The sequence below is a fragment of the Gymnogyps californianus genome, chromosome 1 (genome assembly GCF_018139145.2).
Source record: "Gymnogyps californianus isolate 813 chromosome 1, ASM1813914v2, whole genome shotgun sequence".
NCBI classification, from domain to species: domain Eukaryota; kingdom Metazoa; phylum Chordata; class Aves; order Accipitriformes; family Cathartidae; genus Gymnogyps; species Gymnogyps californianus.
In genome coordinates this window covers 194,780,151-194,924,329 of record NC_059471.1, presented here as the reverse complement: position 1 = coordinate 194,924,329, position 144,179 = coordinate 194,780,151, and the positions used below count along the sequence as shown (strand labels likewise).

At 38.1% G+C, this 144,179-nt stretch overlaps 1 protein-coding gene across 5 annotated transcripts; it reads left to right on the top strand.

Moving 5' to 3' along the window:
* Positions 1-35,910: 35,910 nt before the first annotated feature.
* POT1 (protection of telomeres 1) lies at positions 35,911-117,639 on the top strand. 5 transcript variants are annotated; one of them, XM_050907120.1, is made up of 21 exons: positions 35,911-35,938; positions 37,288-37,373; positions 44,839-44,972; positions 49,313-49,385; positions 50,861-50,952; positions 57,083-57,193; positions 59,722-59,769; positions 60,984-61,098; positions 73,877-74,007; positions 85,352-85,642; positions 89,674-89,829; positions 96,125-96,285; positions 98,989-99,077; positions 100,189-100,233; positions 100,690-100,846; positions 103,772-103,977; positions 106,770-106,905; positions 109,304-109,398; positions 110,998-111,089; positions 114,580-114,685; positions 115,724-117,639. In XM_050907120.1, the coding sequence occupies exons 3-21, from the start codon at positions 44,850-44,852 to the stop codon at positions 115,834-115,836; spliced, it is 2,340 nt and encodes a 779-aa protein (XP_050763077.1). In that variant the 5' UTR covers positions 35,911-35,938; positions 37,288-37,373; positions 44,839-44,849; the 3' UTR covers positions 115,837-117,639. The 5 variants fall into 5 exon arrangements, with proteins under 5 accessions (XP_050763077.1, XP_050763068.1, XP_050763048.1 ...); XM_050907111.1 differs by lacking the exon at positions 35,911-35,938 and adding an exon at positions 36,163-36,356; XM_050907091.1 differs by lacking the exon at positions 35,911-35,938 and adding an exon at positions 36,163-36,360.
* The last annotated feature ends 26,540 nt before the right edge of the window (positions 117,640-144,179 follow it).

Here is a 144,179-nt window from a genome sequence, read left to right as displayed (position 1 = left end):
CCCAGAGAGAAATTAATCCCATTCTGTATTAGAAATCTATTTCTGGTTATAATGACCCACACTCTGAAAATATCTCCACTGACTAAAGAGCTGTCTAGACAACCACCTTAGGCTAAACATGTAATTTTCATATAACTAAAGTTAGGTGAGACATATCCTATTAAAGTGTCAATGAAGTTAGCTTCATACCATTTTCCAGGCTAATAGAAAATGGTTATCTACAAAATTCATATGCACAAATCTGTGTTAGCAACAAATAACATGTTTTTAATTAAGGTTTTCACTAGTTGTCAAGGAAATATCAAGCCACCTACTTTCACGCTAGCATCCATTTTGGAAGTGCGCAGTCCTCCGTCAACAATAGCCATTGCTTTGTGGTCATAGCAAATTTATAAAAAATTACTGCTTTGGAGTCTTAAAATGCAACCTATACAGTGAGGAGTTCTACTAAACAACATCTGGATTCTTGAAGGAGGGCAGGTGACATATTTTGTTGTTAAAGGTGGACCTTAATTACCTTCTTGTACCTCCTTTTGTACAGTCATTATGGACAATGGCTAAAAAACTTGCTTCCAGAAATGTAAGCCAGACAAAATTAAACTCTTAATTTCCTCTTTAGTTCACTTCAGTATTTGTAGAAGTACAAAGTATAATACAAATCTATTGACTGTCTATTAAAAAAATCTATTTATTCTGCTACTAAATCCTCCAAGTAACATACCGTAATTTCTAGCTGTTAAGAAAATCCAGAGTTATCTTTTCCAAGTGTCATGCATTTCTGTATGCAAGCAGCGTGCAACAGTAGTTCAAGGTACTTTGTTCTTACTGCCAAACACAGAGCAAGCTTCTTACATTTTCTCTAACCTAGTTTTATACAGAATATCCTCTTAAATGGGATTAACACTATCTGAGACATATTTACATGTATACCGGAAGATTAGAGATGCAATTTGTAAGCCAAAAGATTTTTTGAAATTATCTCAGACAGTGTTTTCCAAAACCATCCCAGAGAGATCCTGATGCTATTTTTATGCCAGTCCCTCTGTCAAATCATTTGCACTGCCACTATGAGATCTGCTGCCAAAAAGGAAGGCAGCAGATACAGTACCTTTTTGTACGTTACAGCCACGTCACAAACCTGCTTCTTAGCTAAGAAATGTGAAATGTTTGTCATGTTATTGGCATGAATGCACCAGTCAACACAGTTCTGCAAAGATGATGACACATGGCATGAATAATTTCTTTTTCTGTTATGTTTTCTTGTTACCCACTGGGTAATGTCTGTTAGGTATTGCTTTCTGTGCCTGACCTACATAGTATTTAGAGTTGTTACAGCAGACAGTTAAGATCAAGTTGTATTGATTCATGATCACACGTCTGGAAATCCCCAGTTTGGATTCTAGTGCGTCAGAGCGTCATGGCTATGGCAACGATGAGGAAGGAGAGGACCAAGAACTGAGGTTTTGAAATGCTTGGGATGAGATTTTGCAAAGAAAGGGTATTCTTTAATGTTTTGGAACTGCAAAAAACACTGGTTAGAGTGTTATTGTCCCCTTCTGTGCCTGCTTGCACACTATGTGTGAAAGGCTTACTGCTGTGAGAGACTACACCAAGGGCTGAAAATCTTTTCTTACTCTTTTAACCTGATGTACCTACTAAAATACTTACTATGTTAATTCCAGAAGACTGAAGACTCTCAGAAGAATGCTCATGCATATTTCAAGCCTCGCGCTGTCAAGAGGTGCTTCCTATCTTCTGAAATTTTATCTGCCCTGAGCTACAAAAGCGCAATTTCCATTTAGTTTGTCTGAGGCGTGTCAAAGGGTACAATACTATATAGTGCAGAACCAGCATGCACCGTATTTCATATATTCTTCCCTTTCATAGAAAAATCACACACAGTAAATGTTTTTCTGTTGACTTGGGATAGTGGGAGCAAACTAGATGGCATGAAGACAGACAACAGTGTGCATACACACTATTGAAGCTGAAAGAAGCTTCTTCAATCAGTTCTTTCTTTTTTCTTTTATTTCCTGCTTATTATGCAAGAAGCAGACATACCACACCAATAAGCACAGTGTAAATGCTTATATTAATGGGTTTTCCTGAAAGTATACTTTCAAAAATATTAATTTACTCAAATTATGTGTGCATAGGGTAAATCACTTTAACAAACTAAAATCCTGCAGAGTTTGACTCAAAATCCTATCACAGGTCATATTCACAACAGTTTTAAAAGGCATACAACTGACATGAACAAAGTGATATCACCTTCAGCTTACACCTGCTGAGGAATGAGAGGTCTCAATATGCTTTTGATGGATATGGCATACCTATGTATTAACAAATATGAACAGAAAGACACCCCAGTGACAGTCCTTCTCTACAGCAGTCAGAGGAGGCTGAGCACACTTCCTAAGTCTTTTTAATGGCTAAAGCGTCCTGCAATTAAAACAATGCCACCCTTTTTAACTGCTTTAGCAGAGGAGACTCTACCTATTATAATGTCGTGGCACTAGTATTTTCTACAAAGTTGCACTGTTTATTTGTACCCATGTGATGCAGACACCAGTGAGTTTAATACAGATTCCAATTTAAAGGACAGAAGCATGCTTTTTCTTAGTGTTTACATGCTGCTTAAGTTTTATTTCACAGATATGATGAGCATCTGAACATGAAAAGGTTTTGTCACTGTATCAGATCATGGACATTTATAATGTGATGTGCGCTCCAGTCTTTTGCAGCAAACAGAGAAATGGATCATTGTGACAGACCTAAAGAAAAGGTAAAGCTATGACCTCTGGGGAACACTGAGACATTTTCACTATGTGCCTTAATGATAAAACAGAGAAATGTATTAAAAACTAGCTTTTCTATTTGGTTTCAAGAAATTCCTGTAAGCTTTAGCTACCTTTCAGATATTTTTTATTTACAGAACAACACACCACTGAGAAGATACAAATGCAGATGTGGATATAAAGTATTATTAATATTTTTAATCATTTTATTATTCATATCAATGTGGACATTACTTAAAGATATTGAAGTGCTTAAATGAAATGACTGCAAGTAAGAACAAGAACCTGGGCTTTGTTCCTTGGGGACAAAAAAATTCTTCTGGTCTGTTTCCTGGTAATTTGTTTGGTCACAGCTGACAGTATTGGTGATTTGTTCCAGCTTGAAGCTTAGGAATTTTGCAGGAGGGGACGATGTCTTGAAAGCTGAGAACGTATATGAAACCTCTTGCATTTCACTACAGCTGATGGTCAGCTTGTCAATCCTAAATGACAGTTATACTAATCTATGGAAAAGGTAAAGAAAAATAAGGTAAAAAAAATCACTGATAAGGTATGAGAACCAAAAGGATTTAGTGGTGGAGATCTGTAGATCGAAAGAAATCTGGATAGGAGAAGATCAGGAAGAACACTGACATTTGGCAGAAGCATACCTACATGAGTGAAACTTCATATTTAGAAGTAATTTTTCTGCCTGTCACTGTAATGTTTCTAAAATTACTTGTTGGTTGCTGTCCTGGTTTCGGCTGGGACAGAGTTAACTCTCTTCTTAGTAGCTGGTACAGTGCTGTGTTTTGGATTTAGTGTGAGAATGATGTTGATAACATCTGATGTTTTAGTTGTTGCTAAGTAGCGCTTATCTTAAGCCAAGGACTTTTCAGTTTCCCATGCTCTGCCAGTAAGCAGGTGTGCAAGAAGCTGGGAGGGAGCAGAGCTGGGGCAGCTGACCTAAGCTAGCCAAAGAGGTATTCCATACCATAGAACGCCATGCCCAGTATATAAACGGGGGGGGGGGGAGAGTTGGCCAGGAGGGGCGAGTCGCTGCTTGGGCATTGGTCAGTGGGTGGTGAGCAATTGCATTGTGCAAGCACTGCTTTTTTTTCCTTGAGTTTTATTTCTTTTTTTTTCTTTTTTTTTGTTATATTCCTTTTCATGACTATTATTATTATTATTATTATATTTCATTATTATTATTATTGTTAGTATTATATTTTACTTTAGTTATTAAACCATTCTTTTCTCAACCCACGAGTTTTACCTTTTTTTCCCAATTCTCCTCGCCATCCCACTGGGAGGCAGGAGGAGTGAGCGAGCGGCTGCGTGGTGTTTAGTTGCTGGCTGGGGTAAAACCACGACACTTGCCATGACTGAGGATATGCGCTGTAGATGAAGGGGCTGAAGAGATAGGTTACTACAACAGGTGTCCTGCCTGTCCTTTACACTGCGGTGAATGACTGCCAGTATCCCATGGGAAGGGTGCATGGAGGATTACACAGATCTGTAAAAGAGGCTTACAGAACTGCAGGCCAAGGAGGCTTTTTCTAGAGAAGTAAGGACAGGATAATGCAAATGAAAAGGTGGTTCAATCATGTGAAAAGCTGGGGATGTCTTAGCACTGGGAGAATTTATTTAAGGATTAATTCTCTCAACTGATGAAATCTATGTAAGGAGCTGGGAAAATACACAGATAAGACAAACTTTCAATTGCTAAATTACTGAAGAAAGTTGTAAAAAATCATGTAGTGTCCATGCCTGATTTCAGTACAAAGGAAAAGGAAAATCAGGCAATCAAAGACACAGGAAAGAGAAGGACTGCAAGAGGAAGAAAATGGTAAGATTTATAGGAAAAAGGTGCTAAGAACACAATCATTGATAGAATGAAACCTAATCTACTTGGAAAATTTGGAGAGGGCAGTAAAAAGAAAGCTTGTGCACTGTTGTGGTGGGTTGACCCTGGCTGGATGCCAAGTGCCCACCAAAGCCGCTCTATCACTCCCCCTCCTCAGCTGGACTGGGGCGAGAAAATAAAACGAAAGGCTCGTGGGTCGAGATAAGGACAGGGAGATCACTCACCAATTACCATCATGGGCAAAACAGGCTTTACTTGGGGAAAAAAATTAATTTAATTTATTACCAGTCAAATCAGAGTAGGATAATGAGAAATAAAACCAAATCTTAAAACACCTTCCCCCCACCCCTCCCTTATTCTCGGGCTCAACTTTACTCCTGAATTTCTCTACCTCCTCCCCCACAGCGGTGCAGGGGGACGGGAATGGGGGTTGCGGTCAGTTCATCACACGTTGTTTCTGCCGCTCCTTCCTCCTCAGGGGGAGGACTCCTCACACTCTTCCCCTGCTCCAGCGTGGGGTCCCTCCCACGGGAGACAGTCCTTCACGAGCTTCTGAAATGTGAGTCCTTCCCACAGGCTGCAGTTCTTCATGAACTGCTCCAGCATGGGTCCCATCCACGGGGTGCAGTCCTTCAGGAACAGACTGCTCCAGCATGGGTCCCCCAAGGGTCACAAGTCCTGCCAGCAAACCTGCTCCAGCGTGGGCTCCTCTCTCCATGGGCCACAGGTCCTGCCAGGAGCCTGCTCCAGCGTGGGCTTCCCACGAGATCACAGCGTCCTTTCGGGCATCCACCTACTCCGGCATGAGGTCCTCCATGGGCTGCAGGTGGATATCTGCTCCACTGTGGACCTCCATGGGCTGCAGGGGGACAGCCTGCCTCACCATGGTCTTCACCACAGGCTGCAGGGGAATCTCTGCTCCGGTCCTGGAGCACCTCCTCCCCCTCCTTCTTCACTGACCTTGGTCTCTGCAGAGTTGTTTCTCTCACATATTCTCACTCCTCTCTCCAGCTGCAATTGCTGCCACCCAGTAACTTTTTTCCCTTCTTAAATATGTTATCCCAGAGGCGCTACCAATGTCGCCAATAGGCTCAGCCTCAGCCAGCAGCAGGTCCGTCTTGGAGCTGGCTGGCATTGGCTCTGTCAGACATAGGGGAAGCTTCTGGCATCTTCTCACAGAAGCCACCCCTGTAGTCCCCCCTGCTACCAAAACCTTGCCACGCAAACCCAATACATCTGTTGCAAGGAACAAAACAGAAGAATCTGAATTACTGCCATAGGACATAAAAAACTTATATTTTACAAGCGGCAGACAGGCAAGAATAATAAAACATAGTTTCTGAAAGGTATCTATTATTAAAGATAGCTAGAAATAAAAGTGCTGAGGAAACACTAAGTAAATAATGTTACAGGGAGAAGTGATAGAGCAGATAAAACTGAGTCAAGCACTGGAAAGTAGTTGGAGGAATTTGTTTCAAGGTCCAGAATCAACTTTAAATACTGATGCTGTCTCAAATCCTATGACTATTTGTTCATTTACGTTAAGCAGAAGATTGAGATAGTCCTGAGAACTCAGGCTGGAACCCAGATTTTTATACTGCATTTCGAGCATTCAATTCTTTCTCATTCACTTTTTTGTGCATTTGCTATGCTCTGAGGCTCTCTGTCCACTGGTTTAACCGGGGACTCTGGCCATGAGCTAAGTGCTGGTTTCCCCAGCCTGGACTGCTTCTGTGCATAAGTAGGAGTCCAAGTTCACAGACCTGAGGAACTCTGAAGTTCAAAATCCTGACACCGAATTAAGTGACAAGTTCTGGGGAATAAGCTTTCTTAATAACTGTGTTGCATGGTCCAGCAACACGTCCACATTCCACCAAAAACCTATCCTAGGTGCCAAAGAAAACCCTCTGAATGTTACCTGGCCTTAGCAAGATTTTTAAAAAAGCATTTGTTGAGACCTTCAGTTTCACAAATCTCTTTTGATCACAGCAGAGACATTTCTTATGGGTTTAGGTCATCTTCTCTTACTGGTAAGTATGAAGAAAGCCAGAACTCATTTTACTTTCATATACTGTTCCCCTAAGCCAATTTGCACTGCTTGTGGAGAGGAAGAGTTTGAGGCAGAAGGAAGACAAAACAAATCAAATGAATAGTAGCACATTTTATTAGACAGACTAAGGAAATGGGTCCTGCTCCCCAAATACGCTACTTTTCTACCCCTGGCCAATTGCTAATGGAACACTTTGATTATTTATTTTTCAAACCATAGATAAGGAAGGTATACATTTATGAATGTGGTGCTCCTTTCTATATTCATTTACAAGTGTGTCTATACAAATTTACAGATATGTAAACAACTGCATGTTTACCTGAGGTGAAGCTAACAAATGTTTAATGTATTCTAAAGCAAAATAACCTTTTCAAGCCAGTGCCACAGCTGAGTCTAATGTTTGCTGACAGACTCTATTTTGGCAATTATTTTTAAAGGTCTGTTTCTCTTCATTTTATTAGTGCATGATAAAGTCAAGCCCTAAGGCATCCAATTTCTGAGTTAAATGATGAAATACAGTAGTTACTGAAGAGGACTAAATTAAAAAGATAGAAATAATATTATGTTTGGGAAAAAAACCTCCATGCAAAGTGATTTTCTAGAAACTTGGGCTCTTACAAAGAGTAAGAGTATGTAGTAAGTATAAGGTGACAGTATTTTATTGACAGTCTATGCTTATAGTTCAGTTTCTATGCCTTTCAGTTGTACTAGATGGTAAGGTACATGTTGTTACTGAATGTAAGAGAGAATATTAACCCCTCTGACTTTGTGCTGTTTCGAGTCGGTTGTTAACAGACTTGGTAGGAAAGGTATTGACAAAACTACTGAGAAAGGCAGCAAGCTGGTAAGCCAGCAACAGCTATGCCGAGGGTGAGAGGATGCAAGCTATCAGTTAAAAGCCTCTTCACTTCGGAATTGCAATGATAGAGACAGAAATGTGAACAGAAAAGCTGTCTATCATTTCAAAACACACCTTTTTGTCCAATAAAGAAGCATGAAATAACTACTCTAAGCTCAAAGACATGTTTCACTAATTATCCAGACATTTCTAACACCAGGGGAAAACGATTTAAAGCAGAACACTGTTTCATCTTCTTAGGACTGCTTATTTACATTTTATGGAGAAGTCTTAGGAGTGAATGATGTTGTGCAATATAGGCATGTAAAGAGAAATGGACCTACGTCTTTTTGGATACATGAAATATATTACAGTGTCAACAGGAAACTAGTAATCAGTATACATAAAAATCTTTTGAATTGTAGATGTGAGAAAGAGGCCTTGGACAGCAGCAATAATACTAGCTTGCATAAGCTATTCAAAATGAACAGCATCTAGTAACAGCATTGCAGCATGACTACTAAATGGCCTGTGAGTCAAATAAATACTGCCTTTAGGGAAAAGAAGCTTACTGATTACCTTGACCTTTACGGACAAGTATTATTGTTAGTTACTGGCATACTGGAAATAATCAGAAGCATAGGAGATGGGATGCATCTGACCATGTGTAAATTCCTTCACTGTCTATATGTAAAGTAGTAATTTAGACTCATTTTATAATCAGTGGTGAAAAAATGGGAATTCTAGATTGTGGTATGTCTCATGTTAGAGAAGGTATCTTAAAATAAATCAGATGAATAATTCTTGTGTTTTCCTTTGACGGTAATGGGATACCTGCTGTGGATATCTACATTATAAACGTACCTAAAGAGAATCTGACTCCAAATACCACAAAAATGAGTGGTATGTGCACATATATGTGTGTGAGAAAGCAAGAACGAGAAAACATACTTATTTTAGGAAGCACACACTTTCACCGCATGAACACTGGTTCATGCTCAGTGACTGATTTTCTGCAATTCCATCAGTATGAATGCATTTTTTAAAAGCTTCTGCTACTTCACTGTCAATTTCTAGTGCTTCTTTTTCAAGTAAACAGAAGTATAACTTCCAAAATATGGGAATTAACCCTTCCAGTTTGTTCAGTCATGAAAAGAATTCAGCCATAGTGTGATGTTCTGGTTTGAGCACTGTGCTTCAAAAAAAGATGCAGACCAGACAAAGAGATGAGAGGAGAATAATATCTAGAAACATGCCACATGTGCAAAAAGTCTGAAGGACATAGAATTGCTTAGATTAAAAATAACTAAAAAAAAAGAAACAGAACAGACATACTTGCAGTCTTTAAATACATAAAACACTGTTGAGAAGAGGAAGGAAGTAATTTGTTTTCCATTTCTACAGTGGATAGGAATAATGGGCTTCAGTTGCAGCAAGACACATTTAGGGTAAACAGCAAGGAAACACTTCATAACAATAAAGACGATGAAGTACTGCCAGTATAAGCTCAGGTGTCTTCATCACTAGAGGTTTTTAAGTGGTCGATCAAGCCACTGTCAGAAATGCTTTAGCTCTAATTGATCTTGCATTGAAGATAGTAGCAAATGAATTACACGGCCTCAGTCCTTCCAGGTATATTGTCTATGAGGCATATCTGCTAGACCCGAGATTCCGCTTCCCAGAATTGAGGAGAATTTACCACTCAGAAATGGCACATTGTTTTTCATCTTCTGATCTTTCAGCAATTAAACTGTCATCAACAAGGACAGACTGTGAATGTACTTTAACAAAAATAAATAATCTATTTGAGGAAGAAGAAACAGGATTTGACTGAAACAGTCATGGAATCATAACATAATTCAGGTTGGAAAGGACCTTTGGACATCATCTAGTCCAATTGCCTCCTCCAAGCAGGTACACATGTGCACCAGGAGGCTCTAATTGCCCTGACCACTCTGTAACTGACATTCTCTGTGACCTCTTTGCTCAAGGATCAGCTGCCTGCGTCAAAGTCAGCTATGATACAGCACAGCTGTGAAACCCTGGTTCAGACTTCTGTGAAGACAACTAAGTTGTGAAAAAGAGCGGCGAGCAGCCTCATCTGGCTTTTCTAACCATGCGCTCCATGTGCATTGGCTCACAAGCTGCATTTAACCTCAGGCCCTTGCTTTTCATCCTTCCTTGAGTTATAATGTGTGCATGCTGTGCATGGCCTTGTATCTTGTTGATCCTGGCCTTGTTGGCTTGACTTTCTGGCTTGACCTCAAACATGTTTTGTCACTACAGACTTCTCTGGTGATCACTCGATGAACCTGGTTACCATCACCAGATCTACTCTCCTCTTCTCGTTTGGATTCTGTGGAACAGTGTCCCCTGTCTGCAAGGGAACAATCTGTCTGCAAGAGGCAATTTGTGCACATTGCCTTTTGTCCTGTCAGTGGGCACCACTGAGAAGAGTCTGGCTCTGTCTTTTGTTCTCTCCCATCAGTTATTTACAAACATTGATAAGATTCTCCCTGAGATTTCTCTTCTCCAGGCTGAATAGTCCCAGCTCTCTCAGCCTTCCCTCATATGAGAGATGCTCCAGTTCCTTAATCATCTTCATGGCCCTGTGCTGGACTTGCTCCAGTACGTCCACCTCTGTCTTATACTGGGGAGCCCAGAACTAGACACAGTACTCCAGGTGTGGCCTTACTAGTGCTGAGTGGAGGGGAAGGATCACCTCCCTTGACCTGCTAGCAGCACTCTTCCTAACTGTATTGGGTATAAATGCCAAGGTTTTGGGAGCAGGAAGGGCTGCATGGGTAGTCTCTGTGGGAGGAGGTAAGGGGCTCCTCTGTGCCACTTGCAGCTGGTTCCAGCCGGCTCCACACCAGACCCACCACAGGACACAGCTGACGCCATCAGTGAAGCTGCTGGTGCCTTTGTGCCAACATATTTAAGAAAGGGCAGTAAACACTGAGACAAAGTGTTGTGGTTTAACGCCAGCCGGCAACTAAGCACCACACAGCCACTCGCTCACTCCCCCCTGGTGGGATGGGGGAGAGAATCGGAAGGGTAGAAGTAAGAAAACTCCTGGGTTGAGATAAAGACAGTTTCATAGGTAAAGCAAAAGCCATGCACGCAAGCAAAGCAAAACAAGGAATTCATTCACTGCTTCCCATCGGCAGGCAGGTGTTCAGCCATCTCCAGGAAAGCAGGGCTCCAGCACACGTAATGGTTACTTGGGAAGACAAATGCCATCACTCTGAACGTCCCCCCCTTCCTTCTTCTTCCCCCAGCTTTATATGCTGAGCATGACATCATATGGTATGGAATATCCCTTTGGTCAGTTGGGGTCAGCTGTCCTGGCTGTGTCCCCATCCAACTTCTTGTGCACCCCCAGCCTACTCGCTGGGGGGGGGGGGGGGGTGAGAAACAGAAAAGGCCTTGACTCTGTGTAAGCACTGCTTAGCAATACGGAAAACATCCCTGTGTTTTCAACACTGTTTTCATCACAAATCCAAAACATAGCCCCATACGAGGTACTATGAAGAAAATTAACTTTACCCCAGCCAAAGCCAACACACAGAGGAACAAGGCCAGAGCAGTAGAAGGTGCTCCACAGTGGAAATGGTAGCACCCCAGAGGGATTGCAGCCCATGGATAAGCCCATGATCAAGCAGGTACAACCATGAGGAGCCTGTGGACCATGAAGTACCCACACCATAGCAGGTACATCACTGAACGGACTGCAGCCTGTGGAGGACCATCGTCAGAGCAGAGAAAACCACTAAGAAGGAAGGCACAGTGGAAAAAAAGAGCAAGGAACAAGTAGCTGCAGAAAAAAACAGCTATGTAGTGACCCCAACCTCCTGCAATGCCCATTGCCTCAATGAAGGGACTGAGGGGAGTGGAGAGTAGGAAAAGGGAAGGAGAGGTGTCTGGAGTGAAGCTGAGCATGGGAAGGGGGAGAAAAGGTGTTTTCTTTAAGTGTTTAAATGTTTGTCTTCTTTGCTTCCCAATACTGGATCAGTAATTAAATGTTTTAAATTGAGTTAAATCTCCCAAGTCAAGTCTGTTTTGTCCATGACAGTAATGGGTGAGTGATTTCCCTGTCTTTATTTTGATTTGTGAGTTTTCTTGCCCTGTTTTTTCCTATTTTTCTCCCCTGTCTCACTGTGTGTGTGGGGGGGAGGAGTGCGCAAGCAGCTTGGCTGATAGCTGGGGTCAACCCACCACACTAACGTAGTCCAGGATGCTGTTGGCCACCGTTGTTACAAGAGTGCACTGCTGGCTCATGGTCAGTTTGTTGTTCACCAGGATCCCAATGTCTTTCTCTGCAGAGCTGTTTTCCAGCTGACCACCCCCTGTTTGTACTGGTTGGTACATGGGATTATTCCTCTTCAGATGCAGGTCTTCGCACTTCCCTTTGTTGAACTTTATGAGAAATCTCTCAGCCCAATTCTCCAGCAAGTCCAGGTCCCTCTGAACAGCAACACAACCGTCTGGTGTATCAGCCATTCCTCCCAGTTTTGTGTCATATTCAAACTTGCTAACTCTGTCCCATCATCCAAGTAATTATTGAAGAGGTTAGATAATATTGGCCCTAGTATCAGCCCCTGAGGTACACCACTAGTGGCTATCCTCCAAATGGACTTTGTGCCATTGATCACAACCCTCTGGGCCTGGCTGTTCAGCTAGTTTTTAATCCATCTCACTGTCCATTTGTAACCCATATTTTCTCAGCTAATCTATGAGGATGTCATGGAAGACAGTGTCAAAAGCCTTACTAAAGTCAAGGCAAACAATACCTATGGTTCTCCCCTCATCCACCAACCTAGCCACCTCATTGCATAATGCTATCAGGTTAGTTAAGCATGATTTCCCTTTCATAAATCCATGCTGACTACTTGTGTTGGGTTTGTGTAGCGGGGAAGGGGCTACAGGGGTGGCTCCTGTGAGAAGCTGCTAGAAGCTTCCCCAGCTGCAAGTCGGACCCGCCACTGGCCAAGGCCGAGCCCATCAGCAACAGTGGTAGCGCCTCTGGGATAGCATATTTAAGAAGGGCAAAAAGACTGCTGAAAAGAAAACCTGCAGCAGAGAGAGGAGTGGGATGTGAGAGAAACAGCCACGCAGACACCGAGGTCAGTGAAGAAGGAGAGGGAGGAGGTGTGCTGGAGCAGAGATTCCCCTGCAGCCCGTGCTGAGACGGCAGGCTGTCCCCCTGCAGCCCACGGAGGTTAACGGTGGAGCAGAGATTCCCCTGCAGCCCATGGAGGTTAACGGCGGAGCAGGTGGCTGGGCCCGGAGAAGGCCGTGACTCTGTGGGAAAGCCCATGCTGGAGCAGTTCATGGAGGACTGCAGCTCGTGGAAAGGACTCGCGTTGGAGAAGCTCGTGGAGAGCTGACCCCCATGAGAGGGACCCCACGCTGGAGCAGGGGAAGAGTGTGAGGAGTCCTCCCCGGGAGGAGGAAGGAACGGCAGAAACAACGTGTGATGAACTGACCGCAACCGCCATTCCCCGTCCCCCTGCACCGCTGGTGGGGGAGGAGGTAGAGGAATCGGGAGCAAAGCTGAGCCCAGGAAGAAGGGAGGGGTGGGGGGAAGGTGTGTTTTTAAGATATAGTTTTATTTCTCATCATCCTACTCTGATTGGATTGGTAGCAAATTAAATTGGTTTATTTTTCCCCAAGTCGCGTCTGTATTTGCCTGTGACCATAACTGGTGAGTGATCCCTCCCTGTCCTTGTCTCGAGCCACGAGCCTTTCGTTATATTTTCTCCTCCCCATCCCACTGCGGGGGAGGAGTGAGTGAGCAGCTGCATGGTGCTTTGTTGCTGGCTGGGCCTAAACCATGACACTACTCCCGATCACCTTCTTAAGCTTTACCTCCTTGTGCTTCTAGTGACTCAGCACTTGTGGCTGCAACCCATCAGGCTGCATGGATTTCTCTATGTTCAGTTTGTTTAAGTTCTCCCTAATATGGTCCTCCTTCATCAAGGGTAATTCTTCCTTGCTCCAGACTTTCCTCTGGTCTCAGGGGCTTGTGATTCCTGAAGGCTGGTCTTACCAGTAAAGACTGAAGCAAAGAAGGCACTGAGCACCTTAGTCTTTTCCGTGCCCTTTGCCAGCAGTTCCTCTTCCCTATTCAGCATTGGGGCCAGGTTTTCCCTAGTATTCCTTTTGCTGTTTATGTACTTGCGTAATCCTTTCTTTTTGTCCTTCATATCCCTTGCCAGATTCAATCCCAGGTCAGCCTTGGCTTTCTTAACCCCATCCCTGCATGATCAGACAGCAACTTTTGTAGAGCAGCCCACTCCTGCTGCTCCCTGGCACAGAGCTAACTTCCAAGGTTGGAGCAGGTTGCTCAAGGACTTGCCCAGTTGAGATTCTGCAGCCTCTCTGCGCAACCCGTTCCTGTGCTTAACTGCTCTCACTGTGAAGACTTTTTTGTGCACCTCCAAGAATAGTCCAGCTCCATCGTCTCTAACCCCATTTCAGTAGGGGAATACCTCCTTAGCCTAAGGAAATTCAGCTTCGCAGCCCCTCTTCCTACGTTATATGCTCCAGGCCCATAAACACCTTAGTGGCCCTCCACTGGATTCTCTCCAGTTTGGTGATGTTTCTCTTGTACTGAAGTACCCAAACTGGGCAATTATAACTGGTTAATAACAAAACATTTTAAATGATGGTCATCTTCAAAATTTTCTCCTAAGTAATTCTTTTAATTAAAGAACATAACTTATGACATTACTAAAGGAAAAACTATGCTGACCTAGAACAATAAAAAATTAAACAATCTAATCCTTCTAGCTGGCTGTCCTCATCCCCATAGGGCCGGGATGAGATGGGTTGGGAAGGATATTTAGGGAACAACAGAAACAGGAAACTGAAACAACAGCTTAAGGAAACTGAAACTTGTTAATTGGATTAGGGCAAGGCTGAGACACTCTCCTTGTTCAAATATCCTTTCTGCCTCCTCAGACTGTGAAATTCTTGTGCATCTGTTTTCTTTATTCTTCCCTTTCCAACAATCGAGAAGAAAGGAATGGATTGCAGTGATTTGATTTTTTTAGATGCTTTCAGTCAATGCTATAGGGTTCAGAGTCAGAGTTTCTATTTCTTTCAACAAAACCCCCAAGAATCTAACACAGCCTTCTTTTAACATGATCCCTCTGAAAATCTGGACTGAGAATTTTAGGCTGATTGCTGAAACTAACAGAAAAGAATCAGGAACAAAATAAAGGAAAAAACCCAAACCTATGTCATTTACTCATATAAAAATGGCTGACAGCATTATTGGTAATGTTCTAAAATACAACAATAAAAATCAAATGAAGTCATAAAAACATATGTTTAAATAACATTTAAAGCTTTAGCTAGACCTCATAAGCCAGATGATGGAAGCCTTAACATATTTTCTTCCTACATGTTACTACTACATTTTCAAACAGGAGCTGCAATATTTTATGGTGTAATAGGCAGAGACTATAATAAAATGGTTAAAGAATGGAGTTTAAAATGCTAATTTTGTATTCTCATGCTTTGTGTGAAGTGGGCCCCTATGCGCAATATGCTTAGGATGAGAGAGCTTCCTGACAACAAGATTTGCCTATTTTTTCAGAGGTAATTAAGAAACAAAGCAACAATCGAACAACATTAGTACCATGCAACGTTTCCAGTCCCTAGTCTGAGGAGAGCTACTTCTCTCAAAATATAATTATTAGTGACGATTAATCATTCTCCCATACAGCCTGGCTAGGATCATTGATTCACTTTAGAACTTAGCAGTTTATTGTCTCAAAGGAGGATATTTAAGCCAACAGCAAACAGGAATGATGCTGAGATGGAAGTGATGTTGAAGTATTTAAACCGAAAGGGCTGAAACACAAAAATATAATCAAAGCAAAAAGACAATGTGCAAAATTTACGTATTTGTTCTCGCCTTTCAACAAAGAAATGCAATATAACACCTGTCTTAAAGTCTGCTTGCTCCTTCCATTAGCTTTGCCTGTTTGATTTTACCTTTTAAAAATAAGTCTGTTGAAGAATGATTCATGCTTAGCTTATATGCTGAGCAACTTTTTTTGTTTGTCATGCTACAGAAACTGTTGCACATAGACGGTCTGGTTAAAGGATACACATACACACGCACCCTTGCACTTAATCTCGTCCAAATTAAGGTTCTTCAGATCCAGGGCAGATTATTCAGAAAACTCTGTTTTAGCCCTCTCTGTGCTACCACTACCATCTAGTTGATCATTTAAACTAACAGATTACATGACTGCTAGTACAGATGAAGTCTTCAAAAGCACACAAAGCTTTAGCTTATGTTCCCATTGAAACAACAGGTGTTTATTGTGGATATTAGCGGGTGCTAACTTGATATAGATGTCTTTTTTGAGGCATTTGGTGGTTAAGATAAATAATTTTGCAATGATAAATCACAGGAATAATAGGCCATTGGAACAGAATTCAGCAGGGTGCATTTCATCTTAAAATGAAATGACCGAAGTGGGATTTGGGAGGTGTTCCAGTCCAGATCCCTCAGCCCTCATGATGTGGCTGAACAGTGCACTGGGAACCCAGATGCTCTAGGGGTACGAGCAGATCTTCCAGGGTGCTGTAGGCCACGCAACCTGTTGAATTTAGCTTTGCAAAACCGGAACAGCTACTGAATTGACAAATGTCCCCAAGACTAAGCCCCATTCCTTGCCAAAACTATTGCTGAGGAGCAGCAAGAGGCAGGCTGCTCCACAGGGAGGGCAATCCACAGCTGAGGTTATGCACAGCGCAGGCATCACCGTGTCCTCACCAGCAGGGCACAGACCTACAGTATCTGAGCAGGGTGAGTGCAGCAGGGATGCCCATCACAATGGGTCCCACCCACAGTCCAGACAAAGCTGAGGTAATGAGTCATGTCTAATATCAGTTCAGGAAATCTAATCAACAGCTCAGGAACAGCAGTGGACAGGGCTGGAGAGAGGCAGGTGAGGCAAAAACTAGGGGCCCAGGCTTGAGCTGAAATGGGGCTCCTGGCCATGGACAGAGCGGGGGTCCCAGGTGAGGCTTGTCAGGACACTAAGGCTATTTCACAAAGGGATTCAGGATCCTCAGCAGAAGAGGTTTTCACTGTTAGCAAGAGGAAAATGCTCTCAGCAGGGCCTCTAAGCTGTCCTCCTACTTCTGTAGGAAAACATCCCAGTCTTATTAGAGTTAGAATTACCTTGGGTAACTGACTGTGAAGGAAAAGTAAATGACTGTAGACAGACTCATAAAACCAAAGAAATAATTAAATAGGTCCTTGTGGATAAGTAGCATTCCAGAAAACAGAGCAATGGTTGAGCCTATTTATTATTTGGTAGATGGTGTTCTGACTTTATGGGAAGAATTAAAACTGCTTATTACTTCTCCCATTTTCAGTATTGATCCTGGTATTGTAAAAAATAGTGCTTGGATTATGATGCCAACTAGTTCCTGGGAAGGTAGAAAGTACACAAACCATGTGTTTCACATTTCCCTCCTGATGCAACAGCATCGCCCATCCTGCCTGTTTCACCCGTGATTAGTGTTAGTTAAATTTAAAGTTAATAAAACCCTAAAGTATAGATTAAAAGAGACCTTCTTGCTCTCTGATTCTAGCCCCTTGCTTTCTGTTCTGTAGTACAATTAATAAATGACTAAGCTTGCCGTTTGAAGTAATTGGTGGTTTTGCCGTCACTGTTTTTTTTTGAAGGCTATTCCAAGCTATTTCTTTGCATACCCTGTAGTCAGGATGTGCAATTGTCAACACTAGCAGGTCTTACAATTGTATGTTCCTGACATTTTAAAAAGAAATGGCTAATTTTATGACTGGCAGTATCAAGTTATTTATTTTATCAACAAAAATTGATCAATTCTTATTCTTCACTGAATCCGTGAATGGAAGACAAAAGACCATTACACAATTGGTAAGTAAACAATGTCCCATCCTGCAGGGCAGGGATGGATCATCAGATCATTGCAGTTTTCTCAGAAATATCACTGAGCCTCTCTCAAAGTTGTTTATCAAACAAGTTGAATAAATGGTCTGATCAGAATTAACAGCTTCACTTGACATCCATATAGCACTGAAGTGTTGCAAATAATTGTGGTAGAGGGAATCTCCACCTGACAAAAATTCAAGATAGTTCAAGCTATATAGTGAGATTTTTCTGTTTATCAGTTTTGCTTCATTCTATATCCCTTCCCCCAACTTTTCTCCAGTCTGCGGCAGAGACATGCTAAAACTTGCCCAATAATGGAATAACATTTAAAAGAATCCTCTTTCCTCCAGCTCTGCCAGTTTTTTCAACTATCTGACTATTGCCTCTCTCTATTTATCTTATATTTCATTTATCTTTATACTACTGTGGCTACAACAGTACTACCAATGGTGAAAGAAGGTCACTAGAGCAGCCTTAGTATTGGCAAAACAGTTTGAGTGCTGGAGTAGTGGATTTGCTGTGTAAATTTGGATAAACTCAAGCTACTCTTACTCATAAGAAAATTTGAACTGGCTCTTGGCTTACCAGGATCATAGAAACAGAAATCTGGCTTTGAGCATAGTTCACCAAAACTCAAGGGAAGCTGTTTGGGCTCAAACAGTTACTCACTGGTCTTAGCTTAGAGTCTGAGTATTATTTAATATAGCTATACAGAATTTTTAAAAAGTAAACATCCCACAGAGAAAGGATAGGTTCTTCTATTTCAATTGCCAGTTTAACTTTGGATGTTGTGAGCTGGATCCATATCTCTCTGAACACCTGCCAATTACTTTTCTGTCAGGAAATCTGGTATAGTAAAAAAAAAAAAGAAAAAAACACTAGGCTAGCCAGAAGGGCTTGTAATAACTTACCTCTGCTCCTTAATAAAATCCTGATGTTTTCCCTTGAGGGAAATCACAATTTTACAGCATAAGAATCCGTAAATTACATTTTAAAAACCTGAGGTAAAATTCTGAGGGGATAGTTTTTTCTTGCTTATATGAACTTTCACTGGAAGAGAGAAGCCAAAGTCGCTACTTCCTTTTAAGAGAGCTGACCCTTGGGGTTTTTCTTATTTTGTGGTCATGAAAACTTCTGAATTTTTTACTGAGCCTGCTCCATCTGACTATGGAATTTTTTCCAAAGAATATGTTTTATTTTACCTCTCTGTGATGCTGTTGCAATTATCAATGTTTGTCCTTAATATCAGCCATCATGAGATGTCCTACTGATTTCACAAGGATTAGTTATGTCAGTAATATTAAATGCATGCATCTATGACAACAGAGAGTTTAAAAAATGTAGTACATTAATTACTGTATGCCTTTAAGCACTTCTGCGGTTAATTTTATGCACTTCTTGCATTTTATGATGTTTTGTTGCATATTGCATTTACAGGAAAGTCTATTGGCAATTTTTTTTCCAAAGCTTCAGTGTATGGATTCTAATGATTCATGAGGGGCAAAAATACTAAATTCCTAGACCTAGGTAGTTGCAGAGAAAAGTTTGAACATCTGAGATACAACACTTATGGTAACTTGAAGCAATAAAAGAAACCTTAAGTTATTTTCTTAATCGACCTTTCAGCCAGTTTCCTAAGTATGAAAGACCCAACTTACTTTTTCTGAATGCAGTCTCAGTAACTCTGGGTTGTAAGAGGTTGGAGGGAGTTTTATGGAGATCAAGTAAAAATGAAGGGAAAAGAAAGATGAGACACCTGAGAATTATGCTAATAAATTAAATTTACTGAGAGTATTCCTGGGTCTTGAAACCAGCTGGCACAGAAAAGCCTGTTTCTACACTAGTAATCGCAGTTATCCTGGGAAATGGGGTGGTTGCATGCAAACTATCTACTGGCAGCCCTCACTGGAACTTTCCAACTCCAGTATCATGCCCAAGAATTCTTTGGGTAAGTTACTCATGGCACATGAAAAAATCAAGCCAAAAACACTAGCTAAAAAGCTAAAAGCTTACTAGCATAGGCAGTTGTGTTCCACCACTCAGAAACAGCACTACACATTGCATAAAGAGCCAGTAGTTTGTGTCCAGTATTAGGATTGCATGAAATATATATATGTAAAATTTTAGATATACATAAAATAAACATGTAAAAAATAAATGCTGTAACAGCCATATAATGTGACAACAGCTCCTGTGGCTTCCTATGTATGTTACAGTCTCAAACACTATGTCTATTCATATTGATTCAAGGTTACATCATGTCCTTACATTGGGTTAATCTGGTGCTACGTTTACTTATTCACTATTGATCTCACACATTGCTCCTCTGCCCCAAGTTACAGGTAACGGTCCCCTGGCAAGGCAACATGCTGCATTTTCACTGAAACAACCCACAGAGCACAGCATGGAGGCGAAACACAAGATGTCTGAAGTGCACACTTTCCTTTTGTCACATATTTTCTGACACTGTTTGTAGCTCTGCCATTCTTTAAGAAAATCCTCTAACTCACTGTGTCATGATCACAGAGCACTCTCAAGCTGGTTCAGCTGACCCTTCCACCATTCAATAGAACAGCACCTTACATGGACAAGGCTGGAGTATGTGAGGCTGATGATCAGTAGCTATTAACAGGCTCCTCAGTAAGTATAAACTATGATAACATACAGCAACAGGGAATTTCTCCTGTCTAGGTAAACTCTGTTGGTGTAAAGTTAGCAAAAAAATGTATGCAAGGAGCACAGCTGGACTAGACAAATAAAACGGTTCCCATGCAGCTCCAGCCAAATCCAAACTGCCTTGAACTATGTACCTGCACTGGCGACTTGCAGCTGACCTGTTCTATTATGCCCAGCCTCTGGAAGGTATTTTGAGTGCACAGATTATGACTTCAAGCTGAGGAAACTTATTGAAGGAGACTACCAAACACTCCTTCTTCGTAACAGAAAATAGAAAGGCGAACACTATGGCTCTTGTTGGCCAGACGCAGCCATGATCATTTCCTGTAGATGTTTCCAGATGATTAACAGAGTGAACACTGTCTCAAGGCTCAAGAAATTGCTGAAGGCTTTGTGAACAAGCTGCTTCACAAATTGCAGGCTGGGATAAATGTCTTGGACCCAAACAGTGTCAAAAACCATCCTCAGATTTTGAAGCATTTTTCATCTCGAGGACAGAACATCAGGTTTGGGGAACTTAGAAACCTGCCAGGTAAAACAGTGAAATTGATTTCCAGAAAAGTGTTTTCAGCAAGTGTGGTTCGATTTGTTCAATTTGGTAGTTCTCTCTCCTGACAGAGAAAATATGTCAGGTGTGGCAGCACAAATCAAACTACCTCAAGTAATGTTTGCATGCATGTAGCAAGAACAAAAGGGTTTTGTTATTACCCTGGGCTCTCTGACATATAACTGCCGCAGCAGAGCCAAGCCTGCTGGTCAGTGCTGAGACTGTGAGGCAGAAGCAATTGTATAGAAGATTGAAAGTCACATTTCTAGTCCTGTTTGTGCCATAAATCCTCCAAGGACTTTTGTAATTTTGTGAATATCAATTACACATCTCTGCCCACACATTCAAGTAATCTCAAGCTCATACTTCTGCCAACAACTGAAAGAGTCCTGCTGCTTTGGCCAGTATTGAAAGACCACTTCTTGTCCTCTGAAGCTACACCATATATGTTGCTTTGCTAAGCAACAAACCTGCTTTGTCTTTGTTCAGAGCCTGCTATTGTTGTCCAGAAAAAGCCAATGCAGTTTTCAAAAAGCTGAACTAATCTCTCCACTTCATGCAAGAGATTAAATCAGTACAGAAAAAATTAAAAAAATTGAATCCCTCAAAATTTCTACATCACATCATGCAATGCTACTGGGAATAGGCTATATCATTTGATAAAGTACAATGATATGAATGAAACTTAATTCCAGCTTAGAACTCCATACAGTCAGAATTGCAAAATTTATGTCTGCATTTTTATTTTTCCTTTTCACTCTCTTTTCCCCTAGTAATTTAAATAGTTTTGCTTCTTTTAACTTGTGGCATCTGTTAAAACATGGCAAAAATCAATTTCACTAAAATAACACAAATCACATGTGAAAAGGAAGCAGGAGAGAGAACTATTAAGATCTAACCTACCTTTTCTTGTTTTACTGCCGTATGTATTGTAACAGCCTAATACCCAGCTCTTCTCTGCAACAGAGAAATAAAAATAGCAAAAACTATTAAGTGGAAAACTTCTTTGCAAACACAACCTCAAAAGGACGACAGTATTTGAGGAATGCAGGACTAAAGTTGTTTATCCAGCCAGCAAAATAAGTGGGTTTTTTTGCTCATCCAAGTGCTTAAAGGTTGTATCCTCATCATTTTTATAACACACACTGTAAGAGCTTACAAATATGGACAAAATACTTCCTCAAGGGAAGCACTGAGTTCTCCTAGACCAGTGAGAATTTTCTGAAATAAATCTTTACTGCACGGCAAACTCTCAGATGTTGTCAGGTAATTTTTAATGAAGCCCTCCTGCTACCTTCTGAGCTCCTTTCTTTTGTTGAGATTTAAAAATATCTTACACTATTTCTAAATTAGTCACACTTGAAGCAATCACCAGGGGATTCCTTGCACGTCTCTCAGAATTGTTTGCTTCACAGAAATGTTGACTTTATGAACTGTGAAAAGATTGGAGAAACTGACAAATTTGTCAAGCCTGAACTGGAATGTAAAGACAGCTTGTTTGATGCAGTAAATCATGTGAAAGTTATTTCCAAGGAGTCTTTTGACAAGCTGTCAGGACATTGGTTGGACAAGCACCGGGTAGCGCTACTCAGGAGTGAAACAGTGACAATGGTGAGGAAACTCATGTCATTTCAGCTCTGTATTCCACTTTTTGAGAACCAGTTGTCATATGATAGAAAATATCCTTCCTGTCAGATTGATTTTATGTGCTAGGGCTCTACAAGCTGGCCGCTTAAAAGGTGCACATTCACAAAGTGTAACTTCAGGCACAAGAGCCTGAACTATGCACGTTCCTCCTTTCTTAGCCAGTGGTGAGAGACAGGCTCTTCCACAGACTCCTTCGGAGATCACAGGTGAGGCTCTTTTCATGAATTCACTCTAAAATGGCTTGTCTCCTGGGTTCTTGTCGGCCCCCTTCTCTAGCCTGTCGAGGTCTCTTGGAAGGATAGATAGCACAACCATCGGCCGCTCCTCCCAGTTTTGCATTGTATTCTAACTCGCTGAGAGGGCATTCTGTCCCGTTGTCCAGGCCCTTAACGAAGATGTATTGGCCCCAGTATCAACTCCTGGGGCACACCATTAGCAACTGTCCTCCAGCAGGACTTTGTCCTGATGATTGCAACCCTTTGAGCCCAGGTCTTCAGCCAGTCTTCAGTCTACTTCACTATCCACTTATCTAGACTGTAACTTAATCAGCTTGTCCTCAGAGACAAGCTGTTATAAGAAATAGAGTCAATAGCCTTCCTAAAGTTGAGATAAACTGCTCTCCCCTCATCCTCGAAGCCAGTCATCTGTCACAACCTAAAGGGTTACCCAGTCTGTGGGTGTGTAGAGATCGTGACCGTGGGTTCTGAGGATTCTGTAATAGACAAGGACATAGAGGCTTTATCCTCTAAATTTCTCTGCTTTATAACAGATTACCAGAAGTACCACAAAAATCACCACTAGCCAGTATACCTATGATTAATAACGAAAAAAAATATATATAGATATTGAGCTATTACAAATTATTATCAGCAATCAGTAATACAGTATCAATCAATGGTATGGCACCAATCAATAATACTAACAATCAATAATAGGAGTAATCAATAGTGTAGCAACAATTAATCATATAGTAACAACTAATATAGTAGCAACAACCAATAACAGCAACAACCAAGTAGGTATATACTATTACAGGTTACTAGAAACATCATTAGTAAAGCAAACTTATCAACAATACAACATTCATGTTCATATACTTATGAAAGATTACTTACATGGATATATAATACCTGTATCAAGCAAATTAGACAGATTTCAGAAGGTGGCAAACCACCCCAGAGGGGGAACCAACCATCCTAGAGGTTGGAGGACAAACTGAACTGACCCCAAAAGTGTGGGCTCAAAGGGGGACCAACTGAATAACGGACAGAGTCTCACTGCAAAGACGATCCACGTCACAGAGTCTGGAGTCAGCCAGGCATCCCCAGTGAGAGTCCAAGATCTTGTAGAAAGTTTGTGAGGAAAATTCAACCTGTTTAGGAAAAAAAAAGTATGTGCAGCATGGGAAGTTCTCAGAGAGAAGCTCCATTTGGGGTAAACATTAATTTTTTTATCATAGAGACATAAGAGGGCATAGGACACCACCACTTCGAGCAGTCAATAGGTGCAGTTAATTTTTATTTTTCACCTGGAACAGCCAGCAGATGATTGTTTTCTATTCTCTCAGACCAATTTTTATTTTTCCAGACTGTTTTCCTGTTCTTACAGTTAGAACAGCCAATGGCAGTTACTGATTCTTACTTTCTGAGGATGTTTCCCCTTTTTGTGGAAAATCATGAACAATTTTCAGCAGTATTTAAAAAGAGTATAATTATTACTGCATTGATTTAAAGGAAAAGCATTATGTCAGACTCATAGCCCCACCTGATGAGCTCTGATGTTTCACAAGACCCACCAATAGCTGACATCCTTTGGCTTTTATAAGAGCCTTATAAAATTTTAAAGTCTAATGTAGGGATACTTGTCCTTAGTTATCAATAAACCTAAGACCTAATTGTTAGTCTCCCCTTTCTTGGAGCTCTTAATCATCCTAGTTTATGCCCTAAGGGAGATGGTACAGTTTTACAGTAAGTTATAGATGTTTGGACAAATAGTAAAATGTTAAATATATCTTTTATTGTTTTTATAGCCTTCTTTTTTCTTTTCCTGTTCCTTTTCTACCTTGTTTTCCATTTTAGTTCTTCTTATCACCTTTCTCTGGTTTTCTATGTAGATACACCTATGACAGTGAAATAATTCATATAAGGATTGTTCGTGACTTTCCATAAATATCCATTAATTTCTGGAATGTCACTCTACATAGAGAGTCCACATCAATTCTCAGATGGTTCCATGCAACACCTGTTGATATCAGCGGAAGCTGTGCTCTGTCATACGTTACCATTTGAGGCGGTACTGATAAAATTTCCATTTTACCAGTACCACCTGATAAACATTTCCAGAACAATCTGATTCCTGACATCAATATAAGAAAGGAAGATTTTTAATATTCTGAGCTCTGTGTGATACTTTGTTTTGCAAGCACATAATGTGGGAAGTCACTCTATATTTCAGTGATTATTAAGTTTAGAGTGAGATTATGGTAGTAAATGGACTACCAATTAATCAATGTCTTACTATTATCTTGCCTATGAACTTCATGATTGTCATCTCTGCATCTTCCCACTTGTGAGACGCGCCAAACTGGAGTACCACTGTCCTAAGAAAACTGTAGCAAGGCCCCTCCACACAGGCCAGAGGTGCTGACCCACAGAATACAGAAACCCTCATCTCCTTGTTTTCTTCTTCTGATCCCAAGAGTTTCATGAAACTACTATGAAGAAGGGTAGACGAGAAAAAAGGCAGAGTTAATAGGTAGTGATGGCATTTTCAGAGTTTAAGAGATGTACAAAGTAATTATCTTTAATCACTACTGCAGTCCTTTTTTGCCTTTTTTTTTTTTAAATTATCTCTGTTTGTGATTTCTACTATCATTTAGCCAAATACACTAGCTGCGGGATATTTGAATCCTCTGGAATGGTTATTGGATATTTCTCCAATGAAGATAATGACCTACACTGTTCATTATGATCCTTTTTTTAAATCTTGTCCACCACAGTTCATGCCTTCTGGCTTTTTTTCTCTCTTGACTTTTTCTCACACGTGGAGACTGGCTTCTAACAGACCAACAGGAAAATGGACAGATGACCCACTAAGAAATTGGACTGCTGCCCTTGGCAACGCTTAATTTGCTGCTGTGCTAAAACTACCTCTCATTAGGCTGACCTTATTACCTCACTGGCCTTCTCTTGTCTTCTACTGGTTGAAAGCACTTACTGTCAGCAGCTGGTGTTCTCTTCAGGACAATGTGGTGTTAGTTCTGATAATGCTCCTACTTGCTACAGTAATAAACGTAATAAGTAAGAATAAAATCTGCCCACCCTGAGAAAAATTTAGAGCTGGATGTCAATACAAATGATAAATTATCTTTGTCAATGCACAGCAATATCTGTTGAATATCACTTAAGTCAGACTAATAGCTATAAAATACACATTTTATATATTATTTGTTTAAATTAAAAGCCGTGAGGCAGACTAAGAAGAAAGGAATGATGAAAGCTGATGAGAGCATGCAGAACTTCAAATTTCTGATTCTATTCAGTTCTTAAGAGTGATGATGGGATATGGATTTTCTGTTTGGAAAAGCAATGTGGATAAAAGTTTCTGTGTTGGTGTGGCAAGGTTTTGGTAGTGGCGAGTTGCACGGGTGGCCTCTGTGGAAGGTCAGGGACTGTCCTGTGCTGGACACAGTCAGTTCCAGATGGCTCTGGACCCATCGCAGGCCAAAGCTGAGCCCATCAGTGAAGTCAGTGTTGCCTCTGTGAAAATGTATTTAAGAAACGACAGAAAACTCCAGAGAGAGGAGGGAACATGGAGAGAATGAGGGAACGGAGATAGGAGGAGGGAAGCAGAGGGAAACAACAAGAGAACACTGAGGTCAGAGGGGCAGGAGGTGCTCCATGGCAGAGCAGATATTCCTGAAGAGACAGAGCCCGTGGAAGACCCATGCCAGAGCAGAGGGAAAGAGCAAAGAAGAAGCAACAAAAGGAACCACTATGTCCTGACTTCAAACACCGCCACCCGTCCGCCATTGCCATTCCTTGCCTCACTGAAGGCACTGAGCGTAACCTGTGGCCATAACAAGGTGGGAGGAGAGGTGACTGATGTGAAGTCGAGCCTGGGAAAAGGAGTGGTGTGTTTTCCCTAAATGTTTTAATGCTTTTTTTCTTGTTTTGGTTTTTGTTTCTTAATACCTGAAAGAGTAATAAAATATTTATATTAATTTGCAATAAATTAATTTCCCCAAGTCGAGTCTATTCTGCCTGCCACAGTAATTGGTAAGTGACCTCCTTGTCTTTATCTCGACCCATGAGCTGTCTTGTTCCTGTTCTATTTTCTCCCCTGTCATGCTGAGGGTGGGGAGAGTGAGCGAGCAGCTGGGTGGGTGCTTGGCTGCCAGCTAGGGCCAACCCACCACAGACTTTTTTGGTCATTATCTTTTTGGTAATGTTGCTGACCTCTTCAGTAGTCCCTACTCTTAAAAAGAAATGAATCTTGTTTAGAAGAATCCATCTGTCTAAGCCACAGAGAAGCTAAAACTCCTGCAGTCCTCACTGTTGTAAATACTTCAGCAACAGCTTCACATTTGAGAAGACACATTCAGATATGTAGTGTTTGATCAATTGTAATGTTGCCCTGTGAACAGAATCACACAAAAGATTCACATGAAACTAGCAAAGAAATACTCATATTCACCAAGGTTGAGACAAATATGATCTACATGACTCTTCCTAATGTGTCTTCTTGGAAAAATGTCCTGTTTTCTTAGAAAATGCCATCTTGGACATCCTCTCCAGCTATAGATTATATCAACATTAATAATCATATGCAAATAAATTGACCTTCTCCTCTAAGAAAAGCCTATTTGTATTAGCAAGAGTTGCAAGCTCCAAATTTGGTGTGCTATTATGTTCCTTCATGCTTGACTGCTTTCTTAAAGATGAAGAAATCAGTATCAGGAACCCTTGTCTATATTCAGTGCAAATGCAGCATCCAACTGCAATTTTTCAAAATAATTAGATGCTTGGTTGAGCACCTAGTTTTAGTCAATTCAGTTGAACACACATGTAATTATGATATATCAGAAAACACTGTTTACAATGTTTATTCCTTTTTACTACTAATCAAATTATCAAATAAATTTTAAAATTTATTTTTGAAACCACTTAGCACTTCTTAGATTTTTATGAGTTATCTAAAAGATGACAATTAAACCAATAACATTAAAACACATAAACCACAAAACTGAATGACACTGTCAATATACAAAAAAGAACAAAGAACTAATGCGGCATGAAAATGTGGCAATGAACAATCATGCAAGATTGTGTAAAATAAAACTAAATGACAGCTTTTAAGCACATATTAACCACATGCAATCAAATACAATGAACATATACTAAGCCACAAAAAAGCAACAAATTGTAAATATTTATTTCACAGTCTGCATATGAACAGACTTCCATCCTTGGCTAGTGATTGCTTTGGGTTCACGTAAACAGCTTAGAATAATGCCGTCTAACTGAAAACAATACAGCTTTAAGAAGTGAATAAATTTAAAGTAAGTAAAAGTTTTATACCAGATCTTATAGAACCATAGAAAAATAGAGTTGAAATGACCTTCAGAAGGTATCTTATCCATCCATCTACTCTGAGACAGATCAGCTAGTTAAATTAAATATTTTATTAACCTGGTCCAAAAAAATCCATTCAGTAATGCAGACTTCAGAAAAATTATTCCATGCCTCAACATTTTTTTTTTTGGGGGTCAGAAAGTCTGTCCTATTGTCTAATAAGAATAATTCATTTTGGAATTTAAGCTTATTACTTCTTCTCCTATGTACCATGGACACACAGAAACAATTTTTTCTCCTTTGTTTCTATTTTTTATATACCACATGACTCCACATGAGAAAAACATACTCCTGACTTTAGGCTAAATAACCCTGGGTCTTTCCATCCATCTTTGGAGGTCATGTTTCCTAAGCTTTTCATCATTCTTGCTGATGTCCTTCAGAAACTCTCCAAGTGACCTATGTTTTTGTTGAAGTTTTATGACAGAAACTGAACACATTACTTCAGCTTATCAGAGCTCTTGAACAGAAAGGTTATTTTATGTATCTTACAGGTTATGTCATTTGTTCTTGTTCAGAACAGAATGACATGGCTGACTCACAATCAGCTTGTGATTCATTCCTTTTTTCTCTAACAAACTGCCACTTAGCCTGTTGTTTACCCTCACGTATTTATGCAGTTGACTATTTTTGCTTAAGTGCAGTATCTTTTGCTTGTCCCTGTTGACTGCCTCTTATTTTTTAAAACCATTTTCTTCAATATGACAAAATACTTTTGTAGTACAACAAAGAATCGACATCCTCAGTATCTGATATTATTTAAGAGTCTTTCTTCAGATTACCATGCTTCCGAGGTGTGCTATATTTTAGAGACCACAGCAACAACTCCATTGCCAAGGTTGTAAGAACATACCGGCATATTCTCATAATTCTGGAGATCCTGAATACCTGTTCTGACACTTTTATGGAAATTGAGCTCATGCAGTACCTCTCAAGAGCTCAGTAGTCTGTTAAATAAGGTCTTAACACAGCTGAAGAATCCTTATTTCTGCAAAATTCCATGTGGCTTTAAGTCCCATTGAAGTCCACAAGAATGTAAGAAAGACATCAAGTACCACACAGGTGCACTCAAAAAAATGTGGCCAGTAATGGATGAAATCACAAGCACTCTTGAGTTAAGCAAACTCTAGAAGTAAAGACGAGTGCAAAATCATCACTAAAATGTTATATCAGATACTATCACAGAGGTCAGCAGTTTTTCCTGTGCTTCCCCCTTATTCAGTTGCTGAGGGACACTTTTTCATTTCAGTCAGGGTCAAAAAACGAATGGCATATTTTGCCTCAGTTTGAATATTTTGGCTGTTTCCAAATGTAAAAAAATGCTATTTCTGTTTTTCTGTAATACAGAAGCTTCAAAAAATAATCACCTAGCCTAAGAAAATAAACAGATGAAAATGTTTGGAAGATTAAAGACAACCATCTTCAAAAGTTATAAAAGTTTTAAAATAAGGTGGTCTGTCATTCATGGTAGAACAACTTCTGTTCAGTTTTTCACTGAACACTGAAGCTAAAGAGGTTAAGAGCACTGGATGCCCGATGCTTTAGCTTCAGGGTACCGAAAACCACTTAAGGCCCTTTGAGTTAAAACCTGAATTAAGGATCTCTTAGAAGACATCCAGGATATTGCAGGATAGGAGGTGAACATGACTAGTGATAAAGTCATTCTATTTAAGCCACAGGTCTTTCCCCTCCTTTATTTACTTAGTTTTGATTTTCTTTTGATTTTCCTTTTACTTTTATCTTACTGAAAGCCAAAAAAAAAAAAAAATTAAAAAAAAAATACACTGACGCAAAGCCAAAGTGAGAATTAAATGTAAAAAAGCAGGAAAAAAAATAGACATATATATATTTCGAATAATCCCACTACAGTCCATGAAGACAAAATTATCAGAATTGAGCCCTAAGAGCTAAAGATTTTTCAAGAAGAACAAATGCTTTTTGTGCTTTTGGGGTATTTGATATATAGCAGAAAGTCTGTTTTTCCTTAAATTATAATTCATTTTACGTATTGAAGTTTTCTCCAGGCTGGAGAACGCAGTGATGTCTAGAAAACTGGCACCATTATCACACTAGTGAAAGCTAAGTAACTTAATAGGAATAGGCTTCCCAGTAACATCTCTTCCCAAGTTTCCTCTTGCTTCCTGATGTATTTTTTGGTTTCAAAGTAAGTATCTCACTACACTATACATTAACTTCAGTTCTAATTGTCTCAGTGTATTTTGACTGTAAACCTAGCAGGCTGGAGACTGGCTTTTTTGTTCGCCATCGCATTGTTAAACACAAAAGGATTCCAGTTCATGATGGCATCTATAGATTTCCACAGGGAGGACAATGATGCTTGTGATAATAACCATAGTTAGACTTTCATTCCTGAAATTGAAGAACTTGAATTTTCCAAATAAACTGGTTCATAAAGAACTCTATTTAAAAAATCAGAAAAAAAAATTTCAGGTTTTAGTATATATCATAGAAAAGCAATTGCTTCAGTTAATGAAAATAACAGAGCAAGAAAGACTACTATTTGACAAGTAATACTTAAATAGCTCTTATAGAAATAGTTCTGTTTATCTGTGCTCACACAATTGCACCGTTTAATAAGCTCTTTTAATGACTTCCTTGAAAATATATGCCTAGGTTCCTGTTCGCTGCTGTCTACAACTGAAGCACACTTACCAAAATTCACATGCAACGAATGGACATACAAATTCTCTGACATTAAGTACAAGCACTTACAAGATTAAACACCTCAGTGAGGCCATTTTGTTTTTAACTACCTTGTACCTATGAATGTTGTACTTTTCTTGCAGAAATATCTTAAGATATTCCTGTTTTTATTCCTGTGTTTGCAATGAAAGAAAAGATCCAGTGCTTTTGAAGTGTTGGGGTTTCTTTTCATTATCTTACTCCCAGGATATGTGTCACACTAACACATCAACTCCTTGGGAAACTATATAAATTAGATTCATTTTTGCAGTAGCCTTCTTAGCCAGTATAAGCTTATAAGCATCAATGAATGAAGCACAAACTTCTATAGCTAGTCAGACAGCTGAGGTTTTAGAATAAAGAACAATATTCCAACATTCTTAGAGCTAGGGAGTATTTCATTTAAAATATAGAAAAACTGCTATGCAAAGAGATAACAAATATCCATTATTGTTCATTTCTACAGAAGGCTTTTGGGTAGCTGCCTCATTAGAAAATAAGTTCCTACTGCTAAGCAAATTAGCTAAGAACACAACCACAGAGCAAGCACACTTAATGAGTGTGTTAAATTTAGAAAAGAAAAACATTTCATTTTAAACAAAGAAGCAGACTTAATACTGGCAAATAAAAATCTAATCTGCAGTATCTGTGATGATTCAATGAACAGGAAAAGCTTGAAACCAATGGAAAGACTAACATGGACTTCAAACAGCTTTGGGTCAGGTTTCAAAATTTACACTGACTGTAATAACTCTTTATATTCTATTAACATCTGTCTTATTGATGCTCAGAACCCCAGTAAGTTTTGAAGTAGCCAGTAGGTACAAGAACTCTTCCTTTGTGAGAGACTCCACGTATCATATATCACCTTCTTTTACAGGAAAACTTGGAGATTTTCAGACATATTTCAGAGTTGCTGAACCACAGAATTGCCACAAGCAGAGATGTCTCCAGAATCACAATAGTGGAGACTTTCTTCACTCCCTTGCCTACATTCAGTCTCTTGCTTTTCCCTGGATCTTCTCCCTTTTCTTTTCCTTATCCCCTAAATATAGGAGAAAATTGTCTCCTGCCCACAATGAGTCTTTCTTCACCCACCATTCCGTTAGTAAGTTATTTAAAGCTGGCTTCTGGTCAGGGAGCCAGTCATGAATCTGCTCTGTGAGCGAGCCACTGAAATACCAGCAATAGTCTGTAAAAGTATTCCACTGCTATCATGTAACTTGTACAATCTATAACTTATACAATTTGGTCTAATAAAAGGTTTATCCTCCTCTGCAAATCTTGCTTCTTAAATTATCATAATGTACCCATTAAATACTTACTAAATGTTTGTTCTATTTATTTTCACATCCACGTAAACTATATCCATGTAAGTGAGCTTCAGTTACATAGAACACTAATATAACACAAATAATGAAGAATTACTTATTTCAGTACTCCATATATACTTATTTCAAAAGACTCTAATTCTGGCCTCTGCATTTCAGGTTTGCCAGCCATGATAACAATAACTCATGGATCTGACTGTCCTTTACAGAAGGAAAATCATTTAAGCACAGCACTTTGTAGCGAGAAGCATGCTATAATCATATGATTTCTTACTGATTCATTGCACATGAACTACGCTTATAAAGATGCAATTAGTAAAAATGCATTCTTGGAAATCATCTAGAAATAATTAAACATTTATACTGTAATAATTTCAGTAATTTTAATAAATCTGAATTTTTAACTTCTATTAGCCTATCAACTCTAACAAGCAACACATCATTTCATATGTACTGCAAAGAATCTCTGCCCCATAACTGACCGAATTTGGCCTGTACCCATAAAAGTCTACTAAAACGTCACGTGCTGTCATCAAAGCAAAGTTAAAGGAGGAGAAAAGGGCTCCCTTTAGCTGTGGAGGTATTTGGAAACAGTTCTACAATAGCTCTCAAATTAAATGAAATCTGATCCTTTTTGAGAGCTGCATTATTCAGAACCTGAGTATATACTTTACATTTAACATTGTATCAACAGCCTGTGAAACATTATACCAAGACAGCTGCTAACGGAGATAGCCTGTATTCCTATAGGACAATTCTCTTGCTGTTGTTCGCTAAGATATCAGAGGAAAATAAAGTCAAACAGATAGAATTTTCAAGATTGCTTATGGACTGGACTGCCATTGCAACATGTGTTTTTCAAAACACATTTGAAAATCTTGCCCAGTATTTTCAAATGGCTTCAAAAATTTGAAAAAACACATGAGCTTGAGGCTAGTTTCCCAAACCTCTGTTTAGTTTCCTGCCTCATTAAGAGAACAGTCTTCAGGAGCTCCTGTCACTATTGATTTAATGTATAAGGCTTCTATTTCTGAAAGCTTTGATTCAGTGTCTTATGTTACATATATTTTCGATGCACAGGGGGAAGTTTTGGTCTTGCTGAAGTCAATAGAAAGTTTTCATTATTTTCAGCAGGATCAGAATTTCAGTTGTATTTGGGGACTTCAAGAATTCCTAAACTGGTTAGGAGCACAGGCAACTGTTACCTGTGGACTCTCTTTGCAACACCCTCATTTCAAAACACAAGTTCAAGAAATAAGGCTACCGTGCTGTTATTTATTTATGAACTGTCATTTAGTAGTGAAAGCTTCAAACATGATTTATTGAAAGTCACACACCAAACCAATGTTAAGATCAGAATTCTTTTTTTGGGGGTGTTGGTTTGGTGTTTTTTTTTTTTTTTTCCTTCTGCAGAGGTATTATCTTCTACTATGATATGCATAAATTGCAGCACATTTCAAGATTACTGCAAGTAACATGAAAACATACAGTACATACTTACTGGAACACTTAAAATCACCTTCTGATTTAATGTAATTCAATATATTGTTCATCTAACTTCTTATATTGGCTGTAATATTCTACTGGCAGAAACTGGATAATTTTTTGAAGAAAAATGAATAACTGAAGAGGAAGATGACTATCATTAAAAAAACAGTATTAGAAATTAAAGAAAACCAGATTTCAGGCTAAATTTCTGACAGACCCAACAACTGTTCTGTCAACAGGTAAAACTGGGATCTATCTTCTTTTATCAAAATTATGCTTATATACAGCTTCTTCTTCATCTTCTCTTTTGATTATATACAGGACAGCACACACAAAACTCAAATTCCTCTAGGTTTGAGATGACTTTATCAAAGAATTTAATAGTAAATCTAGAAAAGGTAGCTGGGAACAGAAGCAGCAAAAGATGAGAGAAGTAAGATGAGAAGAGCAAGTAACAATTTAAATTACTCAGGAGTGCAACTTGCTGTTTCCAAATGGTTTTAATTTAATTCATCTATAACATATAAGCTTTCCATGATTTCACTTCACCATAATTGCTAAGCAGATCTTTCACAGACATAAAAAAAGAGAACAGAAAAGAGAAGCGCATCAGTGGGTTAAAGCAGAATTCCCTCAGTCTGCACTCTTTCAAAATTTCCACATTTTTTTTTACTCAATGATACCGGGCTCTAAAAATGTTTCATTCCTGATTGTATCCTTCACCCCTTTATCAACTTTTTTTGCTGATAATTTTTTAGTTGTGATCAAAACTGTTGTTTTCAAAAGGTAGATTTAAAATTAGAGGTCATAAGACATGACAGAACATTCCACAAGAAATGCTCGCTTGAGCATTTAATAGAGAACTTAATAGTCTAAAAATAAGCTTGATTTCTCCAAACCTTTTGATGGAAACAATGGATGTGGGCAAGTGACACTAATCTTCTCAGCCTATCTGCTCTGCTGTAGTTTGCTCTTCAGACAGCCAGATCATTTGTCCTCCAGGTAACCAGGTGTGCTTAAATTCCCAGCTCCATCTTAGCTCTGACTGTGGGCTATTTTTATCATGCCTGTATAAGAAGGTCTTAATATTTTTGCTTATAACCAAGCATGCTACATTAATACCCAATGGAAGGCACAAGATCAGAATTTATTGAGAACAGTGATGATCAAAGAAAAGAAACCTGTTCCAGAAAAGGTTATCAACAATGAAAATGAGTACAAAACACAGACGTCAGTGAATCCCCCTCCAGAGGCTTCCTGAACATGGATGGATTTAAGTTCCAATTTTTGAAGTGAATTTGAATTCAAAGTGTAATTAAAACACTTCAGAGACTTAACTAAAACAGTTCCAAAATAGGGGGAGGGTTGCGAAGGAAAAGATTTAAAGGTAGAGAAAGGAGAAAATGATTTCCAGTGGGACTTTTTTAAAGTCACTAAGTGATGAGAAACAAGAAAAGGAAAGCTGTCCCAGATATCCAGGACTGCAGAGACCCTGGAAGGCAGAGAGCGACTGCAGGCTGGCAGAAGGCTTATCTCTGAGGTACTGGAGAGAGAAAGCTGAAATCTCTAAAGGAAGAAGCCTTGCTGTTGCGATGTTGAGCCATGTATGCTGTAATTTTGAATTGGCAAGCACTGCAAACGGCATCTTGGCATGTGTCAACGTGCAGCATCCAAACATCGGCAAGCCTGAGGGACCCTGTGTCTCTGACGACGACGAACACTGGTTTTCAAAGCCTGGCCTGATGCCTCCTGCCATTTAAACAACAACAAACGAACACCAGCAAGCAGCAGGGTTTTTTCCCCCGTATTTTTTAACCTTCTACAGGTGACAGCTTTTAACTGCGCCTGAACCGGGTCGCGGCATCCACGTTTTACCGGCCACCCCACATCGGACCGGTCCCTGCCGGCACTGGGCACTCCCTTCCAAGACGGCTGGGAGACGCCGCCGCCTCGGGCCTTCCCCAACTCGCCGGCAGCCCGAGAGGAGGTGGGGGAAGGCCGGGCGGAAGCCGCCCTCAGGGCCGGCACAGCTCCTGCAAGCGGGCCCGCACCGACATGGCCGCTGGTGGGCGCCGCCGCCCCACCGCGGGGTACAGGGCCAGGCCGGCGGGCCCCGGCGGAGGGGACACTTTGCTTCCCCCGCCTTTCCCTCTGCTGCCGCCGTCTCCTCCGCCAGCCCTGCCCGCGCCGCCCCCTGCCCGGCCTCTGCCCGTGCAGCCAGGGAGCGCAGCGTCTTCCGCCCTCCGCAGAACGCACGCTCGTTCCGCTCTCTGGCGGGGCCAAGGGCCGTGCGGGCGGAAGGGGTGGCCGGCGCCGCCGGCGCGCATGCGGGGGCCGCCCGGGCATGCTCGGTGGGCGGCAGGCGCGCGGTGCGGGCGGAAGTGGGGTTGGCGGCGGCCACGGCGGGCGCTCCCCGCCCCGTGCTCGGAGACAGGTACCGGCGGGCCCGCGGGCCGCCCTCCGCCACCCCGGCGGTGCGGTGCGGCTGCTGTGCGGCAGCAAGGCGTGGCGGGATTCCCTGCCCCTTCCGTAGGGCTGAGGGGAGCGGGCGGGCGGGCCGGCTGTGGAAGAGGGGTCTCTCGTAGCCCGGAGACCCCGCCGCCTCGACCTGGCCTCTGGGCCGCCGCCGCCCCGGCGGGGGAGAGCAGAGCCCGTGCCGTTGCCTTGTGCCGCCCTGGCGCTTTGCTAGGCTTTGCTTTCCACTGTGAGACCTGCAGTTACCTTGTACCATCCTTCCCTCCCTGAGCTGCCCTGCACACGGTCTCTGCTATGGGGATTGAGTCCCTGCTTTGACAAACACAGTGCTTTACGGATTAGAAGTTCACCCTCCTCCCTTCTCTCTTCTCTCCTTCGTAGGTACTGAGTGTACTGAAAAGAATTTTTTGTTGTTAATACGCCTGTGCTAATACATCTAAGCTCTTGGTTTTAAAGATGTCAGCTTCTTGCAATTGCTGGATTGACTCTGAAGTGATTACAGTTCACATCCTGAAAGGATCTGCTTTGTAGCCCTGTCTTCCTGAGGTCTGTTTGTTTTGCGGTGGGGCTGCTTTCTAGAGCTGAAATACTGTTGAGATAATGGCGGTGTGAGAATCCATTTTCCTCACATAACATTTGATTGTGGCCTTTTTTGCACAATATCAGATTAGTAAATTTTAATCTGAAATTAATAAAGGAGATTTTGTTTTGGGTTGGGTTTTTTTGGTTTTTCTTTTTTTTTTTTTGAGAATTCTAGTTGTATTGTCGTGAAAGTAAGTACCAGCTGTGTTATTAAGAGTAAGAATAGCCTAGGGCTTATTTCCAGAAGATAACTGCCTGAAGATCTACAGCAACAGCAAGCTGAAGCCTTGCAGCTAAGGGAATAAGATGCATCACACTGCTGTCTTGGTTTCTCCTTCTGTTTTAGTTAGCTGACGTGGTGTTTTCTCCTCCTGAGAATTCTCAGGGAAATCACAAGTTACAAGACTAGACTATTACAAAAATTCTAGACTACAGGCTCTGTTCTTCATGAATGGTCCTCTTGATTTCATTAAGACTGCTGTATGACAAAAGATTTCTCTTGTGATTGATTGCATGTTGGGTTTGTAGTAGTTCTCTACTGTCTGCTTTGTTCAATGGTGTAAATGTTCATTTTTATGAGAAAATTTCACATAAACTATATAAAGAGTGTATGGCTGTGTCTACATATGTGTGCGCATTTAAAATGAGGCATTACCTATTTCATAATTGTTTTAACTTCTGCACAATTAGCCCAAATATTGCACTGACTAGTATTTGTTTTTACAGGGGCTTCAGATATCTACCATTTTGACTGACCACATTAATAAGATGCTGATGCTCTTGGCTGTTCCTTCATTCTTCATGAAACTTTGGTGAGGTTTTTTCCACAGGTCCACACAATCATGTGTTTTATTCTCTGATTTGGAGAATGAGTTTACGTGTCTCTCTGCAAGTAGCATCTGCTTTGGTAGATAAGGAATCTCTTTGTGCCTCTGACTGCTACAGCTTCCTTTTCCCAAAATGACATTAATCCCCTTTATGTCATTTTCATGTGTCACTGAAGTATTTCTTGGTTTTAGAGAAGGGAGTATTCTTTCCAATTTACCTCTTACTTCTTGTGTTTTCTTCACTTTTCTGCTCCAAAGCTAATCTCATTAGTTCTTGAAGAAAATTTGTGTTCCAGAGGAGGCTACAGAGGAATAGTCCATTTGTTGTATGAGAGCTAGAGTCAGGACCCAGTAGTGTGTATCTTTGGCTTGAGCAAAGTCTCAAATGTTGGGTGGATCTGAGTAATCCAGGCAAAGAGGTGTTAATTACTTGCTATCCTGTGCACTGGATTGATGTACTGTGATGATAAACCATAACGGAAGAACAGATCCAACTTTGACTTCCTCCTCCATGAAGTTAATTCTGGAGTCAAGATGGAGAATATTAATATGCTTATTTTTCAGTCTTGTTTTTTTCAGGATTAAGGGCTTGTAGTTTTTAGAATGGAGTTCTATTGTCTATGATATTTAATTTATGTTTTGAATTTTTGGCAGTATGAACTAAAAGTGGTAAAGCTTGTCTTGCATCTTATTTATCATTTAGGGTGCTATTAGGGGCTCAGTTTGATTTTTTTTAATTTTTTTTTCTTCTTTTAAATATGTCTTGATGAATTTTTACTGAAGGAAATAGCAGAATTGTAATGTTTTAGAGAACTAGACATAGAAAACAAATATGGTGGACTTATTCATCAAATAAAGACAATGGGGAAAAGTCTTGCTTTGTGATCTCTTTGTCCTCTTCCAGAAAATGGTTGTTTTCCTTGATCTGGGAGGAAAAAAACCAAGATATTAAGTCTGACTGTCAATACCCTGTTTTCCTTATATTACTTGTTCCTCGTACGTCCTCAGATATGAGGTCTATGGGACTTCATTCCATTACTAGTGAAATGAGTTTTCTTCTGATTTGTTATCATCTGTGAAAGTTCAGTTGATCTTCACTGAATCCTAGAGATTCTCCTTGCTCAGAAGAATTCAGCAACTTGTATATTCAGAATGTACATGGAGTGATTCCCGGTTCTAACAGGAGGTTGACTTGATCCATCTGTGATGGCTAATAAGATGTTTTGCACTGCTAGAATGTTCCCTGGGGCTTTAGACTTATTATAAGGCATGTTGGTACCTTTAGTTTAACATTGACAGTGTATGAAAGCATTTTTGTATACTGAGCATGGTACCTACAGCTTTTTGTACTGAAATCTTTTAGAAACTGCTTTGCTATGTTCATTGCCATACAAAATTTGGCTATTTCATGTTGCTTAGAGAAGCATGGAGGAAGGCGAGAAACAGTGATGAATTGTCTTGATGATAAGAACAAATTTGCCTTTCCTGTGTGGCTTATTTTTCTTTTGTTCCTGTCTTTCAGTCGTGTTGTGCTGGTGTTCATGTCAACAGTTCTGTATTGTTTGTGGCTGTGTGGTGTTAACTTCACTTGCAGCTGCAGCTTGTGGTTTCCTAGTGATTTTCAGCATGCACTGAAGGGTGACATAACTAATCTGAGAGTTTAAATTCTGGTGTTTTTCCAAACATCATTTAAGATTTTTTTTTTTTTAATTATAATGAAAGTTTAAAAAGCCTAGAGAAAAAAGATGTAAGGCTTTCACAAAAAGACTTAAATGGTCAGGCCTTCCTACCACTCTATTTTGCAGTGCAAAGCTCAAAAATTACAGTCTTTAAACCTCTCGTAGAGCCACTGATTCTATAAGTGCATAAGCCTTTGGGTGTATACTTTGTCTTAAACACTGAAGTTACCAGGCCCTCAGAGCTTGTATCTGGGGTGTGCTGCACCTAAAAGGAAATGCTAATTATTTTGCTTTCTGTGTGAACTAATGAAAAGACTGTGAGCCTGAAAGCGTTTCTTGTGCATGCACCCCAGACCATACCTAGCTGGTATTCAGATCTGTGGATGTTTAAACTCTCAAGCTGCAAGTGAGAAGGATGAGGTAAAGTCCTTCAGGTATATTATAGGAATTTTTCGCTTGCTTCTGGACCTAGAGATAGAGGCATTCTGTGACTGCAATATTTTGATGGAATAATGTCCTCATTCCAGAATAAAAAAAAATCTAAAATGACTGCTTATTTCTGTTGAAGGTTAACCCTTGCTCAGAGCCATTTCTACTAGGCAATTGTTTTCTGGTGTACTGTGGTTTAAGATGGTTTTTATGCTTTTGGAATACATGTTAATATTCTGTAGGCAATTAAGACAGAACTAGTGTGTTGTAGTAGATTGTTCCACTGTCAGAAATTTAAGGTCTAGAAAATTAGTAGGTAGAAAATCAAGCATAGGGCAGAGCAGCACATAAAAGTTCAGCCTATAACCATCCTCAGTGTTATATTTCACTTGCTTAAGCGAATGATATATATCGCTTTCTCTTCCAAGGTGTTACTTGTGGGTTCTCATACAGTGTACATCCTTTCACATAATTCTTTGCTTGTTAAAATTATTGAGCTTTTGGGTCGCTCTCTCTTCATATTTTTGTCACTTTCAGCTACTGCAAGGCAAAAGGTGTTTGTAGTTCACTGCCTTCTTCCTTCTGCTGTGTGTGTTGTGCATCCCTCCTGTTTCAGTAGTGTCCCGTGATGCTGTCTACCTTTCTTGCAGCCTCTTTTTTTTTAACCACCTATCCTTATGAATAGCTCTGTTTAGGCCACTTACAGACTTCTTGAGCAGCAGACTCAAGTTGGAATGATTCTTGTCAGTGTTACGAAGTCAGCCTTTTGAGAACACCAAAGATACTTGACAGACTTATTTTCACTTAGTTGCTATTCAGAAGAGCTGTGAACACCAAGGACAGCACTAAAGATATCTTCATGTAGATTTGGGAAGCCAGTGCTGTATCAGTTTGTTTTTGAAAATTTATAGCTCCTAGAGCTGGATGCTCACGTCTTTGTTTTTTAATTGCAGAGAACAAGAATCTGGGACCTTCAGTGCTTAGCAGTTAAAATACATGACCTTAGTTTTATATGTACAGAAGTTTAAGATCTGGAAAAAAAATAAATCTTGTTTTCTACTTAAATGTTATTTACATAAATGTCCTAAATTGTAGGAGTGTACAGTAAGTAAATAATATGGGCAGGTCCCACTTCATCAGCCTACATATGTCTCCTTTTTAGAAATTTTCCTTTGTAACCTTAAAGGCACATGTGGAATATTTGTCCCATTGAAATAAATGGCAAAGGCTCTTTTTAAATGAAAGCAAGGGAGCTGCAGAATTTGAGGGTAGTCATCAGAGAGAGATGAGGTTTTAAACCTCAGTTCCTTTCTTTGTTTTAACAATGATGTTTGAATTGTAACAAAATGCATCTTGCTGTTAGACATCTTTGTGGGGAAAAAAACCCCAGAAAAGTCTATTTAATTGCTCAAGCGCCATAACAGAGAGAAATATATAGAAAAAGAAGTGTTAATCCGTTATGTTGTACATCTCCCTAATTCATTATAGTGTTACTGGATGAAGATCAATATTGCTGATTAACTTTGAAGTTGACTGTTTCTAGGTGGAATAGATCAGCTTCTCAGCCTGCTAGAATATAGTGTGAAGTAGATACTTTGAACTGAAAAGCTTTTTAAGACTTCTAGTTGCTCTTTTCACTAGAGGCTTGAAATCCTAGTAAGCTAATGACAATGCTATCCTGGTTCATGTTTGAAAACATACGGATAAAGGCACCGTTTTTAGTATCAGTTAGTGATATTTTATAGAAATTCTGACTCCTAATACTTCACTAGTTAAAGCAGTCAACAGAGACGGAACAGCATCTGCATCTCTGCGCCAGGCTTCTGCCTCTCCTTCAGCTCAAGTAGAAATTGAAACCTGTCTGGTGTTGTACCTCCCAGCTCTCTGCTGTGGTGGGTTGACCTGGCTGGACTCCAGGTGCCCACCAAAGCCGCTCTGTCACTCCCCCTCCTCAACAGGACAGGGCGAGAAAATACAATGAAAAGCTCGTGGGTCCAGATAAGGACAGGGAGATCACTCACCAATTACCATCACTGGCAAAAGAGACTTGAACTTGGGGAAATTAATTTAGTTTATCGCTGATCAAATCAGAGTAGGATAATGAGAAATAAGAACAAATCTAAAACCACCTTTCCCCCGCCCCTCCCATCTTCCTGGGCTTAGCTTCACTTGCGACTTCTCTACCTCCTCACCCTGAGCGGTGCGGGGGGACGGAGAGGGGGGTTGTGGTCAGTTCATAACGCTTCATCTCTGCCACTCCTTCGTCCGCATACTCTTTCCCAGCTCCAGCATGGGGTCCCACCCACGAGAGACAGTCCTTCACGAAGTTCTCCGACATGGGTTCTTCCCACGGGCTGCAGTTCTTCACGAACTGCTCCAGTATGCGTCCATTCCATGGGATGTCACCGTATCCTATTGGATACGTTTTAGAGATATATACTGGGTCTGTCTGGGGTGGAGTTAACTGTCTCCATAGCAGCATGCATGGTGCTGTGTTTTGGATTTGTGACTAAATCAGTGTTGATGACACACCAGTATTTCAGCTGTGGCTGAACAGCGCTTGTGCAGCACCAAGACTTTCTCTCTTTCTCCCTCTACTTCCCCCAGTGAGTAGACTGAAGTTGGACAAGAAGTTCAGAGGTGATGCAGCTGGGACAGCTGACATGAATTGGCCAAAAGGACATTACATACCATATAGAGCCATGCTGAACAATAAAAACTGTTTTGTTTTGTTTTGTTTTTTTAATTGGGTGTTCCAAGGGAGCCGTTGGTCAGAGACTGTCAGGGCAGTGGTCTGCTTGTGGGAGGTGGTGAGTGATTGCCTTTGCACCTCTTGTTTTGTGTTTTCTGGGGGGTATTTTTTTTCCCCTCCTCTTTCCTTCACTTACTAAACTGTCTTTCTCTTGACCCATGAATTTTTTTGCTTTTACTATTCCTGTTCTCTCCTCTGTCCTGCTGTGGAGAGGTGAGTGGCTCTGTGGGTGCCTATGGGCTGGCCAGGGTCAACCCACCACAATATAAATTCTTTCACCTATATAAATTCACCTATATAAATTCTTTCTGCATGTATCCCAGGTAATAAACTTTTTGAGTCGTCTCTTCTTAGTAGTCAAGCTCTTAAATTTATTCATCGGTATTTGGTAAGCTGTGTCTGTTGCTCAAAATCTATGGCATTTTGAGTAACAGTGCCTCCTGGAGCCTCTGTGTCTTCTGAATGTTGTAAGGCCTCCTTATTTCATGCACACTGGGGAGGAAGTTACAGAGAAACAAGTCGCTTGTTGACTTACGCTGTAAAGTAGGGGAATATGTGTGGTAAGCAGGGAAGATGCATGGCAGTGTGGCCTTGTTATTCTCCTGCTCCTGAGTCTCCTGAGTTCTTGCGGCTGCTTAGTATTTTGGAGTAGATGAGGACTGGTTTTCAAAGTCTAAGCTACAATTTAAAATAAGACCCTCAAGTCAGGCACTCGTGGTTTTCCTATTTGAGATATGATATTTATCAGACTTGCTAGAATGTATTTTGCTTTTAAATGCATACTTTATTGCCTAGATACAATAGCTTAAGAAACCAGAGGTTCTTTTGCTATTACTGCTTTTTAACTCTTAAATGTTAAGAAAAAAAGTTGATATTGCTAGTGAAAAGTTAACTAGTCTTCTAAGAATTGCACATTTAAAATTAATGTATATTATGGCCAACTTTTCACTTGCTACTGTATATGACAAAGTAAAAGGTGCAATCTAGGACAAGTGACAAGAGAGAGGTATGAATTGGAAGCTAGGAGAAAAACAAAAGCCAGTCGTCCTATGTATAGTGATTTTGGTGGAGAGATCCTTGAACCAAAGTATTTTATTTTATAGAATTCTCATTAGTGAATGTGAATTCTTGATAATATCTGTTAGATAAGAATAAAATTGGTGGGGAGTTTCCTGGAAAATGGGGAAGGAGAAAGGATGGTCATTCACAACTAGAGAAATAGTCATGAGTAGTAAGTGAAGTCAGATATCTTTGGATACTGCAGTGACAGTAAGGTGGAATTTTCATTTTTTCTGAAGAATAAGGTATTTTTTTTGTTAAAGAATATCTATAATATTGCTGAATGCACCTGTATGCATTGATTTATGTTTATAACTTATGATCCAGTGGTCTTTCCATTTTGCAATGGCTTCCTGTTTCCATTTAATTGTAAGTGAATATTTTGTAAGAATTCAGTCTGCCTAGCACTGAAAAAGCACTTCTGAACTGAAAAGAAAAAGTAGTTTAAGCTTTTATTTAGTAGAAAACCAAGTTTTTGTGTCCATCCGAAAGTACAGGAAATGCTTTTTTGTTGTTCTTCTTCACTGCCATATAAAAATTGCTAAAACTCTGAAATTAGGACTGTGGCTATAATACTGCCAGCTGTTTTTTTTTCGAGAATAGAAAGCATTTTTTGCTTAGTTTATTAAAACTTACTGAAAACAGATTGATAATGCTGTGACTTTTCTGTAGATACCCGCTTTAAATAAAAACTGTACAGCAAAAAAAAGATACCCCAAGAAGAACGAGATGACCATGTCATGAGAAAATATAGCAATTACTACTTATTGCTAGATCACTTTCTTATATTTCTCATATGTGTAACTTCACTATAATAGACTACTCTTCCTCTCCCTCATTCTCAATATTGTAACAGTGATGTCACCAACAATTTATTTCATTGACTTTTAGCACAGTGAGAATAAACAATAGACAAGTCATTTCTTAGCTTTTTTCCAGTGTATTCAGTGTTTAGCATTTGTAGATGCCCATCTTATTTTCTTTATTATTTTTTCTTTACTTGATACATCAATCAAAATTTTTTAATTTGTACCTAAGCATTTTTTGTTCATTTTAAGTTAAAATGACAGATGTTTTACTTTGATGCAGTCAAATTGTCTTATAGGGAAACAGCTGAATATAGAAACTGTTTATCCATGACCTGTGCTGGGGAAGGAGTCATTCAAAGTCTCTGCTTGGTTTTTAACATGCATTTCTATACATAAAATATTCACATTGTTTACGTTACCCTTTGCATTCATATATAAAATAATATTTTGTTGCCGTTTGCAGTGTTTTGGAATGTTTGCAAAATAAAGTAGTTTGGATGGCTGTCTTTTGCCAAGAAAATGTTACTTTCTCTCTTCCTGCTATTCATGGTACTAAGAGATGAGGCCAATCCCTCTGAAGATTTTTAGTCTTATGTAATTAAACTTTCTTATTATGAAATAGATAGATAAATACTCCCCTTCTGAGTAAATTGCAACTTCTAATAACTCTTAATTTGAACAAGATGTGTAGCTTCAGGAGTCTATTTATCATTTTTGTTTAGATAAAGCAGCTATGCCCGTTCAATTGCTGAAGATCATTAAAGGAAAATCTGAGACTCCACTACCAAGCCATTTGCAGAAGGAGGATTTGAAACATTTGCAAGAAGGCTTTGATCATACCAACAAATACTTTCAGGTAACTTACTAAAAAGGAATTTTGGCTTACTTTGAAATAGCTCCTGGTGTATTTATAAGGGACGTCCATATTCCAGCTCAGTTGGTGACTTGCTGCAGCTGTGTGTCATGCATCTGTTGCATATCTTTAAGCAATGCAAAATTATGACCTTGTTGAACTTCAATGCGTGTTGCTGTTGACTTCATTGATTCACAATTGTGCCCCTTCCTCTTACCTTGTCAGACTTATATTTTATAAGAGGTTTTCTTTTCTTAGTTTCTAAACTGTGGACCCATTTAAAAACACATTAATATGCAGAAGGCTGTGCTGAAAATGGAGGGATTGGGGGAGGTTAAGTGGTATTTTGTTCTTAAAAAAATAGTAATAAGCACCACCATCGTGTTAAAAGATCAGATTTCAGAGTAAATGAATGTAATGACTTCTAAAGCAGTTTTCCTTTCTTGTATGAAGCAATGCAATATCCAGTTTTATGAAAAGAGGACTCTGTAGCAACTGCCTGTATCAAGATACAATTAGATTTTTTTATCATTACCAAGTGTGCATTTATATTTTAAGTAGTCCCAAATATATTTCAGATTGGAAGTACAATGCTAGTGTACTAGTGAAACACAGAAATACTTTTTTCTTCCCTAAAACAAGTATACTCTGTAAAATGCAGTGTCAGTTCTTGAGGGTTTTCTTTTTTAACCTGGTTAACTTTTTTTGTGAATGGTTCTGAAAATCCTTTTAATCATCCCTGACGCTTGAGTGGCAGGAAATCAACATCAGCCCAGGCTTGCCTTCAGACTGTTACCAAAAGAAAAAAAAAAAAAGAAAGCTGATTCTGTAGAAAACCTTAGGTGGCTTGAATCCTTAAAAAATGGCACAAATATTTTAAAAATATGAGCTGAACTGGCCTAATGATTTTCTGTATCCAAAAAACATTTTTGCTTCCCCAGTCGTATATTCCCAGCTCCAGCTCTAGTGCTTATATGACCCTGTGATTGAGTCCATTCATGAGGAATAAACTGGCAGAAGACTATCCATATTGATGGAGAGAGGGTAGTTTGCTGCTGCTCTCAGTCTCTGGACTGGTTCATTATGGTGTCAAAGAGATGCCAGGAGTAGTGCAATTAGGTAAAGCAAAGGAGCAAAACTGCTCTTTTTGGAAGCAGGCAGCAGTAGAGTGTGATACGAGGTGATTTGATTGAGAATGATCCAGCCTCCCTTAGGTCTTGTAAAGGAACAAATTGAAACATCAATAACCAATGCTGCTAGTAAACCGGGGGTTTATTCCTCAGGGTGGTTTTCTGTCCCTATTCACCTGCAGGGCATATAGACTTTCCTGCTTTTAAGAGCTATGTCTCCAAGCACCCCTGACGTGGAAGAACAGGGATTCTTGTTCACAAAGGAAATGTTGAAGCAGACAAAAACGGATTATAAATTAGGAAATGTTTCTGCCAAAATAAATGTTGCCGTTAGGAAAGCAGAACAATTATTACCAGACTATGATTTAAAGCATACATGCAGTGTTAAAGCTGATTGCTGAAAGAGAGAGTATATAGAATCTCTTTCTCAGATTTCTGCCTTATGTTAAGAGAACTTCATGCTGCCGCCGACATGGATTAGTAGATGACTAAAACATCTTGGCATAAAAGCGGTGCAACTGGAGAGCTGATAAAGCTGGTGCTAATGCACCATTAAATATGTAGGAAAATCCAGTTCTGCAGGCTGAGCTTGAAGCGAACCTTAGAATGCACTGATGTTAGGTTATTTTAGCAGTGGCACAGCACACTGTCACTCTAGACCTGCGAAAATAGGGATCAGGTCCTGCTTTGAGGAGGGAGGAAGGAGAGAGGAGGATTTTTGTGAAGTGTGTTCTGGGAAAAAGCAACAAAAGACATCTAGGATGCTTCTGTCTGGCTTGTGTGCCTCAGTCCTTTCACTCTTCTGAAACTTCGTTGCTTTCTGGCATCCATCTGAACAATACAAATTTTAATTTAAATTTGTGGGAACACAGCACAAGCAATGTCCATACATCCTCAGTCATGATGTCCATTGACTGAACCTGATGCCTTCTCCCGTTAATTCATCGTCCCCTGGATTTTGCTGTGGCAAAGCTGAACCAAACCTGAAAATCAGCTGCCAAATTAGCTGTTGGACCAGACTGAGGAACAAGGCTCTGGCAAGGAAGGAGAAAGATTCACTAGAGGAATTGCGTATAGTCAGTTTGAGAGTGAGTCTAGTGGCATATGGAGTGGGGAGGGTTTTGGAAGAAGTTTGTCTATGGGCTCAATAAGCAGTGCAGAATTTGTGGTGGAAGAGTGAATTTGAGTGGGTTTTGCTAAGGTAGGTTTTGTTGAAGTTTGGAGCCCAAGAGTTTCGGGCATGTTGAGAAAGCAGTGGGTAGTATTTCTGCTGAGGAAGAGAACTGGAGCGTAGGTGTTTGGGGTACAAAGGAAAGTGGTGAGGCCAGACTATTATAGTGAAGAATGGGGTCCCAGAATTTGAAAACTCATTGGAAGATACCGGGGTGTAAAAGGAAAAATAAAAAGTAAAAATGGTCAGAAAGCAGTCTCTATCTCATCAATGTATTCTGCTTTTAAATAGCATGCTTATGCCGACTGAAATTTCTTTAGTAAGAAAAAAATATATATGTAAATAGAGTGTTCCTGAGGTGACTTTGTTTCATTGCAAAGACTTTATTACAAGAAAAATTCTGTAGTATTTTATTTATCTGAGTACAGTTCAAGACAAACAATCTCAGCAAGAACAATTATATATAATACTTGAAATTGTAAACAAAGTTGTAATCTTGAAAAAAGTGTCAAACCTTTCTGTAAGTATTCATAGACAAATCTCGGAACATTATTTTGCAGATGCAGATTGTTAAAATAAGTATTTGATGCTTAAGTTTCCTTACAAAACTCATTAGTCTTCCCTGTGAAAAGTAGGAAGTTACCTGTTAAAAACATATAGTCATAGATTTTTGAACTTCATTTTGGTCTTAAATGAAGCATTACTATTGTCTCAAAAGCAATAAAGCAATATGGTACATGTTAAATCTAATTCAACGTGGCTATTTTTTTAGTGTAATATAATTAAAGTATACTTTGGGTTGGAAAAGGATGATTTGTGGAGTCTTAGTATTTCTTTATAAAACAGATAGTAAAATAAATTGTTGAATTTGATTTGGATTCCTCCTCAGTTAACATGTTGTAGGACTAATTTTACTGTGAAAAGCCTCTACAGTAACAATTCACTGCTGTGTATTTTATCCTAATTTGATTTAAGAAGTGTTTACTACCGTGTAAGTCAAGCTTCCCACTGAATATGTGTACTGTAAAATCATTATGATTTACCTGACTATCTTCCAGTGTTGCTTTTGTGTATTTATAGACAGATTGCTCTCTCTTTACAAGAAACCTTTTATTTCCTGTGCTGTTTGTGTAGTTCTCTTAAACACTTTATAGAGTCTGTTTTCAAATTTTTGTATTTTTCTTTATTGAACCAATTTCTGTGGTTTTATCCTTGAGAAGGATACGGTGCTTTACCTGCCATACTGTGGAAGAATACATTTGACTGACATTTTTGCTACTGTTGAAGGAGAACCTTTTTTGATGAGCGATCATCTTTCTAACAAAACGCATTTGTTCCAAAGAGATGTTAACATCACTGAAGTTGCTGGTCTGTGATTGTTGCTTCATTGTAACTTCAACTTCACTATAAAGAGAGTATTTTTACATAATTAATAGAACTGTTGCATCTTTTAGAGCATTTGTATTACTGACAAATTAATACGTCGCTACAGTTTCAAAACTTTGTAATACTGTTCTCCCAGCTGTACAGGTTTTTTTTATTTTTCACAGAAGATTATTTATCTTCATATACATCTTTTATCTCTTGACTCTGATTTTGTTTTGATATTTGTTGTAATCCTTTGCCAATATTTTTGGAGAAATTGCTGTATCTTTTAAGATTTTGATCACTATACCTTTTTACCCACCTTTCAGGTTTTGTGCTAAAACTGTAGCCTTTGTGCTATTACTGTAACTGGTAAAAGGTACTTCCATAGCTACTGTTTCATTGTTTAGTCTAAGCTTATCATCTAGACAGGAGCATCTAAGTAGTATTGACATGTAATATTTCCTTTGTTATATCCCAAGAATATTGCTCTCCAGTGCTGTCTTTAGCAGTTTTTATTGACTTTTTTTTAAGAATTCAGATGGTAATATGCACTTATCACTTCGATTCTACCTTTTTTTAGCTTACAGATGTTTCAGCTGCTATCAGTGTTTTAGTAACTTAGAGTTGTATAGTCTTAGTTCAGAATTTTTTTTTTTTTTTTTTTTACTTTTTAGGGAATAGTTATTCTTTCCTACCCATTAACGAAACTCGGAGATGGGACAGACTTTTTCAAGGTTGTTCTTCAAGGTACTACATTTAAGTATACTTTTAAAATTTATTTTGTTGAACTTCTTGATGCTTTTTTTGACATCATGCTATTACAACACTAGTACTTGCTTTTTTAGTGTTCAGTAAAATGTTATATTTAAAATACTCTGTAAAAGTGTTCGTTCTCTACAAAAATAGATTATTTTAAACTTATGCCAGGTAAGTTAATGGAAACCATACAGTCTTTGTATTTCAGTAGACTTCTTGTTGCAGAATCTTTTCAAATACTGTCCTGACAATGCATTAGCTATATGTACAGCTTTAATAGTGTAGTTTTAAACTGCTTATCATAAAGAAGGACTAAGAAAAATGCACACTTAATAGTTACCATATAATATACATAGTATATACTATGTAAGTGCACATTTAATATAGGTCAGTATGTTGATTAGCAGCAAAATATTTGTATTTCATTCTGTTTTAATCTAAGCAGTTAAAAAATGGAATTTCACCTGATTACTCAGATATTCAAGTATCAGTAGACAAATTGACACACTGAAAGGCTTAAGTTGTTCATCATGTAATAAACAATACTAAAAAATAATATGACCCTTTTAAGTCCAAAGCTTATCACCCCCTTCAACCAGGAAGGAGGAGGATGACATTAGTTGTCTATGTTGGATTCAAGGAACTTTCCATTTCCTTCTCAGCTCCTTCTTTACACTGATTAGAGAATCATCACTTGCTCCCTCTGAGCCTTCCTGATTCTACAAATTCTGTGACTGTGACCGAACAGCAGGCTGGGGGGTGCAGATCCCATCTGTTGATACTGCTGGTGACTGGTGTTAGCAGAGGTGAATGAAGCTGATGGGACCTGAGTCAGTTTCCCTGCTGGCTTCAGGGCCTCCAAAGAGGGACGCAAAACTTCCTTGAGTCTTGCTAATTTCATGTGGCTGTTCAGGAGGGCTGAGAGTTTCTGCACATTCTCCACAGCCTCAAAAAATAAGTTTGCGCATCTAAATCATTAGCGTTGTTTCTGAAACAGTAAAAGGTAGAAAACTCTTTTAAAATAACAACGTAATTTCTGCTTTAGTCCTCCTGGAAGGCTATTTATTGAAATGTCTGTGTCCTGGAATATCTCTAGTTTATATAGTTCTACAATATGATCTATGTTAATGTAAAAAATCAATTGTGACTGGTTAATATTTCCACTCTAACGCTATACACTGAACTGTCCAAGTGGAAATCTTTGTCATTTCTGTATAATGTACACTGATGTACAGAGTGTGCACATTTTAAATGGTCCTCTTATGAAGAATACTCTGCTTGATATACCTATAGTTAGCACATAAAAGCAGCTGTATAACTATCTGAAAGGCTTTTCTGTTTGTAGATTAGTTGGAATGAAAAGTGTTAGACTGCAGATTAACGTATTTTGGAAATCTCTTCCCATTGCTGTTTTGTTTTGGAGAAGGTATGGTGATTGGAATCACTTCTGGTTTTTTTTTCTCTAGATTTGGATAACTCATGTTCACGGATCAACAGCATCAATATTTTAATATATGGAAAAATGGCAGAGGATTGTGCAAAAGTTATACGCCATGGGGTAAAATATATTTTTTTTCTTATTTGAAGAATTATTTTCCACAGATATATGTTAATTTCCTATTTTGTCTTTGTATAGCTATCACCAAAATTAGAAATAGTCTATTCAGTCAGTTCAAATCTATAAATATGAACTAGAAAAAACCCAAAGTATTTGCTTATGTAAATTATTGCTAACAATAATATTGAAATAAAGCAATTCTTTTTGTCTATGCTGTTTACCTAGCAAGTAAAGGATCATGAATATGGATAATAGAGAAGTCATCCATTTATGTTCATAATTTGCATGTCTATTGCCATTTGATAAGATAGATTTTAGAATTAAGTTGATTTAAAAGACAGTTACACTAAAAGCTTTTTAAAAAAAATTTAATTCAAAACTACCTACACAGTTTACTTTATTGGCTGGGTGCTGGTGTCTTGCTTGTCAGAGATACAAGCTTGGTTTGATTAGCTCAAGCATAAAGGACATTGGCAAGTCAGCCTACGAGTTTGTGAGACAGTGTTGCAACTGAAGAAGGAGAACAAGCTGAAAACAATTACCTCGATATTTTTTATTAGATTGCCTGTCAGTTTGCTGACATTTCAATATTAGCCAGATATCAAATTAAAATCAGTGTACGATACGTTATGAGCTCATGTTAGTGCTTTTTCATTTGTGATATAAATTCACACTAAATCATAGAATGGTTTGGGCTGGAAGGGACCTTTAAAGATCATCTAGTCCAACCCCCCTGCCATGGGCAGGGACATCTTTCACTACATCAGGTTGCTTCAAAGCCCTGTCCAACCTGACTTTGAACACTTCCAATGATGCGGCATCCACAGCTGCTCTGGGCAACCTGTTCCAGTGTCTCACCACCCTCAACATGAAGAATTTCTTCCTTATGCCCAATCTAAACCTACCCTCTTTCAGTTTAAAACTATTGCCTCTTATCCTGTCACTATGGGCCTTGGTAAAAAGTCTTTCTCCATTAAAAAAATGGAAAGTTATTTAGTGAAGAAAATAGGGCTTTGTTGTCACGTTCTTAGGAATATTTGTTATGCACAGAAGTTAAGGGCTTTCTCAAATATGGAAATAGCAGTGGCTTAGTTAGAATTTTGTCAGGGTTTTTCAGCTCAAATGGACTAGTACACCCAAACTCTGGTGATATGTATGTTGAAAAAGGGTAAAAATTATAACAGACCTTAGGGCATGACATCAAAATATCGCTTAAAGTCCAAATTGCTCTGAATTTATGGAACACTTTAATTTCAGTTCAGAGACATACGTATTCTTTTTATGTAATTCTGCCTAAGGTTAAATAATGACTTTTGCTTGGTTCCCAGCTTTTTTTTTTTCTTTTTTTTTTGAGAGGGAAAGATCTATTTCTATTCCTTGAGAGTGATCTTGCTGTTTCTGGATAGTAGCTTACACCCTGAATTGTATCACCTTCAAAGATGCATGTGTTAGTTCATGAGATATCTGGGACCAAAGCTGCTAATTTCAAGAATTACACCTATAATTAGAGCTGAGGCATTTATATAATGTATAGTGACCTATATTATAGTTTTTTATATAATTATGTGCTTATAAATATTCAGACACTGAAAACTTTTGAATCCCTGTCTTTTCAACATTGTTAATCTGACTAAATTAATACAGGTTTGATGAATATGTATAGAGAGAAGGAGCTGAATGTTTAATTATTGCTTTTATCATGTAGACAGTCCTCAAACAGCAGATGACATATGCTGGCTGCCTGTTCAAATGGGTAAAAAAAAGTATCTTGCCCAAGAAAAAGTTTAGTATTTCTCTCTTTTCAACAGAGTTGTAACTGTTTGAGATTTTTATCACTTTGCAAATTTTAGTTGAAGTCAGTAAAGAGGTTTGGAAGTTACAGAACATGTAGGACAGAATGACATGACAGTGAAATTTGTCTCTATAAAAAGCAAGGCTAAAAAAATTACCAGTTTTATAAATGTTCAGTAAATAGTTGAAGAAACTTATTTGAAGTTATAGCTGTGACTTAGTGCAGCATTTAAAAAAAAAAAAAAGCAAGATCATGTATAGCTGACAACTTCCCATGGAAAAGAAAGATGCTGGCATATATCTTTGTAGACTCTTCTCTCTCTTTGTTGCTTTTACCTTGCCTTATTTCCAGTCACATAATTTGTTTTATTAAATATTAAATTAATATTAATAATGATAAATAATATTAACAATAATTAATATTAAATAAATATTTAAAATGCTTACTGTAATTTTAATGAATCTGTAAAATACTTCAGAAGTCTTGCTTAGCAATGTGATTCCTTGTACTTTGAGAATTTTTTCAAGCATCATTTACCATGCGGCTTCCATCAGCAGATAGTCAAGCTTGTGTCATGAACTGAACGGGTTAAAACTTTGTTTTTGAAGAAATCACTGAGTCTAAGAAACATTTTCCAGCAAAAGGTGCTTGCTCTGACAGATAGCATGGTGGTAGGTCTTGGGAAGTATACGTTATCTGTAGTGTGTAGTCTATTAAATAAAAGTCTAGGTGAGAGCAAAAAAAAATTCTATAGGACATCTTCCTCTATTTACATCTAGTATCTCCTCCAGCCAGCATAGGTTATGTGAATCAAGTCAGTAACACCTCGTGATTGTGAATGAAGGATGTGACAGATAGAATTCTTTCAAATTAATTTAGCCATAAGGAATAAAAATTACCTAGATCCTTTTAGTAGAACCTGTTTAGAGATTGTGCTATTAATTTGACCTCGATATTCGTGCATGGCCCTTTTCAGCCCTTTGATGTGTGTGAGCTTGAGGGAACAAGACGGAGGGGCTTTGGGCTGGGTGGTAAAGTGTGCAGGTCAGAGAGTATTCAATTTTACATTGGATTCTGCTGTGAATCAAAGCCTTGTTTTAATGTTTGTCATAGGCCATGCTAAAGCAAGAAACATGCCTTGAAGATCAGCAAAATCAGTCTGTTTAGGACAGAAAAATCTTTTACAACCGTCAGATATGTATAAAATAAGAAGTGACAGTCTTTATACAAATTTCTCGATTCCACAGAATTTTGACAGTGAGTCCAGGATGGGAAGTTCCTGAACTAATTTGCTAAATATACAAGCTGCAGAATCATTTTAAATTTAAAGAGCAAATCTGTTTTATTGTCCCAATAAAAATATAAATCTTGAACGAGGCCCTGAGCAGGAGTTAGAAGATAGAAAGATCAGTACTAAAGAGCTGAGTAGGAAACCACAACCCACAGGCAACGACCCTTAGACAGCCAGAGTGCACTAAAATCAGGGTTCAGTCTTCGCCAGTGAACTGAACCTTCATGGTACTTTCAGATTCTTCCAAAATTAGAATCTCATTTGAGACGTGAATCTGAGGGAACAGAATGATTTCTGAAACTAGCAGAATTGCAATTTGGCAGTTACGAAATAGATTGAATTTTTAAAAACCCAAGTTTTAGCCATTAAAGAATTACTTCAGTAAGGTCCAGTACTTTTTGTTTCCTGCTTACAATTTCAAACTTCACAGTTTTGTAGATTACCATATCATACTGTAACAGCTTTAGGTAATAAACCTGGGGGGAGGAGCAGGCTGTTCCCAAAAACATGAATAACTGTGGCGTTCTTGTCTCCTGAGAGTCTTCTGGTTCTATAACAGAATAACCATCAGGGAAAATATTGTCTTTCCTTTATTTTTCACTTCTTTTGAATGAGAGGAGTAGGATTTCTTTTTGCTGTTTGAAAATGTACGTCGATTCTTATAGTTTCTATATATATGTAATATAATACTCTTCTGTTGACATGAAAATCCACCAATTTATGTAAATGGCTTTGATTCCCAAGCCAATTATAAGAGAACTTACTTAGCTAAAGGTGAAATGGAAACTAATCTATTTTGAAAACTAATATAGCATTAAATTTCAAAGCAGTGTGCAAACCTTATGTAAATTTTTTGCGTGTTTAGAAACCGCAAGTCACAACCTGTCGAAGTTGACCGTGAATTTGTAACAAATCTGAGAATATACCTGTTCTTTCTACCTGTAAAACTAGATTTTGAGGTTAGGGCTGTCTTTTTTCCTCATTGAAATTGCACAGTCCTTTCACAGGTGTTTTTTGAATGTCATGTTACGCATTGCATATTACATGAGAGTAATCACCAGGGACTTAATATTATTCACAAAAAAAGTTTCCATTTATTATCAACCTGTGTAAAGCCTTGAGTCTGTGTAATTCTAAAGTTCCTTCTGACACAGGAGAACAAGACAAGTCAGCTGTACAGAGCTCCAATCCTGACTCAGCAACCAAGTCCCAGAATCTTGTGCAGCCTGCAATCTAATAAAATGCTGAAAAGGGAATAATGTATAGCAGGGCATAGATTTTTAGCTGAAGGTTGATTCCACTGTTGAAGGAACACCATGAGTAGCATCAGCAACAGTGAAAGGAAAGACACATGCTAACATCCTGTTTCTGCAAAATAGCTGAGTTTCCTGAAGCTTTTGTTTGTGTGTGTTTTTGTATCTGGAAAGAGTGAAACAACTTTAATGTATGTTAGCAGGGCAGTCTGTTCCATGTGCAAGGCATATTGAGTTGTCTAATTGTTTTGACCCATTTTAACTTACTTAGCTCTGAGTATGGCTTACACTTAGGTGACTTACATATAATCTTTTAGTCAAAATATATATTGTATTCCCATTTATGACACTACCTGAAAATCACCATGCCCTGAATAGTTTCATTGTGTATTAAGCTGTCTGATCAAACTTCTGTTTTCTGCAGTATTTTTTTTTTTTGGCAAATCCTGTAATAACTAAATAGATCACTGTCACTTAAGCTAGCAGCCTGCCTTTTTCGTGCACAAAACATTGAGGTTTTGGATCTTAAATCATTTAGGGTAGCATTGTCAGATTACTGAAATAGCAAAAAAGAGCCATCATAGTGCAATATTTGGCTAAAACTGTCAACTTCAATCAGAAAACTCTTTTATTTGTTGTAATCAAATAAACACATGAACAAAAGTCATTCAGTAAAAGCTTATGGAAGTGCTTTTGGTAGAAGGTCGAATAGAAATAGGGTTCAGAGTCTAATATGTTTATTGGAATGGATCATACTGGTACAGCCCTGCTCTACAGTTCTGGTACCAAAGGAGCTGACTATAAAGGAGCTTTACATTGTATCAGAGTTCCCAGCATTACCTTTGTTTGGTCAGATACCTTTCTTATCATGTCTATCTCCGAAATGTATTTTCTATCTTCTCCTTTTTTTTTTCTTTATAAGGTTGCTACTAAAAAGGTGAACTGCTGCAGGAACTTAAATCATTTACCCCTTAAATCATCCTTTTCTTGTTCACTTTGTGGTGTCTGAGGAACTTTATACCAAAGTGAAAGTGTGGTTGCAAATGCAATTGCTTGCTGTGCTAGAATCTCAGGAGTGATGCCAGAGAAGTTTGTAATGTCTCTTTTGCTACCAGAAACCTACCTATTGGTTGACCTACCTATTTGACCCTTAAGGAAGAAACTGGAAGATGTCAATCCAACCAAAACAGAAAATATCTAAAGGAGATAGAAATATCTAATAGATAGACAGGAGACAGAAAATATCTAATAGATAGATAGAGATATCTAATAGATAGATAGGATAATAGGAGAAAGAAAATATCTATCTCCTAAAAAAGGAGAGTCTCCTCAAAGTGCAACTGTAACTCAATAAGAAATAAGCTCTGAGAAAAGACTGTTTTGTCACTGCTGATCCAAAGTGTGATTCCTTTTCTAGCTTAGTTAAGCTTACCCAGAAAGGAGTCAGTCTTCACTATATTTGAAGGGGAATGACTCTTTTGCTTTATTCATGTGACTCTTCCCCTCTAGCCCTTGTCAAAATTAGCACTCAGTCACAGTAACGTCAAAAGTGTGACAATTTTAGTGGAATTTGAAAAAAAAAAAAAAAAAGCTTGCTGGCATTGGTTGGAAATATGAATTCCGTGGATAGAAGAACTAAATAGAGAAACTTAAAGGCAGGGTTTAGAATTTGTCCAGGATTTTTGTTTCTTGAATGTCTTGAGACTTTAGGGTGAAATTTCACATCATGTACTCTTAAAATAGAGTACGTGATACAGCCTATGTAATCATCTGTTTATCACCCTGTCCCCATAGGACACCTTCGTAGTTGCAGGATTTAAGTTGGCAAAATCGCCTACAGCAAGAGAGGATGGTAGACACGGTTGCCACCTTGAGGTGTCTGAAGAAGCTGGATCAGCCATTTATGTACGTGGGTACCCAACTATTTTTACCTTTTTTTTTTTTTTTCTCCAAATACCAACATTAAAATTTTGCTTTACAGTAGAAAAAACAATAAAATCTATTAGAATCTGAAGTGCTACAGATTATTTTAGCATGTTGATCAGGAAACAATCAGGACACATTTGTGTGTGTGTGTGTGCATACAATTTTATAATAACCCTAACCATGCAAGACCCAAATTATCTCAGGCCTCCCAGGTAAATTTCTACTTGTTGAGTGCAGAAATTTGACCTTAGTTGGCTTTAGATAGATCCCTAGAGCTGTTTAAACCATTCTTGTGCATAACAATGCAATAATGCAGATGAGGTAGAGGGTGCAAGAGTGGTCTCAGGTCTGTCAGTTTTAGTTTTCTCTGTTGTACTGCTTTAACTCACATCATTACACTTTGCCTTTGAAATACATGGATTCCTAGATTCTTGATTTTTAAAAGAGAATTACACTCCTTTTTTCTGAGGAAAATATTTGTTCTTTTGTACTATTCTCACATCAATACTGTTCATCTTAAATGCTTCCATCTGTTGAGATAAGGGAGTGGAGATACCTAGCCTGTTCTGCTGCTGCTTCTATTTGTCTGTGGTAATACATCAGCAGTGCATGTTTGTTGTGGCCACTGTGTCTTTGCTTCAAGAAACATTTGCTACCCTTTTTAAGCCTAAGCATTAGTATTCTAAGAGTTATAGGACTTACAAAAATTACAGAAGTTTAAATACCAAAGGATTTAGGATATTATTCTACATTTGGAAAGCTGTAGTTGGAGGGGGAGAGGGGCTGGGTGTGGAATGAAATTAAGATTTCAAAAACTTTGTTGGACACTTTTGTGGGATATTTCTAATATTTCTTATGAAGGTTATCCCAACAGTCATGGGCATCTGGTGAGAAAGTGTTGCACATTTTTGATCACTGTAATTGTCTGCTACTGTTAAAAAGAAGGATGATAGCATTGAACTGAACTCTCAGTGACAATGCTGCAAACTCCATTCTGTAGTCAATGAAAAGGAAAAGGCACCTTCACTGGAGAACAATATAGCATTATACTATACGGTGATTCCTTTGAGCCTATCCGTCAGATTTTGAAACAAACTGAGAAATAATTATGAAAACGTAAACACAAAATCACATATAAAAGAGACTTACTAAAATAAATTCTGTGCCAGTGTCAAGGTTTGAACTATCATCTGTATAATTGTTGTCTGACAATACTTTTAAATTTAAGAAAACATATTTTTTTATTTCAGAAAGGCTTTTTTTTTTCCAGAATTGACCTCTATAGATAATTAAAGTTTGGCATGCAGCTCAATGAGAAACAAAATGAATTAAAATTATAGTGCAGACTGTTTCATGACATTATCTGTTGATAATGATGATATATAGGTAGAAAAAGTATGTTTCATTGAAGATAATAGATAGCAAAACTGTGCCCTGAGTCTGAGCGAATGTGTCTAAACGTACCTGAATTTTAGGCACTACATGAGGCACGCAGTTGAGTATTGGCAGGACCTCATGACATACAATCTAATCCCAAGGAAGATGTGCAGCTCACGGAACATCTAGGTTGTGCTGAGGAGGTGTCTCTCTCATCATTGACCACAGAATGGAGCTTGTGGCACTTAATTTACTGACACGCTCATTGAATGCTTCAAATTAATACAAATGATCTGAATTTTTCGTGTGCTTCACTTTCTCTATTATAACTGTTCACTCGACTATTTAAAATAAATAAATGGAATTAAAACTAGCTTCAGGAATGCAGTTGAGGGTGGAAAGCAAAACCAGATCCCTAGCAGGAGCCTGCGCTGCTGAGGCAATGCACAGCTGTGACATGGGACTCTGTGTCCGGCAGACAGCCTGTGGTGGTGCATCAGGATGGCAGCTGAGCCCTGCATTTCTCATTATAGGGTGGGTATGTGTTGGCGTTACGTCACATCACCACGATTAGTTCTTTAGAAGACCTTACACTGAAGATAAGTCTGGCTTATAAGTATGGCTCTAAAAGCTTAGGAACTACTTTTAAATAGAATTTATCCCATTCTGGTGAATTTGCCTTGACCTTTTTTTTTTTAAACTTTTTTTTCCCCAAAGAAGAGTAACGAGTCACTGAAAGTAGATCTGCTCTAAGCGTTGACATGTACAAAATCTAAACCCATTTAAGTTCTCTGTTAAGCAAGTACAGTTTTAAATTTGTGGCCTCCAACTTTCAAATGCTGACTCTGCTAATGTGACCTGACTTATGTTCAACTAAGTGCATTTCTACTTTAGAAAATGTATGTTATTTAAAGTAGCTTTTGTCTGAGTGTAATTGGAGTAAATGTTTTCTTTCTTTCTGTAGGATAAAATTTTACTAGTTTCAGAGGTGATTCACATAGCAGAAGTGCCTATAGTGCTGTTTTGTATTTGCTTATAGCGTTACATTTGCTTTAGAGTTATCAAATGTTGTTATATTTGCAATGCCTTCAATTTTGTAATCAGAGAGTTTGCTATTTTTTTCTCCTCAGATTTATACTAAACCAAGAACAACTGCTGCTTCAGAAACTGCATCTTTGGTGAGTTTATATTTGGGATGTTTTTAAACTACGTGAGACTAACTGCATGTAAATAAGAATGTGTGGAATTCTTTTTCTTTCCTGTTTATTTTACTTCCATACTTTCATCCCAGCAGTCATTTGTTTAGCTTTTAATTTTGCAAATAAATATGCCAGGAAAACAGAATAAAATATGAAAAAGTAGTACTTTTTCTATACTTGCCAAATAGTTCCCATCTTGATCTCAAAATAGGCTGTATGTTGGTTTAGGAAATATGAACTAGGAAGGTAACTATCATTCTAAAGAAGATTGTATGCTTGTGCTTTAAAAATTGGAAATATGAATCTTCCTTTGATTTAAAATCAGACCTCATGTACTGGTCTTAACTTTTCTTTTGATTACCATTTGGAACAAGCCTTTATGTGTCTAAATTAAAATTCTACAGGAAATAGTACCTTAAAGGCATAGAAATTGGTGTATGAAATTTTATGGTTCTTTATCGTAAGGTTAAAGATTTAGTACCGAAGATGATACAGCTTGGCTTCGTGTTAATTTTGTGAAGTTTCATTTTTCTCCCCCCGATATAGTAATTGAAAAACACAGTTTTCAGTCAGTTTGGCAGAACTTGTATTCTTTAAAAGAGACTAATCAGCATATAACGTAACCTTAAGATGAAAGGAGAGTAGTTCTTAAACAGTAGAAGGTAGTCCTTAGTTTCTCTAATCCTCCAACAAGTGTGCTATTTTAATAGGAAGACTTACACAATGGCTGTGAGAGGTAACCCCCCCCCCCCGCAAAGACAGTGATTCTGTGCAGTGACACTGCCAATAAGAATTACAAATTTATTTACGTATGTGCTTTAAAAAGCCCTTTGGATGGACATGTTAAAATCAATCAGTAAAAAATTACTTTCCATCATTCTTTATAATAAAGACTTTTATTCACTTATTTCATCTATTGAAACTTGAACTGACTGGTTAGTTTATTGTAAGGAAGATGCAATCACAAAAAGAAATGAAAATAGGTCTTGTGTGCTTTATTACCCGTGAATGTAGATATATATATTTATCTTTAGAGAGTCTAAAGTGAAAAAGATAGAAAGGAATAGATAACCTTTACTTTTTTTAAGATGAAATAAAACGTATCTGAGGGTGGATGGTGTTAAAAGACAAAATTTTGGGTGAATGTTTGAATATTTTTTCTTCTGTTCCCTAATTTTATCATGCCTTTTCAGTCTGTTGCACCAAAATATGTGTATACTCCTCTGAATCATCTTAAAGATGGAACTATAGTGAATTTGTATGGCGTTGTGAAATTCTTCAAGCCTCCATATGTAAGCAAAGGAACTGGTATGTACTATATTCAAGAGATTTCAAATCTCCTCCTCCAAACAGAACTGTTCTTACTACGTTTGTTAAAAGTCAACCAGAACAACAAATTTAGGTGATCCTTTGACCATGGTTCTCAGCTAACATCAAGGAAACACAACAACAAATAGGTAAGGGACATCAGAGTCGGTTTAGGCAGACCGGTGGAGATAGCAAATGAAGAAAGTATTTATCAAGCTAATACTATCAGTACAAAACAGGGAAAAGGACCTGTACCAAAAAAAAGTAAAAAAAGCCCTGCACCTGTCCTCGTGGGAAAGCATTGTTGTGTAACTATGTGCAATTCTTCCTTGAGAATTTGACAATAAGTGTTATGATATGCTATAAATGTGGTGCCAGCATATCTGTTGCTTGTAGAAGCTGTGCAACAACTGAATCATTTTTTCTCTCTGTGAGGTGAACACTTACTGATTGTGCTAGTTTTGCTAGGAGATTGTACCATTTCACTAGGTGCTCAGTAAGTACACAGCTAGGTGATACCCCTGCTGAATTCAATTAAGCAGTAGAATGTCTTCTTTGATTCAGAATTAATCAAAGTGTTTTCTGCTTATTATAAATCTACTGTGCATTTTAAAGTTGGGGAGGGGTCCCTTCTAAATGTATTTCTAATCCCTACAAAAAAGAATAGATTATGATGATGACGGCTGATTTTTATGATCTTAATTATGCATGCAAGTTTCTTGAGTAATGTCAATAGCCATGAATTTGGCTTCTAAATACAGAAATTTAAGAAGTGAGCATTAAATCAGAACCAAGAGTTAGTGGCTTGTCTGCAAAACCTTTTGCGAACAGATCTGTGTGATCTTACTTGCTCAAAAACTGCCAGCAGCAGTCTGAAGGTGATGCACTCAAGATAAGGCAGTAAATGCCTTTGTGAGAGCACAGTGCTATACCTGCAGTACCATGGCTTCCAGAATGAGGTTTGCTTACAGTTAGGTAGCTTGAAAGATAAGTGAAATAGCTGAAAGCTCTGCAAACATGGTGGCATACCCAAAAAAAGTTCCAAGTCCAACTAAGGTTCAACTAATGGCTTCACTTTTTGAAGACCAAGCCATCTTCAGCCTTTGTTTGAATCACTTTAGAGTATATGAGTGGGAGAAACGTTTGGGAGGTCTGTGCAAATGTGTGTATGCTAGTTTCAGTATGTTCAACTGAACTATACTGATATAATCTATATTGTGGGCATGCTTAATTACTTCCATTTGGTGCATGTGGTATTCTTCTAGATAAACAGATACACTGGTATGAAAGACCCTATTGACAGGAAATTTTTGATCTCACTTGCAGCTAAAGTGTGGCTTCACTGTACTTGTAGCTAAAGTGTGGTCTAATGCTTGCCCACAGAAAAGGCAAGACACGTGTGTGCCGCTCTCTGGGCTGTCGTACACTAAGTGTCAGCTGTACTGAAGGTAGCCACTGGCCCAGTCAGCAGTCATAGTTAAGTTATGCAGAGTAACATAGGATTTTTCAAGAATATATTAGATTAACTGAGTCCACAAGCTAATGAATAGCTTTTGGGAATTCAACAGCATTTTTACATACTGTTGACCATGTCAACAGAAGAAGCAGTGTATCCACAGCACTCGGGCTTGGTGCCCTGGCATCTGCAGGAGAGCAGTTCTGTGCTTCCCATACAGTTAGTTGTCGAAATGTATTCCCATTGGTGTTTATTATAGCAGATGCAAGGCTTGCTCCTAGCAAACCTTTCCATTCTACATTCTTACTCAATGCTGAGAAGGCAGTAGTGTTCCCCAAAATAACTTGAAACATAAACAAAAAATGAGTCTGAAGAATATGGGATAATCTAATTTAAACGTTAACATTTGAAAATAGATGTAGTCATTAAGTTGGGAACTGAGCCAGTAACGATCCATCTGTTTTTATACCAAATATAGTGCGTGTTTGGTTTTTTTCCTCTTGAGACTAAATTAAAATTAATATTATCATATTCTAGATAGTCATTGATACACTAAAGTTATTTTGCTAAACAAATTGCAAATCTTTAAGATGAAATAGTTTTGATTGTTTTATATAGGAAAAAGCAAATGGTAGTTGTTAGAGAAAGCTGTGGAAAAGCTGGATGTCGCCTGTTTTTTCAGACAACAATTGGGTTTTGATAATACTGAAGCCCAGTAAAAGTGGAGAAGTGCAAATTCCAATTATTTTACATTATGGATTTTACAACACAACAGATATTCCTAGATGTAAATGAGGGATAATGGTAAGTGAAAGTATCTGCAGGAACTCAATGCATTTAGACTGGAAACAGAAAAGCGTTCTGGCATCTAATTAGAAATGCAAACATTCAAAAAATACTAAATTAAGTGTGTGTGTGTGTTTGCATATGTAGCAAATCAAGTTATACTGCTAGCTTAGAAGTATTAGTAATAAAAATTACTCTGCCCCTAGAGCTGAATACTTCTGGAACTGTCATGTGATTTAGCTACAGTTAATACTTAAATAATACTTAATATTTAAAAAGTATTAATTCAAAGAAAGACTCCAGAGGGAGCTCTTCAAAGGTTGGAGATAGATTCCCAGATAGTAGTGAATGGGTGGTGTTAGGTGGCTGGGGGCTTAAGGAGAAGGATTTGGGGCTGCCAGGCATGAAAAAGGATTGAAAATGGGTAAGCAAGCTGTGCTGGGTGCAGGTGCCTGGGTGTTGGTAACAGGGGGCTGCGTGGCAGCCTCTGCGAGGAGAGGCCGGGGCTGCCCTGTGCTGGACACAGCTGGTTCCAGCCGGCTCCAACCGACCCACCACAGGGCACAGCTGAGCCCTTTGGCCAAGGTGGTGGCCTCTTTGGGAAAACAGATTTAAGGAAGGGCAAAATGCTTCATGGCAGTGAGGAGTGAGGGAAAAAAAGTGTGAGAAAGCCCTGCAGACACCAAGGTCAGAGAAGCCAGAGGGGAGGAGGTGATGCAGGTGCTGGAGCAGAGGTTCCCCTGCAGCTTGGGGAAAAGATCTTGGATGAACAGATTGATCTACACTGCAGCCCATGGAGTACTCACACTTGAGCAGGGTTATCCCAAAGGACTGCAGCCCATGGAAGGACCTATACTGGAGCAGGAAGAAAATGTGAGAAGGAAGGAGCAGGAGAGAAGAGGAGGTGTTATGGACTGACCACAACTCTCCATTCCCCATCCCCCCTGCACCACTTGAGGGAAGAAAAGGGGAGGTAGAGATGTTGGGAATGAAGAAGTGAAGTTGAGCCTGGTAAAAAGGAGTGGGAGGGAAAGGTGTTTTAGTCTTTGTTTCTCACCATCCTACCCTATTTTTATTGGCAATAAATTAAATTAATCTTCCCTAAGTCGAGTCTGTTTTGCCTGTGATGGTAACTGGTAAGTGATCTCCCTGTCTTTATTTCAGCCCACGAGCTTTTCCACTTTATTTTCTCCCCTGTCCTGTTCAGGAGGGGAAGTGAGAGAGCAGCTGGGTGGGTGCCTGGCAGCCACACATGCTGGGACTCTCCAGGTTTTTCAGACTTTCCTGTTCCTTGGGTTATAATAAAATGAGGATAAATCTGGAGAAGGGATCTTGAGAAACAAGTTTCCTTTGAAGATAAGTATTTCAGGGGAATGAAAAATCTCTTAGGTTAACAAGAACAATAATAACACATAGTCTTTATGCTTTCTCAAATGGAAAGACTAAATTAAAAAGTTTACAAAACACTTCCTTTGAGTGGGAGATCTCATGACTGATATTCTTTCCTGCTTGACATGCCACTAAAATCTGTAAAAGACTTCATTGTAAAGGTGCAAGTATAATCTAGACTTGTACAGAGCACAGAACAGTATTTTGTTTTTAATGTAAAAGATTGATAAATTATTTCAATATTGATTTACTCTATTTGGTCTTTTCTGCACAGGCTGCCGAACAAAATCTGTCTGTCACTGTAGTGAGCTTCTCAAAATCTTCATTTTGTGGTGATATCTGGTGATTGCTTGCTTGTGCTAGACCTGTTCAAATGTTATCAGTCTTACAGTATCTGTGTAATATATAGATATATAGAATACATATATATCTATGGTTTTGAAAAGTTGGGCTTTCGCTGATATTCTCAGCCTGCAATTGTAATAGATTTCTTAGCTGTGTTTATGAGGAACTGAAAACATTAGCTTTATCTGTAATAATTCAGGATATTGCCAGTGGTGAATGAAGGTACTTTTCTCTTGAAAAAATATTGTGGGTTTAAAACTCAGGCTTAAAAGGAAAGAAAAAAAACAAAACAAACACCACAAATCTTTTAAAGGTTTTGTTTCCTTTGTTCGCATTGCTGACAACAAAGAGGGTGAGAAGGAAATAAATCAAATGTAGAAAGTTCTACTTTTACTTTTTGAGTAAATCATGGAAGGGCAGTTCTTGAAGGATCACATGGTCTAGATTTGTCATTTGTCCAGCTGCTTTAACAAGACTTTGGGGACCTCTGGACTTTGAACATCTTACTTAGACAAGCACTGATTGCTGGAAATTATTAAGATAGCCATTCTTTCCAGATATGTAAAAACAATAAACTTAAATGCACTGACTTTCAAGGTAGTATGTTTCTGAAACAAGTAGGACAGATTTTTGCAACTGAGTTATTTGACAAGTTAATCACTTCAGTTTCATAAGCGGTAGAAGTTTAATAGCGAAAATGATGATTTACTTAACAACTAGTCCTTGCCTAGATGTCATTAATAACTTCCTAATATATATTCCCTGTATATTTTCAGTTAGTAATATTAAAAAAAGGCAACACAACAATATCAGTGGAGATCAGGGGCACAATTTGAAAAGTTTCTTATTTATGAAGATAGTTGTGATTCACTTGCTACTTTATCATGCAAATCTCTAAAACAGTTTTAATGGATTTGAGTTTTAGCATAAAAATATTCACTACTCAGTTAAATATTTCAATGTTGGGTTTTGGGTTTTTTTTTTTTTATACAATCCAGAGTTATGTCTGCTTGAGAGGGTGTAAAATGCTCAATGATTGCTCTGAATTGCCAGGGCATGAAATGGCTCTTGTCAGAAAATTCTGTAATCGCATTAGATCTGGCACAATCCTGCACTAATACATTCTCTTTCTGACACTGTGTTAATAGAATCATATAGCTTTAAGCTGGTACCTGCTGGAAGCATGGGCAGTGGAGCCACTGTACTTAATCCATATGGGTTTTTATTCACTATATGGATGTGCCCCTAGATATGAGATATTGCTTCTTCTTACATATATTAAAGCTTAAGGCTGAAGCTTTGCACTGTGTTCCCACTGAAAGCAAGTGGTACCTAATTTAGCCTTGTCAGTTTATATAATCTATAATTAAATGTTCATCATTTCAATTACCATTATTGCAGTAGACGAATGTTAAAACACTGATGAATGAAATGAGTTTTCAGTATGATCATAAATTATTATTTATTCCAGAGGAAGTTGTTTTAACTGAGCATGCTTCAGCTCAGGGCATGTAGTTTGGGATGTCTATACATGAGAATTTTATGTGTTCTGAAAACTGTCCAAGGAAGTACTTCAGGTCCTGCTTGGTACAACAGGCAGATGGGTTTCTGTCTGCTGGAAGATCTGTTGGAAGTGTTCAAAATTATATTCTAGCTTTCCTTCCCGAATAGTTTTAAGAGTCTTAGATATTTTAATTTTTTTCACAAAGGTGATTCTCTCCTCTTTCTCCTCCCTTAAGCCCAAGGACATCTCAAGTATTTAGCCTGAGTAAAAACAGTAAATATAAAAGAAAAAGAGCCTCTGTCTTTGTAGTGTCCAATTACAGAGATTATGTGCTTGACCATGAAAGTTTTGCAACATTACAATGCAATGCTACTGCTTCCCAACTCTTTCCATTTTTCCTGCAGATATTAGTCAGTGTTTTCCATAGTGCAGGGAAGAATTATGGCAAGAAGAATCCTTACTGCTGGTTAACAATAAGTCATAAGAGTAGTGTCCTGTTTTCCTGGGGAAACCTCCACCTAGCTTGTTCTCTTAGATATATGCAGTATATTCATATGTCACATGTTGAATTAAAATCTCATTTTAGCCTACCTAGACATGCATGTGGATGGTAACTATTTTATTTTTACAAAATATTTCTTAGAATCAAAATTAATGAAGTGTAGCATTTTCAGAAAGTACAATTCTAAAAACCTTGAGCAGTTCCAGGTCAGCAGTTGTCCATGCCCAAAATACAGCTTAAGAACCATACAACAGATTCTTAAAGGTATTTTGAAGCCCTAAGTTTTATTTTTATTTGATCTTGAGCCAAGTTCATCAACATTCTTAGCCCAGAATTTGTTTAAAACTATGTAGCTGAAAAAGAACATTACTTTAAACTATAGTATGTTGGCAACTTCAATTAAAATAGTCAATTTTTAGTAAGTAATAGCAAACCAACTTTAGAGTGCAAAACAAACCAATCACAGACTGTTGTGGTATCTGATGGTCTATTTGTGAGGAAGCAGACTCAGAGTTAAATCTGCAGTAGTTTTGTTCTTTAAAGTATTGTGTTCTGTTTTGTTTTTTCCAAGTTAAAATATTAAGCATGTATTTAAATTTTGCAGAACAGAATAAAAACTGTTGCAGAGGTAAAGAAAGATAGTGATTTCATTTCTGGAGCGTAAAGATGAGAGTGATGTTCTTTTCCCTTCTGTTCACAGTGGTTTGTGTTAAATAATCGCTGTTTCCTATCATCTAATATTGAAGATAAATAAAAGTTAAAAACATTTTAAAAAGGAAATGAAAAATTAAACAGTTGTATAAATAGTTAATAGAAAGAAATCTCAAGACAGTTACTTTGATCTACAATTTACAAATGATGGCATTAAAGCATCTGTTTAGCCAGATGCTTCTGGTAGTTACTGAATGTTTGTATCTCTTAAGTGTATTGCCATGTTAGAAATAACAAGCTGTAGTAAAACATCTTCAGTTTGATTCTTCAGAGGTTTTGTTTTGGGCTTCTGCAATATCTGTGTTTGTATGTACATATATATACACACACATAGGAGTGTGTGTACATTCGTATTATTTTTCTTCCTGTGTTTTGTTGAACGTATTTCGTAAGTTAGCTGGTTCAACTGCTTGGTTTTAGTACAAAGACACTTGTGTATTGAATGGCCTCAGTAATTCTTGAAAACAGTATTAATGTTTGGTGTAGTTTTGAAGAGAGAATGATTTGCTACAAAAATCTCTCTCTCTTTGTGTGTGTGCATTGAAATATAAGAAACAGAAGGCAATCTCTAATTAGAGTCCCTCATTACCAACAACATTGCCAAAAACCTTTTTATCTCTTTGCAGGGGGAAGTTATTGTTTCAGGATAGTGGGTTTTCCACTTAAATGTTAGTCAGGAATACATACGTGATTGCCCAAAAGGGGATTCGTAATTACATCAAAGCTTTCTACCTTAAAGATTTTACAAGCATATTTGTTAGGTACTGCTGGAGTCCTCAGTAAAAGTAAAATAAATGTTTAATCAGTAAGTACTAAATGCCTTCCTACAACATCAGTAACTACTAATCTGGAAAGCTTTTGTAGCAATTCTAGTTTTCTTATGATGACAGAAAAATGAATTTGTAAGTGAAGCTGTGGGGTTTGGGTTTTTTGTTGGTTTTATGTATCTGTACACTGTGGAGAGATGCTGACTTTCTGAGCATGCTATTGACTGATGTAACAGTCCATAAAAGAGTGGAAATTCTATGACATTTATAAAAAGAAAGCAATAACCTGAAGAATTAACCTAAACTGTCATCACAGTGGAGGAAACTTTAGCTTTTCAATGACTGTTACAGGGCTACAAAACATTCATATTTCAACCTATTTAAAGTCAGGACCTAGAAGCCTGGAGATCAGCGTTCTCCATGTAATTAATGTAACCTTCTACTGATCTTGACTTGGAATTTTATTGATTTTAAGGTAGTCCTTGCAATAATAATGAACTCCTTTTGTTACATAAATTTATTTTCTAAAAAGCTGCTTCACCAAATAGTTGTGGGTTTTTTATGAGATGAAATAACTAAGTAACAAGTTAAAGTAATTGTATTTTTAAAGAGCAGTAAGGACTAGTCTGAAAGGATATAAGAAGCATGTAAGACAGATGCATCACTCTGTACTTCCATTTAAACCAAACATCACTTCTATCTTGTTGTTTTCATAAACACCAATTCTGAGGTGTTACAAGCATCCTTACAGATAGCTGTCCATTGCTGATGTTCCCTCACATGATAGTAAGCTGGAGTGGGAATACCTCTTCATAATAATTACGTATATTAAAAAAAAGTAGGTGCAGTTTGGAGTTCTGTGTAGTATCAGCCTAAACCCAATGCTTTTACTAAGTCAATCTAGTATGAAAGTAAAAACTTTCTTTTATAGTATATTTGGTGAACTGTGCATCCATTGTGTCATATTTTTAAGCCAGATTATTACAAGTAAAAATTACCAGTGGTAAAATTTCCCTTATTTAAGAAAAGTTAATCAGTGGAGTAAATTTATCTAGTAAAGGAAAATTGACTCCAATATGTAAACTTTCATTAATTTTTTTTTAGCTTGGCAGCTAAAGGGTTTTGCTTCATTGGGAAGTATGTTGTGAAAAATCAAAAGTTTGAGCAATGACATTTATTGTATCATTTCCTATAACACTGGGACATTATTTAAATTCAGCAGTTCTGTTTAGAGTTTGACTCATTGTTTGTGCAGAAAAGTGAATTCAATCACTGAACTATAATGCTGCTATGGAAAGCAGAAAGCAATTTTCACATTCCAGCTGGAGAAGGAAAGACAGGTGGCTTTTTAATTTTAACCTTCAAAAAGGACTTACTGGATGAGGATTTATTTAAAAGAAAATCAGTCTTTATGCTTTGTTCTTGAAAAGCTCTATTTTAATTAGGTTTATTATAGAAGTGATGTTTTGAGGTGATAGTTAAGAATGGAAGTCTGAAATCACAGATGGAGAACCTATACTATGTAGAAGGTGTTCCCTGACTATATAAAGCAAGTATAATATTTTATACTACTTTGAGTAGGATGATTATTAGTCTTTTGAGTATGCTAATTGCACTGAAAATGGAGGGAGTGTGTTAACTTTTTCCCCCTTAAATAGGCAACTGCACATGTACGAAGCTGACTAGGTTATATAATCACAGCATCAAAGAGTAACCACAATTTTAATGTGGGATGTTTTTGTTATTTCACTCTTGATTCCTGTGTTGGATTATATCGGTGCAGTGTAACATGTTATCCTGTATCCTCAAAGGACTGTAAATCTCTGAACCATATGGTTTTTTCTTCTTAATTGCTCATTTTGCTTATATCACTTTGCAGCTGAGCTGTTAAGTTAACCTCTAGAATTCATACCCAAAGAAATACAACAATCCGTCTTTGGATTACAGTAGTAAATACTTGCAGTTTTGTCAGCCACTGACCAGAGTTTATTCATATCTGCTTATCCTAGCATGGAATGTCAGAATAGGTGCTATATGACACTTGACCTTGTGCCTTTGGTGGGAGTGTGCAAAAGAATGATGCTTAGCAACTTCTGAGTGCAATAGATGAGAATTTATCATTATTGAGTCTGTGTAAAAATCTTGGGGAGGAAGAAGAGTAGTGGTTTTGTAGAAATACTATAGGGTTTTGTATCTGTAGGAAAAGTAGCTTTATTTTTCTTGGTAAGCCTTCTCTGGATTTCTTCTTTCAACACTTCAGTCACTCAAATAATTAAAAAATTTAAACTTTTAAGTTTAAATGATAGTAAAATTTAAGGGTGTATTTGCTGGAAATGGCAGAATATTTCTTTTGAAGGCATAGGCAGTGCACATACAAGCATGTATTTTAATCCAGTCTAATGTATCTGTCTTCATGTTTGGGAAATCTCTTCACAGAGTTTACATATGACAATCATCTTCTTTTGACTGCCTTCCTATAGTTTTTATATGAAGCAAATCTGTCAGTTTGAGTAGACTGATGGTATTCTCTTTCAAAGCTGTCTAGCAAAAATGTACGTGTCTGTATCTTTATAAAATGCACGATGGAGATTTTATTGACTTTGTTTTAGTGCTATGACACGTTTGTTCGGTTCCCAGATACGTAAACTCTGGTTTAGTGTCATTATCACTAACTGGCTCGTAGAATTATAGCTAAGGGAAGTTGGGGTTTTTTATTTGTTTGGATTTTTTTTTATTTTTTGTTTGGGGTTTTATTTTTGAGAGTTGAAAAGGTGTCTGTCATAGGCAAAACAGATTTGACTTGGGAAATTTAATTCGTTGCCAGTTAACATGAACATTTAATAACCGATTCGGGTATTGAGAAACAAAGAGGAGAAACATTTAATTACTTAGGGAAAACACCCTTCCTCCACCTTTCCCATGCTCAGCTTCACCCCAGACACTTCTCCTTCCCCCTTCCTAGTCTCCACTCCCCTTGTTGTTGCAGGTTACACTGTGTCTCTTAGGGAGGAGAAGGGTGGCAGGAGACTGGGGTTAGTACGTAGCAATTTCTTTCTGCTGCTACTTGTTCCTTACTCTTTTCTTTTTTTCTTTTAATTCTCTCCCCACTGTACCTTCCTTCTTGGTGGTGTCCTCTGCGCCAATGTGGGTTCCTCCATGGGCCTCAGTCCTTTTGTGGGTGTATCTGCTGTGGCATGGACTTACCCACAAGCCACAGTTGCTTCGACCTTGAACTTCATTTATAGTCTTCCAGTGTTTAATTTCACTGTTATAGAAGTTGAGAAAGTTCACACTGTCAAACCAGAAAGTTCTCATCAGTTGTTTCAAATTTCAGTTTTATATGGTCAGTTTCTGTAGTTTGTTCGAATATCAGCAATAGAATTCATAAACAGGTTTCTTCATTGTTTTTTAATTTTGCTTCTTTACTGTTGACTTGATGCCTGCTGAATTATGATCATGTCTTTGTGTGTTACTTTGTTTAGAGAGTTTTCTATCTTGAACAGCGTTCCCATTCTTGGCCCCTCAAGAGAATGGATGTAAGTCTTCATGCAAGTCTGTTTTTAAGAGTTACAACTACTTTCTTTTTACAGTGTTGAGATTCTGTTGTTGACTGCTACCGAAGAGCAACATAAAAATTGGCAAAGAACTTTTAGTTTAAATGGGGGTCCACAATAGTAAGATTGTAAGCAGGAGTAAATGGGTTCTGTACATAGAGGAACTGTTCCTGCTTCTAGACGGTATGTCTGCATTTTATCTGCAGGTCAGCAGTATGAATAAACTAGCTTTTACAGTGAAAACTTACATTCTTAAAATAGGATTGTGAAAGCAAAAATATGAGTTACAGTAGATAGCATTAGAAAATTGGAGAGTTGCCCAAGCGTTTTGGGTAATTCAGATCTAGTGATTTATACTTCTTTAGTCAAAATGAATAATAGCAGAATCATTTAATTCATGATTCCAGTCTGAAAGCACTGTGCATGCTGCGAACAGTTTAGATATATCCACTCTTTTCAGAGTACAGAAGAATGCTAAGAGAAATAGTAAATCAGTGTTATACCAGTGTCGAAGAGCACAAAATTATTCGATTTAAAATTTTTCGCCACTCTTACTAATACTGGTTTTGTGCTTTCTCATTCTGACATTTAAGAATGGTACGCTCAAATGGAAGACCAACAGAGAGTTCACCATTGCAAGAGTTCAAACTTTAGAAATTTTAAATTATAAATCATTGAGTACTGTTAATTTAATGCCTAAAAAGTTGTGCTTTTTGCTTGAGGATCTTGCTAACTCTTTCTAAAAGCCAAAATTTTGTGTACGTAAATGTATCAAGGTTGTCATCAAGGTAAAAATAATAGGTTATGATGTCATTGCTCTACTGATCTGCTGAAAAAGTTGTAATTCAGCCCTGAACTGTAAGTTTCAGTAAATGCTAGCATAATAAGTATCCAAAACAAAAGCACTCTGTCTTCTTGATTAAAAGCAACTAGGACAAGATGTGCAGATGTTTGAGATTCTAAACATACAGCCAAGTTGATATTGGGTACTTGAAAAGTTCTCAGGCAGATTAACCAGCTACCATGCTGTGAAAGAGCAAGTGTACTCTCATTCCATTTTACGTTCGTAAGGTATCTGAGCACACACACTTCTGTAAGCTGAAATGGAAAATACAGGTTTCATTTATGTCATCTGCAAATACTGCTCTATTTGGGCTGGTTTGCTCTGTCATATTTGTATCTTGGTTTGGGTTTACTTTTTAGGTCATTAATAGAAGTGAAATTCTGTTAATGAAGTTTAACTTCAAAAGGGCACATTTCAGATTCTTAGTATACTTTCTAACTACCGCTGTGTGACTGTATCCTTGCAGTATATATCTTGCATATTTTGTTAAAGTGAAAGATAAGTAATTTATGCTTTAATTTGCTTTTAGAACTTGTAGAACTCATTACCTCTTCAGAAGACACTGCAAAAATAAATCTTAGAAAAGGATTGTACAAGATTGTACGTATACTCCCCATTTTATAGATGAAACCTGAAAAAATAGCATGCCTGTTGCAGACAAAAGAAAAAGTTTTGTGTGTTCCTGGCTCACAGACCTGTGCTTAATCACCCATTTTCATTTTCAGTTATTTGGGCTAATTATTGGCAAGATGGTCCACACTTCAGTTGTTATGCCACTGTAACTAAATTGACTTTGGAAGAATTACACAGATCATAGCAGAAAAAAATTGGCCATATGGTTGTTCATCCCAAGGTTAATATCTGTGTATTAATAACTCCATAATGCATATTATTCATTCAAACACTTTTGTATTTTACAGATTATTGCTCAGTTGTGACACTTGTGGACCCATCAAATGTGAAGTTAACGTGCACTCTTTTTAATGGAAATCTAGATTCCCTACCAAGAATTTACAAAGTTGGAGATATTGTTCGATTTCATAGAATAAAGGTATGTACTAGGATGTAGGTGGTTTATGTGCTTGCTTTTTTGCAGTGAGAGGACTATAGGAATAATTTAATTCTTCATGTACTGAAATTAACGTGGAGACATTGGATAAAGCACTTGATATATAAAACAGCTATGGTTATGGTAGGGACCAAAGCTGGAAATAAACTATCAAATTTTTTAAACAACAACAGGGCACTAAGCTGATGTTTCTCTTTAAAAAAGTGTTAGATGTGGTTATGAAAACTCCAGAACAGCATTTTCTTTTTTAATATTTGTTAAACTAGTTGACAAAAATCACATGGTAATACTTCTAGATGAACAGAATTTAACTGACATGAATGTGCACAATTTATTCCTCTTCAAACTAATAGAATTGAGGGATTACTTTAGAGCTTCTGTTGTGGAGCAGTTTAGATCAGCTGGAGAGTTACTCAAGTAAGTGTAATCTATCTGGGATTTTTAGCATGCAATATGCTCCAGTTGCTTCTTTGATGTTTTCCTGCCTTACCCCCTATGTATCAAAGGCCATGAAGGAAACAGTGTTTATGGCTTTGGTACTGCTTCTGCTGGATGTTTTTCCTATGCCTGCTGCAACTGTATAGGGAAGAGGAACCACGCTACAGAGACTGAATGGGAGTCTTGTAATGCTGGACCATACTTAAAGAGGTGCAGAATAGTACCAAAGACACGATTTTACCTTGTTACATATTAATTTGCAAGATAACCATACATAATTATATATTTTATTTTTGCTTGAAATAATTGTAGCAGAAATGAGTAAATGTCCTGAAAGAGGCCAGTTAAAAAAACAATTTGCATATCTGAACACTCTTGAGAGATCTAGGAAATTTAGGATTGTACAAAAGGATGATGAAAGGGATAAAGATCAGTAGTACTAAGCATGTATGTTTTGATATGCTGTAGCAGGAGAACAAAGAAAAAAAACCATGACAATAAATGTAAGAAGTGGTAAGATTTATCCAGTGATTGAGATTTGTACCACTGAGATCATTAAGAAAGAGCTTGTTAAGATTCAGAAACAGTCTTCAGTTATTCATGTATATTATAAATATTTACAATTGAGAGAAAAATTAGCTAACCTATTCTGGGTTAGTATAAAGCTTCCTTAAGGTCATCTTTATGTATAATTAGAGTGGAATGAAACTAGATTTTGAAGCTTGTGTTTCTAATCAGTACCTGAGATGTGGTGTTAGTCTTGGAAGTTCATTGATTTGACTTCAGATGGGGAAGTCTTATGCTAAATTTTAAATTCTCTCTGAATCCAGCAGGGTGAGTGTTACGCAGATATACTCATTTCTGAAATTCAGTGGAGGCAGAAACATGTTTATTGCTTCTGAAATCAAAATACGTATTGTATAATATATGTGTGAAAAAGGAGAAAGTAGAAAGGAGCCTGATCAAAATAAAAGAATTGAAAAGTTGCATGTCTGTGGTAGGTTAATATTGGATTTTTTTGAGATGTGGGAAGTACAGGTTAAAAAAACAAACAAGACCACTGTCAGGAAAGTTATGTATGCACCCTTTTTTTTGCAAACATAATAGTGTCTCAGCTCCACTATTTATGTTTAATATAAACTTATTAAGGAAACCTGTTGATACAGCACATGTAAGGAACCTCACCATTCTCCTGATTTGGCATCAAATTTTTGAGATCATTCTAAAATCCTTGTCGATTGGTACTTCATCATTCTCCAAGATGATGTTTCAGTATTTAAAGATAGGGTCTGTTAATTCCCTTGCCACATACACTTCTTTTTTTTTTAATCACAGCTGAGCTGTTTTAAGTGGTTTTGCAGCCCTAACTGACCTCCAGCTGCTCACAATCCATATTGCCTCAGATGCATAAGCTGACAGCGTGTTTAATTACTTTCTGAGTCAGAATGATCTAGAGTCACTAAGTTGTCTTTTTCTGGATGGGAATGTTTTGATTACCCCAGGCTAACAAACAGTTACTTTGGAAGTTTTCATATCTGATCTGAGCAGGTAAAAATCTGACATAGAAGCCTGGTGCCAGCTGCTGGGAGTGAACTGGGAGTGGGGTGACCTCTTCCTCTCTTTCACCTACAACCACCATAGTATGTGTGATTGCTGTGCAACACAGTTTTCAATTAAAAAAAGAAATCAACTCTAATTAGAGTTCTAATTACACTGTGTGCAGTTCCTCTTTCACTCTCTTCTCGTTTTCTCGTCAGGCCTTATCACCTTCTCTTAGCTTGCTGAATGGAAAGCATTCAAGGGTGGCAGAGGCCATAGTCTGTCAGAGCTGTGCTTGCCAATGAGGACAGATATACATAGTCCTTACAGCATGTATTTACATATCCCTGTCCCAGATATGCTTTTGAGAGACTTCCAAGAAGTTGACATTGATAGCAAACACATTTTTAAAATGACTGCTCCCAGCTACACTCTCAGCTGCTGATGAATAACTTCTCTTCATACTAACACAGGTGTTGGCAAGGTCTGATGGTTCAGAGCTAATAAGAACTTAATGGAGAGGATTCTGTTGGGATTACTTTGGGTAGAGAATAATTTTATGTGTTCAGTATTTGTTGCAGAGAATGAAAATTTTAAGTGTCTTAGTATCAGAACTGAAAGATTATCCACTTTTAATTACATTTCTGTTAATATTTCTTGAAGTGCATTTTTATGACGACTTATGAAGATTTCTTATGAATTGTATTACTTAGTGATTTGCAGTACTATATTTGGGTCTTTGACCACAGTCATTGCTCTGCAGAGATGGGCAGGGGAGGGGGGATCCTCCCACCCCCCAATGTAAAAGCTAGACTTTGGTCTAATTGTCTAGCCTCCCTCTATCTTCATGGCAAAGAAGGAGTTACCTCAAGTGGAGTTTTCTTGGAACTTTTTTTTATGGTTCACTGTGGATGCTCTTAATATCTCAGACTTAATGCCTAAAGTTTAAGCTGTTAAAGAGAGGGAAGAGGCAACCTGCTGGTACTGACTAAATCTGCAATATTTTATCCTCACTTGACTTGGGAATTTTGGCATGTATTCTGCCTTTCTTGTATTACTCAAACCCTGCCATAATGATAGAATTGTTAATTTCCTCATTGGCTTTTCTCTAGTATTCCTTACTACCTCTGAGTGATTCACAAACAAGAATTTATTTCTTCACTCCCAGTGAAGTGAATTGGTATTTGATTTCCATTTTAATGTTTGAGAATTGGAGAAAAGTGAAGCACATTCTTATTTAGGTGTTCATCTTGTTCAGCATACTCTAGTTGTCTGATACAATCACTGTCTAGAATGTGTTCTGGTGGGTCTTTTTCCCGAATACACAGCATTATAGAGCTGTGTGACTCATGTGGAACACTTGGAGAATGAAGACCAAAGGAGTGACCTCTCATTATAAACTTTACTTATATGACTTCCTCAGCATAATGCAATCTCTGTAGCAATTATGAAGTCTTAATTCTCTAGCTTTTTGTCATAGTAGTCTTGATACTATTCTCGTCTCTTACTTTTGTGCCTTAACTTTTTCCATACATAGGCTCCAGTTGCTGTGGCAAATGAAGCAGGAGCCTTAAAGATGACAGCTTCTTTGTTACACAGCACTAATTCATCACCACTGTACTTCTCAAGTCATGCACTGCATAGGAAAATGTCCTGTAGAAAAATAGGGTAATGGAATGGGGTATCGTAAGATAAATTCACCATGAGCTGAACTGTGTTTGCACAGACAACAGTAACTGTGTCATCTACTAACTTTGGAATAATTATGGTTTATAATCCTAGTGTTTTAGCTTTGTGGTTCAATGCGGCATCCTAGATCTTTAAAATAACAAAATGGAGAAAAACAAAGAAAAAACAAATTCCTTGCATGCTGTCAATTGCATATTCATCTGGTTCAAACTCTTTAGATTTACAATATAAACACATTGCTGCTTTGAGCAAAAGTACTTTGTAGCCATGATATAGATGGTTATTCCCTCCGTAGGTCAGTAAGTTGACAAGTATAAGATGTATGTTTTGCTAGTGAGTTTCCAAGCTGTTTGCCTGTCCACAGAGAAGTGGGAATCTGAATATCAAGCATATGGAGTGTGGCTTCATAAAAACATAGAAGGATCAATCACACTCCCTTTTTTGTTATCCTTACTAGTTCTGCCCTGTCTCTATTCTCGTGCATCACTCTCCTTAACCTGGTAATACTAACATAGCATTTGTTCCACTAGGTTACCTACTCTGATCTTTAAACCAGTCTGCCATTATTTCTAGGAGCGGTCTTACTCTGCACTTTGCTAGCACTTTCCTTGTCTCTGTGTATTCCCTCCTTTAGTTTAATCCAATTTGTCCCATGAAAGTTGATTCCTTCTCTTTCTTTCTACTTGATGCAATATGGAAAGCACTGAGAGAGAGACACAGGAGAAGTATCTGCTCACTTCTTATTCCTAGGCAGCTCTGGCCATAGCTGTCAGGTTGATAAGGATGAGAGGGAAAAATCTGGAGCTTAGATATAGAACATACTGAGTGAACATTAAACTTTGGCAGAATTTAGCTGCCAGACTCCTAGTGTCCTCTGAGTAAATGTGGTCCAAATATATAAACTTGGCCAAAGTTAGGTTTGAGACTTTTTGCTAAAAAGGATGTCAAAGAACATGTTGTCTGCGGCACCGCAACCCTGTTTTCAAATTCTTGCTCTGAAGAGTGGAAGCAATTAAAATTTTTTTAGCAAACAACTACAAGATTCTTTTTAACACAGAGAAACCAACATTTTTCTCAGAAATATCAATATTACTGTTGCTTTTGACTTCCCTTCAAAAATTATGTAAGGCATGCAAGTCAGTTTGAAGTTTTGATGGAATTTAAATTAAAAACAAGTATTTGTCCTACAGTAAATAATGTCAGGAAATATTGACTGTAGGCAGTGATAGAGTTTCTCCATAATTCGAAGTCTTAGAATTTTGCACATATGTTTTCTGAAATTTTCATCTGAGTACTTTTGGTCAAGCTACCTGATCATGTCTTAAATATGTAGGAAATATTCCAAAATAGTCATTTTTTACTTTACTAGAATTTTCTCAAATATACTATGCCACTTTCTCTGAGAAATATTTCTAAAGCAGTATAACAATGCCTGCTGGGTTTTTTTAAATTATTATCAAAACAGAAATGATTTCAGCTGGTTTAAGTGTATATACTTTTTGCAGACAATTTTTTTCCACAAAATAGTTATTATATGTTCGGGTGAACTGGTAAATGAAATGTACAATGTCTTGTTCATTTTCTTCTTTAATTTGTATTTCCATTGCTGCAGACGTTCTGATAATCTTATTTTGCAGACAGCAATTCTGAGGAATAGTGGAGGAAAAGCTATAATTTATGGTCCTAATATCTAGGTGTATTTTTCATGTCTTCATAAAAATTCATTTTACTTCCATATGACTAGCCTTGTTAACTTTCTTTTGGAAGGTGCCTGCAGGTAGTTTTTGTAGTTCAGTTTTCTTGTTGTTATATTTAAACATGTTCAAAATGGTTTAATTTATATAAGGACAGAGATTATTTACTAAGTTACTTCAAATTGCTTCTCTATTTCATTATTACCTCTCTATTCATACAGCTGGAGATACACGTACACTAGGATTACATTATTAAAATACAAGAAAATATAATCAGCATACCATATTATCCAAACTTGTTTAGACTGTGATTTATTCTACTTAATGTGAGAAAACATTTACAAAATATAAGGAAATATACCAAATGCATTTGGGTGTTTTTTTGACAGGAAACTTTTTTTGTATAAACAGCATCAGTGACAATCATCAGACTTTTACAAAGAAATTAATCTCTGGATCTGATACAGTGTTAAGGCTCAGGTTCAGTTGTCTAGCATATTTTTGAGCAATAAGTTATTAAATTAGTAACAGTTTTAATGAATCATGGTAATTTTTTTTAAAAAAGTGTTTAAAAAAACCAAAAAAAATGTCTGTTTGCATGTTCTGTTATGGGATGTGTATATCATTCAAATGCTTGATCTGCAACTTTGTTTTAGCTTGAAAGTATGTCTTCAGTGTTCGTGATGGGTTTTTTTAGCCTTCCAACCCATCCCACCCTCATGCACTGCATGACACTCAGAATGGAAAGCAAGCATTTCCTGTTTCCAGATTAGTGTTAAAAATCTAGGTTTCCAGATTGTAGGACTGAAGCAGTTTTCATGTTGCCAAGTCTGGAGAGGGCTAGTGAGAAACATCTCCAAAGGTCTTACGCTAACTTTTAGCCTCTTAGCCCTGTGCAATTCCTAATAAAGCTCAAGAGTTTCAGCAGCGGTGGAACAGGGACAAATTAAGGGGATTAATTATTAATATCCTTGTAGGTGATGTTGGACATACAGTGTATTGTATTCAGTAGCTACAGTCTCTGAGATGGACAAATCATCATAAATCCAGAATTGGTTTCTTATTTAAAATGTCAGAACCATTGATAAAGTAATAGCATTTAACAGGAGAAGGCAGCCTTTGTTTATAACCCATCACGGCTCAGATGGCAAGCAGTACTTATGGGGTGTTTCCAAGTTTTAAAAGCTCTGTGGTTCAGTTCAGACAGGTCTGAAACCCATGCTGTCTTGGACCAGTGGCTCTTAGATGCCATTCCATTCTGTGTTGGCTACCTGTGCAGCCAAAACCAGAAAAGAACCCAAGGAAATAAGCTAAATACCTAAGTGAACTAATTTTTTGTCTTGACGCAATAGAAAACCTATGTTTTATTTGTTTGTGTTTTTCCATCAAGTATCTGCTCCAGCTATTCTAGACCATTTTTCAAGTTAAAGTGCAGTGATCTGTCTCTAAAACTTTGTGTAAGGTGGTAAGTGAACGGGGAGAATTGAAGGGCATCCCTTTGTGACTTGGAACCCCCATCCCCTAGCATAAGGTAAATTTTTTACCCGTCTTCTAGAAAGAAATCCTTTTTCATAGCCATCATTTATAAGAACAAATTAGAAGAGTGTGTGGCACCTAGTGTATTGTGTTCTTTTTGTTGCACTGTCCCAAGTTCCTGTCTAGGTTTTTGGATGGAGTTTCACTTGAAATACAATCCATGTGTAGGTGTTTTCCCCAAATTCCTACAGATCTTTTTAAACATTCAATACAATCAAAATATTTAGTAATCAGTGCTGGGGAACCTTATGGATCTAGAGATGATAAGATTTAGTATGGCAAAGGGTGTGTTTCCAAGGATGGTTGTAGACTAAGAGAGTAGTGTGTTATTGAAAGAGGTTACCTGGGGAGATTCTGGAATCTCCATGCTTGGAATTTTTCAAGGCTCAACTAGCCACAGCCTGATGTGACACAGTGCTGACAACAGCCCTGACCTGAGGAAGAGGTGGGACTTCATGATCTCCTGAGGTCCCTGCCAACCAAAATTGCTGTGGTTTGTGATTGCGCCATACCCTTCTAGTACTTGGACAGTATCCCTTTTCAGTACAGCCATTTGTAACCCTGTCTATACCTTTATGAAGTTTTTTGCTCCTGGAGACTTGTGATCAGATTCAGTGTTTGAGAAGCAGGGGATCTTTTTGTCACTGCTTCTGTGTCAACTGAACCCTGTTTGTGTCACACAGAGTAGCATGTGCTTATATACATGTGTTTAACTGAGGGGAATTCTTGCAGATACATTGCCTGTAGACAATTTTGCACTCTTTCTTTCCTTTTCACTAGCATCTCACATAGTCTACATTTCTGCGGTTACGGGGAGACTGCGTAGCAGCATGTGAACATTGATCTTCTATTATTTTGTTGTAAAGCATGAATCACAGGGATCATAAGTTTTTGACTTCTGCTCAGGTAAAAGATACCTTACAGTGAGGTCTTTAGCTGGATGTATACTCAAATTGGAATAGAAGTCTGGACAGTGCATTTCACACGATGCAATAATTCAAGTAATAAAAAACCAGACCACCACACAATTTTATGTCTTGGAATAATTTTATATGTATAAATAATAATAAAGTTTTAAGCTTAATGTACTCGTGTTTCAAAATATTATCTTGAATTCCTGATCCTTCGACAAATCAATAGTTAAATTTGTTTTAGGAAATCTTTCTTCTTAGTATAAGAACATGTATATTAGCTTAGTATATGTTGTTTTACAAGGCATTTTTTTGATATAGTGAGATGATCTGTGACTGCAGTGGTTTCGTAATAGTTCTTTGCTTCTGCAATTTAGCAGTCAGTTTTGATGGAAAACTACCTTGGAGATGCTATTATTCCAGCTTTATTCACTACTTACTATTGCACTTTTCCATTGAGTGAGGTGAATAACACCAGCTTCAGTAAAAAAAAAACAAACAAACAAACCACTAATTCAGGTAGTTTAGGTTGCTGTAAATCCATTTATAAATATTTCAAGATCAGCTTCTGTTGTGGTTTAACCCCAGCCAGCAGCTAAGCACCACGCAGCCACTTCCCCCTCCCCCTTTCCAGTGGGGTGGGGAGGAGGAAAGAAAAAAAAAAAGTAAAATTCGTGGGTTGAGATGAGAACAGTTTAATAACTAAAGTAAAATAAAATACACCACTAACTAAGAATAATAATAATTGTAACGAAAAGGAATACAACAAAAAAAGAAATAACACCCAAGAAAAGACAAGTGATGCACAATGCAATTGCTCACCACCCGCTGACCAATGCCCAGTTAGTTCCCGAGCCGCAATCCGCGTCTCCCTGCCAACTCCCCCCAGTTTATATACTGGGCATGACGTTCCATGGTATGGAATACCCCTTTGGCTAGTTCAGGTCAGCTGCCCCGGCTCTGCTCCCTCCCAGCTTCTTGCACACCTGCTTGCTGGCAGAGCATGGGAAACTGAAAAGTCCTTGGCTTAAGCTAAGCACTGCTTAGCAGCAACTAAAACATCAGAGTGTTATCAACATTATTCTCACACTAAATCCAAAACCCAGCACTGTACCAGCTACTAAGAAGAGAGTTAACTCTGTCCCAGCTGAAACCAGGACAGCTTCTTTTCAATGAGCATATTCAGGATAGAGTTGTACCCCACAGAAATCACTAGAGTTTATTGTCCACGCAGTCTGTTGAGGTGACATTTCACCTTTTGTTCTTTAGTTTATAAAAACTATGCCAAAGACTCCTGCAATATGTATTGGAATTTACTTGCCTGCTTAGAACAAGCCAAATACATTGTATATCTGCTCTGTTTTTGTCGGAGAAGATATTTTTGTTTAGCAACCATTATTTATGGAATTTATTTAAAATGCTCAGGGAGTTTTTAAAGTGATAGCCGTCTGCTCCCCTTCCCTGTTCTTTCCCCCCACCTGTCACCGATTTTTTAAAAAAATCCCCAAGGCCTCTAGAAATGACACAAAATCTACTGAGGGGGAATTGTCACCATATACAGAAGGCTCAGATTAGCTCTCTTCCCTAAGTGTAATTCAATTTCAAAATCGTTTGTGTGTGGAAAATATAACTAGTTTACAGTATTACTGCTTAACTTGATCTGAGATCTACTTAGAGTGCCATAATGAAACAACATTTGCCCATGGATTTTGTTCATTTTACACTCCAGTGATTCCTCATCACTTTAGCAATGATTTGTTTTTAAAGGACAAGCCTGGAGAATTTCTGTTGACCGTCATCTGTTCTGTGGGTCTGACATAAGTAATTTTCCAGCCATGAAATATTTTGTTCTGTAACCCATTCTACATTTACTTTTCCTGTTTGTTCTGTTGTTCACTAAATAATGTTGTTGAATGCTATTTACCTCTGAGACCACTCAGTGTCTTCTCCACATACCTATGCCTAAGGACATTTGGTTTTACTTCAGGATCATTGGTAATTTTCTCATCATGACACTTCAGGTTTACCTTCTTACATTTTTATTTCTTTTGTTATTTTATAACTGCTTTTCCATACATTAAGGCTGATTTCAAATCCACTAAATGAGGGTACTAGGAGATGTCAGAAGTACAGTATGTTCAAGCGCAGCCTCATGAATGCTCAAAAAATTACATAAACGATTTGGGAAATGGGGAAAATAGTCTATGATGAAATATTAGTGGAAGCCCAGGGAGACAAAGTAGTTTCTTGAACTGGTTTCCTGAAAGGTTTAGAGCCCTCATAAATAGACTAGAGGTCTATGACAGAATTTTTAGTAAGAAGGAAGTCAAGATAGTTTGATGATGATTTAAAAGGATTAGTGAAGAAATAAAGTAAGTACGTAAATTGGAAATTAAAACACTTTGAGGAACATTTGACATGTCAGACAAGATACTTAAAAACATTCTTGAAGTATCTTTTGATAGCTGATGAATGAGTAAAAGTGATGAAAGAGAGTTTTTCTCCCCTCTGGATGTTACCTATTTTGAGAAGCTATGGAATATAATGCCAGTGGCAGCAACTAACGTAAATCTGTATATATTAGATATCTGTGTATTTATATTAGATAACATCTTAGTGTTACATTTAGTGGAACATTTTTTTCCGGATCATGGGTAATGGGCACAAATTGATTATGAAACTATGTATTTTCCTGATTTGTCCATTGGCTTTTCTTGTATTTTCAATATTTAAACCTAAAGGTTAAAAGATTAAAGCTTTTCAGTGTTAAGATTTTCAGTGTAAAGCTTTTCAGAGAGAGAGAGAGAGAGAAAGAAAGTGCAGGGAACAGTAAGACTAGACTAGATGCTTGGAGGAATGCTTCCGACTTTGAACACTGTGTTTTATATGGTAGCAGATACACAGCTAAATCAGCAGGATACAGGGGACCTGCCATGTGAAGGGCAGTAGACATAAGAGTGATTGTGAAAGCTGTATTCATAATTCAAGGGATGAAAGCTGGTCACTGTTTGCTTTATAGAAAAAAAAATAGCTCCTAGAACTGATATTTTCTTTTTCAGTTCCATAATATCAGGAAATGGGGCTATTGTGAGAGGCAGAAAACAGGAATCCATAATAACTTTGCTCTGCCATCGCTCTGCTCTGTGACCCCTAAAAATTAATTTCTCTCCTGCCTCAGTTTCCCCATCTGTAAAAGCAATCCTGATGTGTTCCCCACACAAACATTTTGAGATTTGTGAATAAAATACTCTGCAGTGATGCTGTATATTTACATGTAGGTATTAGCCTGCGTCCTTAAAAAATTTTTTGTTAGGTTATATTTTCTGCTTATTCACTTTGTTTTCTTGTTAATGTTAATTTCCGGTTTTTGTTTTGTTTTTATTTTGACTCCGTACTTCTAATAGCACCAGGAACAAAAAGGATCAATGGTCCATTCTTCATGCATATGATAAAACACAAACGTATGTATATTTCGATGCAGTGCCACCATTTTTTTTTTTCCTTCGTATTTTGTTACAGATCAGGGAATACAATGGACAGATGCAGGGAATTACCAGTGTGGGATTTGCGTCCCTGACATTTGATGGAACTGTAGGAGCACCAGTAGTTCCTCGAACCTCTAGCAAAGTGTACACTTTCATGGATGAAGAACAGAAAACAATCGAAGAATTACGTGTTTGGGCAGCCAGTAATCTTTCCATCTCTGGACCAGCAGCAAAATTGTCAGGTGTTCAGCCAATGCTGTTCTTTGATCTCACTTGCCAGCTGGTAGGAAAAGCGAAAGTGGATGGATCTTCTTTTCTTCTAAAGGTAGATTTATTTTTTTAAAATAACTTGTTAGATTTATTTATTAAGACTTTGTGATTCAGTTTTCGATAAAACAGACATATTCATTGGTTTAAATAATGTTATGTAGATAAATATTTTGAGGTTAGGCAAATTTATGATCCTTGACCATTTTATTTCTGTGAAAACAAAGCAGAAATCCCAGTTCTCTTTAAAGTTGTTCATCTGATTTATTTCTTTAGAGAGGTTTTGTAAGATGGCATTGGTATGGATCTTCATTTCACAAACATTTGTAGATAAATATCGCAAGATTTCTTAAAGTTGAAAAATATTGTTAGTTTTAAATTTTAACCTTGTTTTTTAGGTAGCAGCAATTATTGCTCTTTTTTCTAGATCTGCTGCATATAATTAATGCAGTAAGTAGCACTATCTAGAAAATTAATGAATGGATTATGTTATCTATCTTGATGGATTTTAGGTCACTTAGTTATACATAAGCGCTTTGGGGATGAGTGCACACTGAAAGTACAAAATACGAAGTGCCACACAACAGGAGAGTACTTTCCAAGGGTGATCCTGAACATCAGCTAAATAAAAAGGAGGTCTGCATAATTTTCCTGCTTTTAGCTCCAGATGTATCAAGTTTTCCTAGTTTTAGCTCCAGATGTATCAGTCTAGCGTTATTCTGAAATTCCTCTGTATTTCTTTTTCTTTCTTTTATAAATTGATTGTTAAAGTGTGAGTGATGAACAGCCTGTTATTTTCCATTTTATGACTTCATAAAATTATTTATTGGTTCTGCTGTATTAAGCTGTATTGTTAAAACATTTTTAGAAACAGCACACTGCATTATTCCTTCATTAAAGCAGCAAAGATTTTTCTCGTGCAGAAGAATGCATGCACTACACAGAAACAAACCTTAAGCGTCATCCTGTAATATGCTTTGCAGCTGTTAGAAATATTTCCATTTAATTATCCCTTGTGAAATAGATGTCAAATGAGACCCAGTAAAATTTCAGAACTTTGTGGACTGTAATTAAGTTGTTCATTAATAAGTATATGTTCAGCATTGAAGGACTCTTTGCAAGGACAGAGAGAAGTGCTCTCTTAAATTAGTAATATATCCTTACACTCTTTTCTGTGTTGTAAGATATGAAGTTGATTTTGACAGTTTTGTATAGTAAAGATAATGACTTGGGGGGGGAAACTTAGGATAGACTTAGGAAGGTAAAAGTTTGAAATCCAATAACGGTAGATCAGTTTTTCTGATATGTAATGCCTTTGATAGTATTTTTTTTTTTTAGTAGTATAAAATATTAAATACTTAAATCTGTATTAAAATACATCAGAAAAGCTTAAAAATGGTAGATTAACATTGGTATGCTGTTGCTAATTTCCTCCATTTTTCAAGCATGGCAAAACCCTTTCTCATCAAATGTTGGTCGTGATAGAAGAGAAGCCTTATTAAAAAATTGTAGACAGATCTCTGATTATTTTGTTGATTCGCTAAACAAAAAAAACCCTCAATTCAATACCAGCTCAAGTGGAGTGATCATTAAATATTATTATTGTATTATTTTGGTTATATGTTTTATAATAATGATTTAAACTGATCATGTCATTCCAAGTATATCTGTTATATTAATGGTTGATTTTACTATAAAATATAATGAATATTTTAAGCCTTGAGCTCATGTAACTAGTGGGGATTGCTTCAAAGACAACTAAAATGAATTTCAGTGATTTTGTGTGTCACCCATAGCATAACTTTTAATGTTACACTTGATAAATTAATTGGGCATACACTTGATAAATTATGCACAGCACCTGAGGCTGACATGGCATAAAGATGGTATCGCTAGCTTGTTAGTGCTTACCTTTTTCTGAGAATTTTGTTATTCAAACTGATGGAGACTAAAAAACTCACACTAGAAATTATTCTGTCATTTATGCCTTTCATAGGAGTTTTACTACTATTCTTTTCTTTCCTTCTGTCTGTCAGTTAAATTGTCTACATTAAGCTATGTCATACAATTAGCATACTCTGCTGAGGAGAGAAACAGGTTTCATTGTCTCTCTTCCATTTCAGTGTTTTGCTGACCATGGTGATCAAAGGTTGTCACTAACTGTTCCTTAGCTCCAGTCTGTTCATGACTAGTAATGGAATGCTGTTTTTTATCCAGAATTAATTTAATCAGTGTTGGTTTTTAGACCAGTGTTGGTTTTTGAAACCAGGCCTTCTGTGTTTTCATCCATAATTGGAGTAAAGTGAAGCTGGCAAGCTCCTCAGGTAGAGAGCTTGATCTCATATTTGTTTTCAAATCTCATATTTTGTTTTCTCTATCTTGTTTTCATATTTGTGCAAGTAAAAAACCAAAACCAACTACTTTTCTAAGGATTTTTTTTTTTTTCTTGTAAAGAAATCTTACTGGCTTACAAATTCCTCCAAAAGGTGCCCTGATGCTAGCCCCATTAGTTCCTCTGGGGAAGGATGTTTTAAAGCTAAGTAGTCATCCTTGTATCTGACAGGGAGCATTCAGGTTATTTCAATCCATTTGTCAGATCTGTCTCTTAAGTGTAGAACTCCCAAAGTGTCCCAAGTAAAGCCAGTTGAAAAATAATGGGAAACTTGACAAACTTAAGGTTCTTTATTTTGTCAAAGTGACTAAATTCATAATATATATGCACTAAATCTATGTTTCTCAAGCTCAGTTCTGGAAAAGGTTTGATAATTCAAGCAATGGGCAACCTCTCTTTCAAAGGTGGTTTTAAGTATTTCATGGTACAGGATCAAAAGATAATAGGCTTTTTTTTTTTAATCTGTGGCAGCATGTGCCACCTCATTATCTGGGTCCTTCAGAATACGCTCTTATTTGGGAACAATAATTCGATGTTATGGGTCACTTTCACTGTGAACAGTTTTCCCTTTTATCTCTTGATTTGGGATGAGTATTTCAACCATGAGTTATTCTCAGTGTATTTACACATGGCTTTGCTGATTCTTAGATCTTTTCCTGTGGGTCTTTTGATCCACAGCAGTTAAGCATAAGGGGTAGAAAACCTTTAAAAATTAAGCTTTGGTGTCTTTTTTTTCTCCCCCTCTGCAATGCCTAACTCATGGGACAAAATGCCTTGGTATCACAAACTGTCTGAAAACTAGCTTCTGTTGAACCTATATACATGAAATCCTATGAAATGCAGCATTTCAGTCTTACAGTCCAAATGCCTCTAGATTTTTCTTTTTCTATGGCAGTATTTCAGACCATTATTTCTGTTGTCTTTGAGAAGAGTATATCTTCAGGAACTCAGGAAACCATAGTTTACAGAATATATCGTAAGCAGCTATCACTGAAATTTTAATGTTTGGTTTAAGTAATAAGATTTTTGGTTCCAAAGTGCTAAGTCTGTTAGTAATCTTACTTTTTCACAGTAACTTTGATAGCTCAAAAATAACTCTATTGATATTTCAGTACTTAAGTGTATCAAGAACTTAGCTTTAGGCAAACAATTTTTAGAATCCTCATTATTAAGTATATGTTAAATACTGATGTTTTTCTAATACGTTCTGGATAACTAGCAGTGTATACTGATGTAGGAGATCATCAGTAATTAAGGGAGTATATGCTGTGTACTCAGTCTTCACATACTGTAGCTGGAGTGGTTAAAAAAAACTATAGCAGGATTAAAATATTAAATATAGACAGTTCTGCATATGGTGAATTCTAATAGTTGTAACTGCTGGATAAACAGTTGAGGTTTTGCTAGCACTGATTTTTTTTTTTTTTTTTTTTTTAATATTAACAAATCCCAGCTCTAAACACTTGATCATATTCTCTATAGAGGTTATTTTATACTCTGTAAGGAATAATAATATAAAAAAAAAATCCCATAAAATCTAATTTAAGTAATTTAAGGACTTTAAGACTGAGTGTCCAATTAAGATTTCTTATTGTTACCAATTTTTAATTAAACAACATATGTGTTAAAAAAAAAGTTATTTAAAATCTCAATCTAAAGTATTCTGAGCATATTGAAATAGTTCATTTGCATTGCAGGTATGGGATGGCACAAAATGTCCCTACCCAACATGGAAGGTGCCAGTGGAAGCAAGAGACCTGGAAGGAGAAAAAGTTCTTCTTCATCAGCTGCGAAATCTAACGGTGGACATTCTGGTCTATGATAACCATGTACAACTAGCAAAATCACTTAAGGTAATGCACGGTTTGGTATTTCTAACTCTTGTTTTGTGGCCTATTTTCTGCATAGAACTCACTTCAGAGAATGTATCAATTCAGTTCTGCTGTTAATTAGTTTCAAATGTTCCTGTTTATCTTTCACTGTATTTCCCATACCTTTTATTTGAATGCAAAACTCCTTCAACATGTGTAAAACAGCCTCATTACCCTAAAATTGCCATGAAAAAAATTCTTCCAATTAAGCAGTTCTTTCCAGACACTGTAATATCATATATAATCCTGTGAAAATAATATATTCGGAAAACGTATTCTATGCTTCAGAATTATTTTTTAAATGATATAAAGTGGGGTTAAACTTGTAGTCCCATTAAAGGCCCATAATTCTAAAGTCAATAAAAGATTTTCTGTTCTATAAACTTCTGCAATTTGCAGTGCAATCTTCTTTTAGTGGGTCAGTAATGTTGATTGGGCTTAGATAGAGAAAACAACAACATAATTAAACATTTGATCTTCAGCAATACTGCCACCTTGCTTCTGAATGCAGTAAATTAGCAAAGAATACATCTTTGATTTTATGCCTTGCCCTCTATACCCAAGCATCATTTTTAAGAAACTGTTTACCAGAAAATAAAGATAAGCGATAGCCATTTGTTAGGCTGGGGCTATCAGCAGACATGAAATCAATTTGATATATTAATGCCTGTTCATAAGTAAATGACAGATAGCAAAATAACTTGCCTTTGTCTAAGAATTCATAACAAAACTTACAGAAGTATTTCATTACTTACAGGTTCTCTTCCAGAATTTTTCTCTTGCTAACTGGTGTAATCTATTGATATAAATAACTGCTGATGTTCCAGTGAAGCAATATTCTTTGAAAATTAAGGGAAAAAATATTTTAATATTAATAAAATGGGGTTTTTTGAGTAGCTGATGATACTCCCTTTATTGCTCTCTCCCATTTATATTCTGGAATTCCTGTTGAATATGTAGGATGTCTTCATCAGCTCTCTCAATTTTTTTCCTTCCTATAAGACCTTTGTTTCTTATCTCTAACGCATCTGTGCCTTTGTTGGATACTGCACGGTGTAGCAGAAGCTCTAATGTCAAAGGAAGCTGTTAAGAAACCTGGTTTTACCTACTGAGCAACATGGGCTGTTTTTCTCCTTCTGGCTATGTCCAAAGTTGGAGTAGTTTCACTCATGCAAGCTGTAGAAGTTTTAAGTTAGATCATTTTTGAACACCGCTTTTTAGTGGATTGTCTTAGTGGAACTATTGAAGAAAAAGTGCTGATATGCTAACAGTTAAACTTCAGGAAGATTTATTAAGTTCAGGTTGCAACGCGTGCAATTTATTTTATTTCAGAGAATAATCTAAGGATAATAAAATTTGGGGGGACTCTTCCTAAAATGGAAGATTTAAGAAAAGCTTTGTTTTAAAATACTAGTGGAAATCATGTCATATTGTAAGAAAGTATAATTGAAATACTCGTTATTAATGTGTATAATATTTTATTTAGTTCAGGGTCTTGTTATGCAAAGATTTTTTTAAAAAATCATTTATGTAGAAGTATAAAACTGGAGAGCATTTAGTGTATGCATGTGCACCTTCCCAAGTGTGAACACGAGAACAGCATGGAGAGAAACTGTACTAGATGTTTTGCCATTTTATGGTTTCAGAAACAATAAAAGTGCACTATTTTTCAGTCATCTCTTCTGCATTTGACAGTAGCTTAGAATTGCCTTTTTTAATGTAAATTGTTATGGAATTGTTAGGTTACACTCTCCCATGTTGTCGTGTACCATTTGCAATGACAATTGCAGCTCTGAAATGACGTTTTATGTAGGAACAATCTGTTTTACGCAGCCTTGATACCAAGAAGGGCAGATTGGAAAAAAAAAAAAAAAACAACCTGAAATATTTGTTCTTATTTTAAAATTATCTGTAGGCACATGTTCAGACAAGGAAGCTCTGAGTAAGCACTACAGTCTAGAGAAAGTGGGTAATGTATTACAGTGAGTTTTTAGCAAATCCTGGAGCACAGTGTTGGGGATATTCCTGCAAGAGTTTGTTAAAAGCTCCTTGTTTGGATTGTCTGTCCAGAGAACACTGAAGATATGAGCATTTTATCCCATTTTCTGAGACAGTCAAATAATATTTACAATTTTCCATGGAGAGAACTTTAGTAATATTGAAGGTACACTACAGTTGATACTGTTAAGTAGACTTTTTGTCCCTATATTTACCGGCATCCCTTTCCTACTGGGTAAGATTATGGCTTTTCAGCATTTGCTGCCTTAGCAGAACACAAACAGAATTTTCAGAAATCTCATCTCTGAAGTAGATTATTTACTGGGGCATAAAGACACAAGCAAGAGCTACAAATAAGCAAAGACAATGGTGTTCACTGCTTTTTCCCAAATTTTCCTCTTCCTCTGGCTACCTGGCATGCATGAGGCTTTCTCGTTACTCTAGGAACCCCAGCCTGCAGCTAACTCTCTGGGGTACAGTTGCTCCCCATAGGTTGTAGTTCCTTGTTCTTCAGCCTTTCTTGTTCCAGTTTTTCCAGAGGTTCTCAGGATTCACTCAGACCTTGCCATACAACTCAGGAATAAGTCTGTGACATGGGTTTCTCCATCTGGGGCATTTTGCTAGATGGTAAGCATCAAGATGAGTGAGCATCAGTGGCCAGTCAGTGCACAGTAGGGGTCCAGCTGTCCACAGCTGGTTGGAGATTTCCTTATGTACTGTCATTCGTTGAATATGTGGTACTCTGCATTCCTCTTATGGCTTGATACCATCAATTTTGTGTTGCCATGCATTTTCTGGATAGTACAATTAAAACGATTAACCTTGAGCATGCATACAAGTCCTAGTCCGTAGTTTCACAGTATTTGCTTCGTGTTATGTATCTTCAGATGCAGAATTTGAATATTTTCAGCTGTTCCTTCTTCTGTATACAATGTCATGTCTTTTTTGATAGTAGTTTGGACTAAGAAGTCTTGCTTTTCTAGTGTCTGAGTCACATTTCCAACCCGCAACTTAAATGAGTTACATGGCTGTAATATCTAGCTTCATATTTTTCAGGCCTGGGTAGCATTCCTTTGACCTGTCAGCGGTATTTTCCCCAATTCTGTCTCTGTACTCATTAAAAGGGAAAAAAAAAGCCAAACCACAACATCCCATCCCAAGTCCTCCAAACCCTTTAATGGATTTAAGTTGGTATTTTTTATTGTGAAGGACCACACCCAAATGCTGTGTATATGCTTCCTCTCATTTGCAAAAAGTTGTGCACAATTTACTCACTAAAATTAGACTTGATATAATAAAATGATGACAAAGAAATCTCATTGAATATCGTCAGCCATAAAATAGGCATAAAAATTAGTACAGATGATTTTGTTAAGTGATTCCTGTAGATAAAGACAGCTTGAGTCTTTATCTTTGTCATGAGTGTCTTTCTGGCCAAACGTGAACATTTAACTGCCATGATGAATGAAACTGCCATGATAAATGACCGTTCTGAATTCATCAGTGTCTTAAATGTGAACACAACCCTATATGTTTTCAAATAATTATGAGAATTTGCTATGCTAAAAAGTTGTTGGCTAGTTACAGGGAACTGCATATGTGACTTCTTCATTTTAATAATTTTTAGCCTTAATATGTGTTTTTAAAATAGTCATATTTGAATTAGACTGCAAATAGGGTATTAGTATATTTTATATTACTGCAAGAAATGTGTTCGTATTGCTTTAATTTCATTCTGAATGAACTTGCTCTAAGCGAGGTAGGTAGTTCATAAACAGAACTGCTGTAAAGTCAAGTAAGGAGTTGGTTTTGTGCTAGATTTTAGTGATGGCTCTGTAAATCATGGTGTTTACTTTAATGTAGATTATAATTTCTTCTCAGTCAAGTATATAAAGTGTGCTCAGTCTGCAGGCATTCTGTGAACAACAGAAATACGGTAACATTTTTAGCCTGACACCCACATTTGCTCGCCGCTGTTAACAGTAAGCAATGCTGCCTCCCAAAGGAATTCACGGAAATTGCACTCCCGCTTGCACAGCCAGATCTGGCGGTCTGTGTCGACATTCGTCACCTTCTGGACTTTTTCAGTATTTGGCAATGCTGATTATAATGCATCTCTTTAGTATAGGTCTAAGTGATATTAAAATATATAAAATAATAACGTTTTCAGAAAAGGGATCTAATAAAATGCATGTATAGAAAGATACATTTTTATAGTGATCATAAATCTTGGGAAGTTGAGTGTTGCACTAAAACATGTAATTTCGTTGACTTTTGCATGAATTTCAGCACACAAGTTTAGAAGGCAAAACTAGCATTTTGTATTCTTGGCTTCTGAGCTCTCCTCTCCCATGTTTAATGTTTTATGTTTGTACGTATAGTAAATACTTAGTTTTTTCATACATTGTTTTTGAAAGAAAGAAATTCTCCAATTATAATAAACTTTTTCCTGCTTATATACAAATTACTCCTGGGGGAAAAAAAAGTAGTTTGGCAGTATTATATTGACATAAGGTTATTTGATAAGCAGAACTTAGCTAAGAACTTTTAAAAAAACTTTCTCCAAAAGCATTTGTCATAGTCATTAGATTAGTTTTATAATACGACTGTCCCTTGCATTTTTGGATATTCAACATAATTAAGTGAAATTTAGCATCTGGAAAGAAAAAAAAAAAGCCTCCAGATAAGCCTCTTAACTGCCATCTAAATGCACAAGCTGTCCTGTTGATATGCTTTGAATGAACAAAATGAGCAGCCCCCTAATGGTGCAAATCAATTAAAACTCTGGTAAAAGCTCCATGCCAGAAGCAAAATAGGTGCAGGCTGAAGTGCACTTTTTATGTCCCTGGTGCCTGAATTTGAAAATATGCTGCCTTTTCATGTGTGATTCTTGTTTAAAAGAGCAGTTTGATGCCAGCATTATATAGTCATACTCTGTTCCTTGATACAGAGGAGGATTCTAGAATCAGGATGCTGCTCTATCTGCTTTTATGCATATATGCATACATTTATAAGTGTCCTACTAGGACCTGGCCAATCCAGTCTAATAGGAATACTTCATAGGTTTCTACTGGTTAAAGCAGGAGCTGAAGCTGAAATAAGACTTAACAGACTGGCTGCTGTAATATTAATGTTAATTGAACTCAATTTAAAATAATTTATCATTTATATAGGGCTATTTAAAAGATACTTAGAATGAACATAAATCCAGGTTATTGAATGTCTGTAACTTGCCAGCTATCAGCTGGATCTTAGGTTATACTTAAAAAAAGATATTTGGGTGCTAGTTAATTTGATTCAAAGGCCTTTAAAACACATCAAAGGGAAATTAACTATATAATTAAGTCTCCAGATTATCTACCTTTAGAACCTTGGTTTTGGTTTGGCTTTTTTGGGGGGTGGGGGGTGGGTGGGGAGGAGGGATAATGGGAGTCGTATTTTGAAATAAAAGCAAAGTTATAAAGACGCGTTCAATGTTCAGCACTCCATAACTTCTTTCTTAATAGGTACTTGTACAAGTTAGCCTAAGTCCATTTGTGTAACTTGACAAAACTGTTTCAGAGAACACAAAATAATTCTAAGAAAAACAAGAAGCATATTCTCCATGTACCTGAGAAGAAAATCTGACAGTTAGGAACAGTGCCAAAATCTTTGAATTTCTAACACGTGTTGCCTTTTGTCCTGGTACTGAAAAAATGTTATCTGTAATGTAAGAGTAAGATATGATAAAGAGATCTGGGTAAGCAGATGTGTTTGCATGTATACATAAACAGATACTATGCCATGCATGATGATGGACATGAGGTCAATTGCTGAGTGCGATCATACATGGACAAATCACAGCACGACAGTCTCTGGAGGGCTGTGTTGTGAATATAGAAGACAAATTGTGCCCTCAGGAAAGGAATATATTGGCTTGTTTGATCTGTCCTCTGAAGTCTGCCTGAGAATCAGATTTAGTAAGAAGGCTTATGCTGTTTCTGAATCAGCCTTTGCTGCCAGTAATGTTGTCTGATAAAGCAAAAGAAATAGGTCACCCAGAGAGGTTTTGGAGTCTCCATCTTTGAAAATATTCAAAACCCAGCTGGAGACAGCCCTAAGAAACCTGCTCTAGTTGACTCTGCTTTGGGCACAGGGGTTGGACTAGGCAGTCTCCAGAGGTCCCTGACAACTTCAGTTATTCTGTGATTCAGTGAAAATAGGGAAGAAGCTTTATGGGGCCTAGAATTTTCCAAGTAAATAGCTAACTTTATGTTATCAATTTTTTTTTTTCTTTAAGATTGGAAGTTTTCTGAGAATTTACAGTATTCATACGAAACAAGCAAGTGCTGTCAATGAAGATGTCTCACATATAGAATTTCATCTTCATGGTGGCACCTGTTACGGTCGAGGAATAGGAGTCTTACCAGAAAGTAACCCAGATGTTAAGGAACTAAAAGCGTAAGTTCTATATGTAGCATTTTTTTCTAGATGATTCTGGAAAACTCTAGGCTAATGTAACAACTGTATGGTTTAGAATTGTAAACGTATGTAAAAAACAGGAACTCTGAAACAGAATACTCTTTAGCATCACTAAGATGAAGAGTAAGTATTTGGGGGGATAGGTAAGTAAAGGCTAATTTTTCAAATTTAGAATACAGTAGGGATTAAGATTTCTATTTTATAGTGCTGTAATAATAAGGCCTGGCCACATTAACATACTTACTCTGTTTTATAGTGGCATATAATCTTTTAAAGATAAAAGCTATAGTTAAGCAAATAAATTGAGCACATTTTAAGCATGTGCATATGTGTTACTTGGAAATGGTGGGACTTAAAGATGTTCAAAGTGAAGCATATAATATAAATGCTTTACTGAACTGCGTTATATACATAAGGAATCATAGAATCATTTACATTGGAAAGGATCTTTAAGATCGAGTCCAACCGTTAACCTAACACTGCCAAGTCCACCACTAAACCATGTCCCTAAGTGCCACATCTACATGTCTTTTAAATACCTCCAGGGATGGTGACTCCACCACTTCCCTGGGCATCCTGGTCCGATGCTTGACAACCCTTTCGGTGAAGAAATTTTTCCTAATATCCAATCTAAACCTCCCCTGGCACAACTTCAGGCTGTTTCCTCTCATCCTATCACTTGCTACTTGGGAGAAGAGACCGACACCCACCTCTCTACAACCTCCTTTCAGGTAGTTGTAGAGAGTGATAAGGTCTCCTCTGAGCCTCCTTTTCTTCAGGCTAAACAACAACATTCCCTCAGCTGCTCCTCATAAGACTTGTGCTCCATACCCTTCACCCGCTTCGTTGCTCTTCTTTGGATGTGCTCCAGCACCTCAATGTCTTTCTTGTAGTGAGGGGCCCAAAACCAAACACAGTATTCAAGGTTTGGCCTCACCAGTGCTGAGTACAGGGGGACGATCACTTCCCTAGTCCTGCTGGCCACACTGTTTCTGATACAAGCCAGGATGCTGTTGGCCACCTGGGTACACTGCCGGCTCATATTCAGCCAGCTGTTGACCAACACCCCGAGGTCCTTTTCCAATGGGCAGCTTTCCAGCCACTCTTCCCCAAGCCTGTAGCAATGCATGGGGTTGTTGTGACCCAAGTGCAGGACCTGGCACGTAGCCTTGTTGAACCTCATACAATTGGCCTCGGCCCATGGATCCAGCCTGTCCAGATCCCTCTGTAGAGCCTTCCTTCCCTCCAGCAGATCAACACTCCTGCCCAGCTTGGTGTCATCTGCAAACTTGCTGAGGGAGCACTCGATCCCCTCATCCAGATCATTGATGAAGATATTAAACAGAACTGGCCCCAATACTGAGCCCTGGGGAACACCACTTGTGACCGGCTGCCAACTGGATTTAACTCCATTCACCACCACATTTTCTGGGCTCAGCCATCCAGCCAGTTTTTCACCCAGCAAAGAGTACGCCCGTCCAAGCCATGAGCAGCCAGTTTCTCCAGAAGAATGCTGTGGGAACAGTGTCAAAGGCTTTACTAAAGTCCAGGTAGACAACATCCACAGCCTTTCCCTCATCCACTAAGTAGGTCGCCTTGTCATAGAAGGAGATCAGGTTAGTTAAGCAGGACCTGCCTTTCATAAACCCATGCTGACTGGGCCTGATCACCTGCTTGTCCTCTATGTGCTGTGTGATGGCACTCAAGACGATCTGCTCCATAACCTTCCTTGGCACCGAAGTCAGACTGACAGGCCTGTAGTTCCCCGGATCCTCCTTTCGGCCCTTCTTGTAGATGGGTGTCACATTTGCTAACCTCCAGTCAACTGGGACCTCCCCGGTTAGCCAGGACTGCTGATAAATGATGGAAAGTGGCTTGGTGAGCACTTCCGCCAGCTCCCTCTGTACCCTTGGGTGGATCCCATCCAGCCCCATAGACTTGTGTGTGTCTAAGTGGTGTAGCAGGTCACTAACCATTTCCCATTGGATTATGGGGGCTTCATTCTGCTCCCTGTCCCTGTCTTCCAGCTCAGGGGGCTGGGTACCCTGAGAACAATTGGTCTTATCATTAAAGACTGAGGCAAAGAAGGCATTAAGTACCTCAGCCTTTTCCTCATCCTTTGTCACTATGTTTCCCCCTGCAGCCAATAAAGGATGGAGATTCTCCTTAGCCCTCCATTTGTTGTTAATGTATTTATAGAAACATTTTTGATTGTCTCTTACGGCAGTAGCCAGATTAAGTTCTAGTTGGGCTTTGGCCCTTCTAATTTTCTCCCTGCATAACCTCACATCATCTTTGTAGTCCTCCTGAGTTGCCTGCCCCTTCTTCTAAAGGTTATAAACTCTTTTTTTCCCTTAGGAAAGGCTAAGTAACGACAGTCCACCTTCCTTTATCAGAAATTCTGTTTCCAGTAGTACAGATTTCTTTTGGCACTATATTGTGTTTAAAGTTCAGGAAGTGATTTGGAAAGGAGTGTCTCATCTGCGTCATTAATATACACTCCTACAGCTTCTGGCTCTACTGAGTTTTATGTCTGGAAAATTTATGTCTGAGCATTATACCTGTGTATTGATAAATAGTAAGTTTCATATACGTGTAAGTATAGTCCCATATATATGTGTGTGTATGTATATATATGAAAGACTTCTCTAGGTTATAAAATATTTAGTTATTTATTTTTAGATTCTTAGAATCTGTGGATCTGGCAGACAGTCAGAATATGGCAAGCATGTCTTCAGTGGAGTTAGACGGCACTTTTAACAATGTTACAGGTAAGAGCAATTGAAAGCTGATTTGCTCTTTCTTCTAACATATATATGGTCAAGATAAGGTCACAGTTACTGCTTCTCTAAGTGTGTAATGTTACTTTCACATATAAAGCCTTACAGAATTCCAGAATTATTAGACTGGAAATTGACATTACCCTATGCTTCTGTCTCGCAACAGAAGCCTTTAATATACATGGAAAAATACTTTCATAGGAGGCAGTGAATAAATTATTAAACACAGATGGTGTTCTTAATCATACTATATTAGATCATAAAGCAGAGTGACATAACTCCCTTCCTCTAAAGGAGGATTCCTCAGAGACAGGCACTGAAAACACTACTAAATAGCTGCTTGCTGAGGAGCCCTTCTAAAGCCATTGGATGGAAAGCTGTGTCAGTGGCAGAGTTGCAAGGTACAGCACCATGGAAAAGTAGTATCTTGTAGACAGTTCTACAGATCCTATATTATTTTTTGAATGGTATTTTTAGCCCAGAATAACTAAAAGTGAATTAAACTCTAAAGCTGGTTGGACATAGTCTGCATCTTTGCTTCTAGCTTTTAAAATTCTATGTTACTTAGCCATTATTAACATACTGTGACAGGATATTTCTAAAAGGGTGCAAAAGTCAAGAATAAATAAATACTTCATGTCTAGACTGTAACACTGCAAATTTAGAAAGAATTTTGCTGCACTGTGTATGTGTAGTAGAGGTTGTTCAGAGGAGGGACCAGTCAGTCCATATTGTTTTTAGAATAATATAGTTATGCTCTTGTCCAGAAGGATTACAGGGTGATGAATACGGTTTGTTAGCAGTATCATTCACAGTATACATTTGAAAAGTGTTCATTTTGATGAGCATTGCTATTTAATGTATACATAATTTCTCCTCAAATATATTAAGTCTTGATATCTAATGTTTGTCTCCTGCTTACTTTGCTTTTTCCTTTTGCTATATTGTTTTCATACATTATTAGGATTTCCATTTTCTTTTGTTCAGCTTTTGGTTTTGTGTGTGTATCTATCTGCCCATCTATCTATCTGGTTTTGTGTGTCCTCATGATAAAGAAGAAAAGAAGGAAGGAAAATAATTAGGAAATTCTTCTTGATTTTAGATCTTGAATCACACTTACAGAGATGTCAGCAGTTACCTGTTACAGGTAGGAAACATTTTGACCTCAAGGTGAATTTTATTGTTACTAAAGAACAAAAATATTTTTGAGACATCAGCTCAAAGGTTGAAATAATATCTTTTACTTATTATAGGAAGAACTATTCTAAGAGTATAAGTTTATGAATGTTACATTGGTTTTATTCTGGTTTTAAAGGAGTAGAGCATATTTATATATTCTCCTTTCATTTGTTTTTTTCTACATGTTGAATTTTTGTACCCTACAGTACACCATGCTCCCACAGCTGCTTGTGATTTATCTTAAAAGACTGTAGAAACATTTTGTATTGATGAAACTGAGGCTGCAACTGGGAAGGGAAGAGAAGCTGGGAATTAAGGGAAAATGCATACCTGCAATGGCCATTTCCCGTATTCCAAATATTATGGTGTTTCATAGGTATGCATGGCTTTTTTTGTGTGTGTGTGTTGTGGTGTTGTTTTGCAGTATTAACAGATCATCAGGATTTGAATAACACAGAACTGAAAACCATTGTGAACAGCCCGGCTCCTCGGCAGTATCGCATTAGAGCAAAGCTGAGAACTTACAAACCCCAGAAGCTCTATCAGTCTATTAAACTTCATTGTTCCAAATGCAACTCTTTGTAAGTGTTTCACACAATAAAAGTAATTAGGAATTGTTCTGTATGTTTTGGGATGCCTAGATTTTTCGTGTATTTTCATCCTCTTTTTTTGTGTAAAATGAGCTGAATGTAAATGTATTTAATTTTGAGCAAAGATTTGAAACTCAGTGGTAATAGGTAGGAAAATTTTAAATCATCAGATGAGTTCCATTTACAGAATCCTTTGAGTGCTTTCAAAACAATAATTTTTCTTTATTTTCAAATTTAGCAGTGCGGTTTTTCCCATACTAAAGTTGTATTTAAGTACCTGTTTGTGTATTGCAGAAACATAGTATATGCAAAAAGGTCTGGTAGTCTCCAAGTGAATGAATTAAATTTCTTTCACTAAACTGTATCTTCCAGAGAAGGCATCTTTTCTGGATCCAAAAATATCAGAGAAACACCATTCACCTTGGTATTTTTGTCTTTTTTCTGACCTGAGTCAGTTCACTGACCGTTTTATCGTTGTTGTTTCCCCTTTAATGTTGTTTGTCATTGTATCAAATAATGCTCAGTCAAATAATCATGCGCCATTTCTGGTGTATATTCAAAATGAAAGAAAGTTTGTTTGAAATGGCCTATTTTTGATTAAACTACTGAGTGACATGCATTACAGTGCTATCCATGATCATCTGAATCCTGTATCACTTTTCTTTGCCTGACTTAGCCTAGCATCAGTCCCAAGCAAACAGCTTGATTGTTACTGGTGTAAAGTATTGCTTTCTTTAAATGATGGCACATTAGCATTCTGCTAGCCTTTTGAAATTTTTTGCGTAATCAAGATTTATTAGATACAAACATCACCAAGACAAGGAAATGCCCCTACTATGCTCTTACAGCTTTTGGATGTAAAGTAGTGTGCTTGCAGCTTTAACAATATTGATCCTTATCAGATGTTGTTATAGCATTCTCTTGGTTGCTAAAGTAGTTATTACCAACTGTAAAAAGGAGATAATTACCAACTATCTCTGCCACTTTTGTCACTTTTTTTGATATATTTGCCAACTCTGTATAGTAATAAACAGATACAATTGACACAATGAATTTTGTTTGTTCCTTATGAACTTTATCCTTATCCCACAATTTTCCATGACTACTATAGCCTTTTTATATATTCTTGACTTGTTAATGTCTTCATTTCTGTTCATTTGAGTCTCCTCCTGTTTCACGTATTGCTGCCTTCTCTTTGCCACAGAATTAGGGCAGACTTTTAACCAGATAGATTTGTGAGGCTTTAGTTAGCACATTGCCTACTACTACTACTACCACCATCCTGCTGCAATGATGGGACTACTTGCAGTGCTTCCCCAGAAATTTAGCTTTTCTTTTCTCGACTGTGTGCATCAGGTGGAAGAAATCAGTGAAATATAGTGGAGCTGTACTGCAGCCTGGATTGGGTGAGTTAAGAGGCCCAGGAAGGAAACATGGTTTTGGGGCATCCTTCTCTCCTACATGTTCTGCTGTGGCAGAGGAATTTGTTTCATGTTTTAGCATATGCTGAAGACCCTGACTGAACAAAGTTCAATGCAAGTTTGATCCTTTAACGCTTTATGCAGTAAGATGTGTATAACGCTTGGGGTATAAAATCCTTGTGAGAGATGTACTTTTGTTTATTAGACTTCGACTGGAAGCTTTTCTGTAAATAGCAAAATATTGACATACATGGATGTAGTTTTATTCATGTATCTCCATTACAGAAATTTCAGCCCTTGTGTGTAGCTTAGTTCAAAACCAATTCATTCCATTCCTGCCTCTGCGGGAAATCCACAGGCAGGCTGTAGAGGCTGGAAGAGTTTAATGGGTATATCTGGAAAGATGACCTATTATGTTACGTCCATTGCTTTTGCATTTAAAATAGTAATCCAGGAACACAGGTGGAAAGAGTTCATGTGAACAGTACTGTGTTCATGAAATGGAAGTTCAGGTTCAGGAAGACCTCTTGTGTGCCAGTTCTACAGTCATAGCAGAATAATATCAAAGTTTGGTTTCATAGACAGGAATTGTTCTATTCACTGGTGGAAGCAGCTGCTCTTGGGTTGACATCATCAAGTGACATCATCAGAATAATCTGCAGGAGTTGATAGTATTTTTTCTTTAACTCCACTGCAAAGCTTGGCACCTACTTTCTTTCAGTGTTTTATGAAATAGCCCAAGCTGTTGCCTTTTTTTTCATTGTCCTTTTTGTCACAGTTCATAGTCCACCTGATGGCAGCAGGTCTGTCTTGCTTAGGAGAAAACATTCTAATGCATTTTTAATTTGTGTGCCAACCACTGGCTTTTTGCCTGTTGTTGGTAATATTGGTAAAATTTGAATGGCCTGCATTATTTCTCTGTGGATGACAACTGGAAATGCACAAATGGTGCCCTCTAGCAGGACAGGCAAGAAACTGTGTGGTGCAGAGTTGCAGATTTTCCCTTTACAGTACGTATGTGAAGCTATTCTGCTCCTGCCCTTTTTTCTTTTTTTTCCCCCTCAAAATATGCAAAGTAAAATAGGCTAGAACATAAAACTTGAAATTATATGAGCTTATACGGTCTTTTAACTCTACTGAAGTGGTATGCTGTTGTGTGGCCTTTTTAAGGCCCAGCTGAAATCACGTAAAGCTGGTATATTTGTTTTTCCATGGATTTACATATGTGTGGATGAAGCCACTAGGCTGCCTCTGCTCCTAGGTAAGATTAGATTACTTAGCATATTTATTAACATGGAAATGAATTATCTTGTCATAATTTGCTATACAACTCTAAATGTTTAAACTGATATAACAATGAAGTTATTTTTCCTGTATATACTTTAACTCTCATGACTCTATTTTAATATTTATTTGGAGTACTGTCGTCCTTGTTGCTAGATTGCCTAAGGAGAAGCTGTTAGAATTTACTTACTCATTTTGGACATGGTTTTAGGCAAGAAGTTCCAGATGGAGGTGACTTTGACTTTATTTTACAAGGCTCTGCTGTTACTGCCCCAAACCCAGAATTACACAATACATCCTGGTATGATTCTGTAACATGGACTACACAAGACCAGAAACAAAGGAAAATAGCTATCCATTTTGTAAAGCATGATGAAATGCTTCAACAGCCTGAAGATACTTTACTTATGATAGAAGGTAAGATAAATTGCAAATATACCACTTCTTATGGCACAGTGTCCACTCTGAATATCCAAAAAGTTAAGATATGTTGAAGTTGTATTCAGTGTAAGTAGTGATGATCATAAAGGCATCTTCAAAGAAAAGAAAAACTCAGCTGGAACTTCAAGTTACTGTTGTGCAAACAGAAAAAAGTCATCTGTGAAGGTCTTGTAAGAGGCTTCTGTCTATTTTAAAACTATACCAATAAGTTTATTGTTGATTCTGCTAAAATGAACATCTGAATATGTTTTTTTCTAGCTGTGCTTACTGATTTTTCAGTTCTGATTTGAAAACTCGCTGAGTCTTCTAAAAAAGCCTTTTTTTAGTATTGATTTGGAAAAGGTTTGGAAGGCTTCTGATAATACAAGCCTACAATTAACTTTGTCAGCCTCTGGATGTCAGTGTTGTTTCAGATTAATAGAGCTTCTCGCAGCGTGAGGTTTTTCTGGTTTGGTTTGGTTTTTATCAGATTTCCTCAGGGAAGAGAAATAGCCACTGAACTTTAGCAAGAATACTAATAAGGAATGTTTTGAATAGAATAAAAGTAATAAATAATTGTATATAGTACCATTCAGAGTTTAAAACAAAGTCTTCAATTGTGCCCAAGTAGTGGTGTGAATAAGCAAATGTAAGTCAGGTGGTCCTTTGTGTAAAGGTTAATGACAAAACCCCTTCTGTTTTCTGCTTTGTTTTATGTTCAACTAGTTCTGATAGCTACTTTATTTCTGACATATTCCTAACTGGATTTCCCCCCCCCTCCCCCCCCCAATCTAACCTTATCTTTGTGAAAAGAAAAAAGAATCTATTTCTACTCTATTTTCCTAAAATAACTGAACAATATAACTTGGTAAATCTTTTTTCAGGTATTAAAGTGCCAGCAGCTAAGTAAGTGCGTTTGTGGATATATGTGCTTCATGTTGGAGCACAAGTAAAAGGCATCACCAGTGTTTTAGCACTTTTTTCCTAGAACATTGATCGTGCACCTTGCCAAAGCTGCATGCTATTTTAGTTTTTATCTTTACGTTTTTGAGGTGGAGATTTTGAAGTCTTCCTAGAAATCTTCCCAGCACTTTTCCAGATACAGACAACTTTCAAAGGCCAAACATGTTATGACATTTATTAGACAGATGTGGTCTAGATTCTACTTGTTTGTTAAACACAAGCAGCTTGCTCTTCTACAACACAATACTCTATTATTCCCCATAATCATAATGCTGAAGCAAGGACTTCTTTTTAAGTGTTTGGCATCTATTGGGCTGGAATTGAGGAAATAGTTGGATAATGGACAGAATTTTATGTGACCCTCCACAGGGGGTGAGGGGAATCCATAACCATTGCTACAGATTAGTTGAAATGAAGAGTGAAATGTTACGGTTAACAAGTAGATTAATGCTCCTTGCATATCCTCATTATTTGTACATGAAATCACTGTGATTCATATCATCGTCAACCCCTGGTAATTCTCTGTATTTTATGCCAGTCTCTTAGAAGCCAGAATATATTTGCTCGATGTAACTTTGTATTACAGGAAGGTTGAATTTCTGAAGACCTTTTAGCAATGTCAGTTAAAACTGAATTTTGTATGTTAATCCCTTGAATGAGAGCTCAAAGGTACATGAGAGGCTTTATCTGTGTCACTGTACTTGGAGGACCTTTGTTTTCCAGCTTTTTGGGAAGCCATTTCAAATATCTGTGCCTCTGTTTATTTTTTTTACTAGAAGTTAAGTTCATTGAGGAGGTTTCATGCTGTACATTTTTCATCACCAGTAATAATTCAATTTTATTGATTTTATTTTCTTCTCTAGTTACCTCTGCAATACAAGTAACAAATATATGCAATAAATATTTTACAATCCAGTGTCATAATTACTTGTCATAAAGTCTTTGAAACATCTTAGTTATAGTTAGTGGTAAACAACACAGTTGTAGAATATATTTATTTTAAAACAGTTTGCTCACTTTTTTTAATTGTTGTTCACAAGCTGATTAAATCATATATTTTTATTGAACTATTTCCAAATAACTGTTCTCTGTGTGTTAAATTAACAAATTTACCACATTTCCACTGAATTGGAGAAATGTCAGAAAGATTCCGTAATCAGTTCTGCAGTCCATACTACAGAGACTTGAAGGCAGGTTATCCTGTGTTTTATAATAAATGTGAAAGGACTTTTTCCTGTCACTGGAATTGGAAAATCTCAGGATTCCAGCTGTAATATATTAAATTTCTATTGTGTTCCTAGCATGGCCCCAATTTAGTAGCACTCAAATTAGCATGAAGTTTGGTGGTTCTGCATTTCCCACCTCATGTCAGTTATGACGTGGTTGAGTACTTTTTCATAAACTGCTGGTTAAAAATTAATAGATTTTTGCTGCTTAAAAGCTGAAAAAACAGCTACTTAGGAGCAATTGCAAAAAGTCAGTTTATTCTCCGCCCCCCCCCCCCCCCCCCCCCAAAAATTGCTAGTAAAATCATAGGAGAAATTGTATGAAAGTGATGCTAACTAAATACAACTTTGTGGTTACAGTGATAGCTATGAGGAAGATATTAAGGCATCTGCTCTGATAAATGTCCATCTTTGATTCTTTATTGAGTCTGTTGTTGAGTAAGAGTGAGAAGGTTATGGACCATTTTTTCAGTTTTCAATAGTGAGTCTCAATTTTTATTGAAGGTCCTGAAATCAACATCTAATCAGCCAAGAAATGCAAGTTGTTCAATTTGTTCTTGATTACAGTTTAAAAAAACCATGGTTTTCTGTTTTTAATAGGTGGAACAGTAAAAGAAGTCTGGAAGCTTACAAAAAGATTTAAATGTGTTATTCCTGTGAGATCCACAGAAGATAATCTTGAATTATTAGATCTTTCAGCTCCTTTTCTTTTACAAGGGAACATAAAATATTATGGGTAGGTTAAAAGTATTTGTTGATATTTTAATCGTTGCAGTAATAGACAGATATCATTTTCTTCAGTAATTCAAACCGCAGTACTCAAGGGATAACTTACCTAAAGATTCTTTGATGCAAAATACATAACGTGATCAGCAGTACTGAGATCAGGGATGAAATGCCATACTACTACCTCGTATCAAAGGACTCAACTGCAGCTGGGCTTTATCTTGCTGTATAAATCTTATGCCCTTTATTACACAGCACCCCAGGTTCAGTCTTGCCTGTGGCGTGTGGGTAGGGCAGTATACTACAGAGATGGAAATGCACATATGAGTCTCTTGAGGCTACAGAATGCCTAAATCTTCCTCTTTTAGTCCAGATCTTCCATTTTCTGGCCAGAAAAATACCATTTTCTGGTCTTACTCATTAGACTAAAGTCACAACATATGTTGCTTTAAAACTGTATGCTGGTCTTTTTGTACACGGTTAATATTTAAACAGAGACCCAGAAAATAATTTCAGGCTGTCAATCCACGTCTCATTCTCTCTCTCATTCCTAGTGTTGGGAAAGCTTGGGTTTTGGAAGAAATAAGGGATTTTGGACAGTCTTTCCTCACCATTTGCCATTTATTGAGATCCACAACACTGCAAAGTGCCTTACCTATTTGTGGATGTCAGTCACTGTAGAGACAACTTCAACGGGTTTCTGAATTGCACCGTTCCAAGGCTGTGGAATATGGTACACACATCTAGGCCTGGCATCTGTGCTATGCCATGCAATACCCTGTTCCTGCTCAATGAGAGCTAGCAGCAGCATGTTCTCCCAGTACTGCACAGCAGCATGCAGTTGCTGAGCTCAGAAATACCAGTCTACTTCATGCAAGCCATTGAGTCCTCCCTCTCAGCAGTCCTAATAAGTTCAAGCAGAGCGCTGTGTTGCGCTGCTTCAGTGCTGTAGGCAGTAAAAAAATTTCTGTGCAGAAATATTGAATGTTTCACATGAACCCTAAAGTTTCCCATAAGGGCCTGATAAAATGAATACAGATGATTTCTCTTTGTCATATATTTTTTTGACCTTTCCAGATATGGCTGTCCACAGCTTTTTTAAATAAAGGCAATATATAGGTATTCCTACTGGGACTGGATCTTCACCAGTACAAAGTATTTCCCCTTGCACTTTCATAATCCATGTATTTCCCTAGGTACGCACAACTCACCTTCAGACATCATTCTCTGTTTAAATGGCTGTATTGTAAAAGCCAACGCTCTGCAAGATACTCCATGATTGTTTATAGGATATCTAGGAAGGAACCTCATAAGGATGTTGACATTTCAGAGCTCTGTTTCATGTGCTTTTTTATCAGTAGCATATACTTAGCAAAGTCTAAAAAAAATTCTGTAGAGTAGAATGAAAAGCAAAGTTATTTTTGCTGTAGGAATGAGCTTGAATACCTGTATAAATATTTATATGTGTGTGCATATGCATGTATATTCATATATATATATATATAAAAAAAATACACAGACACTTGCATATAAAAAAAACTCACAGCTAAGTTACTTTATTGGAGTTTGGGTGGTTTTTTAAAAGGAAAAAAGTAACTTCGTTGAGCTTGTCTTTATATCACTTGAGCAGAACTAGTGCAATTGATTTTTATGACACATTTTGCATGTAATTCTAAAATATAATAAATGTCTATTTTAAGTTCTAACTGTAGTATATTAGCACAGAAGCTTAATTTGGAAAAAATAGTTGTTCTGTAATTCTATTCCTTGAGGCAAATGAGAACAACTTACTTTGAAAACAGTTCTTCAATATTTTTGTCCACTTGCAGCATTTGCTTACTATGTCACATGTAAAAATTATAATTACTGGTGTAAATACACCAGTAGTAAAAGAGATTTAATAACTGATAGTTAATATTTTTTAACATAGGTAAAGCCAAATTTCTCCTCTAACCCTGTTGTGTTTTTAGTGTGTGCTACAAGTTCAGATTCATTCCTGCTTTTACAAAGTGAGATGTTTGTATTGTTAAACAACAAAGTAGTGACATATGAATATATTTTTAGCAGTGATCTTAGAATATATGTTTAGCAATGTAGTGATCTTAGAATCATAGAATGGTTTGGGTTGGAAGGGCCCTGTGAAGATCATCTAGTCCAGCCTCCCTGCCACGGAGGGATTGATTTATTTCTTCTAGGTGATAATTCAAAAGCAGCATAAAGGGTTTTGATGTGGTCTAAAGCTTGTGTGCTGGTAAAATAGTTATTTTAAACAGCAATAGAAATACTTTTACACTCCCACTGAGTAAGGAAATCAGATTTTTTTTTTTTTTTTTTTTTTTTCTGTACAGAAAGCTTCTAGTATAAATAAATCAGTTTGGTTAATCTCAGTATCTTGTTTCAAATGCTAGGTGCAAGCAGTGTTCAACTCCAAAGCCTATCAAGAGTCTAAGTTCCATTGCAGCAGAACAACGACCATCATGGGAACCAACTGAAATAGCACAAGGTCAGCTGACATGATATTGTCCTGAAATACTTTTGTGTCTTGATTCTGAAGTGTTCATATGAAATAATTTGGTTTCTGGGTTGCAGTTTAGTACAGAAAGCATGTAATTTATGGTTATGCTTGAGTCTAAAGCTGTAAAATTTATTCACCTTTTACCAGTTGAAATAACATATTTACTTTTGAAACCATTACAGTATGAATTAAAGGATTTTATATGTTGAATAGTTTCTTCTACCATAGGTGTCACTAGTAACACCTATCGTAGTACAGATGTGATGAATTTTTGGTTGTAGATGTCATTTTTAAACGGCGTACATGCTTGCAGTCCTAGAAATTAGTCTTGCTTTTCCTTTTGAAGATACAGTTTTTCTGACCTAAACTAAAGAGAGTCTTAATGACTGGTACAAGTTAGACTTTCATCTTCTGTAAGCCTTATCAATGCTAAGCATATTCCAGAGCGTCTGCAAGAAATAATATTCAAATGAAAGGAATTATACCATAACATATATGTGCGTTCCATGCTTTGTGTGTTCCTTGTGTTACTTTATGTAGTTAACACGTTCAAATGCTGGAGGTAAAATGGAGTTTAAAACTTCACAACACATTAAGGAAAAACAATATTTTCATGTTTATCAATTCATGTTCTAACATATTAGTTGGAATATCTAGCAGTATCTAAGCTTGGTAAAGACTTTATAAAAGAAAAAAACTACTCAAGCAATACAGTGGTTCTCTTAAATAAACTGGTCATAATTATATTCTATTAAATAAATGTAAATTAACATAACTGGCAGTGTTACAGCACCTGCAATTGACAATTAATTCTCAAAATGAAAACAATATTCATTAAATGCATTCTGGCATTTAAACTATTTTATGTATATTATTCTTTTATCATCTGTATTTTCAGACTAAATAATAACCTACAAGTATATCAGATCAGTTGAACATAAAATGACGAGCCAATTTAAGTAGATGTACCCAGAAAAGACTGATGCAGAGTTACAGTAATTTTGTATGTTTAAGTTACTTTACGTTTGCAGCATAACAGTTACTGCTGCTAGTGAGAGAATGACTACAGTCATTTACTTACGCTGGAATATTTTCAGAACTGCCAGCAAAGTTTTTCTGAATAAGACTGCCTGGTAGCTTTTACTACATCATATGAAAAAAATTGTTTTCCTCAGAAGATATGTTTTCAGGTGGAGTGCTGTCTTATTATCACTGAATTAAAAGCAAGTCTCCTTTAATCTTCCATGGATAAAAGAACAGGAGTAGGAGGATCCTACCAAGGTAGGATCTAAGATCTAAGCAAATATTAGCATTTCTTTTACTAGGATGAGAATAAGTACTTAAAAATCTTTCTGCATTTTTATGGACTCATCTATTCAAGTGTTTCTAGGCAAATTGCAATGCGCTTTTAAAATACGAACCACATTTTGCTATTCAGAGCCTCTATTTTTTGGCCTGTCAATTTGTACTTTTAATGACAGTATTCGGAGTCAGTTACTATTAAAGGAGGGATATTGTCAGCTTGAGTTGTTATGGTTTGTCTTGCATATTCACTTTAAGAAACAGATCAATTTTTTTTTCCTTCAGTTTTAGGTATTGAGCCACTCCAGTATGTTTTTATTATGAAGTTTACACTGGTTGATGGAACAGGAGCACTAAATGCATACCTTTTTGATTATGTAAGTAAATCTAGGAAAAGGTAGACTCTACAAATTATGTGGGTTTGGATTTTATTTGTTTTTAAAATAGCAAATGTACAGAAATATTCATTCTATGTTACCTGCAATGTTTTGCGGGGACAGTTACAAGTGCTGTAATGTTATTAATACTGTCCATCAATGAAGATGTACAGAATGTAATTTTTAGTAATTTTTCAATAAAATATCAGAGTATAGAATATCAAAACATAAAGACAAAACTGAATCTTTTAGATAGATTATTTGGTATTTCCATAGACTTTTATACATTTCCATGGCTGAATTTCTCTTTTATTGGCAATGTTCAATTATGCAGCCTGAATGCTGTGTGAATGATGGGAGTGTTTCAGGATTTATGCAGGTAACTTCTGGATTAGTTCAAAATGTCATTGCCTCTTTTTTTAACTCTCAGTAGAATCTATCCATGCAGTAATTCTTGATTTTTGTTTCGTATGACCATGAGGAAGAAGGGGCCTTCCTGCCCCTGAACCTAGGCAGGACTCAGCTATAGCTATACAGATACTTGTCCTTGATTTCAGAAGCAGTTTATCCAACTGCTTTGCTAACCGTAGAATTAACCTATCTTCAGTTTTCTCTGAAGCAACTTAAGACCATTCCTGCTACCTGAGACACTGAAGAACAGATGATTTTCCTGTCACTACACACTGTATAATGATTTTACCTTCTGAAGGCTAAAAAAACACCGTTCATTCTATCTTCTTCCATACAAGAGTTTTTTTCATATCAGAGTTTTTTTCTTCCATCTCAGAGTTCTTTGAAAACTCTGACCATCCTCGCTGTTGTTCTTCTGGATTCTTCCCAGGTGGCCCACATCTTCCTTGAAATGCTAAAACAGTACCCTAGCGTGAGGCATTGCCAGATAATGCTTCTGTATGTATAAACCAGTATGGTGATCACTTAATTTCTTGCTTACTGATTCATGGTATAATCCCTTCATTTCTGAGTAGAGCCTCATCTTTAAGAAATTATTCCTCATTCTTTGTTTGAGCAGTTGATTTGGCTTGCTTAAAAGCAGTATTTTATACGTGTATCTGGTGGAAAGTGTGGTTGGTTTTTTTTTTTTTTTTGTCCTACTAGCTCTCAAGTTTGTCAAAAATTAATTCTAATTCTTTACTCCTGTATACTTGCAGTTCCCCCAGCTTGGTTTTGTCTGTAAGCATAGTGGGCCTATTTCCTATTCCATAAAGCATGTCACTAATGAAAATTCTCAAAATCACCAGACTTAGGACAATCCTCTGCAGAATCCACTTTGGACATCTCCCATTTTGACAGTAAACTACCAAATACTCTTCAGGATTTTTTTTATTTATTTCCTTTTTTACTCTAATTCATAAGCTTTATTATTAGATTAGCAGTTTGATGCACAAAGATGGTTTGAGTAAGAATTTTTTGTGATGCTGAAGGTGGAGGATTTCTAACTGACAAGAGCTGGTCATTGCTTCCTGGATCTCCAATTTAGGGATGAATTGTATACGTCTAGCATCCGTATTAGTGAATTTACTCCTTTACATGTATTTTTCTGTGCAGTAGAAATATCTGTTGCTATGTACTTTGTGGGTTTTTTCCTTTTGTTTTACCTTTTGGGTTTGGTTGGTTGGTTGGTTTGGTTTTTACACACATGCACACACCCATTTTAGTTACTACCCTAAATTTTAAGACGGTATGTCAATCATTTTGAAAAGGGAAAAGAATAAAAAAGTAAGAACTTGGTAAAGAAGAGAATTAAAATCTAAAATAGATTAGTATTACATTGTACCTTTTGTCCTTCTATAAGTGCATTTGTGTGTTTTCTGATTCCAGCAGTTCATAGCTGGGAATATCAGGATCTCACAATACTCGTCTGGAGTAATCTGTCTACACAAGTGGAAAATAGTCAGTGTAGTGGCACTTCAGAGTTATAATTTTGTCCAAAATGGGACAGAGAAACAATTTAGTGGGATGGGTTTTTTTCCCCACAGCAATGCTATTTAATGTGTATATATCCGCATATTTTCCACCATTGTACTGAATGACTTTGAATGGGACTTTGAAGGGAATACTCTTCCTTGTTTAATTTTAAGACTGTAATTAAAAATAATATTGGAAAAAATGTGTGTTTTCTTAAAATACACAGTGTGTTAGCAGCAAAGGAGGTCAAAGACTGTAATCCCCATTTCAGCTAGTCATCTCGTCCTTCTACTGTCCTTTTTCCTTTTTATATCGAGAAACTAAACTGCAAAAGGAAGGTGGGGGAAAAGATTTTAAACCATCTCTTGATGCAGAATTCCAAAAATCTCTGCTTCAGTGTAGCTCAGGTTCTTATCAGATACTGCTCACTACTACAGCTTAGCTGCAGGAAAAAAACCACCATTTCTTCTGAAGTGCCAGCTGCTAGCATTCCTGCTGGTGGTACTTCAAAGACAAGCCAATACCGTCCAAGCCTAAACTCGGGTCCTTCAGCACCACCTGAGAAGGAACTGGGCTACTTTGAAGTGCAACTTTACACTAGCTTCCAGTCGCACTTCTGTAGGAACGCCCTCAGTTCTTTTCTTTCCTCTCCTCTTTATAGGAAAAGTCACTGAAGGAAAAAATTGAAAAGTTTTATAGTCAGAAGAAGAATTGGAAGAGTGAGAGGACAAAGTAGTTATCTGTGTCAATTTTGCTGTTGGATTATCCGCTAACTTCTAATCACTTTGGTTAAATGTGTAATACAAAAATTATACAAAGGCAGATTATTCTGTATTTGTATCTTTTAACAAAAAGGAGAAATTGCCATCAAAAACCTTAGCTCACTTTGTGAAGATACAAGATGATGAGCCTTTATAGACACAAAATCAGGTAACAAACTTGGAAAGAATAAAATGGGAGTTTTGTCAGTCATTCTTGCTGTATATGGTTTAAAAATACACAGAAAAGGTTTATTTAACGTTTCAGTGTTCCATTCTTTATTTTACTCCTCCATTCAGAAAGGTATTCCACAGTATAAGCCTTTCTCCGTAGTTTCTAAAACTATCAACAAATGAAACTCAAACTAAGGGAGTTCCACTTGTATGAAGCCAGGTTGCAGTGCCCCCTTGTTTTCAGGTGACTTTGTTCCTCTCAAAATGTTCTGCTCACTGCAGTGAGGGACTGTTGAGGAGGACTGACCATCCTCTCCGGCCATAACATTGTCTGGTTATGGAGGTTTATGAGGAGTATCTGCCAGTTATGTTTACAGACCTACATGTGTGCTTTCTGGGTGGCTGTCGTCCCTGAATACTCAGGGGTACTGAAATACAGACTGTTAATTTTTTCAGACAGTTTGGTTTTTTTCTGTATCTGGACAGTTTTAGAAATAATACTGTTCTTCTGTTGTATTACCTATCTGGATAGTTTTAAGTTCCTTAAATGATAAAAGAACATGCAGTCAGGGTTCTGGCTAATGATGTCTTACCCCTCTTCCAACACCTCATAATTTTCTGTTCTCTTCCAGGAAAAGTTTTTCCAAATTCCTGCCTCTGAAATCTTAACTAATAATTTTCTTCAGCAAAAGATGCAGATGACCATGAATACGCTCTGTCCTCCAGGAAGAAAATTAGGTCAGCTTGCCATTATTTTAAAAGGGGGATGGGAAGGGAAAGGGTCTTTCAATCTGCTATTGCATATGCAAAGTCTTCGAATTCAACTTATGAATGGGCAAAACTCAGAACAGAGAAATGCAGGAGTCTGTACGGAGAGTTCCAATTAATTTGTTTTGATACATTTCTTTAATAGTAGAACTCACTTTTGAGAAAGAAAAGTAATGGTTCAGTAAATTCTCATGTAGCATGCAGTGATGTGTGAATACAGTCATGTCTATGCAGGCACTAACATGTCATTTGTATGCATATGGAAGTTAACCAGAACATCCTCATACTGAATGTCACAGCACGTTAGGGAAATCTGAAAGGGAACTCAGCGTATGGCACATGCTTTGGGTGAGATTCTACTTTTGAATGCACATGCTGATTTAGAGCATCCCTTGCTACAGAAAACATCTATGGAAATTGAGCAAAAACTTAATCCAAATCCAGTCACAGAGGTTTTTGTGCAGTGTTTCTGTTGCGGCAGAAAGTAGCTCTGCCTAAACTACACACGTCCAAGATAGCTATATGTCTCTGCCGCAGCGCCGACCTCCGGAGTGTACTTCCTCTAAGTACATGGCTGTCAGTGAGCACCACAACCATGCTGGAGTCTTTACCATACTTATAAAAAATGGCCCTGTTGTAAAGGGTGTAAAGGATGTTCCCTTTGAGACCAATGAAATTCTCTCATTGAGACACATGGAGATGAGTTTTTATTCTTGGAAAGTCTTTATATGTGCTATACTGTGGTACAACTAGTGGTACCACAAGTGTTTCGGGGGGCAGTGCTGGGGCAGGGAGGGCGAAGCTTGGAAGATTGTCACTGAACACCATTTCAGATGGTGCGGGAAATTTTAAGATACAGATTGGAATCTCAAAATTAGTAATTCATTTCTCTTCCTGTTGACTGTTGTATACATTTAGATATCCTAGTTAAGATCCTGCTCAAGTTATACTTCTCTCCTATAAAAGTTAGAAATGAGTATTAAACAATAATTTGGGTTTTGTTTGTAGATGACTTGCCATGGCTGGAATGCTTCATCAAGTCCTATAATGTCAGAGATGCAATGAAACGTCAAGTTTATTACCAAATTTTTGACACTACAGTTGCTGAAGATGTTGTATAGTGATATGTTGCTGATAGGAAATAATCCAGTAAGAATCCAGTTTTGGGGGATTTTGGGATCAGAGACTGTATTGAAAAAAACTTTGTTCCTTTCTTAGGACTTCAACCTGTATGTATGAAGTTTTAGTTTGCATATCAATGTGAATGGGAATTATGCTTTGATGTATTTACTGCTTTCCTGGCATACAGCCTTATGATCTGAGTGCAAGTGGAGGTGCTAAGCTTTTCACTGGAGGCTGCTTGGCTCGGGCTGATGGAAGCAATCTAGTATCCATCTGTCCCTCAAAAAGGCAGTGATCAGGTGACTCTAAACTGGTGAGTTTTACTCAGAAAATGTAGTCAGAATGATGCTGCTTTGTTCATTTCTGTATTAAAATAAACGATCTCAGCAGAGATAGGGAAAAGCAGCTCTTCAGTAAATTTTCTCTCAGACTACTTTGTGCAAGCATGTGTCTGTTCTCAGCCAGTTCGACAGGGAGGTTGTCCGTTTTTAGAGATTTCTTTGATTTTGCACTGATATGTACATTTAGGCAGAACTCCTCCTATTAATCATACTAAGGTAACTGCTATGTGTACCAGTTACTATAGATTTTGATGGAGTTATGAATGTGACCGTGTAATGATCATCACTAAAGTTAAAGTCAAGCTATGGAAGTAAGGTAGTGTAAAATTGTAAAATGAATATTGACATTCGCTAGATTGTAATGCTTTTTAAGGTGGCCCTATTGGGTACCAAAGTTGTTAGCATGCTTATTAGCTGGGTCTGTGTTTTCAAAGGCTCTCACATATCTGTCTAAATTTACTGTCAGATCACACTGCCCAGATCTGCCTTTTCTGTCTTACATAATCAGATTGTATGACTAAATTTAAGAGATACGGAACTGATCTAGTGATATCATGGCTTGAAAATACTGCTGGACTAGAAAAATTACTCGGTGGTTTTACTTTGCATTCAGAAGTCCATAGGACAAATTCAGGACATGTTTCTCCAAGGATAATTAATGTAGAAATCCCTGTCAAATCAAATGCTTTCCATCAGAGCAAAATTACTTAATATTTGCAACAGCTGTTTTTTAAGGAATTTCAGAAGCAAGATGGAATACTTGTAAGTAGATTATTATTTTGATAGTAGATGACATTTTATTTTTTCATTTTTCAGGGCTGTTTGGTAGATTATGCAATTTGTCATTTAAAATTTCATCTAAATATCTTCTGATAATTTTCTGATACTCTAAAAAATTATACTAGGTTTATATGTCATAAACCAGGAGATTGTTCTTTATTGGTTGGCGTATGGGGAGAACCAATATTAAAAGTGGTTAGTGGATATTTCCTTTAAAAAGTATGAAAAAACCCAACTTTGGAATTGAAAAAACAGTTTACCAAAGAGCAGTACTGGCTTATGAAAGCTTGCTTGAATCTGTGAATAAATGCATAAACAAAAAATAGTTATAACAAGTTATTAAATGAATATTATAAAACTTTAGACACTGGCCGTATCCAATGATTTCAGAAGTTAGGGGTTAAATTCAAGGCAATCTTTTTTGCTTTTCTTGCATACAGTGTATGAAAACACTGGAAGGAAATGTTTCTATTTTTAGATTTTTGTTAACAACTCTGATAGCTATTGATATTGTACATTTTTTCTAAGTAATTCTTTGTAAAGTAATAAATAAGAATATGTTTTGAACTTCGGTGTAAATTAAATCAATTTCACCACATCCCTTGTCTGAGATCCCTGCCGGAAAACTCTGCACATGCATCACTTGATTGTTTTACTATTGAATATTGTATTAAAATGTTTAATAAAGATTTTTCCAAATATTGAGTTTTTCTTGTACTTGACTTTTAGTTCCTAGTTCATAAGACTGTGAAAACTTTGTCATCAGTAGCCTTCATCCAACAAAATGCTCCAAATGAATGTTTGTATAGTTTGTTGGCTTGAAACGTACATGTTTAATTCTCTTTCTAAATATAATTCATAGAAATAATTTTAATTAGTAATTAAGAATCATGTATTTGGCAATACTAAAGATGACTGTATAGAAAGGAATTGGTGCACAGACAGTTGAAAAGATCTGTGTCTCATTGGTAGCCTTTATACGGAGCAACGGAAGTCACTGAGATGGGACTCGGACCTTTAGTTACTTATCCTGGTCAGCGCTGAGGCCTGTGAAAAGCTGACTGATGGATGGAAATCTTGAGGTTGCTGTGTCCTGAACTTACAGCACCAACAGACTCCAGCTTCTGAAAGCTGAGCATCTCGGGCAGCAATGACTTTTAGCTATTACTAGCAACCGCCTTCGTAGAAACAAAAGTCACGTTTCCCTTGGTCAGTTTCTTGACCAGGTATGTGATTTAAATTTCTAAAACATCAATAAAAGGTCAAATGTCTATTTTAATTGTTTAAAAAAATTACTGAAATAGATCATAATGTATTTAAAGACACTCAAAAGTTGAACCAATAGTAGATCAGGTACATTGGTACACTCAGATCCAATGAAAAATCCAGGCATGTCTTCCTGGTGTCTCATCTTCTTCCTCCATCCACATACATCCCAGTATACAGGGTAACCACATCAAAACATCAGCTTCTTAAAAGAAATGTAGGCTAAATGGTGAATACACATGGAATGTGAAGTACGTAGCACACAGCAACATCACCACAGGCAAGGGCAAAGAATATCTGATTGTAAAGGAGGAGCTGTGAGGGAAAATAATAAAACTATAAAAGAACAATAAAGGAACATGAACCCATCCCCCCTCCAATTACACAGGTAAGTGCATAAAAGTGTTAAAACTGTAATTAAAAAAAAAGAGAGAGTTTTCAGGAAAAAAAAAAAACCACAAAACAGAAAACAAAATAAATGTGGAATAGTGTTTTCAGGGGTGCCTATATGGTTGGGCTCCTTGAAGTCCTTGTTTAAGGGGGTTTAAAAACTTAAGATTGGAAGTCTCTCCAAAGTCAGTTGAATTTAAGCTCTTGGATGCCTCACTCTCTTGAAACTCCAATTGGAAAGACAGAATGTAAGTAAATAACATATTGCAGAAACAAGGAGGCATTCTTGGTAGGTGACCTGCTGTTCGGTGGTGACTGAACTTTCTCATCAGCTTTTGCTGTTACGGGAGCCAGAGATTTACAGACAAGACTTTGAAATGTTCTGCTTAATACTAATCCTTTGGCTACTGAGCAGCAGGAAGTGGGATTGCAAAAAAGACAGTAGAGCCCACAGGCTAACAAGCTGAGGTTTGCAACAGAAGGGAGAGAGTTTATTGTGCTAACAGGGATGAGTGCTTAGCTCTTCAATACCCCAGTGGTTTACGTCACAAGAATTTATTCACGTTAGGTCACTTTTTGGCCAAAGCCATTGCATTAATACGGGAAACTGGCAGGAACTGGGGCACTGCAATAAGGGGCAAGGCCAAATATTGAAAAGGAGTTGTGAAAAAAATTAGGCAAATACCTATGTTCAAGTTCTTCAGATGGAATGGGAGCACTGCAGAAAGTTTTCTTCAGTGGAGGAGAGAAAAAATTTCAAATAAGAATTTACTTGAAATAAGCATTATTCCAAGTGTACTGAACAGTGAATATTAAGAATTGGAAACAAGGAAATTCAGCAGAAGATGGAGAGAGAAGGAAAGAACAGTTTCAGAGGACAGTAGCAAAGGCAAGAAGTGATAGTAGAGAGTCTTTATGAGACAGTTTGCTGCAGCTCCTGTTCACAGCATTTCTTATACATGAAATTCCCAGTAAGAACTATGGTTTGTGGAAACATCCATTGAAGGATTACCCGATCCGAAGTGCTTGAAAAATGTAGAGCAGAATTGTGCTATAATTAATGAATTCATATTTGTGGTAAAGCTATGGATGGGCTTCACCCCAGAACAGTGCTACAATGTGGTTTTCCTTCTTGTTTTCTGCTACAACTCCAATACATGCATACAGAGGTACCTCCATAAAACTGCTGCAATGTTACCATGTGTCTGCATAAACCTGGCAAATTGAAAGCCTAGGAATATATCTACATTTAGTAGATACTTGTTTTAATTTGATTTTTTGCAAGTAAACTAGGAGGAAATATGCTTAATGTGGAAATATGTGCCAGAGAGAAAAAAACGATTTTTTTATCATCACTGTTCTATTACACACAAAGCTTTGAGCATAAATTTGTTCTGTACCTTCTCCTGTGTGTGTACAGCCGTGGACTACCACTGTTAAAAAATACGGTTTTGTGAAGTACAAGCTAAACCTTTATAATGGAGTCCGTATTTAACTGTAATTTCGAAGACTGGCTATCAGGTAGCTTTGAATTATGGAGGTGTTACTTCACTGAAAGGACTTCTCTGAATGACGGCAGTTTAGAAATGCTGCTTGAATTTTGTGACTAAAAGAATGGCAAAACTGAACACTGAAATCTGCTGATAGGACAGATTTAAGTACAGACTTTATTTCTTTCTTCTTCTGTCTACAAATGACCCCTTAAGCAACTCAAAACCCCTCTGAAGCAATGTTTCAAATGACAAATATGATCAGTCACAGGCAGGATGTGTATTACCAGACAGGCTTGTTATTGTTTTTAACAGGGGGGTGGGTAAGGGGCTTGCACCAGACAGCAGTGTTTAATGCTATTTTCCTGGCGTACATTCATATGCTACTCCATCTTGAAGGATACTCTTTTCCTATCACCATTTACTGTGCTAAAGGCGCAAAATCTGATACAAAAATGAAGCGGTTGCAGTGATTGAGTTTGACATAAACCCACGGTATAAAGAGATGTCAAAGATCGTCTTGACATGCTGCCCTTCAGTTTCTCATCATGCATAGGTACCCTGGTACATATAGTGATAGGCATAAGGTCTCACTGCTCATAAAGCTACAGTTGTCTTAAAGGGAGATGACTACGCTTCCGCTATTTGCTGTGTTTTGTCGAGGGTAAACCAACTAACGTTAAAAGTAAGGAGAAAGGTGAAGAATTGCTTTTTCCCCTACAGGTCAGTCAATGCATTTGTTAGCAATGTGCTGCGGCTTGGGTCCTTCTTGCAGGAGAAAGAAGCAGAAAAGAAAGCTTGAAAAGCTTCGTTTGAAGGGCTGGGAAAGGTCAGAAGTTACACATGAAAGGACAGTTAGGAACGAGGAGTGCCCCTTAAATATCTAACGGTGCACTTCTAAAAATCAGATATTGTAACTTGAAAATCCTGATGCAAATCTGTTGCCTGCCATGATCTTTATGATTTGATAATGAATAACCTTTTTAATATTATTCCAATCTGTACATAAGTGATTAACTAGACTACTAATTCACGACTATGTTTCTAAACAAGTTTAATTCCTCTGGATCCAGTTACCGGAAATTGTTTCTATCTGAACTGAGAGAGGTCAGTTTGTTTTTCCTTTAAAAACTGTGTGGAAAAAAAAAAACTTGGCAGAATTACAATATTCGTCATTAGCTAGATGCATTCTTGCACTTCACCAAGTGCCAGGGCCTGCTCACATCAGATCATTTTTTCTGGCAAGGACTATATTACACAATGATACCTTGTTAAGTGTACCTTTTCACAGCAAGCTTACCAAGGCATTGTAAAAATAGCAATAGTTTTCAAAGCTCATTTAGCTCTTCCGTAAGACCTGGAAAAATGTGAATGTCTTTGGCCTGCTTTTCAATCTGGGTAAAGAGGTGGCTGATCTGACGTGATGGGGCAGGGAATTCTTAACTCATTTCTTAGTGGCTATGGCAAAGGCACACAAGCCTCATTTTAAATATTGAGGTCATTGGCTAATATGTGTCAGGAAAGCATAGAGCTGTACTCTATGACAGAAATACTCCTGTCAAGAGCACATGCAGCAAAGGAAATCAGAATTGGAAATCCATTCCAATTGAAACTGACACAAGGAAAAATGTGACACTGATATATTCTGCTTTTGGTAATTCAGCTTTGGCAAAGAATTCTGGTCTGAAACTTAAACCAAATAATACATAAAAACTTAATCTGATGAAAAGTGTAATGAAACTACTTGCTCAAATAGAGTAGAGACCTCAGAAGAGGCACTGTATTGAGAAGCACTTTTTTTCTTATTGGAGATCAACTTGTCTTCCTTGAGTGTTTCATTCTTTAAGCATTTCTCCTCATAGTCGATATACTTAGGTTCCTGTCATGGTTTAACCGGAGCCAGCAACTAAGCACCACGCAGCTGCTTGCTCACTCCCCCCACCCAGTGGGATGGGGGAGAGAATCGAAAAAAAACCTTCACGGGTTGAGGTAAAGACAGTTTAATAGGACAGAAAGGAAGGAAAAAGTAATGATAATGATAATAATATGACAATAATAACAATAAAAGAATTAGGATATACAAAACAAGTGATGCACAATGCAATCGCTCACCACTCGCTGACCGATGCCCAGTTAGTTCCCGAGCAGCGATCTGCCCCTCCCGGCCAACTCCCCCCAGTTTATATACTGGGCATGACATCATATGGTCTGGAATATTCTTTTGGCCAGTTTGGGTCAGCTGTCCTGGCGGTGTCCCCTCCCAGCTTCTTGTGCCCCTCCAGCCTTCTTGCTGGCTGGACATGAGAAGCTGAAAAACCCTTGACTTAGTATAAACACTACTTAGCAACAACTAAAAACACCAGCATGTTATCAACATTATTCTCACACTAAATCCAAAACACAGCACTGTACCAGCTACTAGGAAGAAAATTAACTCTATCCTAGCCAAAACCAGGACAGTTCCCAATCCAGTCCAACCAACCCTTGGATTTTCCAGCTTATTTTACTGGAACTAAAGTCTAACCATCTATGTCAGCATAGAAACACCATCACTTGGAGACTGTCATTGCTTTGGGATCTAGGAGGCTATCCTGAACATATCAGGTGATAAGAAATGTCACTAATATTAACATCTCCTCCTTGTAGTCTTTCCTATCTGTAGTGAGGCAGCTGGAAGGCAGTTGTACAAGGAGTTAGAGATCTGTGCTTGCTGCCCTCTTGTCCTGGTTTTGACTGGGATAGAGTTAATTTTCTTCCTAGTAGCTGGTACAGTGCTGTGTTTTGGATTTAGTGTGAGAATAATGTTGATAACACTCTGATGTTTTAGTTGTTGCTAAGTAGTGCTTATCCTAAGTCAAGGACTTTTCAGTTTCCCATGCTGTGCCAGCAAGAAGGCTGGAGGGGCACAGGAAGTTGGGAGGGGACACAGGCAGGACAGCTGACCCAAACTGGCCAAAGGAATATTCCATACCATATGACATCATGCCCAGTATATAAACTGAGAGGAAGGCTGGCTGGGGGCAGATGACTGCTCGGGAACTGTCTGGGCATCAGTCAGCAGGTGGTGAGCAGTTGCATTGTGCATCACTTGTCTTTTCTTGGGTTTTATTTCTCTCTTTTTTTTGTTATATTCCTTTTCATTACTATTGTTATTATTATTGTTATTATGTTTTTAGTTACTAAACTGTTCTTATCTCAACCCACAAGTTTTACTTTTTTTTCTGATCCTCCTCCCCATCCCACCGGGGAGGGGGAGGAGTGAGCGAGCGGCTGTGTGGTGCTTAGTTGCTGGCTGGGGTTAAACCACAACACCTCTCATGTGTAAAGGTGCACTCTGAATAGCCTGTGAGTGCTTACCAACAGAGTAATCCACAATTACTCATGTGCATGCCTCTGTACCATGGATACCATGCAACTGTTTTATACAATAGCATAATTGATCAAGGTATACACAATAAATGCATAAGTAACCAATTTGGATGTATTCAATATGTATTCAATCATAATTATATGTATAGTGCCTTATCTTCTGCACTTCAAATAATATATGCACCTCTTTGGGAACCATACCTTTATTGAGACAAGAGTATTGGAGTGCACTGTCCAAGGGACTCGTCAAAGCTGAGTCCAGATTCCAAACCTGACAGCTGTCAGTGACTGATGAGTCTGTACCTAGGAGTGCCAGTGAACACAGAGCTGGTGAACCCCACCATGGACTGGAACGCCGTGCAGCATGGCATGACCCACAAGGAGGGGCTCGTCTGATTCTGCAAGAGCTGCGCTTCCCAGCTTCAAGAGGGACATAAGATTGCTGTCACCTTTTCTACAATTTCCATTCTTAATAAATCATCTAACCAGCTTTGAGTGTCGGTGCCTTTCTTTCTGAGATCCCAAAAGAACTGGCGCCTCCTCGGTGCAAAACACCATCACTTTTCGTAGAACATATCAGTATTCCCCTGTTTTTCCTCAAATCCATTCACGAAGGTTGAATATTAAAAAATGCAACAGTTGGTCTTGATCGAAAGGAGAACACTGACAAGTTCAAAATAGCAGCAGCAGATTAAATTGCAGTTTACAATAGCTGTGTCTGCACAGTTGCAAAACATGTATGGATGAGCGTGCGTAATGCCAGGGGGTACTGTGGTAATGCAGCCCCTTAATTCCTCCTTTTCAATTTGTGCTTACTTCCAGGGCTTATTTTGTTGTAAAAGAAATTTCTTCTTGGTTAAAAAATTACTTTTAACCATTTCCTTGGTTAAAAAATTACATTTCTAATCTTTGCATAGAGAGTAGAGGAAAACAATTGCCAATTGGCACTGTTTGAATCTTGATAAGCTTATTTTTTTAGAAGACTGTAGAGAACTAAAAGTGCCATAACAGATAGGATCAGTGGTAATAGATGTTTTCAATAAGCCCACCCCGTATCCCACCATATTTCATTGCAGACTGGAGTGGGGGGATGGGCTACATGCAGTGTTCTCACTGCAGACAAGTGAAACTTAGGCCCAACAATGTTATGACTTAGTTGTATTTTCTTAACAAATTTATTTCAAGCCACGAATAGGCCAGTGCTTCCTGTCTTCCACAGTAATGTCCTGGCTGAAAGAACAAATGTTTCCTCACTGTCTCACACTACACTGTAGTTACCCTTTTTAGTTAAAATTAAAAAAAAAAACTAAAAACCAAACAAACAAAAAAACCCAAACCAAACAAACAAAAAAACCACAACCTGTGCCGGTTTCAGCTGGGACAGAGTTAACTTTCTTTTTAGTAGCTGGTACAGTGCTGGGTTTTGGATTTAGTGTGAGAATGATGTTGATAACACTCTGATGTTTAGTTGTTGCTAAGTAGCGCTTATCTTAAGCCAAGGACTTTTCAGTTTCCCATGCTCTGCCAGCAAGCAGGTGTGCAAGAAGCTGGGAGGGAGCATGGCCGGGGCAGCTGACCTGAACTAGCCAAAGGGGTATTCCATACCATGGAACATCATGCCCAGTATATAAACAGGGGGGCGTTGGCCAGGAGGCACGGATTGCAGCTCTGGCATCGGTCAGTGGGTGGTGAGCAATTGCATTGTGCATCACTGGGTTTTTTTTCCCTTTTTTCCCCCTCTTTTTTTTTTTTTGTTATATTCCTTTTCATTACTATTATTATTATTATTACATTTCATTATTACTATTGTTAGTATTATATTTTACTTTAGTTATTAAACTGTTCTTATCTCAACCCACGAGTTCTGCCTTCTTTCCCGATCATCCTCCCCTTCCCACTGGGAGCGGGGGCAGGGGTGTTGCTCGGCTGCTGACTGGGGTTAAACCACGACACAACCAAAGAAAAAAACACTATCAAAGTTTCTCAGGCTTCTTGTAGTTGGAGTGGTGGATGTGGGTGTGCATAAGGCATAGAGGCATAGTACTGACAGCAAATGCAAAGGCACCTGAAAACAGTATCACAGTCTGACTGGTACTATTGCTCAGTGGAGACTGGAGAGACCAGTGAAAATGAGAGATAGAGTTATTTGATTTAGACTGTGAGATTTTATCAGAGTGAATTTCCTGATGGCCCAGCCTCCCCACTCTGAAGAGATGAGGCTTTTTTTTAACCAAATTAGGAAGGAAGAGGTTTATTCACCTTTGCATACAGAGTACCCAAATCTGCATCTGTATGAATTTCCACACCTTTACACCTGTGCTAATGTCACAGTGGAATGGGAGGGGAGATCCCATTTCCCTGCCTGGCTGCGGTGGATTGACTTTGGCTGGCTGCAAGAGGCCCACCCAGCTGCTCTCTCACTCCCCCTCCTCAGCAGGACAGGGGAGAAAAAAAGATGGAAAAGCTCGTGGGTCAAGATAAAGACAGGGAGATCACTTATCATGGGCAAAACAGACTTGACTTGGGGAAAATTAATTTAATTTATTGCCAATTAAAAATAGAGTTGGGTGGTGAGAAACAAAGACAAAAACTAAAACACCTTCACCCCACCCTCTTCTTCCCAGGCTCAACCTCACTTCTCCATTCCTGGCTCCTCAACCTCGTCCCCTCCTGAGCGGCGCAGGGGGATGGGGACCAGGCGTTGTGGTCAGTCCATAACAGCTCCTCTCTGCTGCTCCTTCCTCCTCACACTTTCCCCCTGCTCCAGTGTGGCTGCAGTCCTTTGGGATAAACCTGCTCCAGTGTGGGTCCTTCCCATGGGCTGCAGTTCCTGTCAGGAGCCTGCTCCAGCATGGGCTCTCCACAGGCCACAGTTCCTTCAGGAAATATCCACCTGCTGCAGCTTGGGGTCCACCGCAGGCTGCAGTGTGGATATCTGCTCCACTATGGTCTCCTCCACGGGCCACAGAGGAATCTCTGCTCTGGTGGCTGAAGCACCTCCTCCCCTCCTCCTTCTCTCACTTTGGTGTCACAGGGCTGTTTCTCACACTTTTTTCTTCACTCCTCACTGCTGTGCAGCGTTTTGCCCTTTCTTAAATACATTTTCCCAGAGGTGCCACCATCTTGGCCGAGGGGCTCAGCTGTGCCCTGCGGTGGGTCGGTTGGAGCCGGCTGGAACCAGCTGTGTCCGGCACAGGGCAGCCCCGGCCTCTCCTCACAGAGGCCGCCCCACAGTCCCCCCTGCCAGGGCCTCACCATGGACACACAATACAGTGTCTGACTTTGTAGGCTCACGCACACTAAGACACTGACGTCTTGCCATTGGTGGCTGAGATGTCCTGATTTTAGTTAAAGAGAACAGCATGAAAATTGACAGCATAATAAATAATGTGGAAAGTTGTTAATCCAAAAATTCTAGCCTGTTCACTGATGGAGCAGAGCCAGGCTCTTGATGAGATGTGAGGTTTTGGTAAACACAAATATGTTTGGTTATGATCCATAAATAGCTCCATTTCCCAGATTAAGAGCAGAAATAATGTGGGACAGAAATGTGCAGTGTTCTACCTTCTTTCCCCAGCTATCTGAAAAACACATTATTAAACACTTCAGGGTATATTCTTCCCTGTACTAGATGCACATAACTTAAATGGTAGTTGGCAATAGAGGACTTGGGCATTTTAATCAAGAGAAGAACTTAACACTTAAGGCCTAATTGTACAAATAACCCATCTGTCTTGTACAGTGCAGAACCAGAGTGATATTTTTAAGGCTAAATCAACCCCTTAGAAATGAGACAATCTGTTGCCACTTCTACCCAGCTGTACTTCAGGCAGTGGCACTATTATCCATTAACTCATCTAGTAATAAGCGACATGCAAGTGGAAGGAAAGGGCTTCAAATAATTGAGCAAATGATTATCACATCTCTTCTTTTAATGGTACTGGAACTACTGCAACCCCAAAGGTGTATGTACTCACTGAAAGAAAATGTTTCATTTATAAATGTGTAAAAGAAGGGATTGGGAGATTCTCCACAGATTTCTCTGAATCTGGATTTTATTATTATTTGCAGATATTATATACTAAGAAGTGCTTTTCATGTAAATAAGATCTGCATGACAAACCCTCTAGCATGAGACTTTTACTCTTTGCTTTGCTCTGTAATGGGAATCTCTTTGGCATGTATCTGGAGGATGTTTAAGCTTTTCTTGTTTACCCTTATTGTTCTGGTTACATCAAGATGCTTTCAAAGGGAAACCCACTTTAAAGATACACAAATTGAGGATGACGACTGAAAGTTGGCTCCAGAGAAGAGAAGAGACAAGCATAGATACAATTCCAGTAAGCCTTTTGTAAGTCCTTCTGCAGTACTGTCCAACAAGACTATGACTTTTTTTTTAAGTTTTGCCATAGGCTCATCCATTTGGCTAGCCATGTGTCCACTTAAGTAAAAACCAAAGACAAAACCTATGCAGTATTTCTTAAGGCAGTGGCTATCATCTGGGCAGTCCAGTCCATTTATTCAGCTATTACCTTTTGCAGCCACTTGAGATAAAAAGAGCTTTGTGAACCTGAACAAGAAGCTTCAAGGTATACCAGTAAATTCAGATATTCATTCAGGACAGAAGAATGAAACAAGCAGTCAGGTGAAACTATTCCTCAGTATCTGAAGAAATTGCTAATATCTGAAGTAAACAATAACAGCTCTGATTTGATTGAAAAATGTGTTAGATATAATACTATTTGGGAAGTAAGATTTTTACTTGCCTTTTTTTTTTTTTACCAGCATCAGCATACTGATAGAGGAGCATTTTAATTCACTGTGGTCATACTTCAAACTTAGCTGAGAACATCAAGTGAGATTCAAACACAGAACAGGAATAAAAAACTAAAATCTGACACAATGAGCTGAAAGGGAACAGGGATTAGTCAGAAAAATTGCCTTCAGACAATCACAATAGCAACCATATTTCATTGTAATTTACTTAATAGAGTAAGACCTCAGCCTGAGCAATCATGTTATCTTGTTAGAAGTGCATCTGAAGTATTCATCTGACTCATACACATTATTTTTAAGCCAGTCAAGCCAGGGACCACAGCCAGAGTTGGGAATCATGTGTTATGCCCCTCACAGACAGGCATATGGAGACAGTCCTTGTTGTAGATTGTGCATGTTTATGATCAGATGCAACACATAAATGAAACAGATGAATGGGGGGGATATGAAAGAAAGGATGTCAGGATAACAGTATAATTAACAAACTTGTATAGCAGCTACAGGCCAGCTCTTCGTGCCCATTTTCCTGGAAGGGAAGTCATTCCATTTCAAATCCACTGAGTACAAGAGATTTAGTTTCCTTTCTTAGCTTTGCTACAGGTCAAGGTTTCAAATACTGTTCATCTCCCACTTGAGAAAGTAACTAGGTTTTCAAAAGCACTTTTCTGAGAGCTGTTCATCTTGTCTTTTGAAAAGCTGGCAAGGGTTTTGCCCAATGACTTTGTTAGAAGCTTTCATTCAGAGCTCTGAAAGACTAGTGAATTATTGCTTTTCCTAAGGAAACAGGCTCAAAGTAACAGGGCATCATGCACAAAGTATGAAACAGACCTTTCCTCTGTATTAAAATATAGCAGGAAAGCTATTGTACATGGAGAAAAACAAGTCTGATTAAAGCTCATCACTTAATACTTCTAAAAGAAATAGAAAAAGCTCCTACCTTCTGGGATTACACACCAGAGTCTTGATATTATGCATAATGCTGTGTGGATGTGAAAAGTAGCTAAGAACTGGATCTTTACAACTTCATGATCATTTTTTGTGCACACCCAAGTGAGGCAGGAATCAATTTCTGAAAGTTTGCCCAAGGTATCTAGTGCTGGTTTTCATTTTCAAGCAAGTTAAACACCTTTTTATGCCAGCAGTCTTAGAATTTGAGTTGAGATGGACATAGCCCTTCTTTGAATGCTGATGAGTGATCACTATCTTTAACATTTTATCTTTGGAAATATGGAGATGAGTCCTCTTGTTTCTTCCTTAAACTCAGTGAGCCTTATTCATCCCTCATGTAATTATGGCAATTTCAAAGCAGTTACACTACAGATAGGTTGGACCATTCATGTGAATCAGATTCCCCAATGTATGGCTCTTTCTAGATAATGGAACGAAGACCTAAACGTATTGCACTTTATAGCAAAGATTTACTGTTGGCTTCAGACTGCTCCAGCTGATTGCTAATTAGACATTTGGCCTTAAAACCAAAACTTTATGTGAACACACAGAAAAGCTTTCATGATTATGTTTGTTAATCTTGTTAGAGTGGCACAGTTACCAAAACCATCATGGGAAAGTAAGTATAGTAATTATACAGGTACAGGCAAAAGAACTTTGAAACTTGTTTCATTGACAAAAGGCTAGAGCTCAATTCTTTCCAATATAGAAAGCAATTATTATATATCAAACCCTCTAGTTTATTATGTGTTGGTTTGGTATACGGAAAAGAATTCCTCTAACAGATCTATCCCTTTAACAGATAAGCTATCCATTACATTCTACCTTTTTGAGAAAAAGGAGCTTGTGTGTATATATTTAATAGGTTTAGTGCTCCTGCAGAAATTTGTTTAGAATTGCTTCATCTGTAACAAAGAACATGGATAGAATTGGTGCACCTGAACGCAAGAGGAGCTGACAGCCCTGGCTTGATACCAAGCTCTGTGGAGCTGCCTCTGTGTCTGATTTACCTGACTGCATTCTGAAATGCTGCCCTACTCTGAGAACTGATTTTGTGGAAGTGTAGCAGTCACTTCCCGGTCTGGGAAGGACAGCGTGGCTTCAAGGATCCCACGCTGATAGTGCTTAGCTGATACTTAATGTTAGATGGTAGGTCCTCCAACTGTCGTCTGAGTTCTGTGAATCCAGCTTGCTGCTTTGCTCTCAGACACCACCACTGATATCCTGAAATATCACCACTGGATCCTGAAAACAACTGCTGCCCTCTCTAACATCTCCATGGAAGGGCCTGTGCATCAGCAGGCTTTGCATAGACACATTCTTTCTGAAGACGCAACTTCATAAATCACTTAAGCCGCAGCAAGTCCATGATGCCACTAAAAAGATGAGTCCTGCATTTGTCTCTGGTCGTAAGTTCCCAAGCCCTCCTTCGTGCTGGTAGTAGTAGGGTTGCATGATCTGGCTCATCAGCTCCCTGATATAGCTCAAAACTGATCTTTGCAGGGAGAGAGCAAAGAAGGGAAAAGATGTAGAAGCTATCTATGTAGATGCAGGGAGCAACCATCCATTTTGGCAGCATTACCGTCTTAGGACTTCAGCAATTAAGAAACCTATGAAACTGTGTCCAGCCAGGGGCCATTATGGGAGAAATAGTACTAATGGCTTGCTCTCCAGAGCTCCTGCAAAAAGCTCAGATTTGCCTCCTCTTGCTGCTGGAAAGATTTGCCATTCACAGTGGACTGTGCAAATCCTCGCAACATGATTTCTCCTTTTAGTGTGATTTGATCAACAGTAAATTCATTAAGAGTATGACCATAAATTGCTCTCATTAACTTGTCAAAGCCAAGATGAGTGCAGCATACATGTCTCAGGACTGTTACTTCAGGTTGTCTCCCTACAGACCGAGGGAGCAATTCCTGTGCTGCTTTATATTCATCTTGCTTTCACTTCCCGACTACAGAGTTTAGATATTTTCTTTTCTTTATTATCTATCTATCTATCTATCTATCTATCTATCTATCTATCTATCTAATTTTGAGGGCAGGGAGAAGAATGTAAATTTTGGAGGATAACAGGCAGGAAAACACTCTGCTTGCATTGTCCTTGCTATTGCACAGTAACTCCATGTCCTGCAATGGCTTTAGCAGCTACCTACAAAGCCATCTGTGCTCTTAAAGTCCTCTCCCGTACACACACAGCTTCAAGATTCCAGTTTTACAGTCGCTTTTCAAAATCAAAGAATGTTTTAACCTACAGCAAACCTTTTACTATGATCCCAGCTGCTTATTCATGACATCATAACCAGCTAAGGTGTTTCTCCTGATGATGACAGATGTCCACAAGAGATTCAGCACTGAAATTGCTGAGTTAATTTCTACAATGTCATAAGATATATACAATATACCTTAAGAACAGCCTTCTCAAAAACATCACCAATATAAAGAGAAAATTTGTTCAATACAAAAAGAGTTCTCTTGTAGGCCAAAAGTCAAGCTGTGCTAGAGACTCTCTCAACATCCTGATACTGAATCTCAGAGAAAACATTTGTATTCAGATATTGACCTGCAGACATGAACACAAATATTTTACAGCTAAGTTCACTAAGGAGTTTAGTACTATGCATGCATATATATTGAACAACTATTACATAAAAACCAGAAACAGTCCAGAGACCAGAGATTAGGACCCTCTTGGTCCTGCACTAGAAGAGCAGGAGGTCACATATAACCTGCTTCTCATCAGCTGGCTGCAAGCACTGCACTGCCCACGAGTCATTTTGAGTTGAGATTGTGGGAATGCAAGTGTTCATACAGGGCTGACCTTGAGGGGCTGAAGTTCTTTATTGAGCCTAGTCCTTAGCCTCTGATTTCTAGCTTCTTCATATTGAAACTTCTTTCTTTCTACTTCTTCCTCTTTTCTTTGCTGCACAGTGAAGGGCAAAATAGCACTTATGTCGTGGTTCAATCCCAGACGGCAACTAAGCACCATGCAGCCGCTTGCTCGCTCCCCCCACCCAGTGGGATAGGGGAGAGAATCGACAAAAAGTAAAACTCGTGGGCTGAGATAAAGACAGTTTAATAGGACAGAAAGGAAGAAAATAATAATAATAATAATAATAATAATAATAATACAATAATAATAAATAATTAGAATATACAAAACAAGTGATGCACAATGCAATCGCTCACCACTCACCAACCGATGCCCAGCCAGTTCCCAAGAAGGATCTGCCCCTCCAGCCAACTCCCCCCAGTTTATATACTGGGCATGATGTCATATGGTATGGAATATCCTTGGCCAGTTTGGGTCAGCTGTCCTGCCTGTGTCCCCTCCCAACTTCTTGTGCCCCTCCAGCCTTCTTGCTGGCTGGGCATGAGAAACTGAAAAATCCTTGACTTAGTATAAACACTACTTAGCAACAACTAAAAACGTCAGTGTGTTATCAACATTATTTTCCTACTAAATCCAAAACATAACACTATACCAGCTACTAGAAAGAAAATTAACTCTATGCCACCTGGAACCAGGACAACTTAGATCTGTGCACTTTCCTTCATTGTTGAACAGAAAATGTGACTTTTTTTCCTTAGGTACTCTTATTTAGTAAGGTCGTCCTGACAATATGCAGAAAAAGAGGTTTCATCATTAATAAATCTGGGGTTCATTCATCAGCAGAACCTGCTCGATTATTTCTCACTTCCAGAGGCCATTAAGAGCCTGGCAGCTCTTCCTTACTGTCCTGTTCTGCAAATTCTTTCTGAATTTTGAGAATTTCCCCATCAAAGCCTGATAAAAAGAGAGCTTAACTGAGAATTTTCAATTTCTAAATTGCAGTGAACTACTAGCTAGGGGGAAGCATCTTTCTCTCCACACAAGCCGCTCTTTTATTGGCAGCAAATCCACTTCCAGATTTATATTTGTACCCAGCTGTGTTCTCCTACATCCATTCTCCAAAAGTTTATCATCTCCTTTCGATTTGAGCATGGCAACTCTCCAAACAATTTTTAAATGGCTTGGCTTAAAAAAAAATTCCTTAAAAAGAAACGTTAAAAAGTGATCACTTTAGTCTATGTTATTCCACAAGTGCAGCTGTGGGAACAGTCACACAAAAAGTTGGGTTACCAGAACTAAGATGGAGTGGGAATAAGTAACAGAAATGTTAGAGGTAACTTCTTAAACTGGATATGCTGATGAGCATATAGTGAAATGTAACCACAGCTAGAAAGACCAAGCAGATAGGGCAAGCCTTGGGCAGTGTAGCACAAAGTGTTTGTACTAATTTTCTGTTTTAACTCCTGGTTAGTTCTTAAAATCTGTTGTATTGGAGGACATTTGGAGATTTGTTCAAGTTTCAAAATTGTCTCTGTTAATTTCAGAGAGGTTTTCAAAAAGAATATTCTTGGATAATATCAACCCTTCTCTTTAGACTGAAAAAACACAGTGTTTTACAGTGCTTCACAGGCTATACATCACCCTTACTCTGAGCTGGCCAAAAGCCACAGGAATATGTTAGGACAGTGAATGATCAGACCAAACTCAGAACTGTACTAACCGTGCCAACACAGATTTCATTCAGCTCAGAGCACTGGCAGGACACGTTTACCTTTTCCTATGAAATACCCCAAGTGAAAGACTGATTCCTCTGCTGAATAATTACAGCACTTAGTGCAGAAAGCATCACGTTTTTTAAGATGTGAGTAGCTTTGGCCTAGAAAAAGACCCTTGTTGCATTGAACTCTGAGGTAGGAAGAGTGAGATTTCACCCAGATGAGTCCATATAAGACAGATTTCACCCAGATGAGTACATACAAGGAGAACATAACCAAGGAAAGAAAAGCAACTTTCTTAAGGAGCATCTGTGTCCTAGAATAATCCAGTAGAATCGTATCGATTAAACCTCAGAGAAGCTCACTGAAGTATAAACTGTACAAAATAGAGAAAACAGAGGAGATGGAGGAAAAGAGAACATTACATTTTACGTGCTTGTGATTCCAAGCACCTTCCAGAAAAGTTTGTGAATAGCAGTCAATGACCATAGCCACAGAGGTGACAAAGTGAAGGAAAATGTTATACAGTGATGGAGTCACTGGATTTGTTGCTCTTGATTTTGTTGCATTTTCTAGCTGTTCAGAAGGGTTTCTAGCAAATCTCTGGTACTTGGTTGTCAAGTGAGTTGGGTTTGGCTATGCTTTTTCATGTTTCTGAATTAAAATATCTGTATTTTTCTCCAGAGGAACTTAAAACATTTTCCATGTCACAAGTTTTAGCCATATAGAAACTGTACAGTCCTCACAATTACAAGTTTGCTTTTAGTATGTTGATAGGAAAATAAACGTACCTACTTCCTGACAGAGGTGGTTGGCTTCTGAACATGGGAAAGCGCAAATGAGGTGAGTTCCAGTCCAAACAGTTTACAGCCAGTTAAAAAAAAAAATTGCAGTGGCCTCAAAATCCATGTGGCAAAGCCCTTACTCAAAGAGTACCTTTGGCTATTTTCCAAAACACACAGACACATTTAAGAATTAGAGGGTGGAGCAGTGCTTTCCAGGTAGCCCCATATTCCCGCAAGGACAGAGAAATGGACAGAAGAAGTGCTGCTGTGGGTTGTTGACCCAACACAAATATGAGCTGTGATGTGGCAAGAGTAGGCTAAAAATTGCTTAGTAAAATGGAAAATGCCAACTAACTCTAAACACAAATATATTGCAGAAACGCATCCCATTCAAACCCTTCTGCTGGAACATAGACAATGCTCAGCTGGAGGCTTGCCAGCTGCCTGGCAGCACCAGATGCTGAAGAGCCTTGTTTTTCAGGGTCTGTTGCTCTACGGCTGCATCACCATGTGGATGACTCTGGGCCTTCAGGGCTCCCAGGTTATCTGCTTCCCATCATGGAGTCTGGAAATCAACAGAGCCTTGACCTGACATGAATGTCTGAAGGATAAGCTTCTCGCTCCTTAGCAGGAAGTCATCCATCCACAGCATCAGCATTAGCATTTACTTCAGCACTTCTTTTTGTTTTTAAGTCACGATTTTGGAATTATCAGCACAGCTGAAAAACTTCATTTGCTTATAATAAATACATACTTGCATAGGATCCAGTGGAAAATCAGATCTTAAAAGGCCACCTAGTCCTTCTCCCACTCCCAGGCAGGACTACCTATGCCTAGACCTTTCCTACAAAATTTGCTTTCACCAGCTGTAACTGACCTTACTGCTCATGGCAAGGTCAAGAAAAGGATTTGGACAATGAATACTGTGAGGTTAAGTTATGCAGCATGGCAACAGCATGCATGTTGTTGTGGGAGGCACAGCATCTGTAGAATTTAAGTCTATACCACTGCATAGCCAGGATGACCTACATCTAATCAACACAACTTCATATTTCTGTCAGGAAAGACTGGGTGAGCCACCTCACAATGTATATGTGGCCATGAAATCTGCAACATGGATTTAAGTTTGTAACGGAGATAATCCATTCTGAATTTTGTGTAAGTAATAAGTACTAAGCAATAATTAGCTAATTAAAAAAGTCAGGAGGATGAGGGAAACAAGGAAGAGGGAAGCACATTATGAAAACTGAAGTGCTGAATAACATTTTAATAATCAGTGAATATTGCATGTCTTTTTCTTAATAATCCAGGAGGAACTTATATATAGATTTCATTAACATGTTCTAAAACTTGGCATATTATAAGAAATTGTTTACAGAGAAAAAGCAGCCTTAATATCTCTCCCAATCTGTCACTAACACAAAAAAGCTAAATCACTAAACAAAGATCTTGCTTGGGGAGCTTTGCTGTTTATCTAACCAACAATATTCATGATTGCCTCACATTTGAATCATTTGACACATTCTTTGTGAGACCAAAACTACACATTTGGAAGTGAAAATAACAAAAATATGTTTGTTAACAATTTGCATAAGCCCTGATTTCAGACCAGACAGTGCAAATTTGTCATGTATCATAAGAAAAAACCACAGATTGAAGTGGATATTTTGGGGAAGTAGCAAAAAGCAGAAACGTGAGAAGCTAAAATCTTACCAGCCATTTGTATTTACTTTAACTGTGTCAAACCTTCCATCAAGTTAGTAATAAGCATGCAGGTCATTAAACAGCTTAATTGAATTTGAGTGACATCTGCTTTTGAACAATTAGATGGCACAGCATATTTTCATAATGAAAGAATCGAGTTAATTTCCCTCTTCTCTCACTGAAAGTTTATTAAGTAGTTCAGCCATTAAAGTGCTTATTTATTAGTGAAGCCCAGATGGCCAACCACTAAAAGTGTAAAGAATAGCTGAGCCATGTCAGACCTTAATTAAGTGATTGCAAATTACAGGAACATCACTCAAAGCATAGAGGCTGAAATTACACTTTTCTACCATTATAATTCCATAATGATTTGTGGAGAGAAAAAAAAAAAATCTAAATATGACTCGTTCAGAAAGTAAATGTAACCACAACATAAGGAAAATGTGTGACATCCCTGGTGTTACCCCTGTACTGAAGCTCTGTCACTGCTTCTGTTGAACTTGCAACCCCTGAACACTCTTTCTTACGTGCATTTGCAAGGTGCTATCATCACTCCTGTACTTCACATGCCCTCAGTAGGAACTGAGGGTACTCAGAAGCTGAAGGATTAGGTGAGAAGACTGTCATACATATTTAGTTATAAATGTGTCTTGTTTCCTCACTCTGAAAGGAAATGAGCATGTAATAGCCACATACAATTTTTTTTCTAAAGGTAAGTAGTGGCTAAGGAGTGCGACACATGTCTTTCTTCTCTGATTCGACTGGTTCATTTAACATGTGCTAGCTCCCGTAGAACTGTTTTCTTGGGTGAACATAAAGTAGAGACCCACAGCCCTCCCAGGCCCCATCTTAGCAGTTTTTCTGTCCCAGAATACCTTCTTTACAGAGGATGGAGAAAGGAGTTGTGATTTAGACTATAGTGTTTTTGCATTTCCTGATGATCCACAGGTACCACTCAGGCCAGTTTTCTGCCTGCTTTGCACAAAGCTGGTGGAAAAGACATCCAAAGACCAAGTTTATTAACAAAGGATCATGGCAAATTTAAACCCTTTATAAATATAGATTTATGGTTCCCATAAGATGTGTTTTTCGGCAGCCAGGTTTAAAGTTCCACAGTAAGTTCATCTCTCGGAAGCACAAGAAGAGTTTCCATAACAAAACGTAATTCTAAACCATGGTGGGAACTGTTGCAACCCAGGCATTCAATACTGTTATTTAAATAACTGCAGACACTAATTAGACCCACTGTCCAGGCTAGTGCTCAAACACTGAAAATCAATTTAAGCTTAATGTTGCACATAACTCTTCCTAGTGTAAAGACTGTGAAAAATCTATAACACATTTCACTTTTCCTTTAAACATTTAGGTACTTTCTGGATGTTGCCATCAACAAAACAACTAGAAGACAACAACTTTTAGTTGAATGCAGTCATGACATAAGCCCACTAGTCCTTTTATTCCCAGCACAGAGTCCTTAGTCTACACAGTGTCAGAGGGAATGGTTTCTCAGGAAATGCACTGGAGGTGACATCATTCTTAAGTTCACCCTCTTCCTTTTGGTTTTAACCTTTTTCAGTTCCAAAGGCCACAAGCAATGACAATTGCTTCATAGCCAAGGTTGGTGTTACCCCACTGCAACCACACCACCTCACTGCAGGAGACACTAGATGAATTTAGCCACGGTTTTAGGCCATCAGTTGAAACTCTCAACATTTTGCTCTTGTGAATTGAAAAAGCCACTGGTCACACCACCTTTCTAGCATGAAATGGGAGGTGAATTTCACACTGGATGCATTAAGGATGAGAAAAGCAAACAGATCGAGGACAAAATGGCTGATGAACTGGTAAATGATGCAGTCAATACATTGCTGATGTTGCTGAAATCAATAGGTGTGTTTTGCTTTCAATTTCAAGAAGGGCTGGATTTTACCAAAAGCTTGCCTGTGCTTAACTACTGATGGGATTTATGCCCACAGTTAATTGCTTAGCAGTTCCTACTTCCAGGCTATTCTTGACTAATTAGAAATATGAACTCTCTGGCACAGCACATCCCTAAACCACTGAGGCACATCAAAGGACATTATTCAACAGCGCTGTTTCTTATACTCTTCCTCAGCTTTTGTCAGATAGGAGAGACAGGACTATATCTTATCAGATTTTTACAGTTAATTGACTTGAAATTGTCTTGCAATTACATCTGGAGGAAAACTGAAAAAGTTTGAGAGTTTACAATTCCCCTTGTACCTTTGTGATGAGTGTACCAACTATTCCTTTAGCTCACATTGCTTACAATCATAGAATCATAGAATATCTTGAGTTGGAAGGGACCCATAAGGATCACCGAGTGCAACTCCCTGCTCCTCGCAGGACTACCTAAAACTAAACCATATGACTAAAAGCGTTGTCCAGATGCTCCTTGAACTATGACAAGCTTGGTGCCATGCTGCAGGTGCTCCTTCCCTGAGTAGCCTGTTCCAGTGACTGACCACCTTCTCAGTGCAGAACCTTTTCCTAACGTCCAATCTGAACTTCCCCTGACACAGCTTCGTTCCATTTTGTCTTCTATCGCTGGTCACCAGAGAGACGAGACCAGCACCACCTCCTCTGCTGCCCTCCTTGAGGAAGTTGTAGACTGTGATGAGGTCGCCCCTCAGCCTTCTCTTCTCCAAGCTGAACAAACCAAGTGACCTCAGCTGCTCCTCATAAGTCTCAGCATATTCCATTATAGTTTACCATTGGGTCTTATAATGCAAAAGAAGATAATATTCTTAATGAGATATTACTGCCTTTTTTTTACAGGACTATAGTGTATTTATTCAACAGTTAATAAACTAAATGGCCATCCATCTATTCAAACTTCTTAAAAAAGCCTTCCTTTGTATTATAAAATGGGTTTGGCTTCTTTTATCAATAACTATTCTCACCATTTTGTCTTTGCTAAAAAGATATCTTTGAAAGATCAGATATGCAGCACTGCAAGCTATATATATATTTATATATTTACATACTGTCCTCAGCTATGGGCCAGTGTGTCATTTGCAAGAAACTGGGACAGCATAATCAATCTCAGTAAAGTTATGCCCTTTATTGTGGCTGACAAATTAGACTCCAGAAATATGATGTGCAACCCACCAAAATAGTACCAACAACACCAAAATGTAATTGTGAGTTTTAACATATTTGCTGGATAAAAAAAGAAAAGGAAACAAAGAAATGTGCATCAAGAACTCCATGTTACTAATTCTGCCAGGTTTACTTCTCTTATTCCAGTAATAATTTGGTAATGACTGTGATCCAATCTTAATTCCTATTGCATCTTTGTCATCTGGGAAGATTCATCAGGAAGCAAAGAAAAGTCAGAGAATGTTACATGACAGCAGTGAAAGGTGGAGACCTAAAGTGCTTTATATTCTGCACCCTGCCTAGTAGCCAGTTCTCATGGAAATGAGAATAGAGATGAAACCTGCTAGCTCATGTTGTGGTTTAGGCCCAGCTGGCAACAAAGCACCACGCAACCGCTTGCTCGCTCCTCCCCCTGGCAGGGTAGGGAGGAGAAAACACAACGAAAGGCTTGTGGGTCGAGACAAGGACAGGGAGGGATCACTCACCAGTTATGGTCACAGGCAAAACAGACTCAACTTGGGGGGGGGGGGCACGGAAATCAATTTAATTTGTTACCAATCCAATCAGAGTAGGATGATGAGAAATAGAACCATATCTTAAAAACACACCTTCCCCCCACCCCTCCCTTCTTCCGGGCTCAGCTTTGCTCCCGATTCCTCTACCTCCTCCCCCTCCAGCGGTGCAGGGGGACAGGGAATGGGGGTTGTGGTCAGTTCATCACACGCTGTTTCTGCCGCTCCTTCCTCCTCGGGGGGAGGACTCCTCACACTCTTCCCCTGCTCCAGCGTGGGGTCCCTCTCACGGGCATCAGCTCTCCACAAGCTTCTCCAACGCGAGTCCTTTCCACGGCTGCAGTCCTCCACAAACTGTTCCAGCGTGGGCTTTCCCCCAGAGTCACGGCCTTCTCCGGGCCCAGCCACCTGCTCCGGCGTGGGGTCCTCCATGGGCTGCAGGGAATCTCTGCTGCGCACATCAGGGCTGCAGGGGAATCTCTGCTCCGGCGCACCTCCTCCCTCTCCTTCTTCACTGACCTCGGTGTCTGCGTGGCTGTTTCTCTCACATCCCACTCCTCTCTCCGCTACAGGTTTTCTTTTCAGCGGTCTTTTTCCCCTTCTTAAATATGCTATCACAGAGGCACTGCCACTGTCGCTGATGGGCTCAGCCTTGGTCCCACTTGGAGCCGGGGAAGCTTCTAGCAGCTTCTCACAAAAGCCACCCCTGTAGCCCCTCCCCCGCCACACAAACCCCCGCCACACAAACCCAACACAGCTCATCACCATCTTTTTATTGTGGTTAAAATAGTCAGTTTCCTTCTGCCAACTTCTCCATAAATGTGTATGATTTACCAATTGCAAGAGTGAGGATTTCACAAGGACTCTTGTGCCATGTATCAAGGTCAAAACCAAGAAGCTTAGCAGTTTGCTTTTGCTCTAAACATGCCTTGGTATTTTGCAGATCTGATGCTGGAAAATGATTGACATTCTTATTTGACAGACAGTTTTAATGGCTCCTTATTAGAATAGCATATGTCTGGATGTATTTTTTTAGTACTAGTGGGTTGCACATTATTTGTTATTAAGCATATATTGAGAATGATGTGTATAAACACTGTGAAGATTCTGTTTAGGAAATCAAGCAAAAGGGTCTGAAATTGGCATTTATTAACTGTTTTCAATAAAGCAGACTCAATTCCCACTTGTGTGACTCTGAGGACGATGTTCTGAGAGCCAACGTTTAAATTTCTAAAGGTAAAGAAATGCTTCTTTACAATCATACTTTCAGAATCAAAAGAAACATTAGTGGGAATAAAAATAATAGACTCTTCAGTAGGTGCTGTATAGCAAGGTTAATAGTCTGTTCTACAACTGTGGGCCTGCAAAATACCTAGGATCTGGCAAACTTATAATATCATATTAATTTCTAACTAAGGTCAACATATAAACTTCTTTGTTCAGTTTTAAAATCCAAGTGTCTCGCTCCTTCTGCCTACTCTACACCAGAAGGGGACCATTTTGATTCTGGGGTGAGCAGGCTTTCATGCCACATAGCTGGACCTGCCCATTTACACCAGGGCTCTGGCTGTTTAGGCTCTTAATCCTGGTGTTATTTGAAGCTAATGGCAAAACTTCCCTAAATAGCAGTGGAGTATGCTCAAGATTATAGTCTTCTCATTTCATTTTGTAATTCTGGGAAGGTCTCTGATATGAGGGAGTAAGCCTGGATCAAGAATACAACTGAGCTAGAATAGTTTTAGGTAAGTGGTTGGCTAGTACCTTACAAACTCTTTCTTTGCCACCCCAGACCACATGCTGGGGACCTGAATTTAGCTGTGGGCTACTTACTTACACTGTAATCAATGCATGTGGGAGGAGAAATGGACTCTTAATGCTATGTTTATTAACATCAGCAGCAGTTCAAGATCAGATGTACCTTAAAACAACGGAAATATGTTGTGACCTAAGGGACAGATAGAAAAAGAATTGCCATATTCTGACACACAAACCTCTGGAAATAGCCTCCTCTCACCTGGTCTGAATCTACTTTGGCACCTTTTGCTGAACATTAAAATACCTTTACAAATTTGCTGGATAACAACATAGAAGTTTATTATTGTAGATATTATTTCAATTTTTTTGAAATCCATTCTAGTGTTTCTTGTAATTTCATACTTCTAATCTTAGCACTAGGGGAAGAGGGGGACTTTGATCAATGCTCACATTATATTTATTATTTGTATTGCTGTTGCACCCAGGGGTCCCAATTAGTATGGATATTTCCAAACACCAGTTAAGCAAATGCAAGCAGAAAATATTATCTAAACCACTTCTCATCTTTGGTAAACCCATTAATTTACTTCTTAGGCCATACCTCTTACAGAGGATGCATAATCTGTTAAACTACTTCATATGTTTTCTTGCAAACACATGACGTGTTAGAATTCAGGAAAATGAACTCTAAAGCATCAAGCCCTGATCTTGGAGGAAAGTGGGTTTTTTTGAGCTTTGGGGGGTTTTTTTAGGACAAGACTGCTCTCTGTATATGCTAGTCTTACACTGTTCTCAAAGCATTGGACATCAAATACTTTTTGAGACAAGATACTATGATAGATGAACTGACCCAGCATCTGCAGTTCTTGTAGTATTTGTATTCTTACACTATCATCATGCTGCCTACATGCTGACCATGAAACAGAGGCTTCTTTTATCTTCTTTTTATTGGAAGAATGTGTAAGCCCTCCAATCAGAGAAGAGAAGTCTAAGAGATGCAAAGTTTGTTTATTCTTAGAGAAGAATTTCCTTAATGAGCTGCTTCTATTGTGTTTCTTAAAGACTCTTATTATATTTGTAAATGAATTTACAACCTAGATGTCTGACTATAATTCACAAATTACACGCTCTAAATACAGGAAATACTGTACAAATGGATCAGCAAGTGCAATTTACCACTGCAATCCAATTAAACAGGCTGATTTTCCCTTTAACACTGTCTTGGTTTCGGCTGGGATAGAGTTAATTTTCTTCTTAGTAGCTGGTACAGTGCTGGTACTTAAGGAATAGGTACAAGATTGGTCCTCTATGGCTTGCAGCAATACTTTCTATTCTGCAGGGGAGGGAGCTATTCTCTACATATTTTAGGATGTGGATGTGTAAAATCATTCAGTGTGCTAAAGAGGAACACGCAGCAAGTACAGCTATGCTGGACAGGCTAGGGATGCCTGTGAAACATTGTTTTGTTCTGTCTCCAAGATTAAAACAGATAAATAGAGATGATAAGAACAGAGGAAATGCTCTTTCCTGCAGACCTTCAGCCTAACAGCATGTTCCAGCCACTTGCTTCGCCTCTACATCCCCACCTCATCTAGGGAGGAAGGAATATTTAGCTGAGCCTTCTGCTCTGTTTATCGGTAAATGTGTCTGCACACATTTGATGGTGTTAATGCCACAATCTGTTTCTGCCAATATAAATGAAATACAATGTTAAAAAAAATAATAATTCTTCTACCAAATCCTGGCTATTTGTTGGCATCTGGCAAAAGATTTCCATCCCAGCTTTGTGCCCTCTCAGCTGGTCTGTCCCCACAGGGAGGCTGCACTAAGGGCCTTTAAACTACGAGTTGGAAAGTCACAAAGTGCTGAAGGAGAAGCTGTTTGTATATTGGTAATGTCTTCATCTGTAGTATCAGCAGCACGCAACTCTTCAGGCAAATTACAGGTGTTTCTTGCAGGGCAGACAGCGAGTGCCTTCTGTACAAGTCAGAATGCGGGCAACGTTGGTTGTACATGTGTGTGTACATCAGTTTGTCCACATGAGTGGTACCTGGGGGAGCAAAATCTGAGTAAAAAATGGTTTCCTGTTTTATCCATATGTAGCCCCAAGCTAGTATTTAAAATGGGAGAAGTCTGCATTAAAAAAACCCAACATTTGGAAATATTGATGGTGACAGCTGGAATTATCTCTGCCTCCTTTCATTTAGTTCCCAATTCAAATTTCCGTGCAGGCCCTATTTATGCTGCATGACAGTTAACACTGCAAATTGATGTGATTTCAACACAGCCTAAACCACACAGATGAAACATATACAGAAACATATTCACTACATTAACTAGCAACATCAGTCAATCACTTGCACTGTAAATTGAAAATCACAATAGGACAGATTGTATCGGCTAAACACTTTCTGAAAAGCACTGAACACCCTCTGGACGGGAGGCAAGGAAATGGAAAATAACTTCTTAGGGTTTATAGCATCCCCCCACCCTTGCCTTGCCTTCCCTTCCCCAGATTGTGTTCATTAGTATAACACGTTCACAGGGGACTGCATA

Coding starts and splice junctions, on each gene's coding strand:
- POT1 (XM_050907120.1), top strand. CDS start 44,850: ATGCCCGTTCAATTGCTGAAGATCATTAAAGGAAAATCTGAGACTCCA. Junction 59,770..60,983: donor CTTCAGAAACTGCATCTTTG/GTGAGTTTATAT, acceptor ATGCCTTTTCAG/TCTGTTGCACCAAAATATGT. Junction 96,286..98,988: donor GATGTTAAGGAACTAAAAGC/GTAAGTTCTATA, acceptor ATTTATTTTTAG/ATTCTTAGAATCTGTGGATC.